Genomic DNA, 144179 nt, shown 5'->3' on the forward strand with positions numbered 1-144179 from the left:
TGTTAGATACAGTATGTTAATGCTGACTGATTGAAAAAGAGCAAGTAAGATAAACAGTATAAATTAATTTGGAATCACTATTTTGTAAACAACAGGTCTTATTTACGCTTTCTGTTTACAGTATGTATTGTAACTGCTTATTAATGTTTGTAGTATTTACTAGGAGTCTTATTTTAAAGTGGTAAAGATAACTGTGGTTTATTACACCTAAGTTTAATTTCTCAAGCCACACTCAGGCCTGATTACTGCCACACCTGTTCTCAATCAAGAAATTACTTAAATTCTACAACAATGGTGCTGCCTCTGTTGCACTATTTTAAGGTGGAACGGGAAAGTTAGCTAGCTAGCTAGCGAGATTTTTTCTGCTAATTTCAGCCATAAAACATTAAAACTACAAATTTAACAGTAGTATTATTGTGCTAATTGTCACTTTTAGCAAGGAAAATACTTACATTTGTGGGGGTTTTACCATTGATTCTAATAACCCTTTGTTTGAAGTGTGCATCTGAAAAATCTCCGTTTGAAGGGCTAACAAGACCTATCTCTTCCCCCTACCCCTCCAGCCTAATGAGATTTGGGACAAGGGCCAAGGGGTGAAATGGGATTGGGACAAATATATTGGAAAAAATATATAGTAATCCTCTTACAATTTTAACTCACTACTTCAGGTAGAACAGAAGGAAACGAAGTGGGTGTAACTGTTTATTCTTCAGCTCTGCATCACCTTAAACGATGCAGTAGTTTTACCCATGTCACCCATATCCCAATATCATATTAAAATATGGAACTCTGTGTAAAAATATAAATTACTGTAAATAAAAACACAATGCCAAGATTTGCAGATCTAATAGACACGTTTTATTCTCAATAGAACACAGAACACATGTGAGATGCTGAAACCTTTTTTTTTATTTCATGAAAAGCAATAACCCACTTAGAACTTAAAGTCAGCAACACATTAGGATGGTGTACTAATAAAAAACAGCTGTATTTTGGTTTGTTTAACACTTTTAATTTACTACATGATTTCGTATGTGCTCCCTCATAGTCTGGATGACTTCAGTATTCATTTACAATGTAGGAAAAGAAGAAAATAAATGCACAAATTAAATGAGAAGTAAGAAGGTGTCCAAACTTTTGACTGGTACTGTACCACCATCTACAGTATAAAATATAATCAAAACATTCAACAAATCTGGATAGATCCCTATGTGCAGGGGACAAGTGATGGTTAATACTGAATGCTGGTAATCTTCAGGCCCTCAGGTTGCACTTGCATTAAAACTAGGGCATGATTTTGTACTGAAAAATCACTGCATGGGCTCAAGAACACATCCAGAAGTCACTGTTTGTGCACAGAGTTCAATCAGTGCTATTCACAAATGCAAGTTAAAGCTGTATTAAGCAAGGAAGAAGCCATATATCAACACCATCCTGAAACAAATGAGCCAAAACCCTTTTAAAATTAACTAAGAAAACTTTTTAAATGAAAATTCTGTGGTCAGATTGATCAAACTTTTAAATGAGTATATTGTAAATGAGGATTGGCTAAGACAGACTGCTAGTTAAAGAAAATGCTGATTTTAACATAATAATCTATAAAAATGTTGTTTATCAACAAGAATTCCTAGCATAACTAAATAATATGAATAATTAAGGATTGTGACATGTTGCCAGTAAGCTGATGTAAGGTAAATGTGAACCCTTGTATCACTGTATGATTTTGTGATTTAGTAGTCCACGCTCAATCCCTCTCGATCCTCCAGATCCTCCAGGAAATCGTTGGCAAAGTTGACAATATCTCTCAGTGCCATGAGGATGAGAACATCATTATCTTCATTCTGGGTTATTTCTGCATGGTAGTTCTTCACTGGGTAGATTTTGTTCAAGGGGATGCCCAGTTTATTATAGCTCTCATCGACCTGAAGACACAATACACACAAATGTCAGAATTTACAACACTATGAACAGTACCAGTCAAAATTTTACCACACACCATCTTATTCAATGTTTTTCAATGTTTTAAATTAATACTGAAGTCATCCAGATTATGAAGGAACACATAAGGAATCATGTAGTTAACTGAAAAATGTTAAACATGCTGGTAACTTGCAACAGAGGTAACCCTTGGTCTTCCTTTCCTAGGGCAGTCCTGATAAGTGCCAGTTCCATCTTAACATTTTTGATGGTCTTTGCAACTGCACTTAGGAATTGACTGACCTTCATTTCTTAAAGTCATTTTTTCTTTATTTTGTTGAGTAGTTCTTGGCTTAATGTGGATTAGAGCATTACTCAAATAAAGCTATTCACTGTATACCAACTCTACCTCTTCACAACACAAGCGATTAGTTGCATTCAGAATCACAGTAGATTTTATTCTCTATTGATTTCACAAAATATAGTGCACAGATGATGTACACTAAAATTCCCAGTGTATATCATAATGCAGTGCAGTGGTGTTGCAAGAAATACAAGTAATTAACTCTTGACAAGTTCAGCACAGCTGTTGACTGAAGGCCATGAGAAACTGAGAAAATCCAGCCAAGATGTGCAAAGCTGTCATCTAAGCAAGAGGTGCTACTTTGAAAAATCAAAAATATATCCTACTTATTTAATTAACAATTCTATATGTTTTTATTCATAGGCTGGACGATTTTAGTATTAATCTACAATGCAGAATATTTTAAAATAAGGAAAAACCTTTTACTGATATGGTAAAATATATTATTATTCTTTCATTTTTAGAAAGCAGTCCTGCCAGTTTTATGTTTTTGTAAAGAAGCCCTAAAAAGGGCCTAAAAAAAACCTTTTAATAATATTTCTGTCCTAAAAAAAGTAAACAAAAAATCATAATGGAAATTAAACCTGTGGGTTTAGCTTAATTGGACGTGACCGGCCAGCCCTAGGTGGGGCAGTGCAGGCCTGATTTATTTATTTTTTGGACGTACATTTTTAAAGTAACCATTGACATGTTCTTTTGCATGAATGTTGGAATTTCTTATAGTGTGATTACACATAGGTTACCTTCTCTTTGATCTTTCTGCTGTGGTAGATCATTCTCAAGTTTTTGTTGACCATCAGACATGCCTGATCCACTTTTGTTAATACAATGACTTGAGGTATGTCTACAAAATAACAGAAGATGAACAAAAGTGAAAATATACATAAAAAGGAGATTTTAAAAATAATGCTTTATCATCATTTAAAGACTAAATTTTCACCTTATAAATGATGAAAAAATAAATAAATTTCACCCGCCGCACTGTTTAAAACGTCAAACTAAAGAATCAGACTCACTCAGATCCCTGGCTTTCTGTCGAACTGTCTTCATTTTCTCAATAACTTTGCTGTCGATTCTGGAGACAGCATCAGCAGGAATGATGGTCACCAGACAGTGAACTTTATCCTGCAGTTCAGGATTTTGGTTGTAATGTTGATGGTTTTCGGTTATTGTCTGCTCGGGATTAAACTAAAACAGAAAAAGAAGGGATTTTCAGATTTTAATGTTATATGACTAAATCAAGTGTTTTATAGTGTTTAAGCAGATACTAATTTAGTTCTTTAGTTCTTTAATGTCAGTTTAAATATTTAACATACAGTTTTTTCCATTTTAGGTCAATTAGGATTACCAAAATTATTCATCTTTGCCAAATGCCAGAATAATGAGAGAGAGAGAATTGTTTAGGCATTTTTATTACTTTCTGTAAAAGTTTACATACACTAAGACAGGGGTGTCCAAACTGCGGCCCATTTCCTTTTTTGGAGCAGCCCGCGGGGTATTTTAGAAATAGAATGAAAGTTGGCCCGCTGTTAAACAGGTTTTTATAATGTGAGATTCAAAGTTTGAACGCTAGGTGTCAGAAACGGGCCAAAGAGTCTAAAAGCGGAGAGAGTTAAGTTGAAGCACAGAAAAATGGGCCAAAGAGTCTTAAAGCGGAGAGGGTGCTCAGTTTTAGAGCAGAAAAAACGGGCCAAAGAGTCTAAAAGCGGAGAGGGTGCTCAGTTTTAGCGCAGAAATACGGGCCAAAGAGTCTAAAAGCGGAGAGGGTGCGCAGTTTTAGCGCAGAAAAAACGGGCCAAAGAGTCTAAAAGCGGAGAGGGTGTGCAGTTTTAGCGCAGAAAAACGGGCCAAAGAGTCTAAAAGCGGAGAGGGTGCGCAGTTTTAGCGCACAAAAACGGGCCAAAGAGTCTAAAAGCGGAGAGGGTGCGCAGTTTTAGCGCAGAAAAACAGGCCAAAGAGTATAAAAGCGGAGAGGGTGCGCAGTTTTAGCGCAGAAAAACGGGCCAAAGAGTCTAAAAGCGGAGAAGGTGCTCAGTTTTAGCGCAGAAAAAACGGGCCAAAGAGTCTAAAAGCGGAGACAGTGAGCAGATGTAGCGCAGAAAAACGGACCAAAGAGTCTAAAAGAGTCTATAAGCGGAGAGAGTGAGCAGATGTAGGGCAGAAAAACGGGCCAAAGAGTCTAAAAGCAGAGAGAGTGAGCAGATGTAGCACAGAAAAAAACGGGCCAAAGAGTCTAAAACGGAGAGAGTGCGCAGTTGTACCACAGAAAAACGGGCAAACGAGTCTAAAAGCGGAGAAGGTGCTCAGTTTTAGCGCAGAAAAAACGGGCCAAAGAGTCTAAAAGTTGCCGTAATTAAGGAGTTTAATATTATAAAACATCTGTTTGAAAAATCTTAGTTTACACAACACTGTCAAAGATAAATAAAGATAGTTAGTCAAGTAAAATGGTGTGTAAATGAAAGTAATCAGGAAAATGTATTATTTAAGGTGGTATATTTCATTATTTGTTTTATTATAGAGTCTGTGTCCCGTGACTTCAAATATATTTCTCCTTCTGGCCCCCAACAAAAAAAGTTTGGACACCACTGCACTAAGATTACTATGCCTTTAAACTATTTGGGACAGCCCGTATAATGATGTCAAGTTTTTGGAAGCTTCTATTTGTTGGGTTTGTATTATATACATATATATATATGTTAAACCATTTTTTAGAAAAGTTAGCTGTAGGAAGTAAGAAAGAGTGTTCACTTACAGTATAGCCATCTGCTATATGTCCTTCTAAAACTTTGATGATGTCTTCACACTGAATCCCTCGTCCATCTTCTGCATGAAGTCCTGTGATGTCGGTGAGAGCAATGGGATAGCGTCCACCTCCACGCCTCTTCAGCTTGTGCGTTCTGATCTACAAATCAAATTTACCATAAAGATGGATTTACATGAATTACAAAAAAAATCAGTTTGTGAATAAATGAATTATTCTCTAAATTAACAAGATATTTAAACAGAAGACATGTGTACCAGATGCAATAGTATAATGATAGCACAAACCCAAACACACACACACACACATACACATACATTGGTTTTGCCGTTGTCACGTCTGGTGCTGTTAGCTCCTCTGTCCCTTCCACACCAAGCTCTAACGGAGGTTCTCAGGTCAACAACTACACTACCCAGAATGCACCACCCGCTGACATCACGCACTCACCTGATCACGTGACACCTCACCTGCTTCCTCCAGGAAGTCCCGAATACTGATTACTGGCACTATAAAGGTGCACGCCAAACAGACTACCACGCCGCGTATTGTAGGTTCTCCTCTTTACAAAGCGTTACTTTATCTCTTGTCTCAGTTTACTTTGTGTATGACCTTGCTTTTGGTTTCTCGATGCCGATTATTGCCTTTGCGTCTGATACTGGATTGCTTGTGTATTACCTGGACTGTGTTTTCACTACTGCCTCTTGGATTACCTCTGATATTGGATCTCTCGTGTATTTTTTTCATTTTGGTGGTAAAGATACAAAAACATGCGCACACACACACACACACATTAGTTGTTACTTACTGTATTAGTGAAGCTTTTTCCCATCTGCGCTCCTTGCTCTAGGGCACCAGCAGAATTACGGCCTAAGAGGACCCTCTGGACAGAGTTTATGAAGCAGGACTTTCCTGCCCCAATTGGTCCATAAAGCAGAATTCTAATGATGGAATTTGATTCTGAGTGTGGCTTAAAATCTTCCAATTCTTTAAATATCTCTGTTTTTTCACTAAAAAAGAAAAGAGTGTAGAAGTAAGACAGAGTGCAGACGCTGAACAATGTTAAAAAAAGAGTAAAAAAAAGGTACACAGAAAAAATAATGCCTAAAAAAACAACCTAAAAATGTATTCTAATTTTAAAAACATACATATATAGTATATAGTACAGGGATGGGCAACTGGCGGCCCGTCATCACTCAGTGTGGCCCGCGAATAGATCAAAATAATTTCATAATTTCATAATAAAAAATAAAAAAAATTATATAATATAATAATTCTACTTTTGACCGCTAGAGGGCGCGCCGCTGCCAAATAATAGCAGGCACGGGCGCACAGTGAGGAAGAAAGTCAACAGCCATGGCCACTAGCAGTGGCATAAAGAGAAAACTTGACCGAGAAAATCGCATTTTTCAGACAAAATGGGAAGAAGAGTACCTTTTCACCGAATTCAAGGGAAAACCAATGTGTCTAGTTTGCTTGGAGACATTATCTGCCCTGAAAGATTACAACTTAAGTCGACATTACAGCACCATGCATAAGGTGAAATATGAGAAGTACACTGGAGCTGCCAGGGCCGCTGTAGTAGCAGACCTCAAATCAAAAGTTGGTAAACAGCAGCACTTTTTCACAAAAGCAACAACGAGTCAAGAGTCAGCCATCACAGCGTCTTATGATGTGGCACTCGAACTTGCCAGGGCAAAGAAGCCACTGTCGGATGGAGAAGTGGTCAAGAGGTGCGCAGTGAAAATGGCTAAAGCATTTGGTGACAACAACATAGCTAAAAACTTTGAAACCGTGTCCTTATCCCGACGCACAGTAACACGCAGGATTTTTGACATCCATGGTCACGTCCATGTAAAAATGAAACAAGTCATGCAGGACTGCCAATACTTCTCCTTAGCTTTGGATGAGAGTACAGATGTGACGGATGTTAGCCAACTGCTTGTTTTTGCGAGAACGATTGACAACGCATTTGATGTGCACGAGGAGTTACTGAAATTGGCATCTCTGCACGACACCACTAAAGGCAGCGATATATTCAACGCCGTTACCAGTGCTGTGGGTGAATATGGTGGCTTTGAAAAGCTGTCAACTGTTGTTACGGATGGCGCACCTGCGATGCAGGGAAGACACAGAGGTTTCGCGGGGCTACTCAAGGCAGAGCGGAGTAAACTGCCCTATACTGCACTGCATTATCCATCAGGTGGGTAGAGTGGGATACACGCCCTGGCCCGCCGGCGGGCCAGAAATTTATGAAAAATAATATCTGGCTATGTTTATGAATAGTTATGAACAGTTATAGGCTCAATATAAACAAACAATATACTTTATATACAATATACTATATATTTTACAGCTTAGAAACTCTGCTTTTCAGTTATCTAGCCTATTTAGCAGTATTTCCTTTCAGAAAATAAGTATTTAGGGCGAAATATGCCTAGTTTCATAAAGATATTAAATACTGTTTTCATATTTGCGTTTATCGCACGTCCATATTTGGTCGGATGCGGTCATGTTATACACCATTCAAACCGTCTGGCTCTCCTGATTCCGATTCTACCGATGTACGGTTCCTAAATTAGAGCTGAACGCGCGCGTAGGAGCGCGTGTTTACAGTTAAAACCTGCTCTGGTTTTGTCCTGGGGTTACCTCAGGACACACCACACACACCCCCAACCCCCACCAGCGCGTCCCCCAAACTCTTACCTTCAAAACGCGTCCAAACTTAAGATAATCCATCAATCCAGTCTCCTATAATTCCCATTTGTATCTAATCAGTGCTGGAAATCATTTCAGGCAGAAAGAAATTAATAAAAACTTTAACTCCTTATTAAACGCGCTGTATTCGAGGCTGCACGTGTTAACGCACGTGTGGTGACTCAGCCAAGCCTACTGCACGTGACGATATGCAAATGAGGACTGTCAGCCAATCAGGGGCCGAGTTCAGACACCTTCATACTGCAGAATAAAGTATAAAATGAGTAGTTTTATTATTAGAAAGTTTCCAGTCCTTTGGAGAAAGAAAATACCATTACTGCTTCAGATCACTATAATATTTGATCAGTAAAATGGAGCAGTTTATAATTTTTATGATGATTGTAAACACATTATAGCACAATGTAGAGCTGCCAAAACACTTCTTCCATATAAATAGTTCATTTTATATGTATGAAAATAAAAAAATTAAATAGAAAATCTGAAAAGCGCCTACAAATTTTCCTGGTTTTTACCATATTTTGGCCATTACATGTTCAATTGAATAATTAAAGTGTCTTAAATGAATTGTGTAAAGGCTTCTAAGTAATATTCATTCATAGAATTGACTCTGAATTATTTAATATTGGAGTGATAAGCCTTCAAATGTGAGTATGTAATTTCAGGCGGAAAATGGTAAAAATAGGCTTGGAGCTTAAGAGGTTAATTGTGAGATATTACTGTAGGCCTGTTGTGCCGTGGTGACATAAAATAGAACGACATACAAGCAATAACCTATATTTTTTCTAATAGCAACTACTTTATTCTAATCTTTTCAGGAAGCCCTCTGCGCAAAGACATTGAACTTCGGCCACGTCATGGATCTAGTGACAAAAGTAACTAATATTATCCGAGGAGGGAACAGATCGCTATGCCACCGGAGGTTCATCACTTTTCTGGACGAAGTGGATGCCGAGTACGGGGACTTACAACTGCATACGGATATCAAGTGGATGAGTCGAGGAAAGTGTCTGGAGCGTTTTTTTGCACTGCGCTCGGAAATACCGGTGTTCTTGGAGAACAGCATTAGCAGCGATACACGTGCATACTGCGTGAAGCTCAAAGATACACAGTTTCTTTGTGACATGGCCTTTCTGACAGACATCAGCGCGCATCTCAATCACCTCAACACACTGTTACAGGGGAAAGATCAAACAGTGTGTGATCTGTATTCTCACATGACCGCATTTCAGCGCAAGCTCGGGCTTTTCATATATGGGTTTTCCTCCCCTCGTGCAAATCTGGCACATTTTCCCGCGTGTGATGAGATTCGCAAAGAGAGCCCTAGGTGCGAAAAACAAATCCAGAAATACAAAGCAGACCTCGAAAAATTACAGGAGCAATTCAATGATCGTTTCCAAGACTTCCACGAGATGCAACCACGAATTGCACTGTTCACAGACCCCCTGTCTGCTGTGGTCAGCGCACAACCATCAGAACTGCAGCTCGAACTCTGCGAGCTGCAAGCAGACCCGTTTTTTCAATCAAAGCGCAACGAGAGGGGAATTTCATTTTGGAGACTTCTTCCCGAGGCCCGTTTTCCACGTCTCCGAGATTTTGCCCTCTCAATGGCCAGTATGTTTGGGAGCACTTACATTTGCGAGAGCAGCTTTTCCACCATGAAGCACATAAAATCCAAAGAGATAAACAGACTCACCGACGATACATTGTTTCATTTGATGCGCATTGGGACCACGAAAATTAACATTGACATCCAGTCCATTGTGAGCCAGCAGGCCAAACCACAGCTCTCTCATTAGCTTCAATAAATGTTGGGCCTCTGTGGTCTAGTTTTCTACTATTATTGAATGAGCTATTTGCAATCAGTTTTTAAATCTTTTTTGTTCTTTGTTATAAATGAGTTCAAATGCCTTTTGCACTTTTCTAAGCAAATGTTTTGTCCTTGTTGCTTATGAAGGACTTGTTATAATGAACTTATTTTACACAGAGGAACTACTGTATTTGCAATCAGTTTTTTAAGCAAACTTTTTGTTCTTTGACATGAAGGACTTCCTTTTTGCACTTTTTTTAAGCAAACGGTTTGTCTTTTGCCGTATTAAAATGCATTAATATGCAGAAAATAGTTGTTGATAAATGTTGGTGCTGTAAACATACAGATATAAATTCATATAAAATTTGTTCTTATTGAAAATAATTTGTAGCGTTTTTCATATTCAGTTATTTGAAGTGCGAGGTCATGTGGCCCTCCAAGGGTCATGCTGAAAAAAATGTGGCCCTCTCCATCATGGAAGTTGCCCATCCCTGAACTAAACTATTACAAATCTTACACAAAAATACATAGAAAATGAAAAATAGTGACACAGAGTTAGCTGCTTAGAAAATTAGGCTTGGTTTTACAGCCTACAACAACTAGGCCAGGTAGTTAATCATAACAAACAGTACAAGTGTATCTAAGGTAGCCTGGGGGAAATTTCTACACACTGACAGTCATGGTCAGAAACTTGTGGCCTAATGGAAAACAAGTTTCCAACAGATATCATTTTTCAATTGGTAAACCACTATTTTTTCTGTATTACAAATGATCTAACAATATGAATAATTAATAAAAAATAAAGGAAGCTTGTCAACTATTAACAAAATCCGACAGGCATACAGGTTCTTACCTCCATGTCAGTGTTCTCCAAGGTTCATTTGGAGCTGATTGATAAGATCAAATTTATTGATTTTAGCAGAAGAATTTGTGTTACTTGTCAGACAAAAATGCCACACATTATAAGCATGTTCAAATCAATTATAAAGCAAATTATATATTTTTTTCAAAGCATATTATACATTTTTCTTTTTAATTTATATAATTTATTAAATATTTTATTTGTATGAGTTTCATTTCTACTTGTATATATTGTCTGGTCAGGAGAAACTTACTTGAAGCAGATTCAACAGATTTCGACTGACCCTTTCCCATCTTTCTCTCTGTAAAAATGTAGTTACATATTAACAAACCTTATTTCCAAATTTCTGCAGAGCAATAAATTATTTACAAGGTCTACTAGCAAAAGTATTCAACCCCCTAAAAGTAAATTAAATGAGTAATTAGGATTTTATTGCCGTTCTATGTGCACACAGCAAATACACAATATGCAACATATACAGCACTATATAGATTACAAAAAAATATATGGTTCTATGCACAAATATTTGTACTGGATTTTCAGAATAATAATGAAATTATTCATTAAGTTTAGAATCACTATGTAAGCTTTTTTTTACTGTTCAATCATCAGATGTTACCTTTCAGTGCTGAAGCTGCGCAGTTCCAGTCTGAACACCAGAGTTTCTCTTTCTGCAAAACGTGTGGCAACACTGCACGTCTTCACAGTTTCCTCTGTGTATTTATCATAACGTTCTGCTTTTTATGCATAACCTGTCATACACAGCAGTTCCCACAACTTCCTCAGTGTATTTTTCAATTTTATTATCATTATCACTCCTAACATAGGTATGCAGTCAATATATGGAGAACCATGTACAACCTGGTTCACTTTGTATAGAAGGATGATTCTATAATTGATGGCTTTTTTGCCATTTTATCCTTTGTTTTAATTATGTAAGATTTTAAATATACAACATTGTTCATTTTGGCCATTTAAACTCTTCTTCAGTAAATTGTCAAGGCCTTAAGGAAAACAAATGAAGTTAAAACCGAAAAAAATAAATGTTAGTATTGTAAAAAAAAATAATAATATTAAAATAAAATAAATTAAATTAAATTGTAGATAAAAAAGCAATAAAAAAGCAATATCAATCAACTGTCAATTATAAAATGTTAATTTACAAAGCTTTTGTTTGTAGTAAAATTGTGTTCCTGCACTCTCTACTGCAGCTTTTACACACTTACAACACACAGCCCATTCATACTTTCATCATAATAACTAGAAAATACACAGAAACACAGAATAACTATTAAATTATTAGAGTAACTATTAAACAATCAAACCTAAAATATATTAACCAGCTTGAATGCTATGGAAGAACATCTGAAGCATGACCCTGGGATGGTCTGGTGAAGAAGACTACATCAAATCTACAAACAGAAGTAATTTATTTTGCAGGGGTGTTTTTTTCATTGAATTTTAAAAATGAATGTTTTTTTTGTTAACTTGCAAACAACTTTATACATTAAGGGACTATTTTTTCTATTCTTCTTTTAAATTAAGCAAAGTGATGTTTTTACCTTGCATTTTTAAACTAAATATCAATTTTGAGACATCTGGGAATGTTTTATGTTTAAGTTTTTTTGTAGGATTATTCTAAAAACAGTAACAGAGTAACATATGTAAATATTTTCAAATATACATTTTTGGAAAAACATAAGGGACCACTTAAAAAAAGTGAGTTCCTTTAATTTTACCAAATTGAAAAGCTTTGGAATATAATCAAGAGGAAGATGGATGATCACAAGCCATCAAACCAAGCTGAACTGCTTGTATTTTTGCACCAGGAGTAAAGGCATAAAGTTATCCAAAAGTAGTGTGTAAGACTGGTGCAGGAGAACATGATGCCAAGATACATGAAAACTGTGATTAAAAAGCAGGGTTATTTCACCAAATATTGATTTCTGAACTCTTAAAACTTTATGAATATGAACTTGTTTTCTTTGCATTATTTAAAGTTTGAAAGTTCTGCATATTTTTGTTATTTCAGCCATTTCTCATTTTCTGCAAATAAATGCTCTAAATTACAATATTTTGAAATATATTTTGAAAGCTTGAAATTTAACTTATAATTGATTCATTATATTCAATATTTATTTCAGTTTCAGTTTCCTACCATTCAGACCCTTTCTCTCTTTCTTGATATGCAACTGCAGAGTCATCAGGATTTATTCTGCAAATATTTAAAACGGATGTGTATATAGCAACAGGGCCAGAACCAAACAGAGCAAAAAGATCAACATTCTTCTCTGCTCTGAAAAACATGCCTTTAAGTGGCTTCTGGTTTTATATAAAAATTATGCTGGTATGACAACCAAGGTCGCCCAAGTCAGACAGAAACAAAGAAAGAAAAAAGAAATGGAAAGTATAAACACAAGAAATAAATACATGAATTAAACATAAAACATATTTAATTTATTGAATATTGATTAATAAAACATAATATCATAAACAAATTAATAAATCAATACATTATGCATGAAGGTGAAAAACACAAACATGTCAAAGAAAGAAGCTGCTGTGGAAAGTTGGCTGTTCTCAGACTTTGGAGGAAGTAGAGATGCTGTTGGGCCTTTTTGGAAGTTAGTAATATTTTAAGTAGTTACTGTTGAGGGAGAGGTAGATGTCAGAGCTCCCCTTCTACAGAGCTTTACTTCTTCCTCTACAGTCATTTAAATCCCTCATGATCTACATTTTCTGCTTTATTAGGTAATAATTATTAAGTAAGAAACATGTTGGAGGTTTTGTTAGGTTTGTGTGCACCCATCAAATGTCCTATATTTCTTTTCTGTGCTGAAAATGCATCGCTTCAGTCTGAAGACCAGAGTTTCACTTTGTGCAACACGAGTGGGATACGGCACGTCTTCACAGCTTCTTATGTAAGTGTCTTTCCTGTGACCTTTGTTCCCACAACTTTCTGTATGTGTTTTTTTTTTTATTCACCATCACTTTCAGTTTCTAGCTTAGTGAATCTTACATTAATTTATAAGAGAAAGTGTTCAATGCTAGTAAAGCATTTCAAGTTTGATGAATTGCTTTTTTGATTACCCCTTCAATAAAAACACCAGCACTAAATAAAACTGCCACTGCTGCGGGTGCCCCGCCAAACAGGTGTTGGGCCTGTGGTGGACATGGCCCAGAGGAGCGGTTGTTGGCTTCCCTTATTTTAAATTCTAAAAGGCGCCCTTAACTGTGAGTTTGCTATAATGAACCCCGCCTACACCATGCGGGGAGGGGAACTGTGATGATGATACTTGGGGTACAGTTCAGAACAGCTTGGGACGGTTCTCAAGCCAAATCCCCCCCGCAGCTAGGTAAGAGATTAAGATGAGGGTGGTGATGGGGTGGAGGCGGGTGCGAGGTCGAAAGTCACGTAGGTGAGGAGCACCTGGGAGGTATATATATAGGACCAGGGGGAGGAGCTAGGGAACTTGAGGCGTGGTTCATATCCCAAAACTTTGTTAATTCTTAACAACACTTTGCTATAATGAACCCCGCCTACACCATGCGGGGAGGGGAACTGTGATGATGATACTTGGGGTACAGTTCAGAACAGCTTGGGACGGTTCTCAAGCCAAATCCCCCCAAAAAAGACTAAGTGTGAGGACCGGCAGCCGAATCTGAACTGAAAGTGAGGTAAGCGAAAGTGAGAGTCTGGGGTCTTCAGCAGAACTTCATAAGATCTTGAACGGCGTTTCGGGTGGTTTGAGTGAAAAGTCTTAATAGTAGATGGCATGCAGAGTTAGCATCGTCCTCGTGATACGATTTGAAAACCAGTATAATGTTTGACTGAATGGGGAGTTAGACAGGTTTGTGGCCGGGTGAGTTATCTTCTCTTGACAAGGGAATGTGACAATCATGAAAATCTAAATCAACGTCTAGGGTATGACACTTGCTCCCAACTGGGTTGAAGGCCAATCGGCTGAGAATAGGGGTTGATCTCATGAAGTTTAAGGTGGACTGATTGTCCCTTTTTGGCCTGAAGTCTGTTCTTTACTTTGTCAGGTCCGTTCGCCCCTTCTGGGGCATACGCCCTCAACAAGATTTCGCCAGGCATCCCGATCCTGGGCCTTTGTCCTACTTGACTCCAGGTGTACCACGTCCGCTTAGGTCCGCATCCAGATCCCTACGCGACATGTTTCTGGGCCTTCCTCTACTTCTTTCTCCCTGGGTTCCAGGTCAGTGCTTGCTTAGTGATGTTGGAGGCAGGCTTCCGAAGACTGAGTCCAATCCATCTCCAACACCTTTCTGGAACTCTTCTTCTTGTAGGAAGTTGGTTTGTTTCTACCACAGATCCTGATTGCTGATGATGTTTGGCCAGTGGATCTGGAGAATATTGTGCAGACATGAATTAATGAATGTCTGCACTCTCTTCATTGTTGGCACTGTTGTCCTTCAAATTTCTGCTCCGTACAGCAGTACTGATTTGACAGAGTTAAACAGTCTGATCTTGTTTGAAGAGTTAGTTCCCTGGATTTCCACACTTCCACAGTTCATTACGTGGGAACCAATAATGGGCCTGCAACTGATGATGGGTCCTGCATGATGTCGCGTGCAGCTTGGAAGACAGGATTGTTCTGAAATCAAAGAAGAGAAGCCTGAAGTAGAGAGAGTCCAGCTTAGTCCCCAAAAGAGCAACAGGCAGGGCCGAAGGTCATCACAGCAGACAGGGGCGCCCGGGTGAAGAACGCGGACACTAGAGGGACTTCAACCAGCAGGCGGAGAGAAGTGACAACTGAAGAATTCAGCGCATTAGTATGGCCGGGCGCAGGGGTCCGCCTCGCTTGCAGGGATTGAGGGAACTGAAAAAGAACTGAGGAAACAACAGAATCGAGGAATTAGAAGGAGCCGTCGCGGAATGGATCTCGGAAACTGGGGAACTCGGAAACTGGGGAACTCGGAAACTGGGGAACTCGGAAACTGGGGAACTCGGAAACTGGGGAACTCGGAAACTGGGGAACTCGGAAACTGGGGAACTCGGAAACTGGGGAACTCGGAAACTGGGGAACTCGGAAACTGGGGAACTCGGAAACTGGGGAACTCGGAAACTGGGGAACTCGGAAACTGGGGAACTCGGAAACTGGGGAACTCGGAAACTGGGGAACTCGGAAACTGGGGAACTCGGAAACTGGGGAACTCGGAAACTGGGGAACTCGGAAACTGGGGAACTCGGAAACTGGGGAACTCGGAAACTGGGGAACTCGGAAACTGGGGAACTCGGAAACTGGGGAACTCGGAAACTGGGGAACTCGGAAACTGGGGAACTCGGAAACTGGGGAACTCGGAAACTGGGGAACTCGGAAACTGGGGAACTCGGAAACTGGGGAACTCGGAAACTGGGGAACGTAACGAGGAAACTGGGGAACGTAACGAGGGAACGGGGGAACGTAACGAGGGAACGGGGGAACGTAACGAGGGAACGGGGGAACGTAACGAGGGAACGGGGGAACGTAACGAGGGAACGGGGGAACGTAACGAGGGAACGGGGGAACGTAACGAGGGAACGGGGGAACGTAACGAGGGAACGGGGGAACGTAACGAGGGAACGGGGGAACGTAACGAGGGAACGGGGGAACGTAACGAGGGAACGGGGGAACGTAACGAGGGAACGGGGGAACGTAACGAGGGAACGGGGGAACGTAACGAGGGAACGGGGGAACGTAACGAGGGAACGGGGGAACGTAACGAGGGAACGGGGGAACGTAACGAGGGAACGGGGGAACGTAACGAGGGAACGGGGGAACGTAACGAGGGAACGGGGGAACGTAACGAGGGAACGGGGGAACGTAACGAGGGAACGGGGGAACGTAACGAGGGAACGGGGGAACGTAACGAGGGAACGGGGGAACGTAACGAGGGAACGGGGGAACGTAACGAGGGAACGGGGGAACGTAACGAGGGAACGGGGGAACGTAACGAGGGAACGGGGGAACGTAACGAGGGAACGGGGGAACGTAACGAGGGAACGGGGGAACGTAACGAGGGAACGTAACGGGGGAACGGGGGAACGTGACGAGGGAACGGGGGAACGTAACGAGGGAACGGGGGAACGTAACGAGGGAACGGGGGAACGTAACGAGGGAACGGGGGAACGTAACGAGGGAACAGGAACGTAACGAGGGAACAGGAACGTAACGAGGGAACAGGGGAACGTAACGAGGGAACTAGGGAACGTAACGAGGGAACTAGGGAACGTAACGAGGGAACTAGGGAACGTAACGAGGGAACTAGGGAACGTAACGAGGGAACTAGGGAAGAGGGGAACAGGGGAATAAGGGAACTAGGGAACGTAACGAGGGAACTAGGGAAGAGGGGAACAGGGGAATAAGGGAACTAGGGAACCAAGGAACAAGGGGAACGAGGGAACAGGGGAATGAGGGAACGAGGGAACAGGGGAATGAGGGAACGAGGGAACAAGGGGAACCAGGGAACGAGGGAACTAGAACGGGGAAACGGAACGAAGGAACAGTGAAATAGACCAAGGGAAATGGTGAAATGGATCGAGGGAACAATGAATAGAGTGAAATGATTAATTAAATAGAGGAAACAAATTGAATCAAACTGTAAAATAGATCGAGGGAATGATTAATAAATTGAGGGGACAATGAAGAGGGAACAATAAATAAAATCCAGTGATGAAATAGATTGAGGGAATGATAAACAAATCGAGGAAACGATTAATAAATTGAGGGAACGATGAGTAAATAGAGGGAACAATAACTTAAATCTAGCAGAGAAGCCGATAGAGGGAATGATTAATAAATCGAGGGAACGATGAATAAAATAGAGGGAACAATAACTTAAATCTAACAGTGAAATAGATCTAGGGAATGGTGAAATGGATTGAGGGAATAATTAAATAAATAGAGGGAACAGTAAATTACATAGAGGGAATAATACATAATGCTGAACAGGCAAACAGTTCGACGGAATGCTAGAGAGAACAATAATTAAATAGAGGGAACAATAAATTGATTGAACGAAGGAACAGTGAATTAATTATAGGGAACATTGAATGAATTAAGGGAACAATGAATAGAGTAAATAATAAAATAGAGGAAACCGATATAAATAGAGGGAACAATCGAGTAAATCAAGAACAATAGATCAAACTGAGGGAACCATGTATTAATTCGAGATATTAGATCGGCCTCACCGGCAGGTAGGGAGGGAGGGTGGTCGCGCTGTCTGGGAACTGATTCGCTGTGTCGAGCAGAATAGCTGGCGCTGGTGCTGAGGCGTAGAATCAGCGAATCAGGCAGGTTACGTTCTGGGCCGGGCATCAGACGAGCTGGATCGAGTAGTTTAGCTTGCGCTGAATCAAAAGATCCGGTGCTCCGAACCGGGAACCGACTCGCTGGGTCGAGTAGCTTTAGCTTGCGCTGAATCAAAAGATCCGATTCCCCAAACCGGGAACCGACTCGCTGGGTCGAGTAGCTTTAGCTTGCACTGAATCGAAAGATCCGATTCTCCGAACCGGGAACCGACTCGCTGCGTCGAGTAGCTTTAGCTTGCGCTGAATCGAAAGATCCGATGCTCCGAACCGGGAACCGACTCGCTGGGTCGAGTAGCTTTAGCTTGCGCTGAATCGAAAGATCCGATTCTCCGAACCGGGAACCGACTCGCTGCGTCGAGTAGCTTTAGCTTGCGCTGAATCGAAAGATCCGATGCTCCGAACCGGGAACTGACTCGTAGCTTTAATTAGCGCCGGTGCTGAGGCGTGGAATCAGCGTGTCGAGTTGGGCAGGTAACGTGCTGGGCCGGGCGTCTGACGAGCTGGATCGAGTAGCTTTAGCTTGCACTGAATCAAAAGATCCGATGCTCCGAACCGGGAACTGACTCGTAGCTTTAGCTTGCGCCAGTGCTGAGGCGTGGAATCAGCGTGACGAGTCGGGCAGGTAACGTGCTGGGCAGGGTATCAGGTGAGCCGAGTCGAGGAGACCACGGAGCGCAGCCTGGAGTGAGATGAGAGCGGCAGAGGATGAGCGGTCAGAGAACAGCTCGAAATCCGAGGCAACCAGATCAAGGCCCAGGGCGGCGAGATCAGCAGGTGCTGTCGTGCGAGGTCGAAAGTCACGTAGGTGAGGAGCACCTGGGAGGTATATATATAGGACCAGGGGGAGGAGCTAGGGAACTTGAGGCGTGGTTCATATCCCAAAACTTTGTTAATTCTTAACAACACATGTTACGTGTTTAAGCTGCGTCCACAAATTGAGTTTACCTTTCTGAAAGTCTTGGTGGTGAGAGAAATGCCTCATAATGTTCCTTGTTTATGTTCCGCTGATTTTATCACACATAGTTTTCATTAAGTTTTGTTCTCCATGGCAGCACAGGTAAACTTTTTTCATGTTTATTTTTTTTTCAATGTTTATTTTGGTTAGCAGGAGAGACGCTGTGTGAATCAGCTGTGTAGCCTGGGGTCTGTGTGCGCGGCTCCGGGGGAACCGGTGTTCTGTCGAGTTATGCTACCCATGCTTATTTAAGGCACTGCGCATGCGCCGACCAACTTTTTTTGGTATTTTTTCATGTTTTTAACGATAATTCCTTAAGTTTTTACTGGGAACACTAAACATTCTGTTTCAATGTTAAAAAAAAACATGTAAAAAGCAGTTAAAGTTGTAATATATAATAATGAACTTTAAATCTTTAAAAATCATAGAAACCTATGCCACTTGTTCTTTGTTTATGGATGTTTAATGGAGTGGTCTGAACAAATACTTTTGTTAAATAATAGTTCATTTAAAACGATTTAATTTTTTACATAATTTTTTTTTTACATCAAATAATTAAAAGTAACTATGTAAATTTTACTCAAAGTACTTTTAAATTGAGTACTTTTTTTTTTTTACTTTTACTCGAGTAGATTTTTAGATGGGTACTTTTACTTTTACTTGAGTAGAATTTTAGCAAAGTAAATGTACTTTTACTTAATTACAATTTTTCAGTACTTTTTCCACCTCTGGTAAATTCTCATTTCCACTATTGGTCATTTTTTTTCGAGTTATTCCAGTTTCCTTCTGAAGGATATTTGAATACCTTTATTTCTAATTCTATTGCTCTTTTTTCTCCCAGGTGCAGTCTTTCTGTAACCGAACCATTTCCACAATACTAAATTACCCTACCTTATAAAACTTGCAATGAAATTTCTATGTATGCCGTCATCATCAGTGCTCTGTAAAAGGGTGTTTTTAAAAGCCAAAAGATGTTAAAGCAGCTGCTGTTTCTAAATAAAACACGTGAATGAACCTTCTTCAGGCTGTTTCCAGCCTTTATTGATGTTGCCTGCAATGCATTTTTAAATCCAGCAGATGCCGCCATTAAGTAACACAGCAAAACAGTTTCAACACAGTGTTGACACAGTTTGGGAAATGTGCCTTACACCTAATGAGGCCTCATCTGCCCATTATAGGGTCCAGCACTAGTATCAACTAAATTCCATAAACTGTAAATGTAAAATTAAAGAGCTGAGAGAGCCGGCTGTTTTTAGTGAACCGAGCCAAAAGAAAGAAGCTTTCACTCCCGTCCAGCTGAGGGCGAGAGCGAGCGCGTGCGGCTGGAGGTTTGGGCGTCGCGAGGACGAGGAGGAGGGGTGATAAAACTTACTGCACGCGCTATGCTGCTCTCTTTCAGGCGGCGCTGTGAGCGCGAGCGGGTCTCTGTGTTACAGGATGGAGCTGTTTCTTTTCGGGGCCTCTGGGTAAGTGTGCTTCGGGGAAACTGTTATTATGGATAGTTAGTTAACTAGCTATGCTGTAGCGCGAGATAATCTAGCCGTAGAAACGCTCGCGCGTTTAGAAACTATGAATCGGTTGTGTCGATTAAAAAGCCGGTGTTCTGTCTATTTTAGCAACCATATCAAACTATGTTTTTTTTCGCGTATGTTTCCATGTGATACAAAATATTAGAACATGCTGGCAGTTTTTGATAACACATTGACTTTTGACCTTTTATAAGCTTGTGCACTTGGTTAACATAAGGACTTTCATAAGGCTCTGGATAAATGCATAAACTAGTTTGAGGATTTTGTTTGTTCCTTTTTACTGTTCATTAGCACATGCTAACAGGCTAAACTGATTGTTTCCTATTCCCTGCTTGTGTTGTCACAGTCCAGTATATTTTAAAGGCTTTTGTGCAGTTGGTTTCTGACTTGACATTTAACAATGCTGCTTTCCTGTATAGTAATCTTATTTTTTCTGTTTTGTTTGCCCTTCCCCCATTCTTCTTATGCAGCAGGGAAGTAGGAGGAGGACCACGTGGCTTTGGCTGACTCCTTTCTAGCACTAGGCCATGTGTGGGCAATATGGAGTTAGCTAGCTCCCAGCTGCAGCCTGTGTTTAAGGGCTTCTGTATGTAGGCATAAAGGTGAGCTTACTAGTTTGGTTTCCTGTGTGAATGTTACTGTATATGTGTAATTTTAGAAAGTGCTTCAGAACCGCTGATGACTCTCTTATACTTTTCTGACACCTCGTATGAGCACTGAGAATCAGTGCCTGATTATAATTTTAGTCTGAGGTTTTGAGGCATGTTTTGCACATTTACAGTTTGGTTGATGCGTGTTACTGTAATATTCATTGTACTTTAGGCTTATGTTTGAGTTTTTCCTTTCAGGCAGATGCCTTCTTGCTGAAAGATCTTGACTGGTAGAAGATGACTGACTGATTGCAGAAGTGAGTAATTTTATGTGGTTCTTAATATTTTCTGTTTCAAGATTGTTGTTGTTTGTGTAAAGTAAAGGACCTTTTTCTTTTTTAAGCATTTAGTTTTTTTATGCAAATGTATGAACTTTTAGTTATTAAAGTTGCCAACAAAACGGTAGTAAATTACTGTAGACCTGGGTGAGTATCTGCATAGCTGTGAAATGCAGTGATGAGAATTAGTTTGTCTGGTCCTTGGTAAAAGGGTCTGATGATAAACTCTCTCCCTGAAGCATTTCCTCAGGCTTGTGCAGCTGTTTCCCTAGATGGAATTGTGGTCAAGCCCTGCTTCAGATGGTTCTTTGACGGGCACTGTAGAATTTAATTTTTATTTGCAATTTTGGTGAAATGTTGTCTGTAGTTTATTGAATAAAACAACAATGTTCATTTTACCTATAAAAAGCAAAATCAGAGAAATTGTTTCAGATACTGAAGTAGTCAATTTTTTCCAGAGATGTATATTAACTTTAACTCTAGGTTCTCCCATTTGCATGACATTCTGGACATTCTTTATAGAACCAAATATGTTTTTGATTTTTTATTTTTTTTTTCCCTGTAGCCCACATCTTTAAATCCGGACCTTGAATCTAGTAAATTCCTTGGAATTTTGCTGGTCCATTAGTGTAATAATAAGATTATACTCACTCCTAAAAAGTATTACCAAGTCCTGGAATGGAAATCTAATTTTTAACGTATATATGTAGAAAAACGTTCTATTGCATTGCTCAAAGAACCATTTTAAAGCTTCTTTAACAGTATGAAGCTTCTGAAGTGTTTTAAACTGTCTGGAACTGACTTATTGTGTGACTTGCATTCACAGGTTTTAGCAACCTTGTCTCACTGAAGCATCCAGTTGATGGTAAGTTTCTATTGTTTCAATTATGTATGTGTAGGTTAATTATGCTATTCCTTTTCCTTTTGTCTAAACCCTTTAGAAAATAGGTTTCCTGGATGTGGTTTTAGTACATTGCATATGCTGAGGCTTTTTGTGTTCAGTTAAACACTGGTTACACTGATGGTTAATTTCAGAGTTCTGTGAAAACCAAGTGTGAAATGTATTAGGTCATATGATCAAACTGTTTAATTACTTTGGTAAAGAGTTTGGTTAAATCAAAACATACTATAGTTTGGTTGAATAACTAACGCTTCTCCAGTTATGGAAAAAACTGATTTGAACTAGTGCATTCCATTTTCCTTTTAAAGGAAAATGTTCAGTTAAGATAATCTGTCTTGAAAACTGACACCTAGATAGCACAAGCCGTTTTTTTTTTTTTTTTTTTTTGCGCAATATCAATTTGTGGCCATCTTTTTAAGTTCTGGTTAGCTTGTGCATTTTGTATACTTTATTTTTTTATAAACTTAGTCTGGGTATACACACCCAAGTGCTTAAGTGAACATTGTGTGGAAAATGGAAGTTGTTTCCTCTGTAATTGTCTTAAACTGCTCAAGTGTGTTCAAGCCAGTGAAGACTTCTTACTATTTATTTTCTGACACCTACTATGAGAGCTGCACTGCAGCTTTTGATTACAAACTTTTGTCTGAGGCTTGATCATATAAAACTGTTTAAATTTCTCGTGCTTGAGGAAGTGGTATTAAAAGATTTTTTCTCTGCAGGTGAAAGCTTCATGGACTGAATTGGAAAGGATTCGGTGTTGAGGATGTACTGCAAGTGAAGAGGAGTGCTGAATTACTGGAGAATGAGCATTTGACTGTTTGTAGTTTCCCAATTGTAGTTCTTAGATTCCATATCCTGATCAACTAGGGGTTCCAATGTGACAATGTTAAGAGATTAGTCATACCAATTGTGCCCCGGGAAAGAAATGCAAAAAGTAGTTTAGGTTTGGAATTTAAAATGCTTGGATTTTTTTTGTTGTAACCAGGGTCCTGATTTTTTTATTTTTAATAAAGAATTGTTACTGCAAAATTGTCTTGTATGATTTTTGGTCCAGTTGAAAGTATGAAGCAGATTAGTGTCTTACTGGACCCAAGATTAAGCCATGCTTCCATTTTAAGTCAAATGTTTAAAATTGCTCTTTGGGTGTAAACTAGACTGAATACAATTTCGTTTAATCTTATATACCTTATGTGATGTAAAATTACAATATAATCTCCTTGAAAATTGGCCTTGTTGGATTCCCATTACAAAGAGGTGTAATTAAAGTACCTTGGCCAGAAGTGTACACTGTGATTACTGTTCTGTAGCAAAACAATTGTATAATGGATTATTTTTAAATCGATATCAAAATCCCTCAAACACAATCACCTGTTTATCTAATCTAGGACCACATATGTAGGCAGCTGTACTCTGGACTTGTAAAGACTGAACATTTCACAGTTCTAAAGGAAAAACAAAATAACTATGATCTGCTCAGATACCTGCTTTGGCAAATTGTGAAATGGGTAGGCTCTTTAGACACAAAGATTTGGCCCAATAGAGAGCTAGAGCTTTGTTTTGATCAAAATAATTTGTAATTGCATAATGTATACATTTACACATTCTATGAATGTTTTTTTTTGTCTTTTTTTTTTGCCAATAAGTATTTATATATCTGAATTAGTTTAGCCAGTGCAATGTACCAGTTATATTCTGACACTAAATTAATTTTTTTTTTTTTTACCATTTTGTAGTATAGCAAAATTATTTTAACTTATTTTGAGATTTTCATTTCTGCCCCTTACAATCAAATCTGCAGGAAATATATAGTTCATTTTTACTACTTTTTTGCATCTTGTAACAAAAATAAACTTTCATTGTATCATCAGGTATTTGTGACAAGATGCATTAAATGGAACAACATTTAATGTTAAATGGTTGTGCAAATGTTGATATTTTAACGTTGAATCAATTATTACATTACTGTTAAATCAACATGGATTTGGTGTTGTAACGTATTATTTTAATAATTAACATCCGATTTGGTGTTGATTTTGAAAAGTGGAATGAACGTTGATATAGCAACGTTGTTTCAACCTTTAATAAACCATAGCTCACATATCTCAAAATTGTTTGGAAAAGGAAAAAAAAAACCTGTATGCCATGATGAAAAAAATAAAATTTTGTTTATTCTCTCTCTCTCTCTGAATATACATCTCTGAAAAGAAGGAACTGTACAACTACAAAGAACTACTACTAGAAATACTACGAGAACTAAAACTAGAGAATCCTATGGTAAAGCTATTTCACTGTAGTGAAGCTGAGTATAAAGAATGTCACCCACCACTATCAATCTATTTATTTATTTATTTAAACCTTTATTTTACCAGGCAAATCATTAAGAACAACTTCTTATTTACAATGGCAGCCTGGCAAGAGGCACAGCCTATTGAAAACATTCAACACACAAACAACACAGCATAGAGAGAAAGAGAGAGAAAAAAAAACATTTATAAGGTGACTGAATTACTGCAGTTACAACATTCCGTGAGGAGACCCGTAATAATGGGATTCTGATAGTGAACATTTGATCAAAAAACACAACAGTAAAACAAAAAGAACATAAACATTATAAAGCAGTTACCGCAAATGGAAGAAAATCACTATTTCATGTCTTCATCCAAACGTTTTTTTAAATTGTGTGGTGATGTAATGTACACCAAATCCAACGTTGATTGAACGTTGAAATGCCAGCTGGGGGGAGGGCTTCCCCAAGACTGACAGATCACAGCAGCATGCTTGAGTCACTGAGTCCTCTCTCTCTCTCTCTCTCTCTCTCTCTCTCTCTCTCTCTCTCTCTCTCTCTCTCTCTCTCTCTCTCTCTCTCTCTCTCTCTCTCACACACACACACACTCACTCTGATTCAGCCCAGTCTGAAAAAAAAACGACACTGCTGACATCACGACTCTGTAGGAAAACCGCTACATCCTCCAGACTTCCGCGCGGAGCCTCGACACTACAGGGATCGCCCCGGGTCGCCGCGGGCTGGCCTTTAAACAGCCTCTCTCTCGGTTTTAGACTCGGATTTGGTGGTGCACCAGTTGCACTGAAGCCCATTTAAATGAATCTCGTAAGGTAGGAGGCTGTGCTGCAACCGCTGGAAACATCTGCACTGTATTATTTATATATGTATATGTATTTTTTGCTTGTGCATTGCTGTTGATGACGAACATTCGCACCTTTCGGCTGAGAACAGAGTTTCAGATCAGATTTAACTCAGAGAACCCACTGTGAAGCTAAAATACAGCGTGTTTTGCTTCAACATCCTCCGAATTGTCCAGTCCACCTTAAAAACAGCAGCGCTCCCATTGTGGCGAACGATCGGCGTGCGTAGGCGCTACAGTGTAACCGCTGTAGCATTTAAGGTGGAGCGGAGAATTAGAAAAACAAGACAGTTTTCATAAAAAACAGCGTTTTTAGCAGGTTTGCAGTATATACCCTGTATATGTGCTACAAACTACAAAACCGCTGCATCTTTTAAGGTGGAACGGGATCATTTTGACAGCTTTATAGGCGAATAACATCAGTAACGTTAGTTAATCATCCATCATATGCGTCGTTTTGATACGTGACAGCTAACGTCAAGTTAACCTAGCTAACAATAAACTTACGCTCAATCTGATCGTATATCAAATTTACAGACGCTTAAATAAATAAGCGATTCAGAAGCACGAATAGTGATGGATATTTAATGTAAAAGAAAGTCGCACGTTTTGCTGTAGCTGTAGCTGTATCCCTCTCGTGAGTGACTCACTCAGCAGTTGATGAATTCGTACTGGTTGAAAGCCTATAACTGAATATAGTTACCCATCTGCATTGTGCATGTGTGTGTTTCAATGCATGCATTAAAGGGGCAAACACAGCCTTTAAAGCCATAAATTATGGATGTGAAGCTCCATTTGGTGGGATCGAGGCTACATTGTGTGGATTAGTGTGATCATGCATCATTGGGTGGGGGGATGCAGGGTGTTTTGAGGGGGAGGGGATGTTCTGAATTGAATAATGAGAGTTAAAGGGCCTGTGGCGTGGTGTGAAACTGAACATTTCTATTGCAAGTTTATCATGATGCAAGTAATATATATATACCCCATGCTTTGTAGCATCCACCCTGTTTAGAAAAAGTGTGGTCCAAGAAAGAGAATCCTATAACTACAAAGGCGGAAAGAATAAATTCTATAAATGATAAAAAGGCCTTATTGTTTAATAAAGGACACATTAGGACCAAGGAAGGACAACCTAGTACTTTGCAAAAGTGGTCCAAAAAGGATCGTGAAGTAGTTACCAATAGTTGTTCAAGAAAGAAAACCCAAGTACTAACCAAGGGTGGTCCAAGGAAGAACACTCTAGTACCTATAAAGAGTTGTCAGTGGAAGGACAGCTTAATATCTACAAATTGTGGTCCAAGAAAAAGAATCCTATTACTATAAAGGCCTATAAATTCTATAAATATTATAAAAGCCCAATTGTCCAATAAAGGGCACATTAGGACCTAGCAAGAGGTGTCCAAGAAAGGATTATGAAGTACCTACCAAGTGTGGTCCTATGAAGAACTCTCTAGTACCTTTCAAGAGTCATCGGTGGAAGGACCTAGGCCTAGTATCTACAACATGTGGTCCAAGAAAGAGAATCCTATTACTATAAAGGCATACAAATTCTATAAATGTTATAAAGGCCTAATTGTTCAATAAAGGACACATTAGGACCAAGGAAGGACACCCTAGTGCCAACCAAGAGTGCACCAAGGAAGAACACCTGAGTACCAACCAAGAGTGGTCCCAAAAAAGAACACCCTAGTACCTATCAAGAATTGTCTGTGGAAGGACAGCCTAGTATCTACAACGTGTGGTCCAAGAAAGAGAATCCTATTACTATAAAGGCATATAAATTATATAAATATTATAAAGGCCTAATTGTTCAATAAAGGACACATTAGGACCAAGGAAGGACACCCTAGTACCAACCAAGAGTGGTCCATGGAAAGACACTCTAGTACCTATCAAGAGTTGTCTGTTGAAGGACAGCCTATTACTATACAGGCCGATACATTCTATAAATATTAGAAAGGCCTAATTGTTCAATAAAGGACGCATTAGGACCAAGGAAGGACACCTTAGTACCTATCAAGAGTGCTCCAAGACTGAACGCATTAGTTTCAAAAAAGATTGATCTATGATAAGACAGCCTGGTACCTAAAAATAGTAGTCGAAGCAAGGACATCCTAGTACCTACCAAGAGTGGTCCAAGGGGACACTTTTATACCAAGACTGGTCTAAGGAAGAGCCCTCTTGTACTTATATTGAGGGCTTGAGAAAAGACAGCACAGTAGCTACCAAGAGTGGTCCAAAGAAGGACACCCAATCAACAGCCAAGAGTAGTCAAAAGAGAAACACTCTAGTACTTACTAAAAGTAATCTGAAAAAGGACACCAAGGTACCTATCAAGAGTGCTCCAAAGAAGGGCGCATTAGTACCTTACAAGAGTGATTCAAGTAAAGATAGCCTAGGAGCTACCAAGACTGGTCCAGTTAAGGACAACATAGTACATACTAAGTATGCTTTAAAGCGGACACCCTAGTACCCAAAAACAGTGGTCTAATGAAGAATTACGAAGTCTGGTCCATTGATGGATACCAAAGAACACTCTAATGCTTACTAAAATGGTTTGAGGAAAGACACTCCAGTACTTGCCAAAAGTAGACTGAGGAAGGACACCCTCTTACTTACACTCTTGGTAGGTACTAGAGTATCCTTCCTTGGACCACCCTAGATAGATACTAGGGTGTTCTTCCTTGGATCACTCTTGGCAGGTACTATGGTGGCCTTTTATCCAACCACATTTGGTAGGTACTTGAATGTCCTTCTTGGATCACTTTTGATAAATACTGTGGTGTCCTTACTTCGGCCACTCCAGAGTACTTTTAGGTACTAATGTGACCAATCTTGGTAGGTGCTAGTGAGATCATAGAAACACTATTGGTAAGTACTAAAGAAGGCCAACTTCTGATTTGGAGAGCCTTACATTCATGGAGATCCCGCCTTGTAACTCACAGGATTTGGATGTATTGGAAGTATTGGTGCCAGATTCTACCCTGCCAGATGCTGGGGATATCTGACAGAGTACATGCCTTGATGGGTCAGAGCTGTTTTGGTGGGCCAAGGTGGACTATTATAATAAAAGCAAGGGAGTTTTTAGTGTTCTAACTTATTGCTAAACTTGGTACGACACAGGGCTGCCACTCATAGGGGAGCTTATTAACATACAGACACAGTTACAAGTGAAAGTTTCCTTTAAGTTCACTTCAAGGTTAGGCTGGTGTATACAGTTTATCTCAGTTGAGTAGACATCAATATGTGTTCTGTTATGTCTGGCTTTCGTTTGTTAGGTCACAGTATTTAGGCTACTGGATTGGGTCACTAAATATAGTAATTGGAACGTGTGTGTGTGTGTGTGTGTGTAAAGTGAAGCTAGTGTGATTGTAAGATAACTGAGTGTGCACTGACAAAGCTTATACCACATAAGATAACACATTTCACACATCTCTTCTGTTCTTCAAAGTGAAAGTAGTGAGTTGTTAGTTTTGTTGCTAGAGAGTTAATGGTGGACCATTTATAACCACAACCAGAGATCATTACAGGGCAGCACGAATGTCATTATCTCTAATTTGTGTCTCATTTGAAAGTACACTATATGGACAAAAAGTATTGGGACACCCGCCCAATCATTGTTTGGGTATTAAAGGGTATTAAAAACAAGTTAATCTTGCTTTTGTTGTAGTAACTGACTCTACTGTCCAGAAAGGCTTTCTACAAGATTTTGTGGCATTGTAGATTTTACATTGTAGAGGATTTTATAGCTTTCATTGACAAGAGCATTAGTGAGGTGAAAAAGTTAGATGATCACCAACTCACTTCATTCATGGCCAACTCCCCAACTCATCACAGAAGTGCTGAATGAAGCACCATCATTTCAGAGAACGATGCTCCACAGCTCCTCAGTTCTTGGGGCTTTATACCCTACTAAACCACTCATAGTATTGGGCATGGTGCCTAATTCATATTCATATTTTCCCTGCTGCAAAAAAATCCTATATGATTAGCAATACATCTCCACAGGGCCTGGGCAAGCTGAGTGTGCAATTACTACACACCTGTGGCAGCAATGGGTTCAACTTAAAGGAGCTGAATGCATTTATTGGAAGGGGTGTCCACAAAAATAGTGTATTTTAAAGTCACTGGATTAAAGCCCCACTAGGTAGGATTGAGATTTTGTGCTTGTTGGCTCCCCCTACAGTTGCAGAGTGTGATAAATATTTTAGGCCAATTAATTTCTCTTTCTCGTTTTCTGGCTTTCACAGACATATTCGGTCTCTTTCCGGCTTCTGCCAGAGTGTCTATGTTAGTTTGTAACGAATGAACCAGTAGTCCTTGTAGAACTGTTAGAACTAAAGGTCGGAAAGCAGGTCGCAGTTCTCGCGAGTGTTGGTCGCGGCCGCCTCAGAAAACTTACAAAGTCTGGTTTGAGCTCAGGGGAGCTCCAGCACAGACACGGGAGCACCGCTATTCCTTCTATTACACCTCAATGCAGCGCTGCAGTGAGTTTCAAGCTGTAATTTTACTTCTTTAAAAAGATCAAAAATCAAGGAAATCCTACCTAGTGGGGCTTTAAGAAACTCTTACCCTTCTAATATGTTAGATTTACTTTTGGTTTCATAAGGAACTGTTTTATATATATTTTTTTACTCTGTACTCTTTTACAGACCACAAACGATGTTAGGAGATGTTAGCATTACACCAGTCTTAATACAGGTTTAATATAATAGAGGGTGGCATAATAATGTAGCAGGTAATGGCCTGGCGTTGTGGGTTGGATCCTTGCTACGGTCACTGATTGTAAGGAATTTCTACCTGTTTCTATGTGGGTTTTCTTGGAGTACTCAGATTATCTCCTGGAAACACACACATGAGAATGAATTGGGCATGCAAAATTGCCTCTAGAGTAATTGGGAGAGGGTGAAACAATATTTTGCACAATATTTTGAAATATGTTCTACATTTTTATCACACATATTGATTTGTGTGATAAATAGCATATGAAATGCTCTTTGATTCCCACCCCTAGTGCACATGCACAATAGTCACACTGTAGTCACAATTTATTTTAGTCTTTTGGAAAACAGTGAAAAATACTGCATTGTTTGTGTTTGCACTGGTATAACACCAGTATTCCTAGGATGAATAACCTACAAATTTGCTGATGTATGCCCCTGGAAACGTAAGCTTAAATAACCTACATACAGTGTTATAGCATAGTTTTAACACAGTAACATTTGTGTCATATCAGGGTTGTCTCAAGTGCTGGTTGTAGCTAGGTAGCTTTTAGCCTTGCTTTGTCATGTTCTGAGTATAAATAAGCTCTTCTTCTTCAGACACTGGCACAGAAAATGTTGCATTTTCAAGGGGTGATTTCTGAACATTCCTATTTATTCTTGTATCACATAACTGCAGGTGATGAGCTGCTCTCTAGTATCAACAACACCATGTTCTACTAAAGTGACTATTGCATTTTACTGTTATGCAATGTTTTTCTAGGTCTTCCTCTAGTAGGCTGGCTGTTTATCAGTTCTGATGGTGTAAATATAACAAGTCAAGAGTGTTATGTAACAGCTTTGCATTTTTTTTGTTATTGGCCTGTTAAACAGCAGTGTTTGAGGCTTACAGTTTGTCACATCCCTGTACTGAACTTTCATATTTAACAATACCAAGATAAATACAGCTTTCTATTATAGGTCATTGTTCTTGGTAATGTCTGCCTGAAATGCTGATTCTGTGGTGAATTTCCTGCAAGTTGCCTGTCTCAGAATTTCACACTGTATATATTTGCAGGGAGTTGTTTGTGTGAGCTGCTTTGCATAAGGTAATGTGATTCATGTGTTTGGTACAAGTGATACAGGGGAACTTGGAGTGCATGAAAAAGTGTTAGTCAAGAATGTTACAGCTAAAATCAATTCAAGAGCATAACTCAAAACTGAATGAAACTGGAAACATTTTCCACATTATGATAAAACGAAGAAAAAAAAAGATCATTTTAAATCATTATAAAGTTCTGGAAAAAAAATAAGAGACCACTTCAGTTTCTGAATCAGTTTCTCTGATTTTGCTTTTTGTTTATAGGTATATGTTTGAGTAAAATAAACATTGTTGTTTTATTCTATAAACTACGGACAACATTGTCATTTAGAGCATTTAATTGCAGAACCTCAGAAATGGCTTTCAGACCTCAAATAATGCAAAGAAAACAAGTTCATATTCATAAAGTTTTAAGAGTTCAGAAACCAAAATTTGGTGGAATAACTCTGGTTTTTAATCACAGTTTTCATGCATCTTGGCATGTTCTCTTCCACCAGTCTTACACACTGCTTTTGGATAACTTTATGCCTTTACTCCTGGTGCAGAAATTCGAGCAGTTCAGTTTGGTTTGATGGTTGTGATCATCCATCTAACTCTTGATTATATTCCAGAGGTTTTAAATTTGGTAAAATCAAAGAAACTCGTAATTCTTAAGTGGTCTCTTTTTTCCCAGAGCTGTATTTGCCATATTAGTATCACATTTTTTTATACAGTGTGGAAAATAAGTATTTGATACACTACCAATTGTGCAAGTTTCCCACCTACAAAGAATAGAGAGGCCTCTCACACTGCATGATGTTTAAATAATTAAATTGCATTTTATTGCATGAAATAAATATTTGATACAGACACTGTAATATTTGGTACAGAAAAAGTTTGCACACATTGCAGCAGGGATTTTGGTCCAATCCTCCATACAGAGCTTCTTCAGATCTTATAGGTTTTAGGGCTGTTGCTGAGCAACATTGACTTTCAGCTCCCTCCAAAGATGTTCTTTTGGGTTCAGGTCTAAAGACTGGCTAGGCCAGTCCAGGTCCTTGAAATGTTTCTTATAGAGCCACTCCTTAGTTTCCCTGGCAGTGTGTTTTGGGTCATTGTCATGCTGGAAGACCCAGCCACGACCCATTTTCAATGCTCATAATGAAAGAAGGTGTGTTTTTTAATTATTTTAATCACAGTCAAACCAAAACTAAAACTTTTCCATTGTATTCAGTCAGAATGCAGTATTTGGCCTTATTTAAATGAAACTATAAATAAAAACAATCTATACAGATAACTTTGCCATGTCCAATGAAAGTTAAAGAACATTATACTGGCCTGCAATATACAGTATATGCGGGGGTATCCTGCATTATATGTGGATGTGATAACTGCCAGAGTAACTTTTTTTTGTTTGCACTGAAAATTCTAGCCAGACACTAGCTGTCACAATCAGAGACTGTAAAAAAAGATGGACGCTGTGTCGCCGTTCCCATTCTTTCAATGAAAATGAAGCCAAAATCTTTCACCATGTTGGCAATCCTGAAACCAGAGTCTGTGCAGTAGAGACCAGAGGAGGGAGAAAGACTGTGGAGAGACAACCTACTTATTTAAATAACTCCGCCCCTGAGGGCTGCCTGCACAGAGCTATACACAGTCTATGGTCCCACCCATACCGTCATTGGTCCCACCCCGGCTAGGTGTAACTCAGCCCTTTAATAATAACCACACCTTTTTGAATAGAGCTGAATAACGTTTAAAAAAAATCCCCAAATTCTGTGGGGATAAAAAAGATTGACAATATAAGCAGAGGTTACACTAGCTGTTGCATTTAAATAAAGGAGGTAGAATTACAGTATCTTAGAAAAAAACGTGATTGAAAGTTGTCTGTTTTGCCATTGAAACCTATGGGGATGGGTGGAGTTACACAGCTTTCTGAAGCCGAACAGCAGGGGGCGCCCGACCTGTGGTGGCTTCACTTTTGAGAGACAATGATGCTCTGTCCAGCTATACACAGTCTATGGTCACAATTATTGTCATTCACTGCGCTGTCCACTGTGTGTGGTAATGCCGTCTATGAGGTATACCTGGTACACACGTGACACTGTGGTTTGAGGAATATTAATATTCTTAGGCCTGCACAACTTTATTAATGGAATGTCCCATCAATCTGCCACCCACTATTTGTTCTCACACACAAAATAACATCTCACAGTGTATACATTATAAGGTGTGGGAATTCCCAAGTAATACATCCAGTTACACAGTGCTGTCCCATGTCTTTTGGCACTAGGATGTATTATTATTGTTATTATTATTAGATGTGTTATTAATGTACACTTTAAATAAGGCTAGTGTACTGTTAGGAAACAGACTTCCTCCTGCTGCCTCAGGCTTTGCAGGTCCTACGTTGCTTTGGATGCAACGGTGACATCAGCCCTGCATGGAGACGTGTGTGAGGGATGCTAGAATCCTCTGTCATGGTTCTCCATGGTTACCAGCTGTTGCCAAGCAACTGCAGAGCACGGCTGTGCGTAGCGGCGCTGGCTTAATTCGACGAGTCACAGGAATGAGTGAGGAGTCACATGGCCGGCTGGTCCAGTGAACATGACTGGCACTGACAAGCTGCTGGGCACAAAACGCTGCCTCTAGAGTTTCCAGAGTCTTCTAATGTGGTGTAGTTATTGATTCCTTGCTTGCTCATTGAATTAGATTATGATGGGTGATGTCTGTTATCAGTTTGAGGTAGTAGAGGTGCCAAAGTTATTTTATTTCAGTAATTCAGTTCAAAATGTGAAACTCATACATACAGCTGGAGTGGGACAAAAAATCGGCCCTGGCATTTTTGGTTTAGACCACAATCGACTTGTAATTTATGTATGTTTAAGCATAATGTATCATCAACATATTAAATATAAGAAGTTTAGTGTCTATTGTTACCTCCACTAACACCATTTTCGTCTGTTCTCTGTAGTTAAATGTTTTTTTTTTTAATCCTTTTTATTGAAATAATCTCTAATATGTATTTTCTGAATTTCTCTGATATAATAGCTCAGTTCTAATTCTTCAGGTTAAAGGTGCTTTCTCCTTTAATCATACATGTACAATACAATTTATTTGTATCAGGCTACAAACAGGGCTGCTTTATGAATTAATGCAACGCAACTGTCTTAAAAGCATTTGACACTGTTTTACTCTTATTCAGTGTGGGCATACCTTTTGCATACCTGTTACTTTTATTACTATTGCTAACACTTACTTTAGTCATGCTTAAAATGCAAAGCTTTTACTTATCATTCATCAGTTTTAAAATCTGTTATTTCACTTGTTTGCAACTTCTCCGCACCCACTTTCTGCCGCTTCTGTTTCTCCATGCTGCCTCTCCTCTAACCATACGTGCTCAACACTGAACGTAGCGGGAGTTCAGCAGAGGGAAGCATGAAGTGCTGTAAGATTTTCTGGAAAAACACTGCACTGACTTTAGACTTGATAATAAAACACAGTGGACCAACACCAGCAGATGACATGTCTCTCCAAACCATCACTGATCATCAGTAAATTTTACATTTCATTTGGAAATCAAGAGACCTGGAGTAAGAGTGGAGAGACACACAGTCCAAACTGCTTGAGGTCTAGTGTGAAGTTTCTACAATCAGTGATGGTTACAGCGCTTCATGCTTCCCTCTGCTGACACCTTTATGAAGATGTGGATTTCATTTTCCAGCAGGAATTGGCACACTGCCCAAACTGCCAAAAGTACCAATTGGTACTTTTTTCTGAGACACTGATTTTTGGGTTTTCATTGGCTGTAAACCATAATCATTAACAATATATAATATATGAGTTTCACATTTTGATCTGAATTACTTAACTTTTCAAAAATATTCTATTTTTTGAGATGCACCTGTAGTAAAAAAACGGATATCCAAAACTAATATCCAAACTAATTTTCAGCCCTGTTTAGTAGTTTAAACATGGCTGGGATGAGGTAACATGACCTGACTCAAATCGGCCAAAATGACCAATGAAATTCATAAAGTGCTAAAAAATGCTGCTGCTCTAAAAAGTCATTCATTCAGTTTGAACACTATTACGGGCGCCCTCTGCTGTCTGACCAGAAAACTGCAAGTTCTCTGGTGTTTCTACTTAAAATGCTTTTACACAGTTTCATTTAGTGGATTGATTAATTTAATTGGATTTATGTACCACACTGTATGTGGGAGTTGAATCTTCCTCTGTGAGAGTTAATGGCAAATGGTTCTGTTAAATTGCTCAAGTTCACCAGTAGGCATAATTGTGGTGAAACAACCAGGTATGATGTGATGAGACTGTCTTATACAATGATAAAATTGCTTTGTTTAAAAAAAAAAAAACATGCCATCCCTTCTGACGTGGTGAAGGATATAGCATCTGAAAGTCATGTACTGTAATGTAATTATATAAATATGTTGTACATGTGACTTCATCGGATGCACCGATGTGTGAATTCTGGGCTGATATCCGATATTACACATGTACTGTATATATCTGCGGATGAGGATGACGGTGCCGATATACACATTTATAACTTACAGAGAGACCCTGTTTTAACTTTAAAAGTAATAAAAATAAATAAAAATGAGCTTAAATAGTAGGGCAGTTGTGGTAGTGCAGCCAACCTCACTTGGTCCTTTTCAGGCATGCAATAAATAAATCAGCAAATATCAGTTTGAAATAGTGCTGGGTGGTATGACCAAAATGTATATCACAGTGTTTTTCAAGATTCTGACAGTTTCATTTTTATTTTATCTTATTTATTTATTTACTTTTATTTTTTTGAGTGACTGGGTTTGTATATAGATTTGTGACTTACTTTACTGTTAGGAGTACATATGATATTAAACATGAGGATTGATGCAAATCAGTTGTTACAGAACTACACTAAAACTAACTGTCTTTCTCTTTGCAGATATATGAACAATCGAGCACCATCTAATAAGAGGTATCAGCCAACAGACTATGAACATGCAGCGAATTGTGCCACACACGCGGTGAGCTATGCGTATAGTTTGAAATATAATTTGCTAAATCCAGTATGTCCAAATGTAATTATAGCAATGTGCATTTTTATGTAAAAAAGTGGGTGTTTTAACTGTACTTGTTTTTCTAGCTCTGGATCCTTCCCAGTATCGTGGGTGGGGTGTTGCTGTACTTTCTGTCCGATGACCACTGGGAGGAGATTGCAGCATGGCTGTATGGAGCAGGACTGGCAAGCCTGTTCATCATTTCCACAGCGTTTCACACCATCACCTGGAAGAAGAGCCATTTACGGTAAACACTGTAATACATAAGAGATATGCAGACTTTGGGTTAGATTCAAAGACAGGGATTAGGGCTAGTCTGGGACTACACAGCATTCTGAATTCGAGATTTTCCACTGGAAGAACATTAATAGTGTATGCTATTGCTTAAAGCTTAATTTCCTCTGTGGGAAACTGCCTTTTTTTGCTCAGTCAACAATGACAGAGAACATGAGGAAATCTGAATTATGTTTTATGAATCTGATAAAATGTATGAGCAGGGTGAGTCAGAAGGCTCAGAAATTTCAACTCACAAAAAATGAAATATAGTGGCTTTCAAAATGGATAAGTCATAGTCTAGATAGGCCCCGCCACCCATTACTTGCTGGGGTATTTAGATATGTAATTTTCCCTTTCACTGTCACTTTTGTTTCTAAAATAAAATGATGCCCAGAGACATTTTACTATAAATTCAACTGAACTTGAAAGTAGAGCTATAGTATAAATGAGTCTAAAACTCAACTTAAAACCAGACAGAGTCCAAATAAAAGTAAAACCAAATCTAACAAGACAAATGAAATGACCTTACAATGACTATGAAATCATTTATTACAGCTGTTCCTAGCACAATTGAATTAGGGACTTTTCCTTTACATTGCTTTAAATTAACCCTTATGAAGCCTGTTTCCGCTCTGTTTCTAGATCAGTTGAGCAGTGCTTTCACATGTGTGACAGAATGGTGATTTATTTCTTCATTGCCGCATCCTACACACCCTGGTAAGCACATCACATATCACTCCGTACCACATCAGAATCTTGCAGATACGCAGAGGTTTTAGCAACAAAACCTGAACAACCAATCAGAAGTACTTTTTCTTTAGGTTAAAAGTAGAAAAATGGTAAAACAAAGTCTGGTAAACTACTCTGCTATGGAAACAACTGGTTACAGCAACCAGCTTGGTTTTGCTGTTTAATTTATGGTCAACCAGCTTGGTGTTGCCTTTGCTTTGTCATGTTGGGTAAAACTTAAAATCAAATAAAATTTGACAACAGATGTTGGCGCAAAACAGCTTTACAGAAATGTGATCACAAGACAGAGAACCAGACAAACCATTGAATGTAAAAAACGCGGAGGAAAGGAAAAACTCCCTCAGGAAGAAAAGAGGAGCAAGACTCACATATTAGGGGGGGCCATCCTACCACTGGTCAGACAGCTTTTAAATGAATTAAAAAGTTATTATACATCCTAACAGGTCTAATATATTTAGGTGTGTAGCAACACCAGTAACAGAAGCAGTTAGAGTTCATGTAAATTTGGATGTAATCTACAGTGGAGAGTGAGCAGCTAGTCCGTGGCATGTGGAATAAACTGGATGATAGACAGCTGATCTGTGGTGGGTGATGGGGAAGGCTGACTTCCAGAAACTTTCATCGGTCTGGAGACAGGAGAACAGTCAGTGGGCAGTCAGTAACTCGGAGGAAGGCAGAGAGAGGGAATTAGTTTTGACTGGATTTATGTAAAACAGAAAATATAAAACATTATAAGAGTGTGATAATCAAATGACTCCGGCAGATCTGAATAAAACAGCCTAACTAATGGGAGAGAGCCAGAAGGTAACATAGACACGGACGCACCCTGAAAACTTGAATCTTGAAACTGATTCCGGGTTGAGTCCAAATAAATAAAAAAAAACAACAACTTGAGATTGAGTGAAAATTAGAGGCAGATGACAGTTAAGGTCAAGTCCAAATAAAAGCAGAATTGACCTGCGGAAAAAAATGCCTAAGCATAACTCTTGACCCTCACTGGGTATGTTTTTGTTTAAGTTTGAAGGTTATAACATATAATAATTTTTACTTCAAATGCAACATTTTGATCACTGTCACTTAATAACATATACAAAAACATCTTTATTAGCCTCACTATACATTATACCGAGCTATAGGATGCTAACATTAGCTAATTCTATTAGTTGCACATCCAGAAACGTACAGTAAACTACTGAATAAACCAGAAAAAACATATTGTTTCTCAATTATAGATTAGTTGAATCTTCTCTGGATCTGCCCAGATAAAAAGCCAAGAATCATTGCTCTATATGTGTTTATCAGGTTGACCCTGCGGGAACTCGGTCCATGGGCGTCTCACATGCGCTGGGTAGTCTGGGTGATGGCCTCTGGAGGAACTGCATATGTCTTCTTCTTTCATGAGAGGTTTGTGTGTGCCTGTTGCTTTTTTTTTTGATTCAGTATTTGTTTTTAAGGTTTCGTCTTAGTATTTTGTCATTCATGTGGGTTCGGTGTAAAATTGTGCTTCATTGTAGCGAAACTAGCCAACTTTATACTGTTGGTAAATGGACCATGACCATAACAGTACTATAGCAATTTCAGTTAATATACAAAATCATTAGTGAGCCTACCACCACCATGTTTCTTCGGGTTGTTCATACTCCTAGTACATGGTATGGAACAAAGGTTCCAAGAAAAATAGTGCAACACCCTTCATAAGACATATCCCTGTTACAATTAGATTACGTTGTTAAGTCAAAATAAATGTTAAATGTCATACACTTGTACCATACAAAAGTCTTGAAATAGTGTAGAATTACAGGGATAACTTTTATTAGTCAAAATCCCTGCCTATAACATGACTCCCCATCCAGCCAAGGAAAGTGAATCGGAGCTAACTGTCAGTGTTGGTACATCTTTTTTGATAGATCTTTTTGTTTTGTTCATTAAAATAATGTCTCAAATGAACTCTAGATGTCTTGATCTTTTGAAAAATGCCATAACAAGAAGAAGATGTTTGCACACATGCTGTGAGTATAAATGCAATAACCTTATAGCACAATGCTATGAGCAGTCACAGCAAAAGAACCACAGATATTGCTTTATATAAGTTTTGGTTTTAATTCATTCCACTCTTAAAAAAAAATAAAAATCCATCTGTTTTATACCAAGATCACTCTCAATTTAATTTTTCAGATGTTCAGTATAATTCTTCTTAAGTCTAAAACATTTTATTTTATTTATGATTATATTTACAACTGAATTAACTAAATAGTATATTGATGTCTTTATTGAATACACTCAATGGCAAAAAAATTAACACATTTGCTAACGAACTTGCTGTGTGTGGGTGAGCATTATCCAGCTGAAAAATACCAGTTGTGAGCCCTATCATTAGAGGAAAAACATAATGCTGAGCTGTTAATATCCCTGGATTTTCACTGAGGATAATAAACTTTTAGTTCACAGCAGTTCAGGTTTTAGTTTATTACACAGGCAAACAGTGGGCTGCATCTCTCATTCCAATGATTTCGTCCCTTTCCGTGTCTGTCAACATGGGCAAAACATCCTAGAGGGTTGTCTAGAATTCATCAATCTCTCAACAAGAGGTACACTACCCAAAAGAGTATTGCCTTTAGACTATGGTGCCCCCTTGTGGCAAGACGCAGTGTGCAATTGGGCCACCCCTGTAATCGTTTACTTAATCGTAATCTGCCTGAGACAACTGCATGCTGAGTTTTGCAGCAATCCAGGGTGTGTGTTTTTTGTTAGTGAGTGTATGTAATGATCTTGCTGCATCTACTACAGCTTTTACTTAATTGGCAGCTGCCCAGCAGATGAGTCAGATCAGACTGCTGCATTACTGTGTGTTTGTGTGTGTGTGTGTGTGTGATGTGAATGCACTGCAGGTATAAGGTGGTGGAGCTAGTGTGCTACACAGCGATGGGAGTGTTTCCTGCCCTCGTTATTCTCTCAATGGTAAGAAAGCGTCTCGTCACATGACTGCAAATCTGCAAATACAGTAAACATCTCCTCTGAGGAACCGGAACTCACTAGCTATCTCTTTCTTTCTCTCTCTCTCTCTCTCTCTCTCTTCATTCTCTCTCTTTCTCACTCACACTTTCCATATTCTCCTCTCTCTGTTTCTCATTTTGTCTCTCTCTCTCTCTCTCTCTCTCTCTCTCTCTCACCAATTCACTACACTGGGTCTTTCTTGCTTCTCTCACCCTATTTCCTCCACTGTACTCATGTTCACTTTATTTCTCCTCTCTCTTTCTATCTCTTGATCTCTCTCCTCTCTTCTTTTTCTTCTATTTTTTCTATCTCTTTCTCTCTTTTACCTTCCTCACTCACTTCCATTCCATCTCTCCTCCCTCTCTCTGTGCTCTCTCACCCTATCACTGCGTCACTTGCTTCTTATCTCCCTCTCGCTTTTCCTCCACTGTCTGTCTTTTTTCTACTTTTTCACACTCTGTCTCACACACTCTCTCCCCTATCTCTCTCTCTGTTTCTCTGTTCTTTCTGTCTACTTTGTGTTTCTCTCTTTTCATTCTCTCTATTATTCTGTCTCCATTCTCTCATTCGGTCTCTTTCTTTCTCACTATCTACACTGAGTCTGTTACAATTTATCTCATTTTCTCTTTCAAATCTACTCTGTATCTTTCTGTATGTCTCTGTATACTTTTTCTATCACTGTATCACTTTCTTATCTCTTTCTTTCTGAATCACTCTCTGTATCTCTTTGTCTATATCTTTCTGTAACGTTCTCTCTGTATCTGTCTTTCTGATTCTGTCTTCTGTGTCTGTCTCTCTGTATCTCTCTCTCTGTATCTCTCTGTCTCTGTATCTCTCTCGCTCCCTGTCTGTTTCTCTCTGTATTTCTTACTTTATCTCTATCTCTTTATTTCTCTTTCTCTTTGTATCTCTCTCTCTCTGTATCTCTCATTCTCTGTATCTCTCTCTCTGTATCTCTCTTTCTCTGTATCTCTCTCTCTCTCTGTATCTCTCTTTCTCTGTATCTCTTACTTTATCTCTATCTCTTTATTTCTCTTTCTCTCTGAATCTCTCATTCTCTGTATCTCTCTCTCTCTCTGTATCTCTCTTTCTCTGTATCTCTCTCTCTGTATCTCTCTTTCTCTGTATCTCTCTCTCTCTGTATCTCTCTTTCTCTGTATCTCTTACTTTATCTCTATCTCTTTATTTCTCTTTCTCTCTGAATCTCTCTTTCTCTGTATCTCTCTCTCTCTCTCTCTCTCTCTCTCTCTCTCTCTCTCTTTATCTCTCTCTCTCTCAGGCGGACAGGTCGGGTCTGTGTGAGCTGTTGGTTGGGGGCGGGTGTTACGTGTTGGGGATGGTGTTCTTTAAAAGTGATGGGGTGGTTCCCTTCGCTCATGCTATATGGCACCTTTTCGTTGCCTTGGGAGCAGGCATCCATTACTACGCCATCTGGAAGTACTTGTATACACCTGTCAATCAACAGACCAGCACAGCCCGGTGACACACACAACATACACACACACACACACACACACACACACACACACACACTCTTACATTAGTTTAAGTAGAAATATTAGAGGACAAACAGAATAGAGACACTGGTGGTCTTATTTCTGGACAGATCGGGGGTCTGTTTACATGATTCTGTAGATTGTAGAAGTGGTTATGAAGTGTATGAGCATCTCAGAGAGGAAGGGCTGATATGGGTTCAGCTTGTTCATTATACTGTATAATGATGTTTGATGATTGACCTGTTCAAGCTCCACCCACAAAAATGTAAATCATATTCAGGCTAATGAAAAACTGAAATACAAATATATATATATATATATATATATATATATATACAACAAACCAGAGAAAAAAAGAACATTTACCTCAGCAGTATTGCATTTCTAATTATAAATTACTCACATGTTTAGCTAGCTAGCTTATTACCTCAGTAGTGCAGTTTTGTAATAAATTACCTCAGTAGTGTCATTCTAATCAAACATTTGCTTAATCAATAAAAGCATGAATTTCCTCAGCAGTGCTACACCAGATGCATGTGAAATAGTGAATTTTACACACAGAAAGGCAACCAGTCAAACAGATGCTAAGTCTAGGTTATTTCTAAGGATCGATCTTGGGTTTATTTGAATAAAAAATATCGGATCATTTATTAAAGATACATTTGATTCGATTTTTTTTAAACACCACCCTAACAGTCAGTGGTGTTACACTGTAAACTGCATTTCAGTCTGCAGTGTTATATTCTGAATTGCATTATTTTAGTGATGTTACACGGTGTAGTTTATTATGGATTAGGGCAATACATTACAGAGAGTCTGTTTGGGTCAGTGGTGTAATACTGCAGCATGTATAATGTGTCAGTGGTGTAACAGTATGGAGAGTGTTACTCTGCCACTGTCTCTCATAATATACGTAAAATACAATACAAACCATGCCAAATAAACAATATACAAAAAATATACATATGTAACAGTAATTACACAAACAAATGGAGAGTAATTATAGGTTATTGGTGTAACTGCATGGTATGTGTTATGGTCAGTGGTGTTTCCACAGTCTCTCAGGCGGTTACAAAATTTTTGATTGTAAATCTGTGTATTTTGACATTGCAGCTTCGTATTAGACTGAATAAGGTTTTTGGTAATGTCCTGTAAAGCGCATACATCTCCTACAAAACAATGCTCAATATTCTGTCTGTGTTGAGCTTGAATGGGTCAACTAAGACATGAAACACCAAAACTGATCGCAGATCAGCCCTTTTTCCCTTAGATGTTTTATACAAATTACGACTGGACCTGTGAAGAACCTAATAAGGCAGTGTTACCTGCAACAAGACACATGTTTTAAGGGAAAGATGTACAGCATTATGTAAAAAAAAACATACAAAAAAAACATTTTATCCGTTTAAAAGAAAAAAGGAAAGTGGGTTTTATAAATACTTTTAAAATATCAAAACAAACAACTGAAATTAAGCTCAGAGCATTTTGATAGAACATGCTCTTCTCTGCCACTGCCAATAGAGGGCCCTCTCCCTCCTGCCATAAAAGAGAGAGGGATGTCTCTTGAGTTATCGTTTACTCTACACTGTTTGCTTTGTGTAAACAGTAAAAAGACTAATGTTTTTTTTTTTTTATCTGTAGTATCATATTCTTTTATTTAAGTGTTGTGTCCATGTGAAATACCACAAGTGCTTTGAAAACAAAGCTTACATATATAGGCAGTTATTAACTTTTTTAAGTTTAGGTCGTACACTCCTGAAAATAAAGGTTCTTAATTGTTTGTTTGTTTTTTATTATTGGGATATATATATAAAGAGTTCTAGTGAAATACAAAATCATTTAGCTGATAAAAACAGCAAACATCAGTTGCTTAGAGTTGCAAGAAAAAAAATGTAAATAAGTGAATCTTTTCTAAATCTAACTAAACACATTTTTATGTTTTTTTAGCACATTAAGGAAACATCTACAATTCAAGCTAGAAAAAGTAAATTAAGCAATGTTTAAGGGTTCACCTGCATACAGAATGCCGAAAATTTATGTTATATTCGTAAAACATGTAGAAATAAATATGGTTGAAATGCTTTTAAATTTAGAACATAAAGCAGCATCAGTTGTAGCATTCAGTTAATATTTTAATATAAATGACAAATTAACTTAATTTAAGGGGGCTTTCATGCCTACATTGTTGGGCCCATACTTCTCAGTTTGGTCAGAGCCAAAAGAGCAGATGTGAAAGGTTCCAGATCACAGGTCAGAATTTGGTCTGTTCTCAGCTTTAAAACAAACCAGTGTTGTGCTGAAATCTGTCTCCCATTTTTCTACATGCAAACGCTTATGTTGGCGATTTCTGTATCTACTGTAACTGTAGATTAACCCTATATTTATAAAAGGAATTACCTTGTGAACTGTTACTCACATTCTGCTGCTTGATGTTTATTCCCATAATAAGATGTAGAATTCAGCACAACACCTGGAAAATCAGCTTGCAGAACTGACACTATTCTACAAACCAAGTAATGTGAAGTACAGAGAGACGCAGCCCATGTAGCTCATGATGACAGAATGTAGTAAATTTCTTTAGTCCACTCAGTCACTAACTGCAGTGTGAAACCAAAATTAACCTGACTAAATGTTTAGTATATATTCTAAGCAACAAACACAAGAACCTTTGTGTGGAGTCTGGTTCTATCATTCATGTGTGAAAACACCCTAAAAGAGACACCGCTACATCTAAAATTATAAAGATATAAAACATTAACAACTAGTCTTATATAAACTACTTTACAACCCAATAAATTAGTGCATGAATTCAAACATAGTTCTTTTCTTAGCTGACTCCACCTTAGCACCTGTATTTTCAGGAGTGTCTGATTTTATAGGATTTTTCTTTCCATGTAGTCTTTAGTGCTGGCATAACATTGTACAGCAGGTCTAGAATCAGTTTAGCTCTTATTTCATTATCCACCCCCTCATTCATCCTATACTGCCTCCATGCTTTCTTGGGGCATCACTCTCTGCTCCAGTCATCCAGTTTTACGCAACTCCATCAACAAGATGTTCCTCAGGACCTCTCCGGGCTCATGGGTGGAACACCTGCAATTCACGCTTTTTGATTGGCTAAAGCAGCCAAATAAAGCTTTGCTCTCAGGGTTAAATCACTGACTGGTGCCATTGCCATCTCTCTTAACATTCCACTGGAACAACAAATAATACTCAAAAGCTCTGCTACTACTAGTGTGTTCCATCTAGTCTGTGATTAAATTGACAATTTTAGTGTAATAGTAATAATATGTTGGAATTTTGTTATTATTATTATTATTATTATTATTATTATTATTATTGGATCTGGTGATGTGTCATATTTATTGTACATTGGTGGTGAATGTATTTGATTCATTAGGTTAAAGTCTCTGTAGTGATCACACAGTATTGCCTTTGGTAGAACTGGACTTTTGTACATAATGTATTGTAATGATGATTAATATGATTTGTGAATTAACATCCAAGCTACTGTCCAGCTTCAACTCAACACTGAATCCTCATGATGTGTTTATATTATATTTCTAAAGGGATTTTGTTGCTGTGAACATGGTTATATGCTGTATCTATGGTTCTCCCAAGGCTTTAGCTTTAGTATGAGTCAGTGCTACAGATACAATTAAAGGGATACTCCAGTGTTTCGAACTTCTTTTTGCAACTTTTGTGAAATATTATAACAAAACGTGGGTGCCTAGTGTCTTCTACTATAGGTAATAATAATATAAATAAAGAATTATACCGTATTTTTCGCACTATAAGCCATTTTTCTGATCTATTTTCATACATATGGAATATTATGCGACACTAGGAAGGATGTGGGGTGTCGTCATGTTTTCCTTCTTTTTCAGCAGGTACACCTGTAAAGCTAAGCTAAGCTAAACTAAACAAAAAAAAAAAAACAGCCCAGACGAGTCAGAACGAGCACTGGATGTTAATCTACACAGATTTCTCTTCTGAAAACTGTTTATTTGGGTGAGTAAAGCACTTTTGTTTATGTATAGTAAGCTTAGATTTCCACTAAACATTAAGCATTAGCATTACTGGCTAACCGCTAGCATTTAGTTGCTAAAGCTGCCTGACAGCACTACACAGAGGAACCCTGAGTGTTCCGGTAAGCCAGGGTAATATCAGCTAGCATATTTCATGTTTAAATACGATAAACACGCAGACTACAGTCCGATATACTCACCCCTGAACAGCTAAAGAGCTTGCGCTTAGTGTAGTTAGCGGCTAATGCTAATAGTGCTGGAGAACTAAACTGAAACTCCTGTATAACGCTGTACTTCAGTGGAATGGATTTACTGCTCCTTACAGCCTGACTGGTATAATTCACACGTAAGGCGCACCTGATTATGAGGGGCACTGATGATTTTGGGGGAAATAAAAGGATTTTAAATGTGACTTATAGTGTGAAAAAGTACGGTACTTCTGTATGTACAGCTCATTATAAATATATAAATATTTGTTCCTGGTAACTTTTATCTTTCTTTGGAATAACACAGTAATCTGACTCTTACTCATGGGTAGGCTACAGCTAATTTTTGTCTTCTTTGAATGATAAGTATATGCAGGACACTGGAGTATGCCTTTAAATAATGCTGTGTGAGATTAATAAATTACCGTAAGTGTGATTCAGATTAACCCTTCTGTTATGTTCAAACACCAATAATGTTCCTGTGCAGACTGACCCTGGACATGTTTAACCATCCAAAACTAGAATATTTTACTGCATAAACATTGTTAGTGTAATTAAAATCAATACTTTTTATTTGATTTTATTATATTATGTACCTTTTTTTTTTCATTTTCTCAATTACTTTTGAATTAAATTTGTCGATTCTAGTTTTTGTAACATCTGTTCAGTGTTCTGAATGACCTGAATATTGTGTGGGAACACATAATGCACAAAGCTCCGAAGCTTCATGCTCCAAAAAAAGAATTACATAATTTTTCTTTCAATTTTTAACTTTGAAACAAGTTATTTTGATCCACAGTAGGACAGGAGGGTTATGTGAATTACCATATTTGTTCTGTAGTGTCAGCTAGCACAAGATAGTCAATGCTAATTTCACCTTTTGTTTTTTTTTAATGCTTTTATTTTTTAAGAAATGTGAAGAGGACTTCTTTGAAAACCTGATGGATTTGGTCACTAGAGGCACTCTCATATATTTTATTCTTATTTTATATTTATATGCTGTCCTTCTTCTGTGAAGTTGCCATCTTTGATGTGTCTAAATTTTTTAATCGATAGACTGAAATTGAATTTGTTTAAGTTTGATCTTGTTACGCTGATAAGTTATAATATTTTTGTTTTGATTGATTACAATATGTTGTTATGTGTTTTTAGCTTTTTTTGCCAAAAACTCTTGAAAATAAATGTATGTTACCTTATACTTTGATTTTCTTTTCTCAAAAGGTACACAAGGTAGATTTGAATTGTTCCATTTTATTTAGACTATATCTGTTTTCGGTAGGCTGCGCATTGCAGTTCTGTTCTTATCAACACTGTTGAGTAAGGGGTAGTATCAGTATTTAAATATTTTTGATCATTTGTTTTAATTTGTCAAACTTCTGGTTCCAAACTATATAAAGTTAAAGTGGCATTCCAGCCTTAAATTACCATTTAGAATTTAGATTTGCCTAAATTTTATATTAAATAATTATTATATTATATTATGTAACTTTGCCTATTGTACAAAATTACATTATTCAATTAATCAAATCCTCTGGAACTATATGCTAAAATTGATATGTTAAAGAGCCACTAAACCCTACAACATTTTTTTTTCAATAATATTTGAAAAACACTTTTACTGTGGTAATTTCTGCCACTATCAAATGGCACACTGCTGCTGCTGCAGCCAATCAGCTCTCCCTTTTGCCCTGCCCCGGCCCTTAAACCCATACATCACCCTAACCTTTCCTCCCATTTTAGCCTCTTTCAAATTTGAGCTGAGGATAGAGTCAACAAAAATCATGGGGGGTTAGTTACCCTTAAACCATTGAAAATTTCACAAAAAAAAAAAAAAAAACGCATTGATTTACGGATTATTATTATTTGTCTAGGAGCATTTGTTTCATGATGTTTCTCAAAGAACAACAAACTATAGCTGTACTCATTAATAAGCACTCATGTGGAGAAGGAAAAAAGAGCAGAATGTGGACAGGGAGCAGAGAAAAGGTAAAGTGGAAATGGAAACTATGGAGATTCTAACCATGTTAACAGAGCACAAAAAAAGTCAGACTCAGTGAAAGGTTCCACTACTTCAAAAAATCAGCTCAAAAATCATTTTGAAGGGCCTCAATATGTCAATGTGTCTCAATATATCCACCATAAAATTGCTTGTAGCTCTTCCTGCGCACAAACTTTATCATTGAAAGATATTTCTCATATCATTAAACATTTCTAAACATGAAAAATATTTCTAGAAGCAAAGCACCCATAATAGCAGAATTTACATGTATAGATTATCATAGCTGGAATGCCCCTTATATAATTAAATAATACTGTAATTCCAAATTCTTTGGCATTTTTTGGCATATTTTGTGTGCTTTACTTTGCAAATCATGTTTTTTTGAACATTCTAATAATTTTGAACATGACCAGCACAGTGTGTATAATAATTACAACTTTTGTGATCCAAACTTCAGATTTGTAGTATTTTACAATGTTTTATTATGTCTGTGACAAACACATACATCTATGTGAAACTGTGCAACTTTGTTAAATGGTGAAAGATACCGAAATGTATTTATTATTTTGATATTATTTATTAACTCCATTTAGTGTTTTAAATATTCACATTACAGATATTCAGACTACTGTGTGTTTTAGATGTTGTGGTTCTTATTTTTCTTAGTGTGTTTCCAGACACTTTGTACAGCTTTCACTGCCAACATGGGCCTACTGCATATTTCATATTAATTTTTTTATAACAATAAAAGGATAGTGAATAGTACACTTTATTGCACATGGCTTAGCTTATTGCTATTTACGGATTTCAGCTGATTTCCTAATTTTGATCTAAAAGGGGCATTCTGGCCTAAAACTAGAATTAGAATTAACATGTAATATATTTTTTTATTTCTTTTTTTTTGTTGTTGTTGTTTCACCAGAGTGCCCCTTTGATGAAAGCTTAATCAAGCTAATTCTCATCCAGATGTTGTGCTGTGTTAATTCTGGCATAATACGAATCATCAAATCCTTGTAAATATCTTTGAAAAAAATATATGTTTGTTTATTTTTTGCTTTTGATCTTTCTTTTAAAGCTCTGTGAACACTGTCATCCTGCCAAACTCTGCATTACAAACAATGTAATAAGAAAGTGTAAGATTTGTGAAGGTGACTTTGCTGCAACATTTGTATTGCCACTGGTTTACACTGCTGTACAGCCTGTCTGTACATGTGTACATTTTATAAATCTTGTCATTGGCCAACAATGCTTTTTAACAAGAATCCTCCCAGCTCTGTGTGTCGTTATTTATCACTAATAATTATGGTGTGCATTTGCTTGGATGTTAAAACAAGACACTAGGGGGTGCAACATCTTCCTTTGCAGATTCTTCTTTATTTTTGGGGTGCTAGGAGTGAGTTTTCCCAAGCTGTCGATACATAAACATGGGTGCTTTCTAGTGCAGAAAAACGGGGCAAAGAGTCTAAAAGCGGAGAGGATGCTCATTTCTAGTGCAGAAAAACGGGCCAAAGAGTCTAAAAGCGGAGAGGGTGCACATTTCTAGCGCAGAAAAACGGGCCAAAGAGTCTAAAAGCAGAGAGGGTGCGCATTTCTAGTGCAGAAAAACGGGACAAAGAGTCTAAAAGCGGAGAGGGTGCGCATTTCTAGCACAGAAAAACGGGGCAAAGAGTCTAAAAGCGGAGAGGGTGCGCATTTCGGTACAACAGTTTTTTTTTACAAAAAGAATAAAGAAAAAAAATCAAAGAACTTAAAAAAATTCAGTTTGAATATGCTTTAATGTGGACTGTGCCTTCCGCCAAAAAGTAGTTCCACAAAATCTGTCACAGAACTGAAACGTATATACTTTTTATATGTATTAAATAACCTATATACATATTACCAATATAAATAACTTAACAGATTTTAATAGATTCAAACAAAAGTTGGAAACTTACATACTACTCAGTGTAGCTGTAATGCTTACCGTGTGCCATATCCATCTCACTGCATGTACTGTGATCTCCTTATCATTTGTGCAATATTTTGTAACGCGCAATATTTTCCTCACCTTTTTATCTACTATTTATTTGATATTTATTCACTCACTGTAAAAATAAAAAAAGTATTAAGGCAACTTACTGCACTACATGTTTGTGTTTTGAGACCAACTCAGTCTTTTAAGTTTTGAAAAAAAAAAAAAAAAAAACATGCAGTTGTGCCAACCAGAAATCTCTTGGAAGGACACGCCCAATATGCAAATAGTGTGATTAACATTGCTCCATAGACCCCAATCAAATAAAGGGTCAAACTGAGCATGTGCAGAGTTGGCATGGCCTCGACTAGGGTTCAACTACAATTAGTTAATTTTGTCAACACAGATTATTTATTTAGACCAACATTTAACAAGAAACTTAATAAAGTAACTTGGGGTGATTAGTTTGCTATATTTTAGGGCGCAATTTAATATTTCTCATTCAGCTGACTTAAAAATCACATTAAGCAGAACAATTTTAAGTTTTGTTTTTTACAGTGTATGTATGAAAATAACAAGAAGATAAAAAGATTTTGTAGACGATATATTGTCCCAGAAATTATTGTGATAAACAATATGAATTTTATGAATTTTTAAGACCTTTAAATGCCACTGTCATAATCATAATATAAAAACATAGCAAGGCAATTACACCTTTTAAATGAATCATAGTTGGGTAGGTATGTATTTTTGAGCAAACATACAAATGAAACACAATAGACTATATCACGTTCAAGGGTGTCAAAAATATTCACATTCATTATTCAAGTAGAAGTATAGATGCCGGGGGTTAAAAATACTTCTGTAGAAGTTGAAGTATCAACTCAACTATTTACTTAAGTAAAAGTATAAAATTACTGCTTTAAACTACTTAAAATATAAAAGTAAAAGTAATATAAGCAGAAGCCTAGGCCGCACTACAGGGGCTTGTAGTGCACTGCCCCTGATGACTAGATGACTATAAGAACTGAAATGATTCAAAACAACAAAGAACCACCAAGCCACTGGAACTAAAAGCTGCTTGAACAGCAGTGTCACTGACTAAAGTGGAACACTTTTTACACTGTCATGGACAAAATAGCTGCTATCCAAAAAAGAAGCTCCTGCTTCACCTTTAACATCTTTAATTTCACCTGAAGTTTGTGGATGACCACAGGATGCCAAGGGCAAAGTCAAGGTGAGATATTTAACCCCAAGACCACTGTAGCATCTGTGCTGCATGGTGGTGGGAGCATCACGCTCTGGGGCTGTTTTGCTGCCAGCGAAAGAGATACAATACATGCACAATTTTCCTTGTATCATCAGACTGCTAGATGGAAACTTCTTTCACAGGTATTTTAATAGCTTTTTTTCAGAGGCAGGAATGAAATAATTAAATAGTGTTGGGAAATGTTCCAAATATGCTGTATGGATCCTGTATTCCTCCATATCTTATCCACTGGAGGCACTAGATGTCAGACATTTTTCTATTGTACAGTTTTCCACAAAAACTGGAAATCTATTTATCAGAACACAGCAAATCTACCAAGAACCGGCCTTCACTCTAAACTTTCAGCTCAAACAAGGAGAAGACTGATCAGAGATGCAGCCAAGAGGCCCATGATCACTCTGGTGGAATACAAATACAGGACCATTCTGGAAGAAAACCGGTTAGAGCTGAGACTGGGACAGAGATTTAACTTCCAACAAGACAATGATCCAAACATAAAGCAAAATCTACAATGGAATGTTTACAAATAAATGTATCCAGGTGTTATAATGGCCAAGTCAAAGTCCAGACCTGAAATCAATGGAGAATCTGTGGAAAGAGCTGAAACTGCTGCCCATCCAACCTCACTGAGCTCCAGCTGTTTTGCAAGGAAGAATGGGCAAAATTTTCAGTCTCTCGATGTGCAAAACTAATAGAGACATACCCCAAGAGATTTGCAGCTGTACAAAGTATTAACACAAGGGGGCCAAATAACATTGCACGCCCCACTTTTCAGTTTTTTATTTCTAAAAAAGTTCAATAAATTTCGTTTCACTTCAAGATTGTGTCCCACTTGTTGTTGATTCTTCACAAAAAAATTGCAATTTCATATCTTTATGTTTAAAGCCTAAAATGTGGCAAAAGGTCGAAAAGTTCAATACTTTTGCAAAGCACTGTAAGTTTCATTTCATTCATAAAACTTCTTGATTCATTTTTTTGTCAATGAGAGTAATATTGTTTTCAATAAAACAGTGTAGAGGAAAATGTGCATTTTGCTAACACTGTGTAAAACTCTATTGTTTGGTGTCTCTGCTCTCTAAAGCTAAATGATTTTTTTATTTTAAAGGAAATGAAAATGCTGTTAAAGACGAATGCAGAAGCGCTACATGCACATTTGGGTGTTTCAACAGGACAATGACCCTAAACACATCATGCAGCACAGGAAAACTGTGTGCACTAGGCTTGCAATGATTAGTCAAGCGTAGTCTTAGCGTAGAATAATCATTCATTTGTAATTGCAATGCACTAAGTGCTGGGGACAAAAGTGCAATGGGGGAGGGTTAAAGGTCTCCTTCGACTAAAAAACAACTTTGTGTTGTTCTTTGTGAAATACTATAGGTCTTTCTGAGTTATATATGATGCTGCATATGAAACTGTTTCTCAACCTCCCTTATCTGCAGTAGCTAAGAAAAGAAAATCCTCAGAAATACAAGTTGATCAGAGAGGTGTCTTTTATGGTGTCTACATCAACCAGTGACTTCATGGCATCACCCAACACTGCTCGGGATCGCCCACAGGCAGCGCTGAACCTGGGCTACAGCATTAGGAGCTATAGCTAAGGAGGAGCTAACAGTTCTGTTTACAGAGCTAGTTAGCGTTAGCTAGCTTGTGTAAGTAAGTGTAGGTTTAAATGTAATCTCCGGTTGATTCTGACCTTAAATAAGCACTACAGAAGCACGGTTTGACAAGGCAGCGTAGGTTTAAATGTAATCTCCAGTTGATTCTGACCTTAAATAAGCACTAGAGAAGCACGGTTTGACAAGGCAGCTCAGCTTGACAGAACACTAGTGGGTGCGTCAAACAGTGCTGTTAGCCAATCAGAGGCGATATGTTTGCATGCATTAATTTTCCTGAGCTAGAGCCGAAATCCTGTCTTTCAGAGACCACTAATTCAGTGAAATAAAGCAGGACGAAAAAAATAAGAATAAACGGCTTACATGGCATTCATTCAGAGACCACAACTAGACATTTTAAAATGAATTTAAAACAATGGAATGAGACCTTTAAGGACTCATTTACATTCAGCATGCTCTACTAGAACATCTAATATTTAAGGGTCTTCTTTGCATTTAAAAAGCCTGCACCTCTCCCAGAATTGTCCTCTTTTCTTTCCCTTTCTCTGTAAGTTTGCATCACTCAATTTATCTTTTTTTCTTTCGCCCTCATTTTTCTGTGTCTCTTTCTTTTACTCTCTCTCTCTCTCCCCCTCTCTATTTCTACCTTTCCCAATATTCCCTCTCCCTCTTTTACCCCCCCACAAGCTTCGAGTGTCTCCGCTCGCGCTCGGGATGCGGACGCTGACGCTTCTGTTTTTTTTTCTCCTCCCTCCTTTGGCACGCGGCGGCAGAGCGCAGCGCGCGCTAACGGAGGAGTGAGGCTCGCGCTGGGCCACGCGCTGGCTGCGTACAGGGGGTGGGTGCGGGGGGCGTGTATAATAGATAGATGCGCGTCCCCAGAGCAGGACAACGGCTGGAGGATCCGCGAGGGGACTCGGCGGATCTGTGAACGGTTAAAGACCCCCCCATCCACCCCGCCCCCCGTTATCCGTTACCGCAACCCACGTGAGTACACACACACGCACTCACACACACTCACAAACACACATGCGGAGCCCCGACCGACCGAGCCACAATAGCGCGCGCTCACAGCTGACGAACTTTTTGCGTCACGCCGCCCGCCGCTATCCAGCGTGCCGCATTCCGTACCGGAGCGTCTCGCGGGGTTTCCAGCGAGCGGCTCAAGCCGAGCGGTACCGGTGGAGTCGGGGGTCTGAGAGGGTCGCGAGCCGCGGCTTTGTGAGGGATCAGCGCTCCTCAGTCTGCCCGGTTAAGTCGCGAGAAGCGGATTAATTAAAGAGAGGGGGGGGGTGAGGGGGGAGGGGGGGGGCGTGCTGGGTTGAGTGCGCGAGCAGGTGCAGTTTGGTCGTGCTCGCTCGCGCGCCGTTGCCAGTGGAGACCCGCAGTAGCCAGGGAGACGGGACGCACGCACGCGCGCGATCTTTCGGAATTCTGCAGTTCTTGAAAAGTAACGGCTGCCGGGCGATGCGGCGGAGCGGCTCGAGCTGAGGTGAGACCGTTAAGCGACCGTTAAACGACCGTTTAACCGACATTTCCTCCACTTTTTCCCCGTTTCCGTAAGAAACCGGCTGAAAACATCGCTCTAATCCACTCCGACAGGACCGCCCCGCTGTTAGCTTAGCGCCCCGGGGGGGGGGGGGGGGGGTTTAACCGAGGGCTCGAGCGTTCACTCGGGAGTTTACGCTACAGTTTGTTTCTACAGATATTTCTACAGAACTGTTTCCATTTCGACACGCCTTTTTTGTGGCCACGTGACACAGCGGGATAAACACACGCGCGCGCACACACACGCGCGCTCGTTAGGCCCTGCTGTAGTGGCATTAGCGCGGAGTGAGTTTAAAGACGCTCCATGTGTGAAAAGGCTCGCGGCGGAGAGTTTCTACACACGAGCAGATGGTCACACTCACACACACACACACACACACACACTGCCGAGAGGGGCAGATTTTAGCTGATGCGGTCTCTCTCTCTCTCTCTCTCTCTCTCTCTCTCTCTCGCGGATAATTTCGTTCATAAATGCAGTGTGTGCAGTACAGTGTCCGCCCCAGAGTTTTATACAGAAGGTCAGTGTGTAGTTTTTGTCTCTCTCTCTTTATTTACTGTGATACAGCTGTGTTATGTTATATGTAGCAAGAATAAGACTTTAATAAATAGCAGATGATTAAAAAAAGTGGTTAGTCTCACTTAAAGTCTATCTATCTATCTATCTATCTATCTATCTATCTATCTATCTATCTATCTATCTATCTATCTATCTATCTATCGGTTGATTGGACTGTCTGTCTATGTGGTAATCTGTGTCTATCTACATATAATATCTATCTATCTATCTATCTATCTATCTATCTATCTATCTATCTATCAATGGTTATTTGTCTGTGTCTGTCTACCTTTAATATCTATCTGTCTGTCAGTCGAGCTGTTTGATAATATGTGTCTGTCTACATATAATATCTATCTATCTATCTATCTATCTATCTATCTATCTATCTATCTATCTATCTATCTATCTATCTATCTATCTGTCTGTCTGTCTATCTATATCTACCAGTTGCTCAGACTGTCTGTCTATGTGGTAATCTGTGTCTATCTACATATAATATTTATTTATATGTCTACATGTGTGACTATCTATCTATCTATCTATCTATCTATCTATCTATCTATCTATCTATCTATCTATCTATCTATCTATCTATCTATCTGTCTGTCTATCTATATCTACCAGTTGCTCAGACTGTCTGTCTATGTGGTAATCTGTGTCTATCTACATATAATATTTATTTATATGTCTACATGTGTGACTATCTATCTATCTATCTATCTATCTATCTATCTATCTATCTATCTATCTATCTATCTATCTATCTATCTATGGTTATTTGTCTGTGTCTGCCTACCTTCAATATCTATCTATCTATCTTTATGTCAGTGTAGCTGTTTGGTAATATGTGTCTGTGTACATATAATATCTATCTATCTATCTATCTATCTATCTATCTATCTATCTATCTATCTATCTATCTATCTATCTATCTATCTATCTATCTATCTATCTATCTATCTATCTATCGGTTGATCAAACTGTCTGTCTTTATGGCAATCTGTGTCTATCTACATATAATATCTATTTATATGTCTACATGTGTCACTATCTATCTATCTATCTATCTATCTATCTATCTATCTATCTATCTATCTATCTATCTATCTATCTATCTATCTATCTATCTATCTAACTATCTAACTATCTATATTTTGGAAGTTGTTACACTAGGCCCTTCTCTTGCCCCTTTTTGCCAATGCTAGTTAAGCTATTTGGCATGTTAACATGTTGACCATCCTTCCATCCATTTTTTTGTCTGTCTGTTTGTCTGTGTTAATGGTGGCCTTGGGACTTTTAAATGCTGTTGGTTTTAGGCAAGCCATTGAAAGACATGTTTTTGATAGATCAATGCTATTCCTGCATACACAGATAACAGCAGGGCAGTTTCTTTATCAGCCCTGCTCAGCCCCATTACTCATAGACTGTAAATGGCATAGTTTCCATCAGCAATTTTTCCATTAGATACTTGGCCACATCCCTGTTTGCTTTTCTGAAACTTTGGCCAGGCCCATCCTGTCTCCCATTGTGTGTGTGTTGAATTGTCCTTGTACCAAGTCAAATATCATGCAGTGAAAATGAGCTCAACACAATTACTACAAATGTGTTCATGTCATTTCTAACTAACCTAACAACTAGAAGCATTTTAAGCCCATGTCTGAGGTTTTGATATAATATTAAATCTCTGTTTACATCCACTTAAAAATAAAGAGTGCATCCAGTGTTTTTTGAGTGATGCCATAAAAGAACAAGTTTTGTATCCGTAAGGATTGCAAACATGGTCCTTTGTGGAACCAAAAGTGGTTCCTCTGTGGCTTGACTCAATAAAACTTTTATGTTTAAAAGTTTAAGTGTCCCAATTGTGTATTACACATTAATACTGTACTGCATTGACTCAATAGTAATCTTAACAGTGTTGAGAGTTTGGCAGGTTGGGACATTAAAAATTAATGTACTAATTCAGTTTGTACTGACAGGAAGGTTTAAAGTGTTACTACATCGCTTCAAGTGCTCTAGACACTGTTTTCTCTGCACCTACATCGCAGTAGTGCTGAAATCCAAATTGCGTCTCTACACAGTCCCTGACCTAACAAACCTAAATCAGCTCCATATCTAATTGACAAGCTCCACTTTAAGAATTTAGGACTTAGCTATGGACAGTTATGTCTCTTCCACATGTAAAAACTCTCCAAAATGAATGTTTCTCACCCTCAGTTTTGTTTCCAACACACCTGACCCAAGTTTAGCTCTTCTTAAAAAAATAAAAAGTGGATTGTCGGATGTGCCCCAAGAACTCGATTAAGAAACACTGCCCTAGATTGCTCTTGACCTTCTTACAACTCATGTTTCTCTCAGTTCTAGTTCCTTCAACCAGCGCGCTCTGACACCATGTTCTACGGCTCCACATCCGCCAGCATGTCACTGCCTTCCAAGAACCGCCTGAAGCGTCAGAGTCGCACCTTCACCCAGGTTCTTTACCGAACGCTGAGCTACAGGGACCGCCGCTCCGTCACCGACCTCCCAGAGCAGGTCCGAGATGACCCCGCCGAGCTCTCCACTCAAACCTCTGCCCCTGGCGTGCTGAAGATCTTCGGAGATGAAATCAGCACAGGAGCTAATTATAAAAGTGTGCTGGCCACGCCCCGCTCCAGTGCGCAAGAGCTCATTAAGGAGGCACTGGAACGCTATTCTTTGAACAAAGCTTGTGCAAGTAACTATGTGCTGTGCGACGTCATTGGGCGATTCGAAGGGGTAGAGCGGCAGTGGCGGACCGAATGTTTGCGGGCGCTGGGCAGCAACGAGAAACCCCTCCTCCTGCAGGATCTGTGGAAGCCAAAGGAGGGGTTTGCCAGGCGCTTTGAGCTGAGGCGGAGAGCGGAGGTCGAGGAACTGGCTGCCAGAGAGAAAGACACGGTGACTGCAGGTAACACCTTATTCTTGTAAAAGAACACAACGATCTGAAGCTGGCATGGGGCCTTTAGTACAGTATAAAAGAGTTTTACAACTTTTCAGACAACTTCAAGTTCTTGAAGCCCAAAAATGATCCACATTTTTCTAACCTTGCTCACAGTACAACCAGTACCAGGTATTTAAAGTTCTAAAAATGTTTTTTTGGTTTAGGTGTGTTGGGATCCAGACACAGCTAAAATACACAGTACTTAACAATCATGGGACCAATCCCATTTCTCTTTTGTACCCCTAACCCTTGCTTTCGAGTGTGACCCTTTCCCTTAGCATTTTTATGCTTGTTATGAAAACATTGAAACTACACATTAAACTATGGTAATATAGTGGTTATCATAATTTGACAATGAAAAATATACTTTATATATGGGTTTCTTTGGTTTCTTTGGTAACCCCTAACATCTCCCCCTACCCCTCCAGCCTAACAAGAATTGGGACATCCTATCCCTAAGTGTTCACACACAAAACAGAGGGGTAGGGCTAAGTGATAGGGCCAATGGGTGAAATGGGATTGGGACATGGGATAGCGGTATGTAAATTGATCATGAAATGTTACCTTGGGACGTGGGCTTGGGAACATCCACACCTGTGTACTTTTAGAGTTATTATCCTGTGAGTGAAGTTGCACACTGGCCAGTGTGCTCATGGCAAGGTGATGTGAAATGTTATAGTTTAAGTGAGGTGATAGAAGGCATTATTACCACTAAGGGAACTGTGCAGTTTGCGGTATTGATTGTGACCAATGGCATCTGGCTAGAATTGTCCATATGAACAGACAAGTGATTCTGTAGGACATAGCAAAAGTCAGAGGACATGATACTACTGTATGTTTTTTGACTTTTCTCTCTTTGTTGTACTGTATTTTTCGCACTATAAGGCGCACTGGATTATAAGGGGCACTATCGATGAATGTCTATTTTCTGGTGTATTTTCATACATAAGGTGCACTGGATTATAAGGCGCATTATGCGACACTAGTAAGGAGCAGGGGTGTTGCCTTGTTTTCCTTCTAATTCGTTAGGTCTCGCTGCTGGTTGGTGGTGGTGGGTGTAGCTAACTAAGTTAAGTTAGCTAATCTATGGAAACAAAACTGTAATTTTTGGATGTTAATGCTGTAAAGCTGGATGTTAATCTACTGTGAATTTCTCTCCTTAAAACTGTTTATTTGGGTGAGTAAAGCGCTTCTGCTTATTTACAGTAAGCTTAGATTTATCAGATTTTCACTAATTCTGGGTGCAGCAGCATTAGCTTTAGCGGCTAACAGTAAACGCCACCTGACAGCACCACACTGAGGCACCCTGAGAGTTCCAGTAAGCCAGGGCGATATTAGCTAGCCTTTTGTCCCATGTAGGTTGTTTTAATGCAGTAAACGCGCAGACTACAGTGTGATATACTCACCTTTGAACGCCGAAAAAGCTAGCAGTTAGCACCATTAGCGGCTAATGCTAATACTTCTCCAGTAGTGCTAGCCGGGGTTAGCAGCAGGCTACAGTCTGATAATACTCACCTCCATATTTCACATTGACAAAGAACTGTCTGTCATTTTCAATCAATCCAATGACCCTTTTCTATCAAAAATAGGTGAATCTTGTCCATTATTAGCAACAAAACCTACCATATACTGTATTTTTTCAATAGGTAGAAGTCCAATTTGTTCGTTGGTTCTGGGAGTGGAACATTTGTCTTTTCAGTTGGCAAATTCCATGAGCATGTAGTTGAATCCTACCCATTGGTGCTGTGACCTGAATATGCCTCTAGAAGGTCAGAAAGGCAGGTTAATGTAGTAGTGTGGTGCACTTCATAGCCTACTCCCCAGGACAGTCACGAGTGTCAGTCATTGTTCTGTGCCCAATCAGCAGTTCACCGTAAGTTCAGGTTCCATCACCATTTTCAGTAAAGGTTACAGGCTACTGAATGGTGGTTTCCTTTAAGAGTTGTGGCCCAAAGCTCTGGGTTTTATGCCACATCATGCTGGTGTACATAAATAAGTAAGTAGTATTATTTTTTTACTACAATGAAGCTCCAAACCTGGAAAAGCTCTCTATACTATCTGTGCTTTCTCTCTCTTGTCTCTGTTTCTCCCTCTCAGTGTCTCTCCTCCACTGTATTGTCTGCCTCAGCATTCACTAAAGACAGTGGGAATCCCAAGAGCCTTGTTTACAGCCGAGCAGGAAGCAGGCAGGATAGCAGCACACTTGCTATTCTTTTACTGTCCTGACACCAGCAGACAGACATCCAGAGTGGTCCCACCTTCCCCATGTTTAAAGTTTCTTATAGACTTATCATCAAAGAAATGGTTGCAAAACTGCATCAATATTTCCACCCAGAAGGAAGAGTTGAATTGCAATGAAGGTTATAAAATATTTAGACTGATTTAGACTGATATCTAAAGCTCTATCCGGATAGGATTAGTTTCTCAGAGGGTTCTGGGTTATTTTTTTTTCTTTTATGGGGGGTCTGGAACGACCATGTATGTGTTTTTCTCAGACGTCCTCTGAGAAAATTACAGGTAGAATTATCTATTATCTATCTATTATCTAGAATTATATTTTTTGCTGAACTCCATGGTCCTCCAGCAATTTTACTCCCTGACTCCGGACTCACATCTCTGAGTTTCGTCACCTTGTGTTTAATAAAATAGCTATTTGTCCACTGCCACGCACCATAGTTTCACTTTGGGTAGAAATCCACGTAAATACAACAGTGAGTGGAAATGGAGGAGCTACTGAACGTGATGTTGTGTCCCTAAGAAAGTCTCAAAACTCACTGGTCCTCCTGTTTTTTCAATTGCAGTCCAGATGCAAGAGTTTTATCACTGAGTAGAAGTGTAAAATATTTTTCATAGATGTCCTGTCCGGATAGGGCTTTAGTCATATTTATCAAGCTCCAGATGCAGAAGTACAGGGGTTGGACAATGAAACTGAAACACCTGGTTTTAGACCACAATAATTTATTGTCCCGACAGACAGTTCTGGTGGAAACAGGAGAGTTTAGATGCACATTGAATTCTGCCGTGTTTTAAGCAGCCGTGGTTTTATGTTTTTTGGATACAATCCGGGTTAGCACCCGAACATCCCTTTCAGACAGCTTCCTCTTACAGCGTCCACAGTTAATCCTATTGGATGTGGTTCATCCTTTTTGGTGGTATGCTGACATTACCCTGGAGAGCGTGGCTCTTAATACATGACGAAGACTTGCTGTCTTGGTCACAGATGCGCCAGCAAGACGTGCACCAACTATTTGTCCTCTTTTGAACTCTGGTATGTCACCCATAATGTTGTGTGCATTGCAATATTTTGAGCAAAATTGTGCTCTTACCCTGCTAATTGAACCTTCACACTCTGCTCTTACTGGTGCAATGTGCAATTGATGAAGAGCTGCTCTAGTTTAGCCATGAAACCTCCCACACTAAAATGACAGATTTTTCAGTTTCAGTTTCATTGTCCAACCCCTGTATTTAGTGTGTAACACATTTGTAGCACAGCCTGCCATACATTTTAGCATGGAGTTGTAGAGGTTCCTAAAGGTGTCCTGCGATAATCCATCCTATGCAGTTTGAATATTCTCACAGTTCTTACATATATATATATATATATATATATATATGACAAAAATGTGCACACACATTCTGGCAATGAAAGTTGTTATAACTGTAATAACATAATAACATAAGGACAACATGACAACACATCATCTTTATATGACAATCATATTATAAGTCTCAATAATAAGAGTGAAATATACTGTAACTTATTTTACCATGCAGAATGCAGAAGCCCTTCCTCATTCAGTAAATGTTGCTGCAAACTGACTATGGTTCTCATGTTTCTCTACAGTAAGCTAATGCATAATCTGTGACCTGAAAAATGTAGGGTGAAAGTGCGATGCTGGTGGATAATAAACAAGGGATCATTTCAGGACTGCAATTAATGATTCTTTTTTTTTTCCTTTATTATTTTTCAGTAGTCAATTATGACAATTATTTTATTTGTGTGTGTGTGCTCGATTAAAATGACTTCACCATAATATTACGAAAATATATATTTCACTTAATAGATAATATGAATTATTTCTCATAATTTAAATATTTTATTTAACCATAACACAGTACACAGGAAATTTGGCAGTGTTAAATCAACACTGTTAGTGTTAAATCAACACTTATTAGTGTTACACTCTCAGTGTTAATTTAACACTAACAGTGTTGATTTAACACTGCCAAATGTCCTGTGTATTTAACACAGTGATTTGACATGCAAACAGAATGCATCAGTGAGCAGATTCTTAAAAACTGCTATTCAAATACTATTATACTATTAGTTTTTGCTGCACATCACCCAATCACCAGGACTTATTACACTATTTGTAATGGAATACAGCTCTGGGAAAAAATAGGAGACCACTTTAAAATGATGAGTTTCTTTGATTATACCAAATTGAAAACCTCTGGAATATAATCAAGAGGAAGATGGATGATCACAAGCCATCAAACCAAACTGAACTGCTTGAATTTTTGCACCAGGAGTGACGTAATTTATCCAAAAGCAGTGTGGAAGACTGGTGGAGGAGAACATGCCAAGATGCATAAAAACTGTGATTAAAAACAGGGTTATTCCACCAAAAATATTGATTTCTGAACTCTTAAAACTTGTTCAGAAAACTTGTTTTCTTTCCATTATTTGAGGTCTGAAAGCTCTCTCTCGTCACAATTTCTCATTTTCTGCAAATAAATGCTCTAAATGACAATATTTGTAGTTGGAATTTGGGAGAAATTTTGTCTGTAGTTTATAGAATAAAACAACAATGTTCATTTTACTCAAACATAAACCTATAAATAGCAAAATCAGAGAAACTGAATTTAAAATTCTTAATTTTTTTCAGAGCTGTGTATTGATTATTGCAGAATCAAAGTATCATGATACTATAGTTATTTGGGCAATGGATTGTTGTAATATTGTATTGTAAAATGCCCTCTAATTCTCACTCATACTGTTCTGGAAAAGCCTGTACTTCAGTGCAATTTAGCATGGAGCAGCAACAAAGAAGGAACTTGTTCATAGCTGTAGTAATTATGTAGGATAATAAATCAGGTAAAACTGCACCTGAACAGCTGTTTAGCTGTGTTGGATTGAGGTCATATAACACACATATAACAGATCTCACTACAAACTAACTGCTCTTGAGTTCATTTGGGACCAGACCGAAAGCACCTCCTCTTGCGGGTATAGCTTCTGTTTTTACACCTACTAAAACAAACCATAGTCCATTTTAACAGGACTAAACTGAGCTGTTGTGAAAACACCCAAATTCTGCTGTGCTGACTCCAAAATGCTCCAAAATGCTTGCACAGCACACCCTTGTGCACAGCAACTATCAACAATGTTCTGTATGCTGTATCTGTATTATATATGTACCATTAAAATGAACAAAAGAATAAGCCTCTTGCTGAATCTGGGAGTGAATGTGTTTTTTTTACTGCTAATCAAGAAATAGAAGAGAAAAGAATAGAATCTAAACACAGCTAAGTCAGAGTAGTATCAATAAGCTGAGAAGCATCTCTCTTTCTTTTCTATCTCTCTCTCTCTCTCTCTCTTTGTTTGCCCTAGTGCTAAATTACAAATTTAACAAGGTGGCCCATTCAGCCAAAACAGTGGAGTGGAGGTTAAATCAATATCAGCAGCAGCGTTGCTCTGGATAATTTATCCTCAGCGTGATCTGCTTTTCTTCTTGGCCCCACAAAGACTGCTGGTGCCTGCATGTGTGTGTGTGTTTGTGGCTTTGCTACTGAATTGACACTCTAGAAGCAGGCCTATGCAGGTGAGAAAGCTACACTGGCTTTGTGTAACTAGACTCTGTTAAAGTGAGCCATTGGAAAAAACTCTGTCATTCGCCCTACACTCTCTAAAATAAAGATACTGCTAATGGCTCTTTAAACGATGCTGTAGAAGAACCACTTTCGGCTCCATGAAGAACTAATGAACCATTTTTTTGTAAAAAGAAATGTGTCCTTGTAAAAAAACCTTTTAAAATCGTTAAGAATGTTTCGTTAATGAAATGAAATGATTCCTTGTGGAGCCAAAATGGTATTTCTCTGCCTTTACTTAAATAACTGTTTGTAACTGTTAAGGCCTATTGCAAGGAGCGTTGCAATGCTCATTGCTATCTTACACCCCGCCAACAGTCTGTTTTATATATATTTTATATACATACTCATGGTTGTCTGAATATGAGGTGTGTTCAGGTACATTTCTGGTCTATTGCTTTCTTGGCAACCAAAGACACAGGTGCGCCACTGACTGAAAAGAACCTAGGCAGGCGTCTTGGCAGATATTTGTCAACACCCCCACTTCTTACACACACATGGTCATGCAGCAGTGCACAAACCCATAGTGTGTGCCAGTTGCCAGCTATGCAGACTTTTACATTTAAAAAATCTGGGTAGCTGTACCGTTTAAATAGCAATAAATCAAAGTTAGAGCACATCTGAGCCATAAAATAATGGCAAGTGACACACTGATTGGTTTATTGTGCATTACACCCAAAACACTCTCATGATTAATTAAGAGAATTAGTTCATGCCTTTTGAGCGTTTTGAGCTGCACAAAGTATACTCTTTTGTACAGTCTGTGATAACTGTAAAGAATTATTTACAGTTATTATTCACAGCCAGGGGAGAAAAGTAAAATTTGGATCTAGATAAGTGAGTAACATATTTAACTATTATTTCATCATAATCATGAAGTAGTTTAATGTAGTGTCAGAAAAAAACAGGCAGGTTTTAAAACCAAAATACACAAATGTAAAGAAACAAACATACCAATTGTAGGACACAGTCCAGGTCACAACCTGGTAAGGCAGTATTCGTAAGAGAGATTACCAAAAAGGTCATACACAGATAAAAAAAAAACAAGGAAAGAGAAACGCTTTATAAGTGAACGGACGGAACCAGAACAAATACTCGGCAAGGAGTGTGTGTGGTGAAGGGGTATGTATAGTAAGTTCAACAAGTGAGGTCAATATTCTGTCTGGGTTGTTATGTGAAAGAATGGATGACTGATGTCAGTGTGTGGTGCATTCTGGGCAATGGAGTCCTGAGATGGAAGATCGTTGGTAGACACAGGTGCAGAAAAGATAGAAGCGCCTTTGGCACTTGACAGCATTATTTTTCAATCGTATTGTCGGCTTAGAAATTTAATTGTTTGTCTTTGCTTATTATTTTAACGCCTTCCGACTCCATTGTTTAAATAGCAGTTGTGCTTATGAATATAAATGTATCTACTCCGATGGGCGTGGTAGTCTGAATGTAAGGTGTGTTTAGGTAAATTTCTGGTGTATTGCTATCTTGGCAATGGTAAACACAGGTGCACCACTGACTGAAAAGAACCTAGGCAGGCGACAACAGTTAGACATGACTATCTTAGCAGTAATTTGTCAATTTGACACCTCTGCTTGTTATGCACACATGGACATGGACTGATATCAGTGTGTGGTGCATTCTGGGCAATGGAGTCCTGAAATGGAAGATCGCTGGTAGACACAGGTGCAGAAGAGATAAAAGCGCCTTTGGCACTTGACAGTATTATTTTTCATCCGTAATTTAGATCTGCTTAGAATTTTTGACTTTAGATGCATCTTTGACTGGTTATTATTTGTCAATTTGACAAACAGCTCTGTATTACCATGTGATTGATTTGTGATTGGTCCTCCTCTCCTGAGAAGTTGTGACTGAAAACGAATGTACCTAGACATCGGATTAAGAAAGATAAACAAAAGGTGGATGGATGAGGAGATTACGCTCGCTGCTCAGCGTTGTTAATCCGAGTGCACACACACATTCTTAACATGTGACAGATGCCAGGTGCAACTGGGCATGGACGGCGCTGAGATATTTAACAACGCTTACTGTCACGACCCACCACAAAGGAATCAATAATGCATAAACTGAATATTCAATGAGGCACAAGCAGCACCATAAAAACCGGCCCTGCTCTCCAGGCTTGCTTTTACAGTGGCTTTAAATTAGACTTCTGTGTTTTTAGGGATTATAAACGCATGCATGTTTACCAGAATGGACTTTTTCAGAGTTTTGATTTCATTTAGAATGTAAATACACAAATCTGCCAAAATATTTCTTATCAGTTAGTGTAACTATAGTATTGGCTAATGGTGATGATCTCTGGGTTTACCAGTATCAGTAAAAAAATATTAGTCACAATTAACCACATATCATAGCTGTGCCATCATCACTAGGATTTAAACTATGAAACTCATGGCCCCCTGATGCTAGAGTGAAACCCTAGACATCTCTACTATCTAGAAACCTAATATGAGGCTCCACTTGTACTCCTGCCCTCATGTCTTGGTCTTGTCTCATCTCAGAGAAAGGAGAAAACATAAGCAATATTTATTGTTTAAGAAACTGGATACGAATATTGTGATTCTCCTTAAAGTAACATATTTTTCGCACTGTAAGGCGCTCTTTACCTCCTTTAATTTTCCCAAAAATCCGGTGCGGCTTATTCTACCAGTCAGTAAAGGAATATTAAGGAGCAGTAAAGCCACCCCTCTGAAGTGCAGAATTATAAAAGTGAGAATTTCCTCCAGCACTAAGGCTGGAGCAGTATTAGCATTAGCCACTAGCTGCTAGCTGCAGCGCTAGACTGTGCGGACTGCAGCGGACTGTAGCCTGTATGTTTACCATGTTAAAACAAGCTACGTGGGACGAACCACTAGCTATTATCACCCAAGCTTACTGGAACTCTCAGGGTTTCTCAGTGTAGCGCTGTTGGGCGACATTTACTAGCACTAAGTGTTGCTAACCGGGGCTAGCGCTGCTGTTAACCATGGTATTTCTTATTTGTAGTTTCATAATTTTTTATCAATGTATTAAGGTCTCCAGTGTTACTCTCTTTACTGAAACAGCCTTTGATTTGTGTAAGGATTTATTAGTTTTGTATTAAAACTTGTCAAACAATGGAAACAAAGACTGACAGGGGATCACATTTCAACCATGAGAGAAGAGTGATGTATGATATGTGGAAAAGTGAATAATTAAAAAATGTTTAATTTATTTATATGTATCTTAAGTGCATTTTATACTAGTTCTGGACAAATGATGTCAAATTAATTTATAACCCAATTAATCAAAGGTTTTTCTCTAAAGATTAATGAATTATTATTTTAATGAACAATAAATAAGGCATTTTCTCTGGTACAAGCTGCCCAAGTAGTTCACTTTGGATTTTCCTGCAGCAAGCTAGGTAATTAGGATTTTTGTCTGTCTATGTTATTGGCTAACTACTATACCTTGTATATTGAGAAGCATTGATTCAGTCAGGTAAATTGCTAGATACCAAGTGTCTGTCTCAATTTTGTTTTTAGAGAACTAAAAGGCAAAATGTGTTAATGTAATACAAGTACATATTTTAAAACTTTTTTGTGTTAAATGTGCTGTATAAAATTTCAGTCATTTAAATCCAGTGCATTACCTCTATTTGGTCTGTTTGAACATTACAAAAAAGTTCAGATGAGATGTTTCTATCTGGCATAAGCAACATTTTGAACTTGCATATTCATATTCAGGGAAAGATGGCTGATCAACAAGTAAAAAGAAAAATATCTACTGAACAAAAGCTGATCAACAAGGATTTTGTACCGTGGAGAGACCTCTGAATGTTGAAAGCCATTCTTTCTCGATAGGTGGGGAAAACTGACTATTTGGCTGTCAAAGAAATAGATTAGCATTGCTTTTTCCTGTTTTTGAATGTTTGTCACCGATAATCACAACTGGGTGGCATTGCAGCTAATTTACAGTGTGTACAAAATTGAACAATGTTTTTCTAATGATCAGCACAGATCTTTATTAACTTAATTCAGAAACTCAACTTGTGTGTGTGCAGAGTTTACGCTTGTTTTCCTGGGTTTGGCTTTCTACTTCTATAGTGTGTTTACCTGTAGATGCGTAGTTGGATGGGGTAGTCTAGTATTTGATGGAGTGGACAGTCGAGAGCAGGTAAAAGTCTGTTGGCTAGCATTAGCTTTTAGTCTAGTACTGTTTCTTCTCAATTTCCTGGCTTGTTCTACTGCTACGAAAATTATGTTATTGACTCATCATACAATATATTGAGATAGCCTTAATTATTTTAGAGGTCAAGCTTCTGAAGAAATGCAGAAGGGAGGGGTGTGTGTGTGTGTTTGTGCTGTTGAGCTCAAACATCTATATTCTTTCTCCAGAATGGTATACAGCACCTTTAATGATGAAACATATTAAAATCAAGTGAATTTCAGCACATCACTTTTTCCACCACTCTGATGTAAACCCAGCCCCCGGCTTGTCTCAGACGTTGTAGTTGACCGAGCTTTAGCTGTGCCGGAATAGTGTCAGAGTTCACCTCTCCTGTTAATGAAAGTGATGTAATCCGGGCGTCTGCTACATTCATCGGAAGGTTACAGAGATAGTCCTGAAAGTTAATTGAGCTGTGGAGCAGCAGGTTGAGCCACTCAACAGAGCTGTGAGGCTGATAAGTGCGTAAATCTCTGACCCCACAACAACTCTATTTGATGACTTAGCCACGGTGCCATAAAATGCATATATTGAGTATTCTAAGATTGTGTTCTAAGAGTCTTTGGTTGGAGGCCAGATAAAAAGTCTATGTACTGCCCCGTTATTTTACCCTCAATTGAAACACTATTTCATGGCTGTTTCATTATATGATCAATAATAATAATAAAAAACATTTTAATGATTTTGTGTGTGTCTGCATGTGTGTATTATATATGTTTTTAGAGCATTGTGTAATAGGACTACCGGGGCCCTATTTTAGCGATCTATATGCGAACCACTAGGGGCGCACCACGCTTGATTTAGGATTTAGAATTGATTTTCTTAATTTATGATAGGTGTGTTTTGGGCATTTCATTCAGGAAATCAGATTGTGTGTGTACATAATTTACTCTTGTGACATGGTCTTGCACTGATATCACTGATAGCATAGCAACCAGTAGCTAGCAGAGTCTACATGTGATGTACTGTTCTGCTCTGTAATATTGACAACTCCATATTTTCTTGCTGAACAAACACTGACAGCTCTGACCAATCAGAGGAGATAATGTGTTCACATGGTTTATTGGTGCACATTTTGGTGCATTAGGTTTATTCCTGTGTGAAACCAAACCAAACAGAGGGAGTATCGCTCCAAATAAACAAACTCATCAACTGATCCAGACTATAGAAACAAACTACAGGTGTGAAAACACCTAGGAGTTTTATAATAGTTTTAAATTAGGCCGATATACAGCTAGTGTTTTATTTCTACTGTATTTTCTTTTGAGTGAAGTGATGGCATTGTTTAAGGTTCACGACTTGTCTCTTCAAAGTATTAAACTCTCTATTAAACTTATAATTATTCTATTGATTCAACTGCACCAGTTCACCATTCTATGCATCTTTAAGAAATTATTCAGTATACATATTTAAAAAATGCACTGGATACAGCTTTGAAAAAAATAAGAGACCCCTTAAAATGATGAGCTTCTTTGATTTTACCAAATTAAAAATGTCTGGAATATAATCAAGAGGAAGATGAATGATCACAACCATCAAACCAAGCTAAACTGCTTGAATATTTGCACCAGGAGTAAAGGCTTAAAGTTATTCAAAAGCAGTGTGTAAGACTGGTGGAGGAGAACATACCAAGATGCATGAAAACTGTGATTAAAAAACAGGATTATTTCACCAAATATTGATTTCTGAACTCTTAAAACTCTTATTCTTGCAAATAAATGCTCTAAATTACAATATTTTTATTTGGAATTTGGGAGAAATGTTGTCTGTAGTTTATAGAATAAAACAACAATGTTCATTTTACTCAAACATATACCTCTAAATAACAAAATCAGAAATTCATTCAGAAACTAAAGTGGTCTCTTATTTTTTTCCAGAGCTATACAAAAATGTCATTGAATTAGAACTGGATTGGATAATTACAGATAATTCCCTCTTATTTTCAGCCTTTTCTTCTTCTCATATATGGGTATATGGGAAAACAAGTGTGCATGTGTAGTTTCCTCACTTATGGATGTGTTCTGATCTGTTGTGCTGCAATGTGCACCTGCTCCCAGGGTCTCACACCAACTCCCCCGTGTTAATGTCCACTCTGAGTAGAGGGGGACATGGTAGATGCCACCGGAGCTCCCCCCGGGGCTGGCGTATGGTACTACCCAGCACTCCGATTCTTAAAGGTGGGGACTGTCCTCAGGTATGGTGTCAACCACCAACCCCACTGACCACCCACCACGTTGCCTGATATTACGTCTTTCAGTAATGCATATTCCATCTTTTACGGTCTGTATACTGTAGGGCAGCACAATCAATCTGTTTATGTTTACTGTTAATGATACTCTCACTATAGCTGACTGGACTCGTTTTTAGTGTTCTGCATTAATTGTGGCTTTTCACAATAAGAGATCTACAACACAGGCCATAATTGCTGTGGTTATATGGATGTGGAACCTTGTGCAGCCCCAGTATACTGCCCCTATACCCCATTCATTTTACTTATTATTTATATATTATTTTGTTTTTATCTCTGCTAAAAATACATATATATTACCATTCCATCTGCTTAACCAGACAAGCACAATCTGTGATGTGTCAATGTTGAGAAAATACAGACAATTTATACACACATTTTTTGCTGTCCTAGCTTCCAAAACTGCAACCCCAGGTAAATACAGGCTAAAAAATGCTAAATCATCTCCATATACTAACCCTTAGAAGTCTTGAGGTTCTCATTTTGCTGTACAGTTTAATTGCAAATACTGAATTATGCAATTAATTACTTACATGCTAAACATAATAAACAGAATAAAATTAGGTTTACAATTGGTTTACTTCATGTATCTCTTAAGTTATGTAATATATATATATATATGTGTGTATATATATATATATACACATATATATATATACACATATATATATATATTTTTTTTTTTAATCAGCAACTGATTTGGCCGCTATTTTAAACCCATACTTTTGCTGATGTATCATTTATTGTATGCCGGAAAAGGACAAAGTCCTTATAACTGTCAGCATACAACTTTAATTGTCACTGACAAGATTCATTTCTAAGAGGTCTAAGGGTTAACCATGACCCATCTGTAATACTAAGATTATATAAGATAATAAATTATTCATCAGGCATTGATATCACATATTTAAGAAACTGTATTTGTAAATGGCAGCATCTCATACATACTCTCATGCTCATAATGCTCATAATGTTGCTGCAGAACAAACAAAACCTGCAGCATCTCCATTTTTCTTGTTTTTCATTTTTTTGGACATTATTCAAATCTAGCAGTTTTATGCACTGCATCAAAATTACAGCATCAGAGAACTCAGGGCTGCTAAAGGTTTTTCTTTAGAACAGTGTATCTGCATAGCAATGCTGCCTTCTCTTGTAAATCTGCAGTAAATCATGCATTTGCCATCATTCCTGATATTTATTTAGGTATACGGTGGCATGCAGTGGCTTGGTCACCCCAACTGTGAGAAATTTAATGAGTAAAAATGACCTGATTCCCCAAAAGCATACAGTTACTGGTGATACAAATGTATTTGATTTATTTCATTTCTAATGACCCAAAAATCTTGGAATAAATCTTGAAATAAGTTGTCTAAAACTCCAATTTCTTTTAAAAAATGGTGTTCATTTTCTTGGTTTTACTTTAAAATTGTACAAAACAAAAAAATAAAAACGTTTCATCTTTAATTTCATGCCTTTGAAAATCAGATCATATACTCTTGACTGAATTCACAGTAACAGAAAACACACCACTGCATATGCTACCATAATCACTTTCATAAAGACATGGTTTTGCAAACTGGCCACACTGGAAAAGCTGGGTGTCTTTTAGTATTGTGCTGTAGCGTATTGTCTTTTTATTAATGCATCAACAAACCCTGCAATGCCCTTTCTGTTCCTGTTTGCACTGATCATGCAATGCTGCAGCCCAGTCAAGCCCATTTCTTCATTTCACCCCAAAACACAACCTGCTCGTTCCTCCTGGTTCACTCGGTTCATGCATTCAGGCTTGGGGTTCACCATTCAGCATCTCACCTCTGACTCTGAGAGGATTCCTGGTGTCTCAGGCTTGCAGCTTTTATCACACATCTTGCTAGGCCTCAATTTGGTTGCTTGAAGACATAAACTGTCATGCTTAAATGTTAATTTAATTGGTTGTTTTGTTCCTATTGTTCAATATTTAATAAAAGGTCATTATATAAAGGTTTGTGAATTTATAAGAAAAAAAGCACTATGGTTTAACAGATAGGACTATTCTTTCTCTTTTTCTGTTTCTAAAATATGCTGAATTTTAACTTAGCATTGTAGAATAAGGCCTTGCTATGTGAAAATACTTTGGTCTCTTTGATTTTTTTAACAGATTATTTTAAAACAATTGTTTTTTAAGTTTAATTTACTGTGAAATTCGACTTCTGTTCTTAAACTGTGACAATTTAATTTTTTTACAAATATTTTTTGTAAAATTCTGATTGAGTTTCTTAAAATATTTACTTATTTTGAATTTTTTATTAAAACTTATTTTGTGGACTAAAATGTTTATATATCTAGAAATTATCACTTTTTTGTAAGTAGTTTGACCATGAAATAATAACGTCTTTTTTTTTTTTACAAATTTAACAACATATTTAAATTCATAGTATTTTTTTTTTTTTGCTTTTTGGAATGCTGTTTTTTTTTCACATTTTGACTTGTTTTGAATTAAAGATTAATAAGCTTGCCTGGGTAGTATAATGGTATCACTGTATTTCGCGATATTAAATTTTTTTATTGGTATCTCCAAACAAGGTATTTTACAAATTTCGTAAATATGACGTGTCTGACATGCTGTTTAACGTTGTACTTAATGTGTTTTATGTCTAAATCCTTTGCTTTTATGGCTTTTTCACAATAATATAGGGTCCATTTGAGAGTGGCTTGGGCTCATTCAGTCATGATCCCTTTTTGATTATATCACCAAACATCATCTGCCATATGCAGTCTTTCGTCAGCACACACTCATTGCTATGTGTTGTATCTGCTGTTGTTGAGAATGCTCCTGTTTAGTGGATGTTTTGTGCATTTTGGCTGCTTTATCCTGATCAGTAAAGCAATTATTAAGACAGCATGCTGTTTAAAATTAACTCTGGGGATCTGGGCTTTCCTGCTGTTAACCTCTTGAGCTCTAAGCCTATACTATTCCATTTTTGTTCATTTAAAAACTACCTAACATTATTCAAAGCATAATAACTATAGTAACCACTATTAAATATACTATTTTTTAAACAGTAGAAAACTTTTCTGAGGTTTAAGAGGTTAAACATTTAGCTTGTTGGTGAAGCAGAAAAGCCTAATTAACTGATTAACTCTTTATATGTATCAGATATAAACGCTCAGGCCCGGAAGCTTCAGCGAAACCGCGCTAAAGGAACGATGACTCTACAGCACGGCTCCACCTTCTGCCGCAGCCTCAGCGAAACCAGCCTCAACCTGGTGGGCCTGCCGGGGGAGGAGCCCAAACGCTACTACTCCACTCTGCCCGGGCCGGTCAGAGCGCGCTCCGCACGGGAAACTGAGGTTCGCAAGGAGAGAGATGGGGGCGGAGTCAAGCACTCACTCTACCACTCGCCTCATCTTCTTCTCCTGCAAGGATACAATCGACAGGTAGGTTATCATCACTCAATCTTTAAAAAACATCAGACACTGTATATCTACAGCTCTGGAATAAATGAAGAGACCATTTCAGTTTCTGAATCAGTTTCTCTGATTTTGCTATTTACAGTTATATATTTGAGTAAAATGAACATTCTTGTTCTATTCTATAAACTACAGACACAATTTCTCTTAAATTCCAAATAAAAATATTGTAGTTTAGAGCATTTATTTGCAGAAAATGAGAAATGTCTGAAATACAACAAAAAAGATGCAGATCTTTGAGACCTCAAATAATGCAAAGAAAACAAGTTCATATTCATAAAGATTTAAGAGTTCAGAAATCAATATTTGGTGGAATAACCCTGGTTTTTAATCACAGTTTCCTACATCTTGGCATGTTCTCCTCCACCAGTCTTACACACTGCTTTTGGATAACTTTATGCCTTTACACCTGGTGCAAAAATTAAAGCAGTTTAGCGTGGTTTGATGGCTTTTGATCATCCATCTTTATCTTGATTATATTCAAGAGGTTTTCAATTAGGTAAAATCAAAGAAACTCATCATTTTAAGTGGTCAAATAATGGCAACTAGTAGATGTATCACATAAAGGCACAATTTTATTTCTAATTTGTACCCATACCCTTTACTTTTAAATGTATTGAACCTCCCCCTAAAAATTGGCACCTGTAGGGAACTCTGCTGGGGTGATGTGATAGCAGTGGAGCACTAAAGTTCAGCAACCTAGGGTATCATGTGTCTTCAAAAAGGGGGCAGGTGGTGCAGCATATAGTCGCCAGGTTTAGAGTTAGTGTCATTCACTCTGGGGCAAGAGTGAGGCAAGAGTTTGGCTTCCTTCATTTTACTAATGATACAGAGCAGGTACAGAGCACAGAGTGCAGTTCATCCAGAGTGATCATGGGCCTCTTGGCCTCATCTCTGATCAGTCTTCTCCTTGTTTGAGCTGAAAGTTTAAAGGGACCGCTTAGTAGATTTGCAGTGGTCTGATACTCCTTCCATTTCAATATGATTGCTTGCACGGTGCTCCTTGAGATGTTTAAAGCTTGGGGAATCTTTTTATATCCAAATCCGGCTTTAAACTTCTCCACAACAGTATCTCGGAGCTGCCGGGTGTGTTCATGGTCTTCATGATGCTCTCTGCGCTTTAAACAGAACTTTGAGACTCTGATCACAGAGCAGGTGCATTTATACAGAGACTTGGTTACACACAGGTGGATTCTGTTTATCATCATCAGTCATTTAGATCAACATTGTATCATTCAGAGATCCTCACTGAACTTCTGGAGTGAGTTTGCTGCACTGAAAGTAAAGGGGTCGAATAATATTGCACGCCCCACTTTTTTTTAGTTTTTTCAGTTTTTCAGTTTTCTTGTTGTTGATTCTTCACAAAAAAATTACAATTTCATATCTTTATGTTTGAAGCCTAATATGTGGCAAAAGTTTGAAAAGTTCAATGGGGCCAAATACTTTTGCAAGGGACTGTAGGTGTGTTTTTGTTGTATGTATGGGCTAGAGCCTGGCAGAGTTACCTGTAGATACACCTACTCTAAACTTGCCTATTAGACCGAATAGGCAGATATCAGGTGAGTTGACTTAGATGTCCTTGAGCATGAAAAGCACTAAACTGTGCAAGAATCCACAGTTATAGAGCTCTGAAGCGAAAATCCTATAGTGTCTTTTTTTATACACATGAATGCACACACACACACAGTTCCCCAGGTGGTGGGGGGAAACCTACAGTGCTGTGCAAAGGAGTTTTCCTTGCCGGAGGGTCCGATCTCTCGGTAGGTAGAGGGGAAACACCTTTATCCCCAGGGAAGGATTCTCGCTCGGCAGGGCTTGGAAACCTGCATTGCCATGGGGGAAATTCTGTCAGATGGTGCGGGGAACTCCTTTAATAGGGGGAAATGCCTTTTAACATACAGGACCCAGAAACCCTCTTTACTGCAAGATATCCCACACTAAAGCAAGGGTTTCCAGACGTATCTGAAAAGGGTCGGTGTGATGATTATGTGCTTTGCATGCCTGCAACCATGCCAATCATATGCAGATAAGAATTTAACACCCTTGCACTAAGGAATTATACTATAAATTATCGTACGTTTTTTTTTTTTAATCACGATCATTTTTGTCGACGTCGATAACAGACATCTGTGTCTTTGATCATATGGACACGTATGTTTTTGAGCTAATGTGTTTTTTACAGCATATACATATATGATCAGAAAAAAAAATCTGCAAATGCCTTTGTGTTAATTAATGTAAATGTTACTTCTATATGTAATCTATATGTTGTTAGTTTATTTTTTTCACAAAGGTCTGTTTAATATTTATTGCAGTTTTCTTAGAACTTATTTGTTTTAGTTTAGGATATTAAAATATTTTTATATTGGAAGCCCAAGGCCTGCTCTTAGTAATAAAAAGTTTCACTGTAAAATGGTGTAATATTATTATTTTGCTAGTATTTTATTAGTGTGGCACGTTTTCTTAAAGCTCCTTTAGGAGCCCAGAAGCTGAAAAAAAAACAATATTGTCATTTATCGCAGTAATTTCTGGGACAATATAGCCTAAAAAAATGTTGTTATCGTGACAGGCCTAACTATAAAAAATGTAAGACCTTTTAATGAAGTAAAATACAAATAAAAGAGCTCAAGCAGTTTGGTGTCTGTTGGGAAAAGGAAACTTTAGACTTTGGGTATGAAAAAAATAAATTGGAATGAATGAGAATAATTAGGGTTAAAAAGCATCAAAAAGGAGTGTGGATCAGTATAGCTTGACTCTATAGCTCAGTTACCTGCTCTAATAGAGTATGTTAAGATTGGTGGCTGAAAAAGTATGTGAACCCTTTGAGATTACTTGGGTTTCTGCATAAATTGGTCAGGAATTGTGTTCTGATCTTCATCTAAATCACAACAATAGACAAACACAGTCTGCTTAAACTAATACCACACAAAAAAATTATATGTTTGCATGCTTTTTTTGTAACACAACATGTTAACATTCACATTGAGGGGTGGTAATCCCAAGGGGTTCACATATTTTTTCTTGCATCTGTATGTACTATAGTTTGGTGGCTGTCAGACAAAAGGCAGACTGGGGTTTGGTAAAGGCTAAAAATGAATGGGTCATCTCAGCTTGGCTCAGTCAGTTTGGTGGCTGTTGGGACACAGAAACCCTATGTCTTGGGCATGTGTAAAAATTAATAGGACTGGTGAATGGGAGTAATGATTAAAGAAAATGAAATGATGAATAAATGAGTGCGGGTCAAAATGACTTTTAATTTGTTCTCAGGAACTTGCCCTGAGAAATGTTGTGCATTGCCCAGGCAAAAGTGCACATTGGCCCCTATTCACACTTAATTAATTCTTAAAACTAGATTTTAGCAAAATAAAACTCTGTATCCTACATTTAGACTGAACAATCGGAAGTTGAAATGTTGTTGATATCTCTAAATGAGGCGTATATCTCTTGATATCTCTAAAATGACGAATGATATTATAGAGTTAAGGCCAGACAATGTTAGCACTCCTAAAATGTTTCCAGAAAATTATTGCAACTACACATATTTTGTTATACACGTGTTTATTTTTCTTTGCAATAAAACAAAAACAGAAAAAAGCCATAAATGCTACAATTGCACAAAAAACTTCAAAAAGGGCAGGACAACATTATTGGCACCTTTTCGAAATTTTAGGTAAATAACTTTGTTTCAAGCCTGTGATGCTTAAAGCCACTAGTGTTTGTGGGGGCAATATAAAAATCACACCTGAAACCAGATAAAATGAGAAGTTTACTTAATTTTGCATTGTGTGTCTAAGCATGCAGAACGAAAAGAGGAGAAAAGAACTGTCTGAGGACTTGAGAAACAAAATTGTAGAAAAATATTATTAATATCAAGGTTACAAGTCCATCTTCAGAGGTCTTAATGCTCCTTTGTCCACACTATTCTTCCTAGAAGTGGAGGTAATATATATGAAAGGTTGCAACATATTCTGGATGGTGGATAAACAGCCCCGATCAAGTTTCAAAGAAAATCAAGCTGTCCTGCAGGCTCAAGGTGCATCAGTGTCAGTGCAAACTCTCTGTCATCATTTGAACAAAATTAAATGTTATGGCAGGGGACCCAGGAGGTTCCCACTGCTGACACAGAGAAATAAAAAAGATAGACTGCAATTTGTCAAAATGTATGTGAGTAAGCCAAAATCCTACCTTCAGTTTCTTCAGGTTCAAAGATGTTTTGGGGTTGTTTTGCTGCATCTGGTACTGATTGCCTTGACTCTGTACAAGGCATCATGAAATCATGAAGATTACCAAAGGATTTTGGGTTGCAATGAAGGGCCCAGTGTCAGAAACTGGGTTTGCATACCAGGTCATGGGTCTTCCAGCAGGACAATGACCCCAAACATGAGGTGGCAAAAACTAGTACAAACCTAAATCCCATTAAACACCTGTGGAGAGATCGTAAAATTGCTGTTGGGAGAAGGCAACCTTCAAATATGAGAGACCTGAAGCAGTTGTCGAAAGAAAATTAGTCCAAAATTCAAGTTAAGAGATGTAAGAAGCTTGCTGATGGAAGTTATAGAAAGCAATAGATTTTACAAGTTATTTTTTCCAAGGGGGGTGCAACTAAATTTTGAGTTGAGAGTTTTGTGTGCAATAGTTTTTTTCTTTCTTTTTTTTGTGTGTTGTTCCAATAGACTCAAAGGAAATGAAAATGTGAATAAGATCATCATTCTCTAGGATAAATACTATGATTGTAACTGTTGTAACAAAATATCTGCGCATTGTTTTACTCTTTTACACTTTCGACTATTAGCCAATTAATCAGCTATTTGACTACTATACTCTTTTAATACTACTATCCGTTTCCACTCCGTTTTTGTCAAAACACCTTGCAATCCTTGGAATTTGATCCGTGAAAATAAAGGTTTTTGGCAGTGTGCTCAACAATGTTGTGACCTCTTGTCTCGCTTGTTTGCCGACAGGACTGTCTCGTATACCTGCTGAACAGAGAGCAGCACACGGTGGGTCAAGAGACGGCATCTGCACGACCCAACATCTGCCTGTCGTCACCAGATATCCTGCCGCTTCACTGCCGCATCCGCCGTGCTCCTCCTCGTCGTTCCTCCTCCTCCTCTTCCTCGGCTTCTCCAGACCCACGGCTGCTGCTCGAGCCGGTCGCCCACGGCAACGTGTTGGTCAACTTCGCTCGAATAGAGCGGCCCATGCCCCTCCGTCACGGTGACCTGCTTTCCTTCGGTGCTCACTATATCTTCCTATACAAGGACCCGCTGAGCGCTAAACCACTTCCTGCCCAGTCCCTCACCAGACTGCGCGCACTCGCAAGACTCTATGACAGCGAATCAGGGGGCGGGGCTGAAAAAGGAGAGGTGTGTCGGATGTGTGGGAGCATTCTGCGGGAACCTGTTGGGTCATCAATGCGTGGCTCCAGGACTCCACTGCGTAACTCGCAAAAACGTAAGCTGGCGCTAGAGTTCGAGCGGGCTCACGAGGACGCACTAGTGAACCGGGTGCTCACACTGATTGAGCCAAGCGGAGACGACCACAAGCTCACACCGGCCTACCTGCTCTGCCTCTGCATCAAGCACTCCGCTAACACGTTCCCACCTGGCAGCTTCGGGAAACTGCTGCTGAAAATCGCCAAGAGGATTCAGACCATCGCCTGGGTGAGTGCCCCATTAATATTTATAGTGTAACTATAAAGGGATCAAGGGGGAGTTTCCTAAACAGGGATTAAGCCTAGTCTTAGGAATATACAACCTTTTATATTGGATTTCCAATTGCAGGGCTCTACACTAACTTTTTGCAGTGGATGCATCAGCACAAAAGTTTTTTGACTGCATTGCATTTAACACCACTTTTTTTTTTTACTTGAAAAATGATGAACTATCAATCTGTTCGACAGAAAGTTCCCTATTTGAAGCACAATTCTACAAGAAAGGCAGCTTAGTAAAAAACTGTTGGTGCCTTAAGTTCTTAATTTAGCCAAAATTAAATGCTAAATTAAATAAAAACAAAATATAAAATTGGAAGTTTTTTCAGGCCTTCAAACTGTCAAAATGTCATGGCTCAGTGACTTATGGATTGTCCTCCATTGCAGTCACATGATCCTCATATAGCCTATGGGCTGCACGATATGGAAAATTTTTACATTGCAAATGTTCTTTATATATATATATATATCTGATTTTTCCCATTTTCTCCAAATTTGCCTATCCAACTGTCCCACGCCTTTGTGCATCCCCATCACTAGTGGCACCTGTGACCCTAGGAGCTGAGCCAGCGCTGAGCACTCAAAACCTCAGGAAAACAAACAGTAATCTGCATTTTAATCAAGCATTTAAATAGCTTTTTATAAGGTAATAAGAGCGTTTTTCTAGAATTAAAAGCATGAATTCAGAAAAACTGGAAATATCTGCGCTGCAAAACTGTGCTGGACTGAGTTGCACAGCTTTCAACATGTGGGTTCACAAGCACGTGCCCAACCATGTGGATGGAGGCCATGCAGTTACCTCGTTTTTACTTCTGCCCACTGCACCACCCCCCCACCCCTTCGCACTTCTCAGGCAGCAGTAGCAGCCTGTCACTCACACAGACACAGAGACAGCGCTGTGTATCTACTTCTTTTGTCAAGAATTAAAATACTGCACAGCTTTCAACATGTGGGTTCACAAGCACGTGTCCAACCATGTGGATTGAGGCCATGCAGTTACCTCGTGTTTACTCCGCCATACCGCCTTAAATCCCTATTCCACATGCGCACATCGCAATGACCATGCTTAAATGATGTATCCTGCAGCCCTAGTATAGCCAACTCTACACAGGTTGGTGCTAGACGATGTGGATGATGGCTCTTGTTCAGTTTATTCTTTAGTTATAATTCCTCACAACACCAGAATGCAGCTGTCGGACCAAGTCAAAGTCGAAGGTCAAAGTTATTTTATTTGTCTCCCAAAGGAGAAATTTTGCATGGTGCACAATACACACAAAAAACAACACATGGCCAACATAGCATTACTTTGCAGTGCATTACATTTTTATACTTTTACACAGACCCAAACAACATTGTCATTTATCATCTTAACCAACGAAGGTTCAAAGGAATGTTTGTACCTATTGTACCTACACAAAGGGACCCTGTATCTCCTTCCTAAGTTCATAATCTGCTACTCAGGATACAGCACATGTGTAGTGTTATATACAATGTCCATTGTTTGCCTACATATTAGGGCTGCACGACATATTGTTTAAGCATGGTCATCGCAATGGGAGCAATAGTCACATAGCAGGATGTGCAATGTCACTTAAGGCCATTTAATTAAAACATGTCATGTTGCAACGTTTTAGTCCTTGACAAAAGAAGTAGATACACAGCGCTGTCTCTGTGTCTGTGTGAGTGACAGGCTGCTGCTGCTGCCTGAGAAGTGCGAAGGGGTGGGGGGGTGGTGCATTGGGCAGAAGTAAAAACGAGGTAACCGCATGGTCTCCATCCACATGGTTGGTTACGTGCTTGTAAACGTGAGCACGTGTGGAAAGCTGTGCACGTCAGTCCAGCACAGTTTTGCAGCGCAGATATTTCCAGTTAGAGTTGAATTCAAGCTTTTAATTCCGGAAAAACGCTTTTATTTACCATTTAAAAAGACATTTAAATGCCTGATTAAAGGGCCGATTACTGTTGTTTTGCTGTTTTTTTCTCGGGTTTTGAGTGCTTGTCGCTGACTCAGCTCTTGATTGGTCAGGACGTGAGACAGTACGCAGGTGGGGGTGGGGCTGGTAATGTCATGGGCATAATACGCCTTGCATTGTTTAATATTGCGCTATGTATATTGCCGAAAAATAACATTTGCAATGTAGATTTTTTTCTGATATCATGCAGCCCTAATCCAAATTAGATAAAGCTTTGTTTTTTTGTTCAGCTTGGTTGTGGAAAAGAGTTTGGTGTGTCTGTTCCATGTGGACCTCTGCATCACTCTGCCTCCAGCTTATTTACCTAATGTTGAGCACAGTCTGCAGTGGGAAGAACTCACTCTGTTGCTCTACTTGGCTATTGCAATTTATTATTATTAACTGAGTTACCCCAACTCTGTGTGTTTATGTGTGTTTGCAAAATGTTTTTATGAGAAAAAAAGTATGAAACATGATTTATCGCACAGCCCTAACCTGGACCCAGGTGTGTTAAGCAAGAATTGAGGAAAAAAATCAACAGGATTAAAGACTCATTTCAATAAAGAGCAGGGGGCTGAATCTCCTCTGTGAAGGTCAGAGAGACACCTTACATGACCTCTTTGTCTTTGTTCACACTCAGCTTAACATTTACCTTTCTGCGGAGTCGGCATGAACGGCCGACGAGGAGGAGGGGCAGGCGTGTGTAATTTGGAGATCACCCACCGACTAAGCGTATATATGACACCACGCTGAAGCGTTTAATGACCGCTTCAGACCTCTCCCTTAACTGATTAATTATTAAAATCCAATTACAGAAGGTCAACCTGGCCTTGTCTGAATATTAACCAAGAGGACGAGAGAGAATAGAGAGAAATAACGAGTTGTGGGAGGAGGGAAGACAGACTATATTGAAGTGGATTGTACCTTCCACATAAGGGCATTCACATTCTGATGACACTAATTGCAGTGCATGTGTGTGTGTGTGTGTGTGTGTGTGCATATGTGTCGCAGGAGAAGACAAAGGAATTGGCACAGAAGCAAGCTCAGCAGTGAGTATCAGATTCCACCTTGTAGCTGTGTGTGTGTGTGTGCCTATGTGTGTGTACATGGGTCAAAAAAAGTCATATATGTCAATTTAGTTCACTGTTTGTTTGATTTATGTGCCATTTTTTCTCATTTCTGGTGTAGTTTTTGCGTCCCATGCTATTCCAGCTCATGATAAATGTGTGTGTGTGTGTGTGTTTTTCCCAATGCAGTCAGGACCCAGCCTCCTTGTCTCTGCTCAGCATCTCTGACCTTGTGCCAGACCTTCAGTTCATTTTCTTTTGGATGTCAAATGCCATCGAGATCCTCTACTTCATCCAGCAGAAATCTCCGGCGTACATGCAGAGCATCGAAATGATGGACCCAAAAGGTACACACACATTTACACACACAAGAAAGGCTCCAAATTGTCCTTGAAAAATTGTATTGTCCTTGGAATAGTTGAATTGTGTGTGAGAGTACAGTACAAGGATGTACAACTGTGAACCTCAAACCCAGTTAAACGAAAAACAGAGCTGTAGAACAGGCTAATTCCAGCTCCAAACAGTCTCAGCTCATTATACTCACGCGTACAATCTTAACTGGCACCCAGCACATGAAGGAGAAAGATTTTTTTAAGGCTAAATGCAACAGCTATTTTGAAAGAATATAAAAGGATATGAATATAAATCCTATCCCAATTGGAGCAAGCAGTAGTGTTGTTGTTTAGCATGGAAACCCTCTGGAATGGCTGAAGAGACTTAGAATGAACATGCTAGCCTAACTGGAGCAAGCGCTGATGCCGTCCACCAGTAGAAAGCCTCTGGAGTAGCTGGAAAGGCTATAAGCTAACACTAGGCTGACGAGACAGGTGCCATGGCAGTTATCTGGCACTGGAAAGTAGGGTTGGGCGATGTCTCCTTAATTGGCAGATGATGATGTTTACAGTGAAACATCGCGATGGACAATGATTGTCCATTGCGATGGACTCGCAATGGACAATCGCGGGTTGGCTCACCAAAACTTCAACCTATCCTTTATATTTGACAATATTTGATTAAATTTACAGGTCCTCATTCATCTTAATGTATTTAACTAAACTGAGTTGTTATATTATTTGTAGCCTCGCGCTGAATTCATCTCCGGCTGCGAAAGAGAGAGAGAGAGAGAGAGAGAGAGAGAGAGAGTGCAGCGCGGCGCATTTAGCCTGATTTCTCTTGATTAAATATCAATAAATATGTGAATTTAATACCATTTAATACCATACATTTTACACTTGATAGGACCTTATTTATTACATTTTTATTTTTATTTATTTATTTTTTTTGCGCAATGCCGCTTGCGCTTTCCTTATGACTGACGCTAAATCCTTATAACTGTTTGATCCAGCTGTTAAACTGTTATATTAATACCATTTTAACGTTTTTCGTTTCTAGGTTTTGAAATTCGTTAGATTTTATTTTTGTCAACATTTTGGGTTTATTTTCGTTTGTTATTTTTCTAATAATAATAGAAATTACATAATTTATTTTCTGTTGTACATTTTTTAGGGGGCGAGTAACAAAAAGTAAGGCAATAGTTATTTTTACTGGTAACTAGTTACTTTTATAGTGGAGTTACTCCATTAGTAACTCAGTTACTTTTTTGGAGAAGTAACTAATAACTATAACTAATTACTTTTTCAAAGTAAGGTGCCCAACACTGACTGACAATGAGCAAGTTTCCCGACACACAACGAGCAGGCTTATTCTATTTGCCTGAATAAGATAAAATGTTTAAAATTAATACAGGCATGTAGAAAAAAACAAAGACAAGCTATAACCTAGATATAAATAATAATTTCCTAATAATAATAGAATAATAATAAATAATGTAATAATATGCCAGGTAGGCATATTTGTAGCAGTAGGGTATTTTTTTCATCCCTGACTCTAATTCATATAAGTTATATACCTGATTTGATCATTTTCCTTACAATCCCTGCTAAAGTTTTAGGTGAAGGAGACCTAAAGAAGGTCAGGGCATGTTTCTGGAAAAACAAAAAAGTGGGCGAGGCATCGCGATGGTTACCATCCATCGCGATGTTGGGTCATAAATGATGATATCGTCCATCGGCACAACCCTAATGGAAAGCCTTTGGATCATCTAAAAAAGTCTAAAAGCTAACACTAGGATGAGCAGGCAAATATCAGTGCAGTTATCTGGCAGTGGAATGTCTGAAAAGGCTAAAAGCCAACAATAAACTAAGCGGAGACAGCACCATAACTGTAGAATCAAGAAATCACTTAAATAGAAACGCCATGGCTAGTTCCAAAGCTAAAAACACTGAAATAAAACAGTGGTGTAAAACTAACACATAATTTCAGAAAAAGAACATCATACTGAATATAAAACATGGTGGTGGTAGTGTGATGGTCTGGGGCTGCTTTGCTGCTTTAGGACTAGGATAAATTGCTGTAATTGGTGGAACCAGGAATTCTGCTGGATACTTGGGTTCTGCAGCAGGACAATGATCCGAAGCACACCAGCAATTCCACCTCAGAATTGCTAAAAAAAATATAATAATAAATTAGGGATGGTCTAGTCAAAGTCTAAATGAGATGCTGTGGATAATCTTAAACAGGAAGTTCATGCTTAAACATCATCCAATGTGTCTGATTTAAAACAATTCTGTAAAGAAGAGTGGAACTAAATTCCTCCACAGAGATGTGAAAGACTCGTTACCAGTTATCAGTAAAGCTTGATTGCAGTTGTTGCTGTTAAAAGTTAAAAAGTTTAGAGGGCAAATTCTTTTTCACATAGGGCTAGATTGGTTGGGATTTTTTTTTACCTTGATAAATTATAAAGTTTTTGATAAAGTTTATAAAATTGATAAAGTTTTAATAAAAAACAAAAGATTTTTGTATTTACTCAGGTTATATTTGTTTGATATGAAAATATGTTTGTTAACTTGGAAAAATCTGTAGGGGGCAAACAATTTTTCACAGCACTGTATCCAAACATTTTCTCAACATCATCTAGTATGTCTTTGTTTTGCTCATTAAGCTGTTTTGGGTTGAATTTATAACATGTAATGCTGTAAATCAGACAAACATTTTATAAAACAAATGACACCATTACTATTCTTATGAGCAAAAGTTTTTCCAATTGATCCACTAAAACTCTAGTAAAATTAGCACTTACATTATTGGAAAATTGGTTTATCATTCACATCCAAAGCACCCTACTTTGCTACTTTGCTGTCACTTACCAATTTTTAATTTGTATTGTTCATTCCTGTTTTTTTTAGCTGGATCTAAAGAATCACTCCTCTCTGCTACGATATCAGCCAATGAAGAAGCCATGACCATTCTGGAGGAAGTGATTATGTACACTTTTCAACAATGTGTCTATTACATCACTAAGGTACATGAATGCCCTGAATGAGCTGTATGTGTGTGATATAACTAAAACCAGTGTTCCTGGAAGGATTTAGGAATTCATTCTATACAGACACTGCACCAAAATGCATGTTTTAAAAGTACTTTTATTCATCTTCAAGATATCGTGAATCATCAAACCCATCACATGCATCTTTTCAGCTCTTCCCTAAAACATTAAGCCATTAGCGCTTCCAGCACAACTGGGGTCAGTATAAACCACAATCTTAAAAGCTTCCAGAAATGAGTTTCAATATGACTGTTCAGAAAGAATTTGCAGTAAGCTAGGCTATTTATACATCTTAAAGTTCTAATGAAACTTTTATAGGTTGCATTTCTCTAGTATACTGTGTCTCTTTCAAAGCCTATACAGACACAGTGTTCTGAAAGCTAATTATCTGTGCCAGAAGGAATGAAACACCGGCTTACTCGCAAGAATATTTTGTGACCTGAGATAATAGAAATTCAGAGTGCCTGAGAATATCTGGTCAGGCCATGGTTGATCATTTGCAGCTCTACTGGAGAAGGCCTTTTTTTCAGATTCTATTAAACAGCTAGCTCATCTAATCAGTTGTTTATTGTGGTGAATCAGGTGAGCTGTTAGTGCAACTGATAAAATCCATACAGTGGACGAAGTTCACAGAAAAGTCTTCTAAATATTAATAACCTTAATCTTTAATTAATAATAATTATTTTCGGTCTATTTTCATTCATAAGGCGCACTGGATTATAAGGTGCATTTTAAGAGACACTATAAGAAACTTCTAATTCAGTGGGTCGCGCTGCTGGGTGGTGGTGGGGGGGGGGTATAGCTAACTAAGTTAAGTAAAGCTAAGCTAAATAAACAAAACTGTATTAAAAAATACTTTTTTTTTAAAGTTAAATGAGCGCTGAATATAAATCTAATATAGATTTTTCTCCTAAGAACTGTTTATTTGGGTGAATAAGAGCTTATTTACAGTAAGCTTAGATTCCTGAATTCCTCCATCACTAAGGCTGGAGCATTAGCATTAGCGACTATATATCTGATGTTGATGCATGTAAATATTAGCCAATGCTGATGCTGATGTACATATTAATACTTTCAGAGAGGCTAGACACAATGGTATAACTTTATAACTTTAAAACCAATAAATATAGCTACTTCACAGAATATAGCTACTGGCACAGAAAAAATAAATCAGCAAATATCAGTGTGAAATATGATCTAAATCAGTGAAAAGCAATTTTCAGCCAATACAAAGAAAATTCCGATATCACTGTGCATCCCTAGCATGAATATTAAATATATGCATATTTAACATCATCTTTTACTTTCTCTCCAGTCCTTGTATGTGGTGCTCCCAGCTTTGCTGGACTGCAACCCATTCGGAGGAGATGCGTCGTCAGAGCCGTGCCGCCGGGCAGCAGGTGTGTGTGTCTGCACCGTGTGTGTGATGCCAGAGGCGGTGAGGAGGGTGGTGAGCGTGTTGCAGACCACGGCGGATCTTCTACAACAGTACCAGGTTCACGCCGAGATCCAGAGTCAGATGTTCGCCTACCTGTTCTTCTTCACCAACGCCTCCCTCTTCAACCTTTTCATCGATAAAGGTTTGTCTGTGTTTTATAGTACTCTTAGTATGTTGTGTTTTTGCTGTGTTTTGCCATGTTATCCATGATACATTTCCTGAGAGCTTAACCACTTTGTTTATTAACCTCATTTACAAAGCATGGTATTACACTTGTAAAAATTTTCTTTGTGTGATACTCCATATCCAGTTTGAGTCCAGACAAAATTGAATAATAATAATAATAATAAAGAGTGAGATTTAAGAGTGACACAAAGTAGCGCATAATTGTAAAGTGAAATTAAAATGATACATGATTTTTAAAACTTTCCCTGCAATTACAGCCGCATTTTTTCCAGGTTTTTCTCTACCAGCTTTACGCATCTAGAGTCTGCAAAAGAACTAGCGCTTAGCGTGGTTAGCGGCTAACAGTGTTGGGCACATTACTTTGAAAAAGTAATTAGTTATAGTTACTAGTTACTTCTCCAAAAAAGTAACTGAGTTACTGAGTTACTCCACTATGAAAGTAACTAGTTACCAGTAAAAGTAACTATTGCGTTACTATTGCGTTACCCCCCCCACCCACCCATTGAGCTGCTAAAGTATCTTACAGTAACAGGGTGTGGGAAATGGTAACGGCGTTATAGTTACAGTCAGAGTAATTAGTTACATTACTCGTTACTGAAAAAGTATTGCAGTTAGTAATGCCGTTTATTTCAACGCCGTTACTACCATCACTGGCGGCTAATGTTAATGCTGCTCCAGCCTTAGTAATGGAGAACTAAACTGAAACTTCACTTTAGCGGAGTTGCTTTACTCCTTACAACCTGTGTTGTAAAATTTATACATAAGACACACTGACGGTTTTGGGGAAAATGAAAGGATTTTAAGCGAAAAATACGGTAAGTATTTTGTTTCTCTAATCTGGAGTTAGGTACATCTCCGTTTTCTCTTTAGTGCATCATCCAGGATCACCGTAGAAGATTCCAGAAGTTTTTTCCCCTCATATTTACTTGTAACAGCAAGAGCAGCACTGGTGCAAATTCGATTTCTGCCCCACCAACACGGACCTGTTCATGTCACCAGGTGTATAAATGGAATGTGGAGAAATCTCATTATCTTTCTGTGGGGGGGAGTAAATAGGCTCTATTGGTACTGTTCATATATCCTGTGCTTTTCCTGTGCCTTTCAAACCATGCCCTTCATATCCACTCTCACTCACGCTTGCCAGGCCATGCCTGCGCTGTCATACGTCTTCATTAAGCATGTGGACAGCAGCTGCTTCCATGGCAACAGTAAGACAGTGACAGAGAGACAGCGGGAGAGTGAGAATGAGGGCGTGAGGGCAGGTAGAGCGACGACAGAGGAAGAGACGGACGGGAACTGAATGAGAAAGTGAAAGACTTGGGACATAAAGGAGAGTGATGAGCTGCAGGATGCTTCAGCCTGCCATCTAGTGCCACATACCCTGCAAATGTTTGTTGATTAAAACAAGGCTGCTAACATAAAGGAGAAAGTAGGCTGCTTGGAATATTTGGCAACCTAAAACATTTGGCCAAAAGTAGCAAAAACTGTCAGAATAAGTGAGAATCACTTCAAATAATTTGTACTAAACAATAATTAATTCATGTTATACTGTATATAAGTCATCTTTCTGTTTTTTCCAACAGTGGAACAGAAGATATTTTAGGCTGTAAAATGGAAGTTTTGGTGTAGTAAAACAAGATGATAAATAGCACACCTCCGTTCTCCCACAGTGCTCCGAGATCCAGAAATTTTAACAGTTTGTCCAAACACCCTTCAGACTGGGTGACATGGGGTATAATTTTGCTTTTAAAAACTAATTTTCTTTGCACTTTTTAAGTTATTAATGCCTTGTTTTAAATGTCAGGGCTCTCCGGATTCTAGCAAGGAGGTGTTTAGCTGCTTTGAGCCTGGATAAGGGTGGATAAAAAAGCGAATTATTAAAGGCCATTTTACAACAGAGTTCTCCTTTAAGGTCAATTTCTTGTTTTCAGTTTACTACCATTTCACACACTGGCTAAATTATACAAGCTGTACAGAAAAAGGAGAGTAGCCAATGTTAACTATCTATAATCGTTATCTATATCTAATTTACTTACTTTTTAAGAACGTTACAACAAAAGAAACTTTTGCATTTGGAGTGGGAATCTCTAGGCACCTTACAATGCAATTTGATTATGATACAGAGGTCTGTGATGCGATTTATAAAACGATTATCGATGCATCTTGATTTTTTGCATTTTTCTTCTATACTGGATTGTTTTTCAATTGGATTAGAAATTGGGTCAGAAATTTGACTTGGCCATTCCAAACTTAATTCTTAATAAAACATTCTATAGTAGAACATCTTGTGTGATTAGGGTCATTGTTTTGCTGCATGACCCACCTTCTCTTAGGATTCAGTTCATGGACAGATATCCTCATATTTTCCTTTAGAATTCTGTGACATAATTCAGAATTCTTTCTTCCATCAATGAAGTTAAGCCGTCCTGGCCCATATGCAGCAAAAAAGCCCCAAACCATGATACTACCATCACCATGTTTCACAGATGGGATAAGATAACAATGGTCTTGATTTTCCTCCATTTGTTCACAGGTCCTCAGAAATCTGCTTTGTTTGTGCCATGATACACTTCCATAAACATGTGTTGTGAAGAGCAGACTAGATCCCTGTTCTTTAAATAAAACAGGCTCCATCCACTCACATCTGATTGTCATCCTTATGATTAAAAACATCTATTTTCACCCAAAATATAGAAAATTCTAAAGGGTTCACAAACTTTCAAGCACCACTGTAGAGTCTAAGCTGTTGTAGAATAATACAGTGCGTTTAGTTGGTCTCTTAATTATTCATCAGCTCACTGAATGAGCTAAAGCTCACGCTGCAGAATTACATCACTAATTTCCTTTTTTAAAGGCCAGCCGGTGACATATGTTTAGTGTGTATGTGCACTCGCGAGTGTGTCTGTGGAGAGAGGACACTGTCAGGCGGTGATTATTTCTCCAGACGACCATAATCCTCTTTGTGTGTCATAACAGACAGAGAGGATCAGAGCAGTGCTTACACACACTCACTCACACACACACACACACACACACACACAGACACGCTTCATATATATACTTACACTAGCACCAGTTCATTTGGTTTTAAGAAACACAATGTGCTGTCAGTTCAAACATATAATTTTAATCTTTAACCTTAATGCTCACCTACTAACATCATATTGATACCAGCACTAGGAGGGTCAATGCTTCCTTTGACTCACAATAGGCATTAATGCTAAAATCATATGTCCGATAGGGCTGTAGTCAACTAATCTATTATTTTTTCGATCAGTCACAAATATTTTTATCATGCCCTACATTTGTGGTTACTACTGTTGATGCTCCCGATCCAATGCATGTTTTACAGCATCTTGCCAGTTAATTTTTTAGAGCCCTAGACATTAAATTTTGCAGAACTTTTTGATAATTGATGTTCCTATATAAAATTACAAAGCATATTATATGAGACATTCTCAAGAAATTCTACTTAAAGGTCTTCTTCTGCTGAAATCCACGTTTTCTTTTTTCTTTGTGAAATACTTTAGGTCTCTCTAAGTTGTATATGATGCTGCACATGAAACTCTTCCTCAACCTCCATTGTTTGCAGTAGCTAGTAAAAGAAAATATTCAGAAAAATTAGGAAAAGCACTTGTGTCTACGTCAACCCGAGAATTAGTATTCATGGCCTCGCCCACCTCGGCTTGTGACCGCCCACAGGCAGAGCTAAAGCCGGGCAGTGACATGTCTCGTCAGAAAGGAGTTAACAGCACTAGGAACAGCATGGCAGTTCGTTCCTGTGTTATTTGTGCAAATAACACATCAGTATTATATGCTTTGCCCAGTAATTCAGAGCTTACAACTGAGAAAGGTAGGTGTGTATGTTTAGAACAGTTCTGTTTACACTAGTTACTTAGCTAGCTAGCTATATTGCGTAAACAAAGGCCCAAAAATTAAAAATCCAGCCCAGGGTTTTTGTTACAACTGCATGGGTGGCTCTGTTGCTGCTCAGCCAACAAAGTGGAGTTAGGTATATAACTTAGTTTTGGGGAGATTGATTTACGCCCTCACTCCTCCCACTCTCCTCCCTATATAAAACATCACTTCCTCTCTACCTGCGTGTTGAACAACCTCACACCCACCTCCTCCCCATCTTCCTCCTTCTTTTATTGTCTACCTTTCTCTACCTGTTTCTCTTTGCGGGGGGGGGGGGGTGGGTGGGAGGGGGGTCGTGGTGGGGGCTTTTGCTTCACGCTTTCCCAGCGAAGCTGCCCGGAACTCCACCCCAAATACTCTTGAGATCGCTCCCCCCGCCCCCCCCCTCTCTCTTCTTCTTCTCTGTCCAGTCAAGGGTGTGGGTCAATACTAGCAAAGCACATGATAAAAAAAGGTTATCATGGGTATGTTCATATCATCACTATTGTTTGTGTTTGCTTAACCTGTTAAGTCCACGCTTCATTCCCACTTCGTTTGACTCTCATAACTTATTCACTAATAAAATAACTAGCATCGATTTCAGAGTCCTTACAATAGCTCCATGTGGAAATCATAATTTTTAAAAGTTTTCACATTAGAATTAATAGCTGCATAAATTAACTAGGGCTCAGTGGGATGGATGCCATGCAGAGACTGTTGTTTGTAAGATTTTGTGGGAAAACACTGCACTTTAGACTTGATATATCACAGTGGACCAACAGCAGCAGATGACATGTCTCTCCAAACCATCACTGATCATCAGTAAATTTTACATTTCATTTGGCAATCAAGGGAGCAGAGTCTGGAGGAAGAGTGAAGAGACACACAGTCCAAGCTGCTTGAGCTCTAGTGTGAAGTTTCCACCAATCAGTTTGGAGAGACATGTCATCTGCTGGTGTTGATCCACTGTGTTTTATTATCAAGTCTAAAGTCAGTGCAATGTTTTCCCACAAAATCTTACAAACAACAGTTTCTGCATGGCATCCATCCCACTGAGCCCTAGTCAGTACAGTGTTTTCCCAGAAAATCTTACAGCACTTGATGACTCCCTCTGCTCACAACTTCTACAGAGATGCAGATTTAATTTTCCAGCAGGATTTGGCACACTGCCCACACTGCCAAAAGTACCAATTGGTCTTATATAATATTCGAATTTTCTGAGACACTGATTTGTGGGTTTTCATTGGCTGTAAGTCATTAACAATAAAAGAGATAAACACTTAAATAGATCACTCTGTGTGTAATACATCTATCTGATATATGAGTTTCACATTATGAACTGAATTACTGAAATAAAGTTTTCAATGATAATAAAAAAAATAAATCTTTTCAATGATATTCTATTTTTTTAATGCACCTGTATTAATCTATCTTTGCTCTGATCATATATGTGTTTGCAGGTCCTGCGAGAGGCTGGTTCCAGCGTTCTCGAGTGCTGCAGATACAGGCATGTGTGCGGATGCTTCTGGACTGGGCGAAAGGTGCAGGCCGGGCTCAGCTGGCCCAGAAGTTTTTTGCGAAGCTGTGCAGCGCAGTCACCATCCTCGCCACACCCGTACAACAGCTCTCACAGGTCAGATCACTCTCTACTTGCTTTTGGTTTGATTCAGACCAGTGGCTGTAGAAAAGCATGATAAAAGTACAGCCAAAGCAGGTCTAGTTCTTTAAGCACTATAGACCATCATGAAGGGATAAATATAATGATCTAAAATTAAGTGAAGTAAAGATATTATATGGTATAGATATATTATGCTTATAGGTTGTGGTTGATCATCGTTTGAACATTTTAAACACAGTATAGCATCACTCCTGCAACCACTTCAGGAGGTGTGCCAAGACCTGCCTTTGGTGTGACCTCCAGGTTAAGAACCCCTGTCCTAGGGGTCAAAGGTTTCTGCCATCAATAAAATGATGAAGTAATGGTGGAGGAAGTTGTAATAATGTACTTCATACATAAACAATGAAAGAGGCACTAGTGTAAACTTCTGTAAACACTATGAAAAAGTTTTTTTCTGCCATAATTTCTTCTTTGTCACATCTATAAGGCAGTGGTTGTATTTTGCTTGAACTATTGGCTACAGTGCCTCCATAATTTCAGCACTGTTTCATCTGTATATACAAGCTTGTACTGTTAAGGACATGTTACATCTTTTTTAAAAATATGAAGTTTTCAAGTCATCAAGCTGCCGGTGCTCAGAGGGAGCACAATTGGCCCTGGTCCCTCTGGGTAGGCAGATGGCGCTCTCTCCCCACATCACTCCTAGGGTGATGTCTGCAACACGGGGCGTCTGTGAGCTTGTGTATCGGAACCGAGCCGCTGCGCTTTCCTCCAAGCGCGCTGGCTGCTCGGCAATGCTGCATCAGCAGCAGCTCAAAAAAAAGGCGGAGTCTGACTGAACATGTATCGGAGGAAGCATGAGCTAGTCTTCACCCTCCTGGTGTGTTGGGGCATTACTAGTGATAGGGGAAGTCCTAATGAGTGGGTTGGGTAATTGGCTATGTAAATTGGGGAGAAAATGGGAAAAATTAGAAATAAAATTATATATAAAAAAAACATCAAATAGAATGGAGCAGGTCAGAATGTGCTTTTACATATTAACATATAGATGTGTACATGTTTGAGAATTGTTGGAATATACTGCTGTATTTCATTGTATTTTAAACCTGTGTGTGTGTGTGTGTGTGTGTGTGTGTGTAGATGAGTTGGAAAGTGCTGTGTTCAGAGCACCCCACTCTGAAACCAGTCCAACTACACAGAATTCTCACACAGTACCAGCTCATAGCTGAGGTGGGTCATCTCCCAATCTGGCAACCAAGCAGTGAAGATGAGGCCTATATCTACAGAACAGGTTTGTGAATGTGTGAATAAATTAATGAAAATGATGAATGAATAAGTAAATGAAGGAATGGATTTAAGTGACATATTAAAATTGTTATGCAGACTAATGTAATGTTTATTATTGATAATTACTGATTTATTTGACCTGTAAGAGAACACAGATCAATAGTGTTAGTGTTTGCTAAAGTCATCCAAACTAAGTGTAGAAAAATACTTTAAAGTGACAGTCTGTATTATTTAGTTTCTAAACTGAAAGCAGAAGCATTTCTGAGTGGAGAAGAATGTGGATAAAATATTGTGTTTAGTGGTATCAGTGTGCTGGAACGACCATCACTGCTAAGCCTAATATATTCATTCTAAAAACTGGGGTCTCGGGTCGCTTTTCATGGGAGTTCTTCTTCTGGCCACGTCCCGCGTCTTTACGTACTCACGTCACACGTACAGCCTCTAAAAGATGATCCGGCTCAGTTTTACTAAACGGGTTTTACGAGCGGCTGGTGGAGCAATGGAGACTTCAGAAGAGGAAACTCAGAGCTCAGGAGCTCATTTACTCATAGTAAAACCAAAGAAACAAAGGAGTTTCTGAAAGGAGACCACATTACAACTCGCCCAGTTCACAATGATTCTTCCGCATGCTTGGTGCAATTACCCGTCTCACTAGAGAGGGCCCTAAATCCCTCAAATCCCAAGGATACTTGGCACTCAAGAACTTTGAAAGTATCCTCAAGTGCAGTCTCAAAGACACTCAAAAACATTATGATGAAACTGGCTCTCATCAGGACCACCCCAGTCAAGGAAGACCAAGAAAACCTCTGTTGCACAGGATAAGTTCATCAGAGATACGAGCCTCAGAAATTACATGTTAATATCATCCGAGATAAGAGCATCTAAATGCTTCACAGAGCTTCACAAAGTCACTACTATCCTTATGTGTTGCTTTATATTCTGGATGACTGTATTTATTTACAATGTAGGAAAAAAAATAAAAAGACTGAATGAGAAGTTGTGTCCAAACTTTTGACTGGTACTGTATGTCACTGTGGGTTATTTGCAGTGGACTTGTTGGAAAGCTTTGAGAACCACCCTCCTATTGTGTTGCCCAGCGCCGGATTTAAGGTGGACCTGGAGAGTGACAGTGTGGAAGACAGTATCTACAGGCAACTTCTTTATATCAGGCACTTCCTGTGGGGGCTCCGCACAAAGACACATCCCTCCAACGGCAGCACAGACAGACAGGAAAACCAGGTGTGTTTCCATCACAGAGAGCTTAAAAGTAAAGTAAAATGTTCTTTTTTTGGTTATTAAAAAAAAAATTCAAAAGGCTCTAATTTACACCCTGCACAAGGTGCAACTTGGCAACAGTCTATTTTCACGCCGTGCACCTGCATAGTTTAAATAGCATTGATAATAATAAATATATCTACACTGATGGGTGTGGTGGTCTAGAAGTGAGGTGTGTTCAGGTCATTTCTGGTGTATTGCTATCTTGCATGTCACAGCATGTAAAATCGCGATTACTCCATTTTGAAAATGGCATTAAAACTGTTTTTGGATCAACCAAATTAATTGTAAAAAAAAGTCGCCCAGCAAGTCGAGGCAAGTAGTTTTATTGTTAATACTGCATATGTACAGGACATACAGAGAGTTGCAATTACGTTACTCTCCTTCACAAAAAATTACAGCAAGTACAGAAAATAGATATATAATATAAAAGAATGTGAGACACTTTATGTACAATAAAACAAGGACACAAATAGACATATGTAAGACAGAAGACAATAGTGCAATAGTGATGGGGGGGTGAAAATAAGATATATAACATAAAGAATGGGAGACACTATATGTACAATACACGAATAGACATACTTAAGACAGAAGACAATAGTGCAATAGTGATTAAGGGTGATTAAGGACAGTACAAGTATAAACAGAACCTGTATAAAACAGTAGTGCAAATATCTGACAACAGTCAGAGGCCCAGTTCTATCTTAGCCACGCAGGTGCACAAACACGGACGCAAAATGCAGCTTTTATATGAACAATAAACTGAATTAAGAATAAAAAAACACTACTGATCCCTTAAATGAACTGCTGGCGTACCTTCACAGCGTGAGCGCGCTAGAGACATGTAAAGCACTGCACTTTTAAGATCCCAACAAGCCAAAGTCAGAGCGCAGGGAGCACCTGCCTTTTAAAAAGGAATGACAACTGGCACACTGATTGGTTTATTTCATGCTACGCCCAAAACACCCCCATTATTATTTAAAGAGAATTAGTACACGCCTTCTGCGCATTTCGTGGCAGTCAAGGCGTATTTTTTAAGCCCTTGTGATACAAAAAACACACACTGGCATGCCCTAAATCAAGCTGGCCTCTGTTCCCTTACTGTTCCTGGAGTCAGGGTTACAGAGTCTCAGGATGACGACCAAGATGAATTCTGAGGTCCTTTCCCAGTCAAACTGGTAGACATGAGAGTCACACTTAATCTGATTAAGGGATTAGTTTTGTAATTAAGCGCCACTCTGCTGGACAGATTATGGCCAGTGTGTATCTTAATCCCTCGCAGAAGAACACTCCGAATTTCTGCAGTACACAGGCATTGTTAGGAGATTATTCCACACACCACCTTTGTTTGTTTGATTATTTTTTGCCAAACGAAGTGTCAGTGTAATTAATGTGTCCTCAAGCCTGTATAGGAAGATTAGTGTGGAATTTAGGGCCTCATTGTCATCCAGTGCTCAGTGCTAAGCAGTGGGAAAAAAATACAGGACACTTTTAGCAACCGACCATTACTAAACAGTAGGGGTGAAATGATTACTCGAACAATTTGAGTTACTCGATTTAAAAAATTTATCAAATAATTTTTTGTGCCTCGAGTAATCGTTTACTAAATATTAAAATGCAGAGCACGGAATTTAGCGTGGATTTTAATGTGAAAAAACATGCTTAGCGTTACGTCACACACGCACAGGAAGCAGGAAGTGGAGGAGGCGGAGATTTTTAGAGCGGTGATCAGGTAAATTTAACTTATAACAAATCAATGAGATTAACATTACTGTACCTTAATAACATAACGACATCGCTGTGGAGCGCTGAGTATTAAAAAATTACTCTCTAATGTGCGTGTGATTAGTTTATTACAACGGAGACAAGTTCTAGACTTAATACAGGCTTTATGTAAACAGTAAACACTGCGCTGTGGAGTTTATAAATAAATATATGTTAAAGTTAGCTGGTATTGTCATTTAGCTAAGATGCACAACATAAAACCAATGTTTATGCCTTTATTATTGATTAATGCCCTAAATTTAATACTTACAAGAGATCCTAAGTTGAAATAATTTAACTTAATTTATTAAATCATGAATTATTAAAATATTACTTGTGGTATTTATGTCTATTTTGTGTTTTATTTATTTCAGTTTGTGTTTGCAACATGAAAAATGTATGTTGTGAATAAAAAAAAAAGTAACCTATTGGTCATTCATTATTAAGTAAAATTTGTTATTTTATGAAAACTGTTATTTTATGTTTTATCCGATTACTTGATTAATCGAATCGATTCTTCAGTAGAGTACTCAATTACTAAAATAATCGATAGCTGCAGCCCTACTAAACAGAGAGAAAATTTTACTGTAGTAAAGTGTTCAAGAATAAATATTGGTACTCACATTATATTGTCATTAATATAAATTTGTAAAAACACCAAATAAATTGATGATGTCCTCTTTGCTGGTATGTAAAACTTTTGTAGCATTCAATAAAGTATAGTTAGGTACCATCATTATTTTTTGGCCAGACTTCACTGTTGAGCTTTCTGGAGGTGTCGTGGGCCTAATTCAGCGAAACACTGACGAAGGAAGGTGCCTGCCTGATGACCCCTGAGAAGAGCTTGCACTGAAGTTTGTGTTAGAGTTTGTATGAAGGGGATTGGTGTGGTCTTACTGTTCTTGTAGTAATTTGTCTCTTGAGTCTTTGCAGACGTCTGAGTACTTGGCAGTTGAGGCACGGACCATGAACATAGTTCGCTATGCTTCTGGATTCTTGTCGAGCCAGTATCAGATGGTAGTGGTTGCTGTGCTCTGCTCACGCAACTTATAATGTTATTTATTGTGTGTGATTGTGCTTACGTAGGGTGCTGTGGTAAGTGTGTTGTTGCCATAGGTTAAGGAAGTGAGCTTAGATTAAGGAGGGATTCTGTTTGTTCATAGGTTATTTTTCGGTAGGTCTGTTACTTGGCAGTTGAGGCAATGGACCATGAACATAGTGTTAGGCTGTGCTTCTGGATCCTTGTCGAGCCAGTATCAGATTGTGGTGGTTTTGGCTATTGTTGTTAGTTGAGTGAGTAGTAGATCCTGGCTGAGCCCTATGCATAACCCCAGCTGTTAGGTGCAGGATTTGTCAATTTCCTGTATTATATTACTTACTTTCCAGGATAAGCAAGTTTAAAACACACTTATTCCTCTTTAATATAACATCTAAAAGTTATACTTCAATATACCATCTGGACTGTAAAATAAAGCAAATCTACCATGACAATGTATGACCAATGTATCTAAACATTTGCATACAGCTCTACAGTAACAGCAAAACCAGCAGCTCTTGAATGGGAGAGATAAATTTACACTTGCTGTATGTTAGTCTTTCCAGCAGGGAGCAGGTCTCTCAGAGTTTTTTTTTGTAGACTTGTAATTTAGAAGATCCAGTGATATTCAGGAGGAAAATGTACTCAGAATAAAGGCCAGTCTGAAACACTTGTGCTTAACAAGAATGCACCACCAATCTGCTCTAGACTCATTAGCAAGATATACTCTGACATGCCAGAAATCATGGGATAGCATCACTGGTAAAATTACATGCTCTATTGAGTTTCTAATATAAAAATAATTAATCATATTGATTAAATTCATTTATTTTTGAATGAAATTATTGTAATAAGTAACAAAAAATATATCATGTTCCAAGATTTTGTTACATTTTCTATAGGTATTTATTTATGGTTATACAAAGTGTTTAGAAAATGTCATTCTGTAGCAGTCCACACAACATCTAGCAAGTAAATTGACTGTTAATTCTAATGTTTACTGGTTAGCTAGAAGTTATAATTAGAATTTGACAGGATAACCACTGGTAGAAAGCCAAACTAATCAGAAATCTAATGTAGTCAGCTAGCATTAGAATTGAAAGCCAAGCTAACTGCTAGCAATAATAAAAATGAAAGCTAATGTATCCAGCTAGCACTACAGTTGAAAGGCAAAAAGCATTAGAACTGAAAGCCATGCTAACCAGCTAGCCTTAGAACTGAAAGCCATGCTAACCGCTAGCATTAGAAATAAAAGCTAATGTAGTCAGCTAGCATTAGAATTGAAGGCCAAACCACCCGGCTAGCATTGGAACTGACAGCCAGGCTAACTGCTAGCATAAGAACCAAAAGCTAATGTAACCAGCATTACAAATGTAATTTAAGCTAACCAGTTAGCATTAGAATTGCCAAGCTAACTAACTAGCAATAGTATTGAGCAACAAACTAGCATTAGAATTGGAAGTCAAATTAACCATCTAACCAAATTTGACAAGCTAACAAGCTAGCATTAAAATAAAGCCAAGCTAATCACCTAGTATTAGAAATAAAGGCCTATCTAACCAACTAGCACACTATTTTCAAGCCAAGCAAATCAGCTAGCATTAAAATTTGACAATCTAACCTGTAATCAATAAAATTGGAATCCAATCTAACAGCTATCATTAGAATTGACAACCAATCTATTCAGCTAGCATTTAAATTGGAAGATAAGTTAACTTGTTTGCAAATTCTAATGCTAGCTGGTTAACAATGCATTAACAATGCACAAGCTCAGAAGTAGTAACCAAGCTAACCAGCTTGCATTGAAAGTGCTAGCATAGCATTAAGTTAGTAGTTGTCTCATGCTACCTGGTTAGCATGGCTGCATATTCTAATGCTAACTGGGTATGTTGCAAGTTTAAAAACTCATTAACTGATTATCTGTTTATATATATGACCTCTGTCTCTAATTACCTCCATTATTTATTAGATGAAGGTCAGTGGTTGAATGTGTTCCAGTCTTACAAAAATGTTAAATGAAAAAATGCCAATATGCTCCCATAAAATGGTTAATAAATTTCTGCTTTATGTTTTATGTTTCAGTTTAAAATCGATATTTGCTATAATGAAGTAACGTTATCATGATGACCGCCATAAATATTTACGGTGTATAATAAGTACTACATTACTCTTCACCTCCTCACTGAAGATCAGTGCACTCACAGCTTCGTTGTTGCTGATATTTTCCAGCGTGACCATCTTCAGCCCCACTGTAGCCCCCGGCCTGCTGCCCCCCAGCGAGGAGAGGGAGAGGGTGAGGTGCGGGACTGCTCCGGGACCCTAGGGGGACGTGGAGAGGGGGCGGGAGCGGAGGACAGAGCGACAGACAGAGCACCGCACAGCGCTCACTACAGAAACGGGACTGCCAGCCGCCTCGGCAGCCAGTCTCACGGCCCAGAGTCGTCCTGTCTCCTCACTCCTCCTAACACCCCTCTCTACCCAGACCTTGCACACTCACAGGCTGGTGCACCACTTTACCCTGAATACGCCCACTCACGCGCTCACACACAGGCTAATGGGTGTGTGCGCTCCACCCCTGAGCACAAGAAGATCAATGGATTCATCAGTAATGGCATTGAAGGTTAGTCAAAATATCCACATACTGTTATTTACCATAATTCGGTGTGTGTGTGTGTGTTTGTAAATGAGTGTTTCTTCAATAAGGGGCAATTATTAGAACGTTTCAAACAATTTACTCAAAAAATATATTAAATATATATTATATATTAGCAGTCAGGTTGTGAGGAGCAGTAAAGTCACTCCACTGAAGTACGGCGTTATACCACCAATGGTTAGCTGCTAATGCTAATGCTTCAGCTTTAGTGCTAGAGAAATTTGAAAATCTAAGCTTACTATAAATAAACTGAAGCACTTTACTCACCCAAAAAACAGTTTTCATAAAAGAAATCTGTGTAGATTAACATCCAGTGCTCCTTCGCCTTTAAAAGAAAGTCTTTTTAATTGCAGTTTTGTTTAGCTTAGCTTTACTTAACTTAGTTACCATTGCATTGTCTAAATGAGGTTCAGAATAACATACAGACATGATACACACGATCCTCTCTCTCCCTGCTACAGCAGTCTCCATGTCTTAAAGTGCCCAAACCCAACACATGATTACTTACAAAATATCAGTGAAGTAAAAGTTTAAAAGTTGTAAAAATAAATTGTAGTTTTCTAAATAGTTTAAAAACAAGATAAAATTACATTTAGGGTATTTAATTGATACAGCAGTAAAAAATCAGTGGAACAATTTAAAAAGTCTGCTGTTCTTCAAAAAAGTCATTTTTGGTTATATTTTGGCCAAAAATATTCATTTTGGTATGTACCCAACTTTGGTTTTGTTTAAATATTTCCAAAGAAATCTTCCAAGGAAACAAAACCTTGTCCTAATTGAGGAATCACTCATACTGTATGTTGAAAATTGTCTGCACATCCATGTTTGTTCAGTCTGATTGTTGGCTTGTGTTTTCCCCTTTTTAGTATATGTAGAAGTTTCTGCACCATGCATCAGTGTATAATGCTGCTTGGGAATTGCATACTGCATGTATGTGTGTGTGAGTGTGTGTCCATGTCTTAACAAACCCTGAGTCCTGTGTGTGTGTGTGTGTGTGTGTGTGTGTCCCCTCGACCAGGCCCTCTGAGTGGCTGTGGCTTACCTTTCCCCGTCCCTCTGCCCCATACCCTGGGTCCCGACTCTGACGCTATCTGTTCCATCTTTGTAGTGGACCTGGACAAAGGACCTTATGGCCTTGGCATGGGACTTATCGATGGACTTGTGAGTTTCGGCTACACCCTAAAATCAAATCCCTGGAGGTCATACTGTCGTACAAATTTAACTCTTAGCATTAATCAGACTGAATACAGAATAGCCTTCTGTAAACAAAACAACATTTTTGCACTTTATAAATTGTAATTTTACCTCTGTTATCCATTCTAACCTCAAGTGTGATTAAGGCATAAACTTTACATAATGAAGGAACAGAACATAGCTGGCCAAAACTGCTTATTAGTTAAATATTATTTAAAAATGTATGGACATACCCCTTGAACTTTTTAACATTTGGTCACCTTAAAAGCACAAACTTGTATAAAAATGTATTTTATTGAGATTAAGTGATATACCAACGTAAAGTAGCACATCACTGTAAAATAGATAGAAAATGATACATGGTTTTCAAATTTTTAATCAAATAAAAATCTGAAAAGATAAAATGGAAATCACTGCAAATCAATTGCCTTAAGAAATCACTTAATTAGCTAACTAGAGTCCAGCTGTGTGTAATTTAGTCTCAGTATAAATACAATTGTTCTCTGAAGGCCTCATTGGTTTGTTAGAGAAAACTAGTGAACAAACAGCATTATGAAGAACAAGGAACTCACAAGACAGTTCAGAGATAAAGGTGTGGAGAAGTTTAAAGCAGGGTTAGATTATATAAAAAAAAACATATCCCAAGCTTTGAGCATTACAAAGGAGCCCTGTTCAATCCATCGTCCACAAATGGAAAAAGGATTCTACAACTGCAAACCTACCAAGACCTGTCCGGCAGTTAAAACAGACAGACCAAGGAAGGAGAACACTGTTCAGAGAAGCAGCCAAGAGGCCCATGATCACTCTGGAGGAGCTGCAGAAATCCACAGCTCAGGTGGGAGAATCCATCCACAAATCTGGCCTTTATAGAAGAGACACTACGAGTGCCAGTTTTAGTTTGTAGCCACAAGCCATGTGAAAACCGGTGGAGGAAGATGCTGTGGTCAGATTTTTGGCCTAAATATAAAGCGCTGTGTGTGGTGGAAAAGTTACACTCATCACCCTCAACACACCATCCCCACTGTGAAACATGGTGGTGGCAGCATCATGCTGTGGGGATACTTTTCTTCAGCAAGGACAGGAAAGCAGGTCAGAGCTGCTGGGAAGATGGATGGAACTAAATATAGGGCAATCCTGAAGACAGCAAAAAGCTTAAAACTGGGAAGGAGATTCATCTTTCAGCAAGACAATGACCCTAAACATACAACGAGACCTGCAGTGGAATGATTTAGATTAAGACCTAAATCCCATTGAGCTTCTGTGGCAAGACATGAAAACTGCTGTTTGCAGATGCTCTCCATCCAACCCGACTGAGCTTGAGCTGGTTTGTAAAGAAGAATGAGCAAAAATCTTGTAGAGACAAACCTCTTGTAGCAAAAGACTTGCAGCAAAAAGTGGCTCTACTAACTATTGATATGCGGGGATAAATACTTTTGCACATCACACTTTTTAGATTTTTATTTTCCACTTCACAATTTTCTGCTACTTTGTGTTGGTCTATCACAAATCTTAATCAAATACATGTCATTTTGGGGTCGTAGGGGAATAAATACTCAAATAAGAACTGTAAATACTCTTTTCAAATTCTTATGCAACCTGACTTATATTTAAATCAAAATCCATGCTGATACTAATTAATCATCATTCATGCATGAGATGTGGAATCATCAATGCTTTGTGAAGTTTGTGGAGTCAAATTTGTGGAGCAGAATTTCAAGGCACTGAAGCATGTTCTTTGATGTTTGTGCATATTTATGACTTTTAACTGAAGAAAACATGACACTTTTTATTTTTATCAGAAGGTGCCCACTATAGCTCGTCTTGTGTATTATTTTATAACGTTTTGTAACACTGTAGGTTAGACAGTCTGAACAATAAATTAAAATAACTTAAAATCCTTTTGTTTGTTCACAGATGAGCCAAAACATTATGAACCCCTGGTTAGCATGCTGTTGGTCTATTTTCTGACAATAATACATGATTGAATTTCGTATTACGTACAAAGAATGTAGGAAAATATTAATTTGTTGAATTAACACAATGTTTTATTTTGCAATGCTGTAATGATTCTCAAAAACACATACATTTCTGCTTTTTATGGTGTGTTGTTATACTAGGATAGTTGTTTTTTTAAAGTTTTATGTAACACAACGCTTGTATTGTGATACATATCATATTAATACACAGCCCTACAACCACCTTTAGCAATCATATTTCAGTGTAACTGGAGAATGTTCAATTACTATATTTTTTGCACTATAATGAGCACTTAAAATCCTTTAAGTTTCAAAAATCATCAGTGCACCTTATAATCCTTATGTATGACACCAAATACGACACCAAATTGTCCGTGTAACAACTTTTTTTGGAATATGTTGCAGACCTGAAATGCAGAGATGGATGTTAATTAATAAATTAAATTAAGTTTATCAGACAAAACGTGAAATATATTAGATTTATACTGACTGCAATTAAATAAAAGTCTAAATAAATCTTAGAATGTAAGTACAAACTTCTAAATTGAGGTTGATGTGCAGCATTGTTATGAGATAATCAATATTATTCTGTGAATTTAAAGACGGTCATAATGTTTTGGCTCATTAATGTAAATCTGTTCTTGAGACATGGATTCTAAAGACCTTTACAAACCAAGTATGATACATTTGTGAGATTTATGTTTCTTACGTTCAGTATAGAGAAGTAGGATTTTTACTCTTAAAAGGAATCATTTTTATTTCAGTCTTTATCAGTCCGTTCTCTGTGATAGACATATTAAAACTTCACAGACGTCTCACCTGTGATCTGAACTCTCTATGCACAGCACACTCCTCTGAACTCACCTGGAATCTACATCCGCACGCTGATCCCTGATGGTCCAGCTGCTTCGGATGGCCGCCTGCATATTGGAGACAGAATTCTGGCTGTAAATGGAACCAGCCTCATTGGAGCTGATTACCAGAGGTCAGCACCACTCATGCATGCTCATTCTCCATCTGCCTCTCACTGGCTCTCTCTTGTGTGCACACACACACACACACACACACTCACACTCACGCTGTATACAAGTCAAGGTGCTTTTCCTGCAGAGTTCAGAGTGTTTTAAAAGTTGGGTTGTGAAATGGGATATATGTACTGTGTATTATACAGTGTTTGCCCTCCTATAGATTTATTTTGTTTTTGCTTTTTTGTCATATTGAAATTTTTCCGATTATCAAACAAAATTTAATATCAGACAAAGATAACCTGAGTAAATATTAAATAACACTTTTTAAATGATCATTTTATTTATGAAAGGAAAAAACTATCCAAACCACTCTAGCCCTGTGTGAAAAAGTGTTTGCCCCCTAAACCTAATAACTTGGTTGTGCCACCCTCAGCAGCAACAACTGCACTCAAGCTTTACTGATTACTGGCAGTCTTTCACCTTTCTGTGAAGGGAGTTTGATCCACTCTACAGAAATGTTTTAATTTAGACACATTGGAGAGTTTCCGAGCATCTCAATCAGGCTGCAGAACCTAAGTACGCCTGAGCTTGAGGTCAAGAACTGGGTGGGGTGGGCTAGATCAATTTGGAGGTTTTTTTTATCTCTTATTAAATGAAATCATCATCGAAAAATTACTTTTTTACATTACTCAGGTTATATTTGTCTGACATTAAAGTTTTTTTGATAATCTGAAAAATCTAAGTATGACAAAAATGCAAAAAAGGAAGTGTGTGAATGTACTGATGCTATATATAAGAGATAACAATATTAGATCGAAAGAATACATTTATTCGGGAAAACTGTTTAACAATTAAAATGAGGCTCTAATACCTGGTTGGGCACCTCTTAACTTGAATACAAGATGCAATACAGTTGAGCATGGAGACATACAGGTTCAGTATGGCTGGTTAGTAGTCTTATAACTTTACCAGCCTTTACAGTGGGGGCTTTGCAGTGCAGGAAACTCACAGATCAATCGAGCACATATAAATATCCCCAAAGATGCTCCTCAGTCTCTGTGCAGATTTGAGTTTGTCGCACACACAGGACAGAGGAGAGTGACAGCAGAACCCAAATTTTTAGCAAAAAAATCCGTCAGTAATCTCTCATAAAGAGGTACTCTACCCAAAAGTAGTCTCTCAGCAGAGGAAGCGCCCTCTTTTTTTACACACTTTTGTGGAAAAACCCAGTGTCTAATCAGACCACACCTGTAATCATTTATATATATCTGCTTAATACGCAACTGCATGCAGAGTGTGTTCATTTTTTATTATTATTTATTGTTGCTGTCAATCCAAAACTGTGTATATATGGCGGCTTTACAGGAGAAGGAAAAATTATCTTAACTTTAATAAGCAATAAAGGAATCCAAAGCGAACTTAGACCTTGCCAATTTGAAATAAATACATTTAGAAAATAAAATGAAAATGATTTTTTAGAATGGAATTCTTCTGTGAGAAAACACAACAGCAATAATGAGCCCCTCCTCAAAATTAGCCCAGAATCAGTGCTGGGTGCAAATGTGTAAAAGTGGCCATTTTTCAAGAGCTGTACCATCATGCACTGAACTTTATTTTTATTTTATTTTATTTATTTATTCTTTGATCAGTCCAGTGACTGTTGGTCAATCCAGTATTCATCATTTGATATATACAAGGTGTTATTGTAGATACTGTTCTTGCCATAGAAATTAATCAATAGAATGCCAATATTGTAATAAAGCACCTCCTCAGTAGTCCTTGTAGTTCAGAACTGACTGTATCTCCTCTTTCTCTCTTTTTCTCTCTCTCTCTCTCTCTCTCTCTCTCTCAGTGCTGTTGATCTGATCAGGTTGGGCGGAGGGCGGCTCCGGTTTCTCGTCGCTAAGTCAGATCCTGAAGTGTCGGAGAAGATCAGTGCCTCTTCCTGCTGAGACTTGGGGGAATAATGGAGGGGGCTACATCTTCGTTTCTCCACCAAAGCAAAACGAGTAGCTAACAGAAGCCCTCTTTACGTTTAGGAGGCAGTGAATAAGCACATTACGAGACACTCAGCGACCACTCTCCTTAACCTCCTATTGCACTTAGAGGAGAGCCGTAGCACAGCAGGACCTTCAACAGGACAACAACACCTTTTTCTTCTTCGCTTCCTTTTGGATCTTAGGGCAGTCTCCCAGAATAGAGATTTGTAAAAGATGCTGAAGAGATGATTCTGTATAATCGCTGTCATATCAGAATTCCACAGCTCCGGATGTTTAGTTTTTTTTTTTTGAGACCAGGATTTTCATTTGAGGCCACCAGCTTTTCATGATTGTACAGCATGGCATGTTGGTCCATGATTACATCAAATGAGACATTACTACACAAAATACATAGAAAATGAATAAGTAATGATATGAGTTGTCAGGTTTTGTTATGACAGCGATTAAATGCTTGTATCAGACTATGCTTGACAGTAAAACACAACACCACATCAGAAAACGTTGGGACAGTATGGAAAATGCCAGAAAATATATACATATGTATTTACTTCTCACATTGTTCACTTCATTTAATTTGTTAATATACATCCATATTATACATTTCTGCATTTTTAGGCCTGCAACACGTTGCAAAAATAGTTGGGACAAGGCTTTTATTAAGATAATAATGAGCTTATTAGACATGCAGTTTTAAATAGGTGATTGCAATCATGGTTTGGTACCACAGCATGCCACAAAAAGCTGCTTTAATGTCATTAAACAATTTAAGGAATCAGGATTTAAGAAACAATTTAACCCTTTCAGACCTGAATTATGTTCCAGTCATGGGATAAGAATAAGAATATAAGAATGCTGTTTTTTGTGTGATGTACACAAAACAGGACAGTAATATTTTAATCTAAACTCCTAACTAAAACATTTAACTGCTTTATAATGTTCATTGCATTGTTTAGCATTTGTATTTTATATTTGCTATATTTGCGACCTCTTTATTTCACCACCCATGCCTGAACAAAAAAATAACGATTATTAAAAGTGTTCTAAAAAACATAAAATCAGTAAAAATGAGCTCTTACTTTGCCTCATGTCCGAGGTACTGTATTTTCCAGTGCAGTGGGTGGGGCTTATGTCTGATGGACAACAGGCCTTAATGATTGTTATATGCTTAAACATTAAAACATTAAAAAATGTGCAATGTCCCTTGTAATGCACTGCACCAAGAACTGTCATTTAGCAGTGGCTGATTAAACCACAACCAGGAGCAAGGGATTAGTTTGGCAAACCTTTGTCAAGCACTAAAATACAAATTTACATTCATAAATGGCACTATAGACTTGAGAGTAGAGATATACTTGCTTTTATTAACTATATGTTCACGTACCTCACGAAGTGGTGCCTCACGTATTTTGCATTCGTTTTGTGTTGCTTGTGCACATCTAAAACCATAGGGGGCGGTACATCCCTCAGCAGCATCTTACGAAGAACTTACAGACAGTTTTGAGGAGCAGCTCCATGATGAGTCCTTGCTGCTGCACATCGACAAATATGCTAATTTAGAACAGCTGGTGAAAGATCAGCCTCGCTTTAAAGGTCAATGTGGAAACGTGTAAATTGAAATGAAAACAAATCAGTGACCGCTACGTCCGTGCAAGACTGCAAATGCTATAGGAACAGAGCAGGCACAGAGCTGACAAGGGTTTTGTCCCGCAGGGGCCTAAACTGTCCTCTAGTGGAAGCCTCCAGTAACATTCATAATAATAGATACATTGGTAATGCACCATGGGCCCTATCGTGCATGCTCATTGCTATCTTACACCCTGTCAACAGCCTTTTTTCTCGCCTTGCGCCCACGCTGTAAAATAGCATCAGAGTTTAAGAATAAATCTACAGTGAGTCTGGAAGTGAGGTGCGTTAAGGTCAATTTCTGGTGTGTTGCTCTCTTGGCAAATCCAAATCAAATCAAATGTATTTAATTGATTTAATTATATAGAGCTTTCTACAACTGATGTTGTAACCAACAGCTTTACAGAGCAAAGAATCAGACAAAACCCTAAACATATAATAAAGAACCCCCCAGTGAGCGCAGAGGCAAGAAAAAGCTCCCTCAGAGCTGGAGGAGAAAGAAACCTTAGGAGGAGCAAGACTCACATATAAGGGGGAACCATCCTACCACTGTTCAGACAGCTTTTAAATGAATTTCAAAAAGTCCAAAAAGTCTTAATACATCCAGCTTTTACATCCACAATAAACAGAAGTGAAAAAAAAATAAATAAATAATATTGCTGTTCCCTTAAATTACCAGCTGGCTCACCTTTACATTGTGAACATGGAGGTCAGTATCCTCTGCTGAAACACATAAAAGCGCCACACTGTTAAAATATCAATGCGCCAAAGTTAGAGTGCAGCTGGCTCTTAAAGGGAAATACAGGTGACACACTGATAACTTGGTTCAGTTCATGTTACGCCCAAAACACGCCCTGTGCGCTATAGATCGATAAAATAGGGCCTCATGTGTTTCAGACCAAAGACAAAAATGACCATTTAGAGTGTCATCAGCAAAATAACATTTCAAACACATTATCGCTTGGTATCCTTGGTGTCAAACGTCTTTTAAGTGTTGTGAGAAGGAATATGTGCATTACAGAGTAGAAAATGTTTTACCATCCCATCTTTTTTGGAATATGTCACAGGCCTAAATGCAGGGATTAATTGAGTATGAAATACATTGGGTAATTTTGTCTGCATTTTTGTTTTTGCAGTTTGCATACTGTCACAACTTTTTCTGATTTGGAGAAGTAACTGATAACACAGTGAACAGATTCCACAGCCAGTTTTGCTAAATTGGTAAATCATTGTTTGCGTTTAGCCTTTTTTCTTCATATAAGCTTGAAATTGAAGTGTAAATTTGCTCTAAATTTGAAGATGTGCCGTCTTTTTTCGACAGCCTTGCTAAAAAGACACAATGTATCCTGTTTACAGTTACTTATCACACATGTCTGAAAAAAAAAGAGCTTCCGCTTGGTAAATTTCTGAATGTTTCTGATCAATGAAGTTACCTCTGTATGAACTCCACAGCTAAATGGTAAAACTGCAAAATGAATAGTACATAAACATAGACCAAATGTGCTGCAATGTTCAGTTTCATGTACAGTTGTGATGGGAAGTTTATGTGCACTCATGGTCATATGTAAGTGTCATGGCAATATTGAGCTTGTATAGTATTTTGTTTGGGGAGGGAACAATAGTATTGAGACACCTGCTCATTCATTGGCTCCTCTGAAGTCAAGAGTACTAAAAAGAGTTTGTCCTGCTTTTGTTGGAGTAACTGTCTACAGTCTAGGAAAGGTGTTCTACTAGATCATGGAGCATTGCTGTGAGGGTTTGATTGCAGTCAGTGAGAAGAGTGTTAGCAAGGTCAGAGTGTTTAAAAATGATCACCCTACCACTTCAACCCAAAAGAATTGGATAAAGCGCCATAATTCCAGAGAACACAGTTCCTATGCTCCACCGCCATCTAAATCAAGTTACTTACTCTTAGTAAGTGCTAAGCAAGGCATTGTGGAAGTAGCTACACCTTTTTGAACTGTACCATCATATAATTCTTTGATATATCATATCATTCTTTGATTCTTTGAACTGATAGTTGTGGAAATGACTCTTAGGTAAATCTACATCCATCCTTCTTAGGTCTGCTCTGAGCTCCTTGAACATTCTTATTGTGGTTACTAAGGCCATTCTATACCATTTTTTAACCAGTGGGAAAACTTTAGACCAGTTAGATTCTGTGTTGCTAAATAAGCATCAAGAAAGTGTCTCATCAATGGCTGTTATCAGATGCTAACTTGCTAAACAAAGCATATTAACTAAGGGTGCTTTCACACCTATCAAAACAGAAATAAAAATAATCTGAGAATGTGAGAAAATTCCCATTTACTCACAATTTAGCTAGGCCAATTGTCCCACCTATTCAATTGCTAGTCAGCTGTATATCCCCCATCACTGATGATGCCACAACACCAGGAGGGTGAAGACTAACACATGCCTCCTCTGATACATGTGAAGTCAGACTCTGCCTCTTTTCAAACTGCTGCTGATGCAGCATTGCTGAATAGCATCACAGCGTACTTGGAGGAAAGTACAGCACAGGTGCCTTGTGCTGACTGGCATCACACTAGAAGTGATGATTGCCATCTACCCACTTGGAGAGAGCAAGTCCTCTCCCAGGGCTGCGGGAGCTGATGGCAAGCTGCATGGCCGGGATTCAAACCAGTGATCTCCCAATCATCACTGGACCACTCCACCGCCCTTGACAATCATCTTTTACATTCAATTTTCCGTGAGATGTGCATGTGAATGGGAGTCGGTTTTAAAAGGGAGCTAGAATTCATCACAACATTCTACAAGCCAATTAATATGAAGTATAGAGAGAGACACAGCACATGTAACTGATAATGATAGGATGCAGTAGTTATTTAATGTGCTTAATAAACTGCAGTGTAAAACCAAAACTAACCGGACCAAATACTGTATGCATAATGTATCAACTCTGATCTGGGCTTTTATGCAAATTTGAGAGCTTTTCTTGCTAGATACCGGCCTCGTCCAACATTGCTATCGCATCATTAGCAGGCTTGTCCCACATCACTACCACACAGTTAGTATGACCTTTCTTGCTATCCATTAGTCTCTATGCTCTCCCACTGAGTAACTCTAAGTTAGCTAACCATGTGGAGAAAACCAGGCCGAGCCTGGTTTATAAGTGTTCCAAGCTGAACTGTGTCTGTGTGGAAAAGACATACGTAGCCAATCGGGATCACTAACAGGACATTAAGAGACCTTGATCTTAAAATTAGATTACATTGTTAAACTTCCAGAACCACTGAGGTTGGTATATAAAAAGCTCCGGTATATATATAAAGCTCTGGACAAAAATATAAGAGACCACTTAAAAATTATGAGTTTCTTTGGTTTTACCAATTTTCTGGCACCAGGAGTGGTATAAAGTTATCCAAAAGCAGTGTGTAAGACTGGTGGAGGAGAACATGCCAAGATGCATGAAAACTGCGATTACAAACCAGGGTTACTCCACCAAATATTGATTTTTGAACTCTTAAAACTTTATGAATATGAACTTGTTTTTTTTTTAAAGCTCTGCGTCTTTTTTGTTTTTGTTTTGTCTTTTTGGAGAAATGTTGTCCGTAGTTTTTAGAATAAAACAAGAATGTTCGTTTTACTCAAACAAATACCTATAAACAGCAAAATCAAAGAAACTGATTTAGAAACTGAAGTGGTCTCTTTTTTCAAGAGTTGTATATCTATATATCTATATTTATTTTGACACTGTTGATTTCAGCTTCTTTCAGCTAATTGTGTATGTTATAACTCATTCTGCCTCAGAAAAAGAACTATATTGCTATGACATTCATGATCATGATAAATGTGCATAAGCCATAAACTTCCAACTACAGCTGTATCTAGTTTATCATTAGGTTTAGTTTCATTTGACCATCATTTGCGCTAACTGATGTCAAATATTCCTACTTATCTCTGCCTGTACCAGCGCTTTCTTCTTTTTAATCCTTTCTTCTTACATTTTCTTGTCCGTCTTCCTTATAAAAGTACTTTTCCCATGTTATTTTTTTTTTCAAACTTTTTCCAGATATTACGACCTGTTCTTTCTTCTTCTATCAAAGCCCCCATCAGAAATGCTGTAAGCAGTGCTGTTGCTGCCTGTAGAATAGCACCAACATTAAAAACAGGGTAAACGCATTATAGAATGAAATCCTCTGTTGTTGCAGTAGTTAAATATGACCTGCTAATATAAGGATTTCTGATTGGGGCTTTAAACTCATATCCTATCCGTATATACTTGACATACAGACTTATAATAAGACACAAATACATAAACGAGCTGGCGTTTTTATTTATAACAAAAAAAAAAAGATCGAATCTGCACAAGTTTTACGATATGCAAAAATGACATTTATTTTTGTTCCCATTATTTCATGTTTGTATATTATCTGTATTGGTATATTTCATAATTGCATTTTTTCTCAATTAAACTTGTATTTGGAGGATTTATATGTCGATATACATTCAAATTAAACTGAACACTGGGAAAAAATAATGATGTGGATGTCTTCTGATTATAAAGAAAGGGTGATGTGTTCACAGTCCACCAGAAGAGGGCACTAGAAGTCTGCATGAGGATGAGATTCAAGAGGCAACTGTGCCAAATCACAGACAAATGGGAAACAAATTACTTTTACTGTGCTTTTAAAATAGTAAATTAACCCATAAGATCCCAGACCCAGATGCCAAATTCAAAATTGAATGAGCTGAATTCCTTTAGCAACTTGTTTATGATTTTTTTTTATTGTGGTAACATGACTGTAAATATTTTAGGGTTAAAATGTAACCAAATGTAACATAAATGACAAAAACATTTTGTTCTGGAAATCATATCAGAACTAGTTATGGAAAGTAATACATTTATATGGAAAGTAGTTTACGGACTATAAGGTGCATCGTATTATAATGTGCACGATCAATGAATGTCTGTTTTCTGGTCTTTTTACATACTTAAGGTGCACCAGACTATAAGGTGCATTTTAAGCGACAAAAGTAAGAAACAATAGTGTTGTCATGTTGTTAATCTACAAATATTTATCTCATGAAAACTGTTTTTGGGGGGAGTAAACTTACTCTAAGAAAGTCTACTTACCGCAAACATACTTAGAGTAAGTTTAATTACAGTAAGCTTAGAGTTCCAGTATTTTAGTCTGGTTAGCAGCAGTGCTAGCCAAAGATAGCAGCATTTAACGCTAGTAAACGCCACCCAATAGCGCTATACTGAGGAACCCTGAGTGTTCCGGTAAGCCAGGGTGATATCAGCTAGCGGTTCATACCACGTAGCTTGTTTTACCACGGTAAACCCACAGACTATACAGTCCGATATACTCACCTCTGAACGACGGAAAAGTCTGAGTATTGAAACAACACAAAACATTTTGGATATAATATAAATGCAGGGTTTCGAAAGTTTTAACAGAAACTGTTATTTTTAGTTCAAATTTTTGAGTGCAAATAAAGGTGGATTTAAAAAATAATATAATTTAAAAGTTATTTTATTTTAGTAATTCAGTTCAACATGTAAAACTCATATGTAAAACTCAATCACTGATTGGTGGAAACTTCACACTAGACCTCAAGCAGTTTGGACTGTGTGTCTCTCCACTCTTCCTCCAGACTCTCCCTTGATTTCCAAATGAAATGTTAAATTTACTGATGGTCAGTGATGGTTTGGAGAGACATGTCATCTGCTGGTGTTGATCCACTGTGTTTTATTATCAAGTCTAAAGTCAGTGCAGTTTTGTTTTCCCACAAAATCTTACAGCACTTCATGCTTCCCTCTGCTGACAACTTTTATGAAGATTCAGATTTCATTTTCCAGCAGGCCTTGGCACACTGCCAAAAGTACCAATTGGTCTTATATAATATTCTAATTTTCTGAGAGAGTGATTTTTGGATTTTCATTGGCTGTAAGCCAAAATCATCAACAACAAAAGAAATAAACACTTAAAATAGATCACTCTGTGTGTGATACATCTATATAATATATGGGTTTCATGTTTTTTTAACTGAATTACTGGATTTAGATAACTTTCCAATGAGATTCAATTTTTTTGAGATGCGCCTGTATTTAGTTTCAATAAAGCTCTAAATAAAGAAAAAATATGTACATTAATACATCACCAATTAGTAATTAACAAATTACAGTAAATAAAATATGTGAAGCCTTTACTTATCATCTTTAGTAAGATTATGGCCTGTAGAATCAGAAGCCTTTTTGGTTCAAATCCCAAGCCTAAGATATGAGACTGACTAGGTATACTAAACCTTAGTTGTGACCTTGGCCAAGGTCTTCATCCAGAGCCCTACGCATTCTGTTATTTATTTTTTGGTGGGCACAAAAACAGTAGCAAAGTACTATCAGGTGTTCCACAGGTCCTGGGAGCACAGGTTACCTCCCAAAACACATGTGGAGGGGCTTGAAGGAGTGCTTGAAGGTGTAAGTATCTGTGAATGTAAAAGTGTGTGATAACCTGCGTTGGACTGGTGTATGCTATTTTTCGTAAAAAAGTAATAGAAAGTTTCAATCATTTTCAAATTTGAGCATTTACAAAATTAAAGTGGCAGTCCGTAGGATTTTGTTTCTAAACTGAAAGCAGTAGCATTTCTGAGTAGGGAATGGGTAAAATATTGTGTTTAATGGTACCAGTGTGCTGAAACGACCATCATTCATGCTAAGCCTAATATATTTACTCTAAAAACTGGGGTGTCGGGTCACTTTTCGCAGGAGTTCTTCTTCTGACCACGTCACACGTCTTTAAGTACTTACGTCATACATACAGCCTCTAAAAGAGAATTTTTTACTGAATGCGAGCGGCTGGTGGAGCAATGGAGACTTCAGAAGAGGAACCTCAGAAGCTCCTTCACTCATAGTAAAACCAAAGAAACGAACGAGTGAAGTTTCTGACTGACCTCTCTCTCTCTCTCTCTCTCTCTCTCTCTTAAATGTATTTATATTAATAATAATGTGTTCACTCAGAGAATACCTTAAAATGTTTTGGTGCACAGTACTTGTTAAACTATATCCCCAAAGTAAGTAAAAATGCAATGATGTAGTGAACCTCTGAACATTTGCCTCTCTAAAATGCTCTTTTTATGCTTCTATTGCTGCTGTTTTCATTAGTATCACTTACTATTCCAGCTTTTGGTTGGTCTTTCCCAATTTTTTTTTTGCAATGTGTTGCTATGTTTATCGAAAAAATGGTCAACTGTCTCACTTTCACGTATTATATTGTGAATAACATATGGACCTATAAAATTTGTGAATCATTGCATTGCATTTATTTACTTGTAAACCTATTTTTAAACTGTACTGTATACGACCACACATATAACCCTACTGAGGGAGCAGACTTATAGCTGAAAGTGGCCAGCAGGGGGCACCATTGGCATAGAAATACAGTTAAATCACTGCATCATGTCTCAGAGATCATTCATTCAGATTTGTTACGAATTTATGTTTTTACCTACAGTAGTTTTACAGTAGTGGAGTAATCAGTTATCAAACAAATATGATAAAACAATAATGCACTATACATATACAGTGTCCCTTATTCTTGGTTGAAAATTACCTTAATTTTGAGTTTATATACTTCAATGCAAAAAACAACAACACTGGAATGTCTTAAGCATGTTTCAGCCTGTTAAATCACAGATTTGCAGATTGAGTATTGTTAATAATGGATTAATCCAATACTAGTAATAGCAGTAGGTGTGCAATATTTAGTAGCAGATTTGCAAATGCATATGCAAATGTATATTCGTGCACAATTATGCTAAAAAAAGCGAAGGAAAAATTGCACAGGGAGTGGTAATGCTTGGCTTCTAAAAAAACATTACTTGCATACCTAGAGAGTCTCAGGTCTCAGGCTGTGCAAGTGCACCACCCTAACAATGCGCAAAGAGATTTTGCGATACCTCCTCATTGGTGTTGGCAAAGTGTCTATTTGCAATTCTAAACCAATCAACGCACAGGTGCGGGGTGAACCTGTGGTCTTGGCAACCCGTCTGAATTCCAATTGAATTTCCCCAGTTGCAAAGGCTACCTCAGCTCCTCACTGACAGGTGTAAGATTAACTTTGTTAGGAGCGGGCTCGTCCGTGCGCGACAAATTAAATTAATGGAACAAATTTCCCCCGTAATTAAGATAAAAATTCATGTCAGCTATAACCTTGCCGAGCGCTAATTATGTACAAATGATTTATCATCTGTTTCGGCCGGAATATTAATCTTCACCTCTTCTCCAGCCGCCGCTAGTGTTAAGAGATGAAGCTTGATTAACACTGACAGTTCCGGGAACGGAAGAAAGCCGCGTAGAGCCAGGCAACGAGGATTGCCTCTTTAGTTCGAGCCCGCTCGCTCTCCCTCACTCAATTAGCAGCTAGCGGATGTGCAGGCAAGCAGAACCCTTCTACAGTGACTAAATACCCCAGCTTTCACACACTCAGCCACAATACGAAATCGTTGCTATTGTCGGCACTGGGGCTTTCACACAAGGCCATGTAAAAACAAATAACAACAACTGGAAAAAAAAACCTTGCGGCTTTTTTCGACGAATGAGGATAGTTGTAAAAAAAAAGGCTATAAGCTAAAAGCAAGATGGTATTTCATGTCTTCTTGTGTTCTGGGACTCCTTGTGTTCTGTTGGAAAAAGCAAAAAAGCTTCTACCATGTAGTAGCAATGAATTATATACAGTATGGTGCTGTGAAGAAGGATTTCCAAGCCGTTATTGCTTATACCAGCACAAATACATCCTCTGGACTCCCGAAGTCAAGTCGTGAGGACAAAACCCAGTTGTAAGGCAACCCTGCTGAAAGGAGGGATCTTCTATCATCATGTACGGGGTGGCGATACAGGCTGACAGGACATTAAGCCACTCTGTGGCAATGAATGGACTTGCTAACTGTACATCCATTGCAGGAAATTAGGGTTCTAAGAGAAAGGAAGCTGTAGCTGTAGGTCGAACACCAAGAGCAATTTTGCGGGGACCGCAGAACTTCCATTTTTGCTGATCTACCAAAACCGAAGCGGCAGTAAGTTATGGTGATCACCAAACGAACAGAAAAAGGCTTCAATTTACTCATCGGCAAGGCAGACTCTCTTTGCCGTGCAGTGTTAGTAAAGAAATCAATAAACCGCAAGAACAGGTTCAGTGCCTTTGTCCTGGCTGGCTCTGAATTACCTTGGTTTTCGTGAGCGAGCCTTTCATGAAGGAGGATCTTCAAATATTGGCTTACATGAGGTTTAAAGCTCATTCCCCAAACAGGAGAGGGGGGTTTGACGTGATGATCAGGCAGGACCAAGGTCTAGTAATGGTGGATCAGTTTGAGGCAGGCGCTCGGAAGTAGATTTATTCACGGGCGCTGACACTCGGTCTATATACTGCTGATAACAGTGAAGACCCTGGATACTGCGCTCAGCAGCAGATGATGAATGGAGTGCCTGGCCGTAATTACTTATCGTTTCAGCCTCTTCTTCTCATCCTTCCCCCTCTCTCTCCTCCCCCTCTCCTCTGCGACAGAAGCACTGTCTCTGCCCTCCCTTTTTCCTCGCCAGCTCCTCTACCCCCCCTTCGTCTTGGCAGCAGAACTATCACAATAAGCAATTACAACACATTGTCTTCCAGCACAAATTAATTTATGGAGGTCCGATTAAAATGGTAGAGTACTATACATGCTGTATTCACAGACTGTCACAGCGCTCCTGAATGGGTATTTGTAAGAGAATGAAGGATAATGTAAGGAACATAACTTATCCCGCAGTGCCCTCAATTTGAATTTGTTCCTTGATGGCTGTAGGTCTTTTGCATGAAGAAGAGGTTCAGTATGTACCTGTATCTATTGATTTGTTTAAATGGCTTAAGGAATTACTGCAAAAAACACTGCTCGCTAAATGTTACTGCAAAAGCTGCAAAGGCATTCCTCTGGGTTCTTCATAGGTTGTTTGGTGTTTCTGCATGACCTTTCCTGTGAGAAGCTTTTTTTCAACAGGAGGTTATTGGCAGGTACTGCTCGCCAGAATCCAATCCAATAAACAATGCAAGATTTCTCAGCAATCAGAAAACCCTGTGGTTTCTTTGAATTAAGAGGCTTTCCATTTGGGTTAATGCATGCACCAGCAACATTTTACAGTAGGTACATTTTCTTATCATCTTGAAAATATCAACTGGATTCCAGGTCTTGCAATCAATAGTATCGTTTTGACAGAGGCATTGATAGGGGAAGGGGAAGATGTAAAAAAATGCGCTCAACAGTTGCCGAAACCAGAAGAGTTAACAAAAGGTCATCCACTGCTCTCAAGAGTTTCTAATCACAGGTTAGTTATAAAGGTTATTACACATTCTATTGAATTGATATTTAAAAGGCCATTGCTCTGAAACTACTATAAGACTGACTGTACATAATTATGCCTAGCAATGTGCCTTTGAATGGAGTATTTCACAGACATGAAAAATTAAGATAAAGTTTTTTTCTTTTCTTGAATGCATTAATCTGAGAAGAATCATCAAGTGGTATATACTACATGAATACCATGAGGAGACTCTAGCCCTTTACACATGTACATCTACAAAAAACATTGTTTGAATGACTATCTATTAAACTAGTGGTTCTCAAATTGTGGTATGTGTACCACTAGTGGTACATGAGCCATGCCATAGTGGTACGCCAGATGACCTCATTTGAATCAGCTGTACACACTAAAATAGTAAGATTGAAATCATAAACTTTAGTTTTATAGGCCCCACAAAAGACCCCTATGGAACTCCAAACAACACCAGACAAGGACCAGGTGTACCATATGAACTCCAGATGAATGGGAAGTAATTAGATGTTTTTTTAGAATCCAGTAAAGGATGCAATAACCCATAGGAGTCAGTGAGCCCTTTAAGTACATTGTGAACACCTTATAAAAGAGTTACAAATGAATGATATGGGATACGAAAATGTACACTTACATGGCTTTTCTAGTGTAAATAATATGGACTACAGATGAATTGTATTGTACCTAGATTATATTATATAGTTTAGATGTAACTTTCTTGTAAAAAAGATAAAAAAACTTTTTATCTTTATTATGGATACATTTGTAGAATAGCTGGGTAAATGTCTTCACTCTTGTACAGTAAAAATATTATATAAACCCTGTTTTCAAGTGTAACTGGTAAATACACCATACAATATGTCCAAATAATTGTAGGCACTCCTTCTAAACAATGCTTATAGCCACTTTAAGTTTGCTGATTTTGCACAGATGTGTAAATGTACACACAACTTATCTTGTCCCTTTAGAATAGAATTCTCTGGACAATGTATTGCCACCAATGCTAATGCCAGGAGTGGGCTACAGAGATATAACACTTTTGGGGGACTTGGAGATGAGGTGGGGTGGTGATTACCCAGCATCTTAATTTTTAATTACCCAGCAATTTAATAATGCTCTTGTCACTGAATGCACTCAAATCTCACAGTACTCAATAATCCAATGCTCCATTTGAAACAATTAGTCCAACCAATGTATAATATTTTTATAGTCTTGATTTTTGAATAAGGAGTGAATGAGCAGGTGTTCCAAGAGCCTTGTCCATAAAGGTTGAACAAAAAGTTGTTTTTTCATTATTTTAAAAATGTTTTGCATTGTAGATTAATACAAAAGTCATCCAAACTATAAAGAAAGCATATGGAATTATTCAGCTAACAAAAACATGTTAAACAAACCAGAATATGTTTTATATTTTAGATTCTTCAAAGTAGTTCCTCTTCTTAGATGACAGCTTTGCACATCTTGGCTAGATTTTCAGCTTTATGAGGTAGAGTGATTTGGAATGGCTTTCAGTTAACAGCTGTGCTGAACTCATCAAGAGTTAGTTATTTGAATTTCTTGTCTCTTAATGTGTTTGAGAGCATCAGTTGTAAAGTTGTGAAGAGGTAGAGTTGATATACAATCTGATCTATATTATGGCAAGAACTAGTCAAATTTATAACGATAAAAAAACATAATCAAACGTTATGATGGAACTGGCTCTCATCAGGATTGCCCCAGGGAAGGAAGAGCAAGAGTTATATCTATTGCACAGAATAAGTTCATCAGAGTTATCAGCCGCAGAAACTGCAAGTTAACAGCACTCCAGATGTTAAACTAAATGCTTCACAGAGTATTTTGGTTTGTTTAACCCTTAATTTAAATTGTAAGAAGAAATAGAAAAAAGAAAAACATTGAATAGGAAATGATGTCCAAACTTTTAAGACCAACTGCCACTCTTTTTGACCCAGCTTCTTTAGTTGACTCAGCTCTCTGAATTTTCTGACCAGAGTGGAGGTGGTGACAGCTAGACAGCTGTATCCGTCTGCTGCCTGGCTTTCCTCCGTCCACAATGCTGAGTACCTCACCCCTATGGAGCACAGTAGCTGGGATATCAAAGACGGCACCCATCTCTGCAAGGAAGTCCAGCCCCAGTATACCTGAACTTGGAAGTGCTTCTTGTCCACCATCTTTAACTTACTTCCTGTTAATGACCTTTGGCTAATGTCTACAGTGTACCACCAATCGTGACTGGAACTCCCTGGGTGATGCACTGGAAGCACAGTCCACATTGGCTCTGCTCTGCAGCTTTCCCACCACCAGCTCTGCTTGGACGGTGGAGGGCTCTAGGGACCCCGTCGCCCATAATGGGCTGCTTGAGTGAGGTGGGTGGGACCAGTTGAGCATTCACAAAAGCATCCAGTGTAAGTTCCTTGTGTACCTTGCTTGGCTGTGAAGTTGGGGTAACCTTGGCTCACCAGAGTGTGCAATTCAGTAGCCAATACTCTCAGTCACTCCACTTTCTCTTGCTGGTACTCCCGCAGTAATCACTTCTTCACTACGTCTACTGGATCACTGCTGAAAAAAAACATCTTGAGAACATCCAGGTTGTTGTTTTCTCTTTCAGGCAGATCCACCAATGGTTTTAGCACTTTACCTTTATAATTTCTGCAGTCCAGCCATGAGAGCTTGCCACCACCAGGCCCAGCTGTTCTTCATACTGATCCCAGGGCACCTCACCATCAAACTGGGGTATTTGGATCCTCATTACAGGAGGTAGTGTGGCATTCGGCGTTCTTCTTTATTGCCCTGTTCATATAGATCAAAGTATGCACTGCTAGAATCTAAAAGTGCCTGCACTTGCAGAAATATAATTTATGGTCCAAGAGATCCAGTAGATAAAGGGCTGCCACTGTGATCTGAGAGCTGCTGGTTTAAATCCCAGACGGTGCTGCTTGACATCAGCAGCCAGACTCAGAGAGAGAGTCTTAACACCCCTAATGTGACATTGGGCAGCACAAGCATCTGTTAGCTGATGTATTGGAGCTGGATTGCTGTGCTTTCCTCCAAGTGCATTGGTTGCCTAAAGAAAGTGCATCAGCAAAAGTTTGAAAAGAAGTTGTGTCTGGTTTTACATGTGTTGGAGGATGCATCTGCGGGGAATCAAACCCGTAGCGACAATGGGAGTTCATATCAATGGGGATTGGGCATTTGGCCTTCAGAATTGGGTTGAAAATGGGATAAAGTAAGAAATAAATCATCTTAAGAAGACATTATTAATAAAGAGAATCAAAGTTTTCATTATGGTCCACATGTCAATGCACACTTTAAACAAAGGTATCCTCCACCTTCTAAGCTTTTGCTGGTGAGGGTGAGCATGCATGTACACGTGTCATAGGGCGAGGGCACACACAAGATCAGGAGGCCGACTTACCCCCTGTCGAGGGTGAATAAATCCATTTTTAATGACAGTTGCTTGTACTAATAATCCTCCCTGCAGCAGGCAGGCTACAGCATATGGGACCACTGTGATGAGGACAATCACTGCAGTCAACGTGTAAGTGTGTGTTTGTGTGTATGTGTGTTTGCTATGCGAGTGTGAGCAGGTATAGAAGGTGACATGACTGTGTGTGTGTATGTGTGTGTGTGTGTGTGGGCTGAGGTCCAGCACCTGCCATGCAGGCAGCAGGCTGTCCTTGAGGCTGAATAGCAATGGAAACAAAAAAAATACGCCCCCCTTTTTCAAACAAGCAGAAGCAGCATTGTTGTGCATTTACACTATTATAGCACTATTCCAAAAAAAAAAATGTAAACGGTACCACCAGTTCATTTCCCTGTGATTTATTTCAGGTGCTCTAGGAGACAAATGCGTTGGAAGTCCATCAAAATAGGAAATTCCTTTTAAATTCAACCGGAAAAAGCCATGTCTAGAACCAAGCAGGTTTATAAGCTTAAAATTGAAATCTAAAATTTCTAGGTCATTTATTATTGAGAAACAATGATCCAATATTACATATCTGTGAGTGGTAAACTAATCAAAAGTTTGGACACACCTTATGGTTTTTCACTAAAGCCATCAAAACTATGAAAAAAACATTGAATAATTAAATAATCCAATCAGTATATGTTTTATATTTTAGATTCTTCAAAGTAGCACCTCTTGCTTAGATTGACAGATTTGTACATGTTGGCTGGATTTTCCCAGTCAGCTTTATGAGGTAGAGTCACCTGGAATTCAGGCTTTCAGTTAACAGCTGTGCTGAACTTTTCAAGAGTTAATTACTTGAATTTCTTGTCTCTTAATGTGTTTGAGAGCATCAGATGTAAAGTTGTGAAGAGTATTTAAGTAATGTTCTAATTCACATTGTGGCAAGAACTACTCAACTAAACTTTAAGGAATGAAGGTCAGTCAGTCCAAAAAAAAAGAACTTTAAAAGTATCTTCAGGTTCAGTCGCAAAGAATATCAAAAATGTTATGATGAAACTGGCTCTCATCAGCACCGCTCCAGGAAAGGAAGGTCAAGAGTTACTTCTGGATCACATTCTCACTACAAGCAAACTGCTCTAGTGTCTGGATTAAACTCTGTTTTGATTCGCACCTGGTGTGATTACTGTTTTCAGACCTGCTCAATTGAACCGCACTGAGAGTACAAACAAACCAGAGTCCGTTTTAACCAAACCAAATAGTGCTGGTGTGAAAACACCCTTAGTCTTTAGCTTTTAGGATTGGATTTGGGTTTGGGATAAAAGTGAGCCATCCTAACAGCCAGGTATGAGTTAGAGGGGTATAGAGCCTCCCAGCATTGAGCTTCAGAGTGAAACAGTGTTCTCTGGAATTACGATGCTCTATCTAACACTTGGGGGATCATGGAGTTGGGGGTGAAGTACGGTGGTGGTCATACAACATTTTGATCTGACGGGTACTGACTGTGCATTTAAATTCGCACAGCAATGCCAAATCCCCACAACCTACTAGAAAGCCTATCCTGGAAAACTGAGAAAAGAAAGCCTTACCTGGACAGTTGAGACAGTTGAAACAAAAGCATGATTAACTCATTTAATAGAATTGATTTCAGAAGATACAATGCATGAGCAGGTCTCCCACTACTTTTCTATATAAACTCTATTTAAAATAGCAGAAACCATGTGAGAACTTATTATATTAGATATATTTTAGAGGCGTTAAACCATTAAACTTTAGACTTTTGGTTTAATTCACTACGATTACTACAAATAATAGTAATAATAATTAGAATTATGGGTAAAATGTTTTTAAATAAGTCTCTTTTATAAAGGGTTTATTAATGGCTTACAATAAAATGTATTAATGGTAATTAATTAGGTTGTGAATGCTGTCGCAAAAATAAAATAAATAAGATAGTGATTCCACGTTCAAACTGCTTAATCTCAGATCTTTCTGGATGCTTATCTTACTTTGTCTTTTCCTTCAGTCAGCATTAACATATCTAATAAAATAACATAGAGTAACACTTGCATGTTCCAACAACATCCAATTAACATTCAATGAAATGTCTATTAAATGCAACTGAACTCTGTTAAATGCAAACCTACATCTAACTCTTACCCTAATTCTTAACCTTTTTAGTGTTATGTTTAGAGATATATTTAAGGTCTGGATTAAGGTTTGAATCAAGGTTGATTCAGGTTTAGATTAGGTCTAGGGTTAGAGTTAGGCTTAGGGTTAGATCCTATACAGAATCAGCTAAATTCAACTTGGAGTTCAGTTGCATTTAATAGACATTCAGTTGAACGTTAGGTGAGCATCTATGATACATCTATAATGGACTATATACATCACATTATAAACAATTAATCTAAATACCTAAATTAGTAGAGTTAATATGAGGGTTATAAATGCTGACTGATGGAAAATACAAAGTAAGGTAAACATCAAAAGAGATCCGAGGTTTGACAGTATAAATGAATGAGGTCACTGTTGCCCCCTTTCTATGTATGTGCTGTAACTGCTTAATAATGTTTTTTTTAAGTATATACAACCTTATTATTAATCAATAATAAACTCCTTAATAAAGTATTCGGAAACCTTATAAAGGAGCCTATTATTACTATTATTATTATCAAAATTTTGATTTACTGTATAGATTAGTGTAAATGTGTAAATTTCAGTGTATCTATTAGGATATATATATATATGTATATATATATATATACATACATATATATATATATATATATATATATATGTGTATATTTGTGTATAAATATTATTGTATATATTTTAGTGTAAATATTAGTTTATATTCTCATGTATAAATATTAATGTGTATATACATACGTGTATGAATATTACACACAGTTTTTGTTATTATTCATTTGCATAGATTATGTACATTAATTATTCATAAAATCTTTTAATATAACTTATAATTTTAAACATATTTACATTAATTTACTCATTTTTTCAGTGTTTCAGAGAGGACTCTTTTTGAATGCTACAATATAATTAAAGGCTTCAAATAACACAGTTTAGTATGAAATAACTTTGATATTGATATTAACAATTTATTTAAAAAAATGTATATGCTAGCTGAGTTTTGATTTATTGTATGTATGTATTAGTATATTGCAGTAAATATTAATTAATAGTGTATATATTATTAGATATTAAATTAGTGTGTATTCTGGTTTCCACAGCCACACATTCTAAATAATTGGAAATGAACACAGTTCAATTAATTGTTGAGCATATTTAGATCAATTTCCAATTTTTTTTTATTTATTTATTTTTTTTTATAAAAAATGTGAGTATTTCAGACAGGACTCCTTTTTGAATTACACAAATTAAACATCTAAAGATCATTTACATTTTTAAGTAAATCTTTAAATAACACTATTAGACATAACACACACTATTATAGACGACCATTAATAGATTTTTAAAGCGATCCATGTAGGTGAGATGTACTCTGGGAGGTAAATGAAGGTAGGTAAATGCGTGATCATGGATTCTGCGTGTCAGGCATGTGGCTCGCTCTCAAAGCATGTTTGTCCTCTCTCAAAGGGATTTTCACACTCCACTACACACCAAATCTCTATAGATACTCTTATTGAAATGGGGAACTACAGACTGCTGTTCTTTGTTTGGCCTTTCTCTCTCCCTCTCTCTCTCTCTCTCTCTCTCTCTCTCTCTCCCCCCTCCAACTACCCACCCATTCTCTCTATCTCTCTCTCTCTCTCTCTCTCTCTCTCTCTCACGCTCTTTCTCTCGTTCTCTCTCTCCGTGAAGAATGGGAGTGGGTCTTGGAGATGAAATGAAAGAAGAACTTGACACAGTCCAGGTTTAATGGGGTGACAAAATGAATCACGACTCCTCCAGGTATCCATCACGAGCGAAAAAAGGTGACCACAAATGATCTGTGAACCACTATATATTGATTACCCGTGTACTACAAGTGTCGGATTTAATGTTCGCCCCGCGCCAACACGCCGGCCTGGACAGCTGCAGCCTTAACTCTTCTTTGATAGATTTTAATGGTGAAATATTGATTTCTGTCTGGCCAAGGTCTACTGGCAGGGGCCAAAGCCATTTGTTGGGTAAAACTGGACACCCGGTTTGCAGGTCACAATCAATCATTTTGGCACTGTGCGCTGGAAAAAAAAGGGAAGAAAGTGAAGAAAAGGAGATGAAGAAGAAGAATCAGAAGAAGCAGAAGAAGAAGAAGGTGAAGAGCGGGAATGCACACCAGAAAATACGATTCCTCTTCCGGGAGTCACCGCTTTATCGGCGGGAAAATAAAAAGAAGTATGAGAGCGACGGCAGTTTATTGAGTGGAGAGGCTCGAGCAAATTGCACGTGACGTTCAGATAGTTGGAGTGGCTGGGCAGAGTGGAAATGAAGGTGTGGGGAGAGATGGAAAGAAAAGAAAGAGAGAGAGAACACGAAAAAGAGAGAAAAGGAGAGAGAGAGAGAGAGACTATGTTTTATTTAAACATCCTTCGGGAGACTAGAGGCTCAGGTAATCTGTTGTGTTACAACTCAGTGCCCCGTTCCCCTCCATCCACCGCGATAACAGGCTAATAGCAACCCATCAATCACAATAAAGCTTCCAATTTCGCCCGGTGTCTCTCCTCTCTGGGCGCTCTAATAACGGTGATAACATACTCCTATAACTGCAGCTACATCCGAGAGGTCGTTTTGACTCGGCCCGGATTAAACGCCGCTGATGTCGGCATCTCTTTTAAAAAGCATGGAAGAAGCGAACGCGGAGGAAAACGTGACAAGCTTCCATAGGAAAAGGGAGCGAAGAGAGTGAAAAGAGTAAAGAGAGCGAAGAGAGTGAGAGTGACGGCCCATCTCGAAGGCCGCACTTGCAATTTGCACCTTTGTATATCCAAATTTACAGATTGTGCCCAAGTACGTGGTAGGAATTGAGTTCAAGGGAATGTTTTGTATTCTAGGGAAGCAAGATGATGCTGACGTCCTCACAGTGCTACTCTTCTTCTTTTGGTGTTTGGAATGTTAACCAGTTGCATTTTAGAAAAATAAAATTGAATTGTGGAATACATACAAATAAAATAACTGTGTTGTCACACATACAGGCATACAGGTGAGTAAAAAGCTTAAATGGAAAGGTCTCTCACAGTAGACCAGACAGCAGGCGACTCGGATCCGTTTCTCCCCCGGCAGATCCGCATTACAGTAACGTCCATTTAGTGGATGTGGCCCAGCTACATTCCGGGTATGGTTTGTAATAAGATTCCAATAATTTTTCTATAATAATTGATTTATAATATTAATAATTTTAGAAGATGTGGATCCAGGCCAGTGGGCATATGGATGCAGGCAGGAGGAGATACAGACCTGGGCCAGAGTTGTACGCCTCCGGTCCGGAACTGATCCAGATGTGAAATGAGGCTCTGGATGTGGGCCGGATTTGGGCCATATGAGTAAAGAAATCTGTAGTGTGAACTATTGCTATTGCTATTGGCAGTTCAGCAGCCTGATGGCCTGTGGAGAGAAACTGTTTCTGAACTGGCTGGTTCTGGTCTTCATGTTTCTGTTCCAAATAAACTTTAATGTAAGATTTAAATTAATTGTGTGTTGAGAATTCCAAAACTCTTGCCCCGGCCCAGATTAAACGCAGCTGATGTTGCCATCTTTTTTTTTTAAAAAGCACGGAAATTCCAGAGGGAAAGTGCAATTTGTGCCTTTGTATATCCAAATTTACAGAATGTGCCCAGGTACATGGCAAGAATTGAGATCATGGGAAAGTTTCTATTTTAGGGAGGCAGGAGGAGGCTGACATCATCACAATGTTGTTTTTCTTTTGATGTTTGTGATGTTAACCAATTGAGTTTTGGAATAGAGTTGAATTGTGGAATATATTGTCGCTGTCCAGTGAAAAAAACAATTTTTAGTTTACTACATAATTTGAACAGAAGAACTGTCCCTTACACTGTACCAAAATGTATTGATAAGTGGACGAATAGAAATACTTAAAAATGACCTAAAACAAACTTTTTTTACATTGACTTTCATTGAAAGTTTAAAAGGTTTTTTCTCTCTCCTGTAAAGCTGCTGTTTGTGAGATACCTTTTTTTTATTGGACAGTGACGATATACTGTACTTTGCTCCCGATTTAAATCAAATAAAATATTTTTGTTGTCACATCACAGTAACACAGGAAAACAGGTGAGTAAAATACGTAGGTGCCACATCCCTCATAGTAGCACAAACACAATAAATATAAATATAAATATAGAATACATTAAATAATTATAAATATAGATATTTTACAGTTCAGCAGCCTGATGGCCTGTGGGACGAAGCTGTCTGAAATGGTTGTTTCTGGTTTTCATGTTTCTGTACCTCCTGCCACTCGACAGGTGTGAGGACAAGCAGTGGCTTGGGAGGGTGGTGTCCCTTATGATCCTGCAATAATTATTATTTATTTTTCACCCTTAATTCCTCTGAGATAAGGAGCTAAAGTTAACTATGCACTAGCTTTTTGATATTTTTTTTCACTCCACCTTAAAATATTAAGCAAGCTCAGGTGCCAGAATGTAAGTGCTGCACTATTTAAGGTGGAATGGTACTTTTCAGATACTTGCTACTTGTGATAATTTATGCTTGTTTCGAAGAAAAGGTAACAATACAGTGAAACTACATTACTAGTTGGATACAATGCAATTGTTTTCGTAATTTTAAACAAAGAAAATAAGATATTTGTGGAATTCTTTGGCCGATTGTTCACCAATCTTGCCAGTGATTTTTTATACCATCCATTAATCTGTAGTATGCCTCAAAAATCTTAATTTGGAGGATTATATAGCTGTAACACTTACCCCAACCTATCTATCTAAACAAGAATCACAGCATCTTAACCCTAGTGAGCATGCAAAAGGGAGGGATAGGGCTAATTGGTAGGGGCAGGGTGTGAAGTGAAATTTGGCCCAAGTGTTTTTTTATGGACAGTTACAGACATCATTGCAATGTTAACATTCTTTGATGTAATTCCCGTTAAATATATACTTTGAGGTATATACATTACTAAATACAACTTCATTGTGGTTTTCTGGGGAAGCTTTTACTGAAATGTCCCTTCCAAAAGTTTGGACGCAGACCAACGGACTGCTGTATCAATTTTAAGGTCATCCCAAGGTTGCTACTGTGCAAATGCAAATGATGGAAGACTTCAGCTGGAGCCAAATCTGAAAGTGTTGGAAGTTTATCCAATTTATTTATTTGTAACAGGCAGGTAATATGTGTTGCTGATCTCCAGGGGCATGGACTAGGGGTTTTATCCCCACTCCCATCACTGTCTGTGTAGAGTGTTCTCCTGTGTCCATGTGGGTATCATCCATGTAGGTATACACTGGTTGCCTCACATTTCCTAATAAAACAACATACAGTAGGTAAATTGGTCATGCTAAATTACTTGTAGGTGTCATTGCGGGAGTGAATGGTTGTGTGTTTCCAGGAGGTTTTCCTGCCTTGCGCCCAATGATTCCAAATACCCTTTGGATACCCCACTGCAACCCTGACCAATATGAAGCAAGCAGCAATATACTAGATGAATAGATACACTTCTACCAAAGCCCTGAAGGTTCACGAATGTCTGCAGTGTCCCCATTGCAACCTAGCTGACAGAATGCAGAATTTGACCACATGTTTTGTCAGAACCAAATGCATCATTTACAAGTTGGGAATTCCACTTTCAATGGAGAGATTCAATGATATACCCTTGATGCAGAGACTAGTAAATGCACTTTTAGTAAAAGACTTTCAGCTGCCTGAATCGAACGTTGGGTATTTTTTTTCTTCCCCTTCCCATAATAGTTTACCCTTTATTAAGAACCTCTCCAATCTTCAAGATAGAAGATCATATGGGGTTTCTTGATCTTTAAATGGAAAAGTTACCATCTTGAGACATTTGTAGAATCCCACAAGAGGGGAGTAGGCATGTTTACAGCCGGTGTAGTAGTGTTTAAATTTTTCACTTTTGCCACCATTCCAATTTAAATCCGTGCAAGTCTGCAAGTCCAGGGAATTACACCAGGCAAGTGTGCGAGAAGAGTGAGCGAGAGTGAAAACAGGAGAGAAACCGTTAGCCTGTCCTTGAGAAAGAGCTGGCCTGTCAGAGCTGGGTACACAGATGGAACAACCAGATAGCCTCGGGACGGATTTGGTTTTGATTATCTCGCATACCTAATGATTTTTGCTCCAGCGGCCGCCTAGTGGAAGTGAGGCAGTCCATTAGCGTGTCAAGGTCTTTTCTGGAATCTTCCTCTCGCTGCTCTTGTTCACCTGAGCGGCCGTAAACGACGAGCTGCCGCCCTGACAGAGACCTATAAGGGGAGATAAATTCAAAGTGGCTTCGTTTGTGGCGCAGTAATGAACATGCCACGTTTTAGTAGGCCATGTGCTACACGGTCCGAGCACCCTAATTAGAAACTTTATCAATGTGAGGTGACGGCAACAGCTGCAGGGAAGCTCGGCCTGAACCGTATGTAGGGGTATAATTGTCTGTGGCCGGTCTAATCATGACAAAACACACTTGAACAAAGCTATGTAGCGGAAATGTTATTACATATCGTATTTTTTATTTAATTTAAATGCGTTTTTTTCAAGTAATATTTTGCGTAAGACCTGTTCTGAAAAAAACCTAGCAGATATTTCACAAAGCATTTTTTTTCAAGCCTGACCAAATAAAAAAAAAATTGTTTTTTAAATGTTCCAATGTCCCTCCATTGTTTTTTTTGTACTAAATAATGAAAACTTTTTTTCTACTTTTGTGATGCTTTTGTAGTCATTGATGCTCTACATAAGATGTTTTGCTCACACAGTCATGAAGAATGGTGTTTATAAACTTTGCTAAGTTTGTTGTTAGCTTTAGTTCTCTTCCCGGTAACATTAGTGTGTAATTTAGCTTGTTGCTAAGGTTAGCTAGCTCATCACTATTGGTGGTTCTCTCCCCAGTGGCATTAGTATTTTAGCTAGCTTGGTGCTAAGGTTAGCTAGTTCATCAATTAGGTCAGCTAGCAATTTGCTAAGTTCATTGTTAGCTTTAGTTCTCTTCCCGGTAACATTAGTGTGTCATTTAGCTTGTTGCTAAGGTTAGCTAGATCATTGCTAAGGTTAGCTAGCTTGTTGCTAGCTTTAGTTCTCTTCACGTGTTTTTGGTCTCGAGAACTACAACACTAGCTTTTAATTTTTTTAGCTGTTGATCCAGCTTTCACACTGCATAACGTTTGTAGTGAAGCCTCTTCTACTCAGCCTTTCTCTATTTTTCAGTCAGACAAGCATTTTTAGCTGCTTTTCCAGCTTACACCCTGTGTAACATTTCGTCAAAATAAACACCTTTATAGTTCTTTCCTAGACAACCATTGATGCTTTACAATGTGTACACTCAACTGGAAATGACCATCCGTCCACCTGGAGGATTTCATTGGGCACTACAGCATTGACCCAGGACAAGTTACAATCCATATCTGGGCACATACACACTCATACTCACACTCATATACACATATAAAGGCAGTTATAGGATCTAAATTACCTAATCTCATGTTTTTGGACTGTGGGTGGAAACTGGAGTCTGGAGTTATAGAAGTTAGTTATGACTCAACTATCCTTCCACAATCAACATACTCTGTCTTGACAGAATACAAATCAGAATATGTCTTTATTAAAAAAAGAAAGATCAACATAATGGCAGTGTTCTCTTTTCAACTAGACCAATAGTTCTGTTGATTAATGATTTTGCTGATCCGCTGGCATTAGCGACATGCTAGCTAGCGTTGGGCTAGCAACATTAACAGCACTGTTGACCAGGCTTGAAGAGTCTGGCTAGCAGCATTGGAGACATGCTAGGTTGCATCGGGCTAGTGGAATTAACAGCACTGTTGACCGGGCTTGGAGAGTCAGGCTATGAGCATTAGTGGCTCACTAGCTAGCGTCAGGCTAGCAGATTAGCAGCACAATTGACCGGGTTGAAGAGTCTGAAGAGTGCCGCTGATGGAGTTTGCAGAGTCGGGCAAGCAGCGTTAGAGATATGCTAGCTAGCGTGGGGCAGCGGAATTAGCAGCACTATTGATCAGGTTGCGCTAGCTTTTAGCACTAGCTAAAATAACCCTGTGTTGTTGTCAATACTACACCTTATAGCTAAAGTTAATTTAAACTGAAAGCAATTACCATTACATACAGCTTGTAGCTACATTATCCTGCAATTTAGGCTATAACTGTAATGTTTATAAGCCATTAATGCTGCTTATAGTATTTTAATATTTGGAATTGCCAGCTAGCTTAGGTAGCCAGCTAGCATTAGCTAGGTTAGCTAATGGTGGCTAAAACCTTAACTTACTTTCAATATTAGTAATGTACTCCTCTATGCAGTTCATTTATGGTAAAACCTGGTAATAGCTCAAGATTTGTGGTCCACGCCGCTGTTTAGTGTAGACTTGCTTCTACTTCCTCCTAACACATCCACACTTTCAATTAAAAATGGTGGCTGCATTAAAAAGCCTAGAACATGGAAACTCCATCCAGATAGGGACTTGAACCCAAAACCCCAGTGCAGGGAGGCAAGCATGCAAACCACTAAGCTACAATGCTGTGTATGAGGTCAACTTTCTTGTGTTTGCTAGTGTTCTGTTCTCTCCATTCTTCAATCAGACATGCATTATCTTGTCACCTTTGAAACCTTGCTTACCAACTCAAGTAGAGATCCATTGAGTTTATAGTAAGTTTGAGTAAATATGTGGGGTACAGATGTAACATTTAAAAACAATGATTTAACATACATTATGTTGAATTTTGGTGTTTAGAATTTGACCTGTTTTATAGCTCTGTATTTTTGTTTTAAAGCTGATGTCCGTAAGTTTTGGGATTTAGGGCCCTCTCTGGTAAGAATTGGTAATTGCACAGAGCATGCGGAAGAATCATTTTAAACAGGGCGGGTGTGATGCGGTCTCCTTTCAGAGTGGATGAATCCGATTCCAGGTTATGTTCAGTCAGAGAGAAAGAAAAAGAGAGAGAGCTCAGTCAGAAACTTCACTCCTTTATTTCTTTGTTTTAACTATGAGTGAATGAGTTACTGAGTTCTGAGGTTCCCCTTCTGAAGTCTCCATTGCTCCACCAGCTGCTTGCGTTCAGTTAAACTGAGCCAGATCCTCTTTTAGAGGCCGTACGTGTGACGTAAGTACATAAAGACGCGCAACGTGGCCAGAAGAAGAACTCCTGCGAAAAGCAACCTGACAGTTTTTAGAATGAATATATTAGGCTTAGCAGCACACTGGTACCATTAAACACTATATTTTATCTCTTCTTCTGCTTCTGCTGTCAGTTTAGAAACAAAATATTACGGACTGCACCTTTAATAAAAATAAAACGAAAAATATAGAATTGTTTTCAGTTCATTTTTAAGTCTGTTATTATATTTTAATTGTTCTTCAATATTTCCTACCAAAGTCACAATTGAGAACCAGCTGCTACTGGTACAGATATTAATCCCTCTCACAAGTAATTGTGAAAAAAGCTTCTGAAAGCCAGTGTTGATTTGTTTCTGAACGTCCAGCAGGTGGCGCAGAACGCTTGGTTTACACAGATCCACAGAGATTAGGCAAGACAGGGGGAAAAATGTTGGGTTTGTCTGTGAACCGAGCTGCTCCATTGTGTTGAAGGTGAAGAATAGAAGGAATAGCTGAACAGGACTGATTTAAGCAGGTCTGCAGTATTGCAGTACTGCTGTATTAACTGCTAAACTGCTGCATTGCCCTAGCTGAACTCGACACTCAAAAAACCCTGAACACAATTTACCCCACCTGATTTCACAAATAAACCCAATATATATCAGCATATTTACTATATATATAGTTATACTGTTATATTGTTTAAAATTAAATTTTATTCAAAGGCAATATTTTAAAAATGCCTTGCAATTTTGTTATAATCTCGTTAATATGCTTAATTTAGATATTAGTACTCGAAATAAATACACAAAAACACACATTCTGTAGTGTCACATAGAAACGCATTGAAAGTGCTTTAATTTAAAAATAGAAAGATATTCCTTTTTAATTTTGCATTCAAAAATATGTGGAATCTGGAAACATGCAGTTTATTTTATATATAGATATATCAGAAGTATATATGCTTAATTTTGGGTAACTGTTTAACGTATAAAAATAATCTGTAAACTCTAAGAGCACAAGTAATTAAATTGAAGCTTTAATATGCAGTGTATGGCTTAATTTCATTATTAATTGTAATTTTTTGTTGACTTTTTATTATATTATATTTAGTAAATTAATGTAATTCTGGTGAGTGTGAACAAGGAAATGACAATAATAAAATATAAAACATAATAGAAAATGTAAAACATATATATTATACTATGCATTAAAAAACAGCAATGTTTATATTTTTACATACATTATATTTTAACTGAAGTGATAATTACTTAAAACCAGATAAAAAATATATATTTTTTATATAAATATCTTTTTTATATGAAATAGTACTACAACTTCTACTACTACTAACAATAATAACACATTTTATATATCTGTATTAAAATATAGGCATTAAAACACAGTTTTTTTAAATGAATGCACAACCAAATATATATAAATATACATATATACACATTGGGTGGGTATTGTTTGGGCTTGGAAAGCCCCCCTAAGACCCGAGCGTGATTGTGCATCTTCACTGCATTTCCTCTGAAACTGGATAGGCCTGATCACAGCGGCTTAAGGAATCAGCGCTGGAATCACTATTTCCTCAGTAATCTCCTGCCGTACTGCATGAAGTGGCAAAATAGACTTGTGTTCGTTTTTTTTTTTGTTTTTTTTTACGTCTTCAGGAGCACTTTTCTGAGGCTTCTCATTTCCAGTGGAGAGCTGAATCTGACAATAGACCCTGCTGTACAAAAGAGCGGTGCCAGATAACGCTTCTCTAATATTTATTTAGAGATATTAATAAAATAAATTACAGTTTGAAGGGACTTTTAATGAATATCAAATAAATACATTACATATAATATGTTATCATGGTCATGTAGAATTTTTTTTTTTCTTTTGCTGCTCTGTTTAGCATTATTTCATATAATTTGGGCAGTTGTTTTTTGTTAGTTTATGTCCACATTTTGTAAGAAATAAACCAATAATTTATACAATAAAATGCTCCAAAGTTACTACAGAATTTTTTTATTAACTTTTATATTTAGAGGATATTTGTGACATTTTTCAAGACATGAAACAAAAGTTCTATAGCAGGTTGTAGTAGATTATATACATTAATAAACATATATATATATATATATATATATATATATATATATATATATACACACAAATATGGTTCAAAGCAAAAAAAAAAAAAAAAAATCTGGCGTGTTTTGAACTACTAAAAAGACATTTTAGAAAAGGCCTGTAAAAAAATTAGGATAGGATAGGATTACAGTAGATTTACTAGAAAACAATCAATAATTAAATAAAATGTACTTTAAAGCAAGCTTTACAGTTTTAACGTTTACACATTTAATAATATACATAGTTTTGGAACATTGGACATAAAAGCAAATATGAAAGAGCTTATTTTGTTATATATCATGAACAAGATGTAAAATTTCAAATGTGTCTTGAAAAATGTCCCCCCAAAAAACCCTTTTACATGCTTAAGTAAAAAAAATGTTCTGTAATCCTATAAATAGAACTATAAATAGCATTGTTTCATTGTAAGCAGTTTTATTTTCTTATAGTCCATTAATTGTCTTTTTAATAGTGTATAGGATACAACATACATTTTATTTTATACATTTTTTGGATCCATTAAGAGCTTTTTGTTTTTTAAAGGAGATGAAATGAAAAGATGAAACGTACAATTCTTCAAATTAAAATATTGTCATTTACAGCATTTATTTGCAGAAAATGAGAAATGGCTGAAATAACAAAAAATGCAGATGCAGAGCTTTCAAATCTCAAATATATGCAAAAAAAAAAAAACAAGTTCATATTACTAAAGTTTTAAGAGTTCAGAAATCAATATTTGGTGGAATAACCCTGTTTTTATTCATAGTTTTCATGCATCTTGTCATCGTGTTCTCCTCCACCAGTCTTACACACTGCTTTTGGATAACTTTATGCCTTTACTCCTGGTGCAAAAATTCCAGCTCCATCCACCCCTAGGAGCCATTCAGATCCATAAAAAAAGAAAAAAAAAAGATTTTTAAGAAAACCGAAGTGACTCTTGTTGTAAGAATCGTACAACATCGTAAAAAACTGAAGCCATTTTGGCGCCTTTGTTTTGAATGGAGTCTAAATACGTCTTGAGCCTCTTAGACTTTAGACGAGCCGCAATTTGGATATGCTAGTGCGAAATAAGTGATTAACCCAGGTATTCAGGAAGAGGAGTGACAGGCCGACTTCCTAAAGCCTCCCTGTTGCCTTTGTGGCAGCGTGCTAATGCCGCCGAGCTGTCAGTCAAAAGCCTGAACATGGCTCATGTTGTCGGAGCAACAGAACAATAAGAAGGTCATGTCGGAAGCCTGACCCTACAGAGGATTTCCACACCAAATTCTTGCCACCCCTGATCTCGGTACAGCGTGGGCTCGCGTCCCTTTGAGCGGCTTCTAAACGACTGACTTCAGCCAGTCACGGTCATGCTTATAGTCCTTCCTGTCTTAAAGCCAGTTTATCAGTAGCACAGCTAAATCTGTTTCTTACGCTCTAATTTATTGAGCTGAAAACATGTGGAATAGACTAAATAAAGGGTAGCACTTCATTTATTTGAAAATACCTAGAAGATTTGGACAAAAAGCTACAGATGGGGCTTTATAACACATTTATAAGCATTGCATAATGCATTTATAAAGTAATACTTGAGTATTCATGAATAGCTTGAGTCCATACTTTTGACTTTGACATTTTATGAAATAAATGAGATTGTACTGCCATAACATGTAAGTAACAAACCTTATATTTCAAATTTTATGAATAAACAGCTCTAGAAAAAAAAAATAAGAGACCACTTTAGTTTCTGAATCAGTTTCTAGATTTATAGTTATATGTTTTAGTGAATTGAACATTGTTGCATTATTCTATTAACTACAGACAACATTTCTCCCAAATTCCATAAAATTCAATGAAAATATTGTTATTTAAAGCATTTATTTGCAGTAAATGAGAAATGGCTGAAAAAAAGCTTTCACACCTCAAATAATGCAAAGAAAACATATTCAAACATATTCATAAAGTTTTAAGAGTTCATAAATCAATATTTGGTGGAATAATCCTGTTTTTTAATCACAGTTTTTATGCATCTTGGCATGTTCACCTCCACCAGTCTTACACACTGCTTTTGGATAACTGTATGCCTTCACTTCTGGTGCAAAAATTCAAGCAGTTCAGTTTGGTTTGATGGCTTGTGATCATCCATCTTCCTCTTGATTATATTCCAGAGGTTTTCAGTTTAGTAAAATCCAAGAAACTTATTATTTTTAAATGATGTCTTATATTTTTTCAGATCTGTATAAGTTTGGACTCACCTCTTTCTATCCAATGTGTTTTCTTTCTTTTAATGTTTTTTTTTTTTTACATTAGAAATGTAATATTGAAGACTATATTAAAGCTATTCAGGAACACATGCAGAATTATTCTGTAAACAAAAAGAGTGTTAAATAATCCAGAATATCTTTTATACTTTAGATTCTTCTAAGTATCACATTTATCTTTGAGGACAGATCTACACACTGCACACTGGTATTTTAATCTCAGTGTCTTCATGAGGGAGAGGCACCTGGAATAGTTTTCTCAGTATCTTGAAGGAGTTCCTGGAGGTGCTGAACAACAGTTGCTGCTTTTCCTTCACTGTGATGCTCCAGCTCATCCCAAGCTCCAGCTCATTACATTACTATGTGTTATTTAATTGTTTTCATGTCTTTAATATTAATCTACAATGTAGAACATAAATTACACAAAGACATAAGAAAGAAAAAAAAACTTATTGATAAAGGGTGTGCAAACTTTTGACTGAAACTGTATATGTACATACATTATTATATATATATAATATATATATAAAGGTCTGATATTCAACATTTGTACGATATATTGGTACATTCTCAGCATGGCTTGATTTAATAAAAATGTTGCATTGAGAGTGCTAGGATAAGATATTCATAAATATGTATCTACTGCTTCACAAAACCATAATTTAATGCTTATAAATGTGTTATGAAAACGTTCTGCTCTTATGTAGGTAGCCTGCAAATAAAGTGTTACCCTTAATTTGATCATTGAGGATTGTATTTATAAAGTAGTCCCTGGATATTTATGAAAATCTGTATGAAAAGATGTATAAAATATATTAGATTGTATTGTTATACCATGCATCAGTGTCAAATTATATATTTAAAACTTTATATATATTGAAAACAATGATATAAGACTTTAAAATACAAAACATAACACATGTCTACTGAATTCTGTGTCATATGTCTTATAAAGGCTTATAAACATCTTGTGGAAACAATGGTGCTTTTTAACAGTGTAATTAATGAAAACATGAAAGGGGACAAGATGGTAACACTTTCTATGAATGTTGTATATCAGTACCAAGAACCTCAACAAAGCTGCCTTAACAAAACATACCCATAAGTACTTTTATTCCACTCATTAATACTAGTTTATAATACATTCATTATAATCTTCTTTGTACACTCAAAGTAAAGTGACAGATGTCCATCATGGGAAATTATTATTATTATTATTATTATTATTATTATTATTATTATTATTATTATTATTATTATTATTATTATTATTATTATTACAGAAATATAATATTTATTCCTGACATTACAAGCACAGCGTATGATGCATTATAATCAAAATTCATAATAATACATAATAAACATGGCTATAATGTGTTAAACATTGCTGTAAATATGTAAAATCATGTTTATAATACTGTATGAATGCATTACAATTTGTATATGAGTATGTCTATAGAGTCTAATAGACATGTGTTCATAGAAAGTGTTACCAACAAGACTTTGACAGATAGATATGGTGTAAAAGTTATAAATTAAATTATTACATTTATATTTAATACGTTTTTATATATTTGCATACATTTAAATAAGATATTCAAGACATCAATACACTGTCAACAATGATTGATTCAATAAAAACATCCTTTGTCATTTTATTATGTTCTAATAGCATAAGATAATGACTAATTTCCAAATAAGGCTTTATAAATATGTTATTCAATACTTATACATGTATTATTAAGGGTCTTTGTATGTAGATTTCATATAAAGTGTTACAAATTGAGCTTTTATTTTCTCTACACACATGCTTTGTTCTGATTTATTTATTTATTTACATTATTTATTCATTTATTTGCTTATTTATTTACTGTCACAACAGTTATTAACCTCCCTTTGTTTTACTATTGTTTTTTTCCTATTGTTTTTTTTTTGTAGCTCACTGTGGGTTTGATTTAGAGCTAGATGCTCCTAATGATTAACAAACCATCTGGTGCTTCTCAACCCTGCTTGTGTCTGGACTGGGAACTAGGTTTAGGTCTCAGGTTTACGGTCAAGGAAGGTTTAAGGTTTAAGCATTAGGGTCAGGGCCAAGGTTAGAATTTGTGAACATTATGGTCTGTTTAATAGACTGCGTAATCAGGCCACACAATAGTATGTGTTTGTCCTATACAGAAAAAAAAGTGACTTAAAGCAGCAATCTGTAAGATTTTTCCATTTTTTTCACTGAAAGAAATAGAATTCCTAAATTTGGGGAGGGGCAAAATCTTTTGGCTAATGGTATAAATGTCCCTGCTGTGTCTTTTCGTCCACCAGTCTTACACACTGCTTTTGGATAACTTTATGTCACTCCTGGTGCAAAAATTCAAGCAGTTCAGCTTGGTTTGATGGCTTGTGATCATCCATCTTGATTATATTCCAGAGGTTTTAATTTGGTAAAATCAAAGAAACTCGTCATTTTTAAGTGGTCTCTTTTTTTTAGAGCTGTATTAGTGCCAAGATGCATGAAAACTGTGATTAAAACCAGTGTTATTCCACCAAATATTGATTTCTGAACTCTTAAAACTTTATGAATATGAACTTGTTTTCTTTGCATTATTTGAGGTCTGAAAGCTCTGCGTCTTTTTTGTTATTTCAGCCATTTCTCATTTTCTGCAAATAAATGCTCTAAATGACAATATTTTTATTTGGAATTTGGAAGAAATGTTGTCTGTAGTTTATGTTCATTTTACTCAAATATATAATTATAAATAGCAAAATCAGAGAGACTGATTCAGAAACTGAAGTGATCTCTCAATTTTTTCCAGAGCTGTACATTAATTCTAAAACAAAGTGGTCTGGTAGGGTTGCTGAAATGCTGATAAGTAATTAGTCTAGTTTTGACAGTATTTTATAAATGAACAAAACAAACTAAACAATATATGCTCAAAAACACAGAATTTCACACACCAATTTGTTTACATAAAAGTGCATTAAAAGTACTAATCAAAATGACGTGTGCAATTACACATTCTCACCAGAGAGGTCTCTAAATCCCCAAATCCACAAAACGTACAGAAGGTTGATTTAAATTTTAACCCCTTGAGACCCTGCGTCCTCATATGAGAACATATAATTTCTGTTTCTCTGCACCAACATGCTTATTTTTTTAAAACGTGGACCCTTTGTCCCCTTATATGAAGACACTGTTTTTACCATCTGGTGGCCACATGACGACTTTACACCAAATGAACTGAAAAAAGATGGTGGGAATCCCAGTCAAAAGTCTCTACAGTCAGTCCAGACATAAAAATCCTCTTCCAATTTTATGTTTGAAAATAGTTCATATATGTACATCAACATCTCTATATTTATATGGCCCATAGTTTTGACAGATTTCAGCAATAATAGGAAGCTGCAATAAAAAAATAATGAAGACTACTGTCCCCATATAAGGTCTTTTGCAAAAACGACTTCCTGTACAGAGACAAAATTTAGTTTTTTTATACTTGTTAGGTCTTACTAATCCAAAGTAGCTAAAAACAAATTAAAAATGCACACCAAACTAAATCCGGATCTCATGTACAAATATTTTTTTTAAGTTGTTTTGAGCACTTATCTTGGTCCATTAATTATGATTGCTTTTGAGACAATGCAACAAATATATGACAGATTGAAATGGATTATGTCAAAAAGTGAAATGACCTTCCCTGCAGTGTCTACTATATTTATTCTAAAACTCTAAAAGTGGTCTGGTTGGTTTGCAATGCTAAGAAGTATTTACTCTGCACGTTTTGACAGTTGTTCATAAATAAACAAAATAAATGGAACAATATATGCCTAAAAAACTCATTCTTCTAACCTATTCTCATCAGAGAGGTCACTAAATTTTAATGTAGGTCAATGTAAAAATATTTTATTTCAAGTTATTTTGAGGATTGGTCCATTGATTATGATTGTTTTTGACACAATGCAACAAATATATGGCAAACTGAAATGGACTATATATTAAAAAGTGAAAAACAGTTAATGGTAGGTTCATTAATGGTATCAGTGTTCTGTCATGAACATCCCTGCAGTGTCTGGTCTGGTAGGTTTGCAACGCTGAGATGTAATTGCTTTCTAGGTTATGACAGTATTTTAGAAATAAACAAAATAAATGAAACAATATAGAATTTCACAAACAGCAATTTATTTACATTAAACTGCAGTAAAATATTATTCTAAATACTCTGTGCAGTTACTTATTCTCACCAGAGAGGTCACTAAATCGTATATAGAATTTATGGACTGTAACTTTAAATTTTAATGTAGGTCAATTACTTAAAATATATATTTTAAATCATTTTGAGCATTTCTATTGGTCAGTTCATTATAATTCATTTTAACCAAATGCAACACAAAATGTGCCAGATGGAAATGGATTATCTTTTTTTTAAAGTGAAAAAATATATAAAAAAAATGTGTGAAAGTGAAAAAAAAAGTACAATTCTGCACATATGAGCAAATTTAAAGTGATATATCTTGGTAATACGTTTTCCAATACTTATTTTTGCTTGTGCACATTTTCCCCTTTTATGGCACAGATTTTATTATTATTATATATTTTTTGGATGGAAAATAATAACCAACACTGCTTTAGCATTTTTCACAGCATAAGTGGTCTAGCTGCATAATGTTATCCTGAGACAAGAAATTAAGAAAATAAGTAGACAAAATAACTAAATGTGATTTTTTAAAAACATTTTTGACAAAAAAATAAATAAATAAAACTTTATAAAAATTTAAGGTATGGTGTAATAGTCTAAAAGGTTGGCAACACAATGGATTATAGGGTTAACATAATGCCAAAACTGTTGAATGTAAGCTAACTGCAAAATCAGCATCTCCAAATCAGCAATATATACAGCAATATAGCGCAATATCCAACAGTGCAACCCTATTGTTTGGTATGAAAGAAAGTAGACCGTGTCAGAAATCGTACTTTACTTTGAGTTTTCTATTAAACATATCATGCGGTATAAAAACAATACAAGTTATGATATCTGTGTCTTTGCAGCTTAAGAGTGGAAAATACAGAAAAATGAAGAAAAAAAAGGGAAAGTTCTGTCTGCAATAGCTAGCGGGCTCCGCACACATCAGTGTGAGGACTTTGTTTGGCAGAACAATGCTCACGGTCACACCCGAGAAAGCTGATCAGTGTAGCATGGGCGCTCCCGGAGGCCCCACAGACCCAGAAATCACTGAGATATCACACAAACAGATGCCACATAAATACAAAAACATGCCCCAGACAAAACAACTCAAAAAGAGCCTTTTTTCCTGACCCACGTTTTTGGGTTTTAACAAAATCATTCACAAAAAAAAAGTTTTATAAACTCAACTGGCCTCAGTCGCTATAAGTGAAGGTGTATAAATAAGGCTTGTTCAGAGCAATGGTGTTTAAAAGAACCAGTGTTTTTAGTTCAACGAATAATCACACAATAACACATAAAAAAAAAGCTATTTATGGATTTGAAATTGGTTAATTATGTTTACCATCTGAAAAAGGCACAACATTTTTCAATTTTTATGAACAATTTACACACTTTTATTTCATTTTATTGAAGTTTTTTTTTTAGATTATGAACTGCTACCAAAAAGCAGTGTTTTAATGCTTGGTAAATGCTTGATAAAATTTATATATTAGTAATTACATTATACATTACAAGTAACCTAGCAAAACTCTCATATTTAATATCCTTTAAACTAATTAAAAAAAAATATGGAAGCAGTTTTTTCATCTAAAATTTACATCTATTTTTTTATTAGAATTATAAAAAATGCATTAAATAAAAATAACAACTCTAGAAATACTGAAAATCAATAATTACTTACAACTAGTTTTTTTTCAACTACAATTTTCCTGCAAAAAATGCATTCTTGCTACAGTGTAATTAAAAATATGAATGTGCAAAAAAAAAAACAACAACAAAAAAAAAAACAGTGTAATTCTACATTACCAGTGCATTTAGAATTGCAAAACAAATGTTTACAATCTAAATGTACCGGTTGTCAGTTTTTATCTTTCTGTCACATATGTTTTCATATATATTATACAGTTATTTATATTAAGTAAAAATAGTTTAAGCTGGTAGAAAATGGAAATACAAAAAGAAGAATGGAAACATATTACTGTAAACATGCTGATGTCACTTTGTATTTGTTGTAACACATAAGCAACAAATAAGATTAGCTACTAACAATACTGTGTAATGTTTAGAACATACTGAGCTCATAGTGTATTTTCAATTGTAAGACAGATTCAGGTTTTTGTTGATTTTAATGACTTAAATTTTTGTTTTTATGCAAAAATTACATTTAAGT

General features: G+C 37.8%; 3 protein-coding genes, 1 long non-coding RNA gene and 2 other non-coding genes across 10 annotated transcripts; 5 read left to right on the forward strand and 1 right to left on the reverse strand.

Moving 5' to 3' along the window:
* Positions 1–857: 857 nt before the first annotated feature.
* Positions 858–11117, reverse strand: LOC103035679 (interferon-induced protein 44-like). Its single transcript, XM_022674390.2, has 8 exons — positions 11046–11117; positions 10680–10727; positions 10418–10451; positions 5848–6049; positions 5034–5183; positions 3298–3469; positions 3025–3125; positions 858–1922 (listed from the first exon to the last, which is right to left on the reverse strand). Exons 2-8 carry the CDS (start codon positions 10717–10719, stop codon positions 1731–1733), a joined length of 891 nt encoding a protein of 296 aa, XP_022530111.1. The 5' UTR covers positions 10720–10727; positions 11046–11117; the 3' UTR covers positions 858–1730.
* Positions 11118–20015: 8898 nt separating this feature from the next.
* LOC103035893 (uncharacterized) lies at positions 20016–23086 on the forward strand. The gene is made up of 5 exons (XR_007428023.1): positions 20016–20165; positions 20699–20830; positions 21077–21135; positions 21983–22021; positions 22777–23086. It is a non-coding gene; the product is annotated as an uncharacterized LOC103035893 (long non-coding RNA).
* On the forward strand, positions 20899–20984 carry LOC125786170 (small nucleolar RNA SNORD60). Its single transcript, XR_007428302.1, has one exon. It is a non-coding gene; the product is annotated as a small nucleolar RNA SNORD60 (small nucleolar RNA).
* On the forward strand, positions 22620–22709 carry LOC125786171 (small nucleolar RNA SNORD60). The gene has a single exon (XR_007428303.1). It is a non-coding gene; the product is annotated as a small nucleolar RNA SNORD60 (small nucleolar RNA).
* A 1786-nt stretch (positions 23087–24872) lies between the features above and the next one.
* LOC103036110 (monocyte to macrophage differentiation factor 2) lies at positions 24873–49055 on the forward strand. The gene is made up of 7 exons (XM_007236390.4): positions 24873–25171; positions 35930–36011; positions 36131–36291; positions 36963–37037; positions 38373–38474; positions 39959–40028; positions 41344–49055. Exons 1-7 carry the CDS (start codon positions 25158–25160, stop codon positions 41545–41547), a joined length of 708 nt encoding a protein of 235 aa, XP_007236452.2. The 5' UTR covers positions 24873–25157; the 3' UTR covers positions 41548–49055.
* A 4925-nt stretch (positions 49056–53980) lies between these two features.
* Positions 53981–112965, forward strand: radil (Ras association and DIL domains). Of its 5 annotated transcripts, none has more exons than XM_049469959.1 (16): positions 53982–54119; positions 57090–57657; positions 69819–69938; positions 73146–73426; positions 78421–79122; positions 82133–82170; positions 82378–82535; positions 85434–85549; positions 86889–87153; positions 92555–92727; positions 93853–94003; positions 95048–95238; positions 100307–100697; positions 101749–101891; positions 104746–104885; positions 106721–112965. In XM_049469959.1, the coding sequence occupies exons 2-16, from the start codon at positions 57123–57125 to the stop codon at positions 106818–106820; spliced, it is 3504 nt and encodes a 1167-aa protein (XP_049325916.1). In that variant the 5' UTR covers positions 53982–54119; positions 57090–57122; the 3' UTR covers positions 106821–112965. The 5 variants fall into 5 exon arrangements, with proteins under 5 accessions (XP_049325919.1, XP_049325916.1, XP_049325917.1 ...); XM_049469960.1 differs by having other exon boundaries at positions 101839–101891; XM_049469961.1 differs by lacking the exon at positions 69819–69938.
* The last annotated feature ends 31214 nt before the right edge of the window (positions 112966–144179 follow it).

The sequence above is a fragment of the Astyanax mexicanus genome, chromosome 21, assembly GCF_023375975.1.
Source record: "Astyanax mexicanus isolate ESR-SI-001 chromosome 21, AstMex3_surface, whole genome shotgun sequence".
Lineage (NCBI taxonomy): Eukaryota > Metazoa > Chordata > Actinopteri > Characiformes > Acestrorhamphidae > Astyanax > Astyanax mexicanus.

Excerpts from the sequence above, each read along its gene's own strand:
- LOC103035679 (XM_022674390.2), bottom strand. The coding sequence starts at position 10,719 with ATGGGAAAGGGTCAGTCGAAATCTGTTGAATCTGCTTCAA. Across the intron at positions 3,470-5,033 it reads ATATAGCAGATGGCTATACT|TTTAATCCCGAGCAGACAAT; the intron begins GTAAGTGAACAC and ends TTTCTGTTTTAG. Across the intron at positions 1,923-3,024 it reads GCAGAAAGATCAAAGAGAAG|GTCGATGAGAGCTATAATAA; the intron begins GTAACCTATGTG and ends TTGTGTCTTCAG.
- LOC103036110 (XM_007236390.4), top strand. Across the intron at positions 36,012-36,130 it reads CGAATTGTGCCACACACGCG|CTCTGGATCCTTCCCAGTAT; the intron begins GTGAGCTATGCG and ends TTGTTTTTCTAG. Across the intron at positions 36,292-36,962 it reads TGGAAGAAGAGCCATTTACG|ATCAGTTGAGCAGTGCTTTC; the intron begins GTAAACACTGTA and ends CTCTGTTTCTAG.
- radil (XM_049469959.1), top strand. The coding sequence starts at position 57,123 with ATGTTCTACGGCTCCACATCCGCCAGCATGTCACTGCCTTCCAAGAAC. Across the intron at positions 100,698-101,748 it reads CATCAGTAATGGCATTGAAG|GCCCTCTGAGTGGCTGTGGC; the intron begins GTTAGTCAAAAT and ends CCCCTCGACCAG. Across the intron at positions 104,886-106,720 it reads ATTGGAGCTGATTACCAGAG|TGCTGTTGATCTGATCAGGT; the intron begins GTCAGCACCACT and ends TCTCTCTCTCAG.